This window comes from Acomys minous (genome assembly GCF_964271855.1).
Source record: "Acomys minous genome assembly, chromosome: 19".
NCBI lineage: Eukaryota > Metazoa > Chordata > Mammalia > Rodentia > Muridae > Acomys > Acomys minous.
The window spans coordinates 51,135,517-51,279,695 of record NC_140499.1 but is presented as its reverse complement, the minus strand read 5'-3'; the positions used below and the strand labels follow the sequence as shown (position 1 = coordinate 51,279,695).

At 36.1% G+C, this 144,179-nt stretch overlaps 1 long non-coding RNA gene and 1 pseudogene across 2 annotated transcripts; one reads left to right on the top strand and one right to left on the bottom strand.

Annotated features, from left to right (window-relative positions):
• Nucleotides 1-20,543: 20,543 nt before the first annotated feature.
• Nucleotides 20,544-48,247, bottom strand: LOC311589789 (large ribosomal subunit protein eL32-like; annotated as a pseudogene). The gene is made up of 3 exons: nucleotides 48,082-48,247; nucleotides 43,747-43,846; nucleotides 20,544-20,947 (listed from the first exon to the last, which is right to left on the bottom strand). The product of its transcript is annotated as a large ribosomal subunit protein eL32-like (transcript).
• Nucleotides 48,248-68,162: 19,915 nt separating this feature from the next.
• LOC311589994 lies at nucleotides 68,163-134,522 on the top strand. The gene is made up of 3 exons (XR_014776715.1): nucleotides 68,163-68,255; nucleotides 74,436-74,560; nucleotides 134,385-134,522. It is a non-coding gene; the product is annotated as an uncharacterized lncRNA (long non-coding RNA).
• Nucleotides 134,523-144,179: the final 9,657 nt, after the last annotated feature.

Below are 144,179 nucleotides of genomic sequence, written 5' to 3'. Positions count from 1 at the left end.
ATGGTAGTAGGCCTCTAGGATTTTAGATAGAGCTGGTGGTCCCATGGAGTAGCAGACTTCTCGTTTTCCTGGCTGGGAGCAAGCTCCAGGGGATACAGGGAGGACTGATAGTCTCTTATGGCTGCTGATCTCTAGGATTGCAGGTAGTGATGGAATCCAGGAATAGAGTAGGCAGGGAACAGTTGGACTCAGATGGCCCAGGGCAAACCTTGGATCTTCTGGCAAGCTCTGTTGTTTCTTTACACCTTCTAGTCTTCAGGATTGCAGGTGGGGCCCCAGGAGATGGAATATACCTGGCAGCTGGAGTTTGGAACTCACTGAGGGGATGGATCAAAAAAGGGGGTAGGGTTGTTGCGTTGGGGAGAAGACTGTGCCTGTGCAATGGGGCTCTAGTAGGCCAGGAGTTGGGAGAGGGCTCTCACCTGTCCCCCACCCCCATTGCTCCCTGCCTCCAGGGACTGCAGATAGAAATGGGGTCCTGAAAATGGAGCATGTCTGAGAGATGGAGAGTGGAGCACAGTGGGACACTCGTGCCGGGGTGGGAGTCGGGTGGGTGATCTGGCACATTTGTTAACCAAACAGAAGAATACAATTATAATCACTCATGTTTTTGTAAAGCTGTGTTTAGAACACAAGTCCATATATTCATCAGTGAGAAGAAAAAAGAAACCAACTCATTGGCAGTCGTGTGGTACACTGAAAAGGCACTCTCTGGGCTGCATCTGCTGGATACAACTCAAGAGTGTGTGGCACACAATAAAACACTGCTCATACTGCACAAGCCTCCGGTCTGCATATCTCTGCAGAAGAAAGCACTAATGAGCCAGGTTTTTTCTAATGTAATCTTTTCAGCCCCACTTTAGTTCAAGCTGGTGTGGTGATATGCAAAATGCAGCTTTCCCTCACTCTAAAGACCTGATTGCTCAAATTTAAAGGAATTTGGGAGCCGGTTATCATCATGTTGGTTAAATGAAATCAGTCATACTAATAATATGATATAGACAACAGAAATGTTCCATCTTGGACTCTCTATGCTCTCTACTTGGCTGTGCCACACTTACAAAGTTACTACCCCCGTGTGTATCATATTTTCCTGTCTATGAATCACCCTCTTATCTTGAAATTTGGTGATTCCATGGGGGAAGTTTACTCTCTTCTGTTTTTTCTCAGAATCTGTTTACTGGCCAGGATTTTGTCCTCGGTACCCTCCCTATTCTCAGTGTGCTCATTGTGTGTTGAATCTACACACCCCTATAGCTTTGAGTGGCACACAACATTGTCTACAGCTTTCAAGCCTATGAGGTTTTATTTCTGGGCAATTCCCATTTGTTTATCCTTCATATATACATTTGAATGCTGAAAAATAATTGAACTTTGAGCTGGAGAGACAGATCAACAGTTCAGAGTATTACTGCTCTTGCAAAGGACCAGAACTTGGATTCTGGCACCCATATGAGGCAGCTCACAAATATCTGTTTCTCCAACTACAATGAATCTGACACCTCTGGACTTCTTGGCTGCCTGCTCTCACCTACACAAATTCACATAGATATACATGCATAGACACATATTTTTAAAGTGAAATAAATATTAAAAAATGATGAACCTCTTTCTAGTGTGCATACTTTCTCCTAAATTATTGATTAGAGAGCTTGACTACAATCAGCTCTTTTAGTGCCATTGTATGAGTATAGCTGACAAACCAACTTGTTCAATCTTCTTAGGTGTATGCAGAACACCTCCCCATGTGCCTAATACTCATATTTACCATCTATCCTGCTTTTTCTACCTTTAACAAAGAACTTGGTGTATATATTTAATATTTTTAATACCGTAATGGAAGATGCAAAATCTTGGAAGATGTTTGTCATTATAGCATTGTATCTAGTTTTGATGTATGACCCTGTACCCTGTTTCAAGACAGCCCTAAAATCTGGGTCAGTTTGAAACATAGGTTCACAAAGTAATTTCAGAATGCCAGTAAAAAATGTCCTCAGCCCCTCCTATAGCATGAATGTTACCTATAAGCCTTTAGTGTTATTTAGAAAGTCTTTCCATGGTGTGTTTAGGGTAGGGATGTCACCTAGGCCATATGTGTCATTATGGTATGTTACAAAGCTGGAATTAGATAGAATGGCATCTTAGGCATCAAAGCAAGCAGCAATCCTTTCTACCCACTGCTTTTTTTTCCCACGATGGCGGCGCAACTCAGACAGCTCTTCACATGCTACATCCTTAGAATTAGTTTCTTCTACTCACAACGTGCATTATTTAGCCTGGACACCATCTCCTGTGCCCTCTTGATCTCTGGTATAGGTTTCAAGTGGCTCATAATAGTTTTAAGACATTAAATGTTTAATTATTTGTTATCATATACTCTATGTTTTCATTCATACTTTCTTTCTTCTTCTTCTTCTTCTTTAATAATAATAACAACAACAATAATAATAATAACAATAACAATAATAATAATGCTTTAATTAACAGTTGCAGGTCTTCCCACAGATTAAGTGGTGGATATCCAGGACCCAGCAGCAGGGTCAGCGCAACCTCCAGTCCTCTCTTTCTGACTTCCATAGGGTGTCATTACCCTTTTGAACGGGGCCTTTGATGTTTCAGGTGATAGTCTGCTGTCTTCCATAAATTCCACATGCACCTGTGTGGACTGTCTCTTTGAACCAGTCCTGCACAGCACTTTGGTTACCGTAGCTACACACAGCTCATGTCCATGATGAAGGTGATCTAGCAGAGAGCATTTTCTTTTTCCTTGACAAGGTTTCTCTGTGTAGCCTTGGCTGTCCTGGACTCACTTTTTAGACCAGGCTGGTTTTGAACTGACACTGAACACCCTACGTTCCTTTTAACATTCTATGTGCCTCTTTTTGCTTTTTTCTTTTCTTATCTTCCTTTTCTATATTTCTTTCCCTCCACCCTCATATACATTTAATGTCCAGTAAGATTTTTGAGCATATTATCTTTCTTTTTGCCTGTTTTCTGAACTTTAAAATGAAGAGTTATTTGACTTAGTAGGCTTTATTGAAATGTTCAGATGCAGTTTGTCTACCTCATGGGGATGCTTTTATATTTTACATAAAGGCTTCTGCCCCATAAGACTGCTTATTCTTCTATGTTTAAGACTGAACTTTTTCTCCAGAATGCCATAGGAATGAGGCCAGAACAGTAGAACATAATGCGCAGTTGTCAATTACCCTAATACATACTGTGCTGAAGGCCTCACCTGCTGTCTCCTCTACCACTAGGTTAGTTCACTCTCTGAAACACAGATGCTTTCAGAACTTCTTACTTTGTATAAATATTTCTCACCCATTCCCATACACTTTATAACACACTGTGACTTCTACAGCTGTGGACAAGCCATTTTCTTCTAGACCATGTAGTGGTCTAGATTTACCCAAACTTTCAAATAGCCTTTATCTTTAATTCAGTGAATACTTCAGAATGTTTTGGCATTGTGAAAGTGTGACTATACTTTGGTAAAAATGATTTCAGCCTATCTGTAGAACTTGCAGAGTTAGAAGATGAATATTGGCTATAGTATGACTGAGTATCTCTTGTAAGATTAAAACCTCATGATCAAAGAAGTAATATCAAGCTTTTCCTGACCATTTATTTTATGTACACCTTTCTATTTCTTTTTTTCCAGGGTCATATTTTATTGATAATTTGGGAATTTAATATCATATACCCAGATAATATTCACTCCCCAGTCCCTCCAGGTCTGCTCTCAATCCTTGGGACATCCCCCAAAAGAAGGAGAAGGAGGAGGAGGAGGAGGGGAAGAGGAGGAGGAAGTAGAGGAGAAGGAGGAGGAGGAGAAGAGGAAGAAGAAAAAGAAAGAGATGAAGAAGAAGAAAAAGAAAGAAAGAAAGAAAGAAGAAGAAGAAGAAGAGGAAGAAGAAACATTAATTGGTATTGTTCATATACTCAGTAGAGCATGGTCAAACTTCCAGTAGTCAGCCCCATAAAGAAAATTTAGTCCTTTCTCACCTGCAATCCCACTAGAAGCCAATTGCGGAAAGCTATATTTTAGCATTCCTGTGAACATACTGTTACATTCTGAACTGAATAGTGCATTTTAAAATGTGATTGTAGTTTTAAATAAAATATATGAATCAAAAAATGAATTTGGTTTAGTGTAACAGTTTAATAAACTCTAAATGTGTCATGATCAGATTATTAACATATATCTCATCTCTAATACTTGTCATTTCTTTGTGCTGGAAAATTCTACCCCCTCTCTACCAGCAATTACAAGAACTATAATACATTATTGACAAGCATTATCACCCTACTATGTCATACAACATCAGATATTATTCTTCATATCCAAATGTATTATATACTATCCTCAGTGCAGTCTCTCAATCATTGTCAGGCTTTTCAGTCCTATATAATTCTCAATCAACTTTGTAGCTCCCACATTTACTGCTTATCTTTTAATCTCTCAATCTTACAAAAGGCAAGATTTTACTTGTAATGCCTTACTAAAATCACACACACACACACACACACACACACACACACACACACACACACACACACACACACACTATGAGAGAGAGAGAGAGAGAGAGAGAGAGAGAGAGAGAGAGAGAGAGAGAGAGAGAGAGAGAGAGAGAAGATGAAGATGTTGCTTTGATATAGATTTCATTTCTTCTGGGTTTATTATGTACCTAGCAGTGGAACTGATAAGCATAGTAATTTTTATTTCTGGAGCAAGTCCCATATTGTTTTCCATAATAACTACACTAATTTACATTCTCACTAACTACTCTGAATTTTCTTTCTGCCACATCCTTCCAGGCAATTTCAGGGTTTTGATTTGTTTGCATTTACTGATGATTAGCCATTTTGGACACATTTCATATACCTTTTGCCATTTATATATATCCTTGAGAAATGATTATTAAAATTATCATAACTCAAGTTATTATTACTTTTTGCTGCTGACTTTTCTAAATTTATTATGGCTTGTAGATAATATCTGTTCAGATAAACAGTGTTCAAACACTTACTTTTATCCTGAAGGCTGACTCCTACCAATTGTTTCATTAGTGTTTAGGAACTGTTGATTTTATGAAGGGCATTTATAATTTTTTCTTTTTTTCTTTATGATCTCTGTAGCATTTCAAATACCTCTTTGCTAGTAACATTATCTTCACGCAGTTCCATGAGTTTACTGCTGTCACAGTTTGAGTCTTATATTTAAGTTACTTGAGTTGATCTTCATATACACCAAAAAATAGAGATACTTTTCTTCTGTTTATAGATATCTAGTTTCTCAAGACATATTTATTGAAACTATTTCTTTTATTGAAATATTTTTATACAATACATTTTGATTACAATTTCTCCTTCCTTAATCCCTGAGGTCCTCCCCACCTCCACTTCCATCTGGATCCAGGTTTTATATGCTTTCTGTATCTCATAAGAAAACAGTCAGACATCTATGGAATTATAAGATAAAAAAGACAAAACAAAAAACAAACAAATAGAAATAAGACAAAACACTAAATAAGAAAGACATCCAAAATAAAAAACACAGTAAATGCATAAATGCTTAAAAGAACATAAACTTAAAAGAGCTTGGACTTAATGTAATGTTATGAGACAAAAATCCTATTAAGAAATTTTATTGAGTTAATTTTGTGTTTGCTATTACTTCCTTGATAATTTGGGGGTATTGTTCTAGAATGACATCTTTTGTAGCTCAGGTTGGCTTCTAATAGGCTTGGTAGCTAAGGCTGACTTGGTGCTCACATCTCCACTTCTGGAGTGTTCATATTAAAAGTATGAGTCACTAAGCTTAGCTTATTTGGGATCTTTAAGATTCTCTAAGAATGCTACAGGTCTTCACTTCTTGTCATTCATATATTAAAATGACCTATAGTTTCTGGTTTATTAAGTTTTTTGGGGTGTGTAGCATTAACTTTTTATAATTTTATTTGATATTATAATATAATTGCAAAATTTCTCCCTTACCTTTCCTACCTCGAAATGATTCCTGCTCTCTTTAAATACATAACCTCTTTTTCAGTAATAGTTGTTACCTGCATATATGTATATACATAAATATATTCCTAAATAAAATCTACTAAGTCTTTATAATGTTACTTGTATGCATATCTTCAGCTGTGACCATTTATGATTGGATACCAACTTGATTTGCTCTTCCCTAAGGAAGATTACTTTAAGACCTACTCAAAGAGGGAAATTATGCCTGGTCCAGAAAACAGCTACCTACTCAGGCCTAGTTATGTCATGGATGTTTTAAAAATACCTATAACCGTCACTTTTCTAAACCAGCACTATCTGTAAATATAGTCTAATATTTGTCTTTATGCCCAAAAATAAGTGTAGTCTTCACCTTCCACGAAGGAAACATCTCTTTGCAACAGATAAAGTGAAGTGGAAGTTTCTGGTTTCTTTGAAAACTCAGTTGTGTCATGTGATGTTTTCCTAGGAGCTGTCTTGTGAGAGGGCATGTGGTATTTTTTTCTGGAATATGTCTTGTGAGAGGGCATATGATGTTTATCTTTGTGGGTACTATACGTGGGGTACCTTTGTTTATTTTTATTTTTCTTATGTCCTTTGTATTTATATTAGTAGGCAACTAATTTTTAATATTTACTTTTATCTTGTAAATTTATACAATCTTAAAATTACTTTTAACTTTTTGTGTGTGTGAAAGAGAAAGACAGACAGACAGACACACACACATACACACAGAGAGAGAGAGAGAGAGAGAGAGAGAGAGAGAGAGAGAGAGAGAGAGACAGACAGACAGACAGACAGACAGACAGACAGAGAAAGAGGCAGAGACAGAGACAGATACAGAGACAGATACAGAGACAGAAAGTTTTTGTCTTCCTACCTATAAGACACATTGTTTATGAATAATGATCATTTGACCTCTTCTTTGCAATATATTTCCTGTCTCCTTGTTCTTGTCTCATTTTTCTATATTTCCCATCACTATATTAAATAACAGCAGCAAAACCAAAGATACTTACTTGATCCTTATGTAGGGGGAAATATTTTCTTTTCTCAGCTTACACAGTCTCTTTAGCACAGTTATTGAGTTACGGGTCTGCGTATGAACAAAAGTTCATCTACAAAGATGAAAGTTGGGGAGCTGAATAGTAGCTATAGAAAATAATACAGTTTTTTTTTTACAACTACTGAGAGGCCTAGAAGCTGAGCAAGGAGAAAGACATCCATAGAATGGATCTGAGACTTCAGAAAGTGCAATGAAGAAAAAACAAAAATAAAGTCAAGTCCCATATTGTCAACTCTCAGAACCAATGTCAGCCATACTGATGCTTGCCTTGACTCCAAATTTAGTCACCTGAGTAAACTTAAATCTTAGTACTAGCCTTGTTGTATCAAACAGGATGTGTTGTTTTATGTTTTTTGCTTCAATATTTTTAAATTTTTTTTTTTGCTTTTCTTTGACCGTTGCTTTATTTTTAAGAGACAATTGCCAAGTTTCTTGGCCTTTATTCTAATTGTATTTGTTATCTTTGAAAACCAAGGCTATAATTTCATGTTTTCGTAATGGATTTTTCTATGCCCTATACATGTGGTCTATCCTGGAGAAAATTATGTGTTCTGATGAGACTCTAAAATCTGCAATTATTGCATAAAATGTTTTGTGGAACTCATAGGTCCATTTGTGTTGTTTAGTTCAGCATAACTCTCATGTTTCTTTCATTATTGTTTCTGTTCTATTAATGAAATCAGGGCACAAATTCTCAATTATTGTTGGACTAGAGGCTATCTTTGCTGACAAATTTAATACTGTTTGTTTCGATCATTTGGTGTTTAATCTTTTCATTTAATATATTATGTTTTTTCTCTTTTAATTGTTTTATTCTTCTATAGTGATATTTTATCTTTTTGAAGCATGTTTGTTTTATTTGAGTACAAAGGCACCTGTTTACCCTGCATCCCATTATCATAGCATCTGTTACTCACTTAATCATGTTCAGTCTATGTATGTCTTAGAGATAAAATTAATTTCCTGTGGGAAGCAAATAGTTAAATCTGATTTTTTAGTAAGTAAGTATTTCATTTTTTTTTTAATTCTGAGTTTTATTCTGCTTTCATTCAGGTTAGCAATACTCTTTTCTTTCTAATTTAATTTTTTTGTTGTATTGTGTTTTCTTTTCTTTCTTCTTCTGTGGAAAGGCTCTGCTGACTCGCCAGCTATAAAAATAAAGACACTGATACCTTTTAATGTTTGAAAGCTTAGGTCTTTGTTAGGCAGACTCTCAACTAGCTCATCTAAGTTAATCTGCCCACTTAGTCCAGTCCTGGCACATCCTTAACTACACCTTCTAGCTCTGTATTCATGCCTGGTTCCTCCCCTGTCTCATGGTGAATAGACCCTCCTCTTCTTCCTAGAGTCTTCTTCTCTGCTCTGCCTTCCACTTCCTGCCTTAGTAATTGGCCATCAGATCTTTATAACAAGCAATCAGCAGTGAGATACATCTGATACAACTCTTAAACAGTTTAGAGATTGAGAACAGTGTGCCCTTTTCTTTAGAATTTACAAATCAGGGACTCTGGCAATGGGTCATAGTAATGACAATACCAGAATCTGTCAGCATTTAGGTCACTGCTGGTTCAGCAAGTAACAATCAAATATACAGAGATATACCTTAATACAATGTGAATGAACATGAAGGTCACTTCTACACTTTTCCATTGTTTTATCTTTGTTGTTTAGTGCCCTTCTGTGATGTTCTTGTTTTATTTCCTTATCTTTTCCATTTGAATAGCTACTTTACTAATGAACTTTACATGTTTGTTGAAGGATTCCATCAGCACTGCAAACAGGGATCCTGTTAAGGCTTGGAGAGGATGTAATTATCATTCATTCTAAAGTGTGGCTATGTTTGCTATAATTTTGTTTTATGTTATTTATTTAGTGCACAATTTTCAGCGTTTTACCTCAGTTTCTTGTCCTCTAAGGTTGCTGTTGAGAACTACATTGAGCCTAGTAGTTATCTCATTAGTTGTGACTTGGTGTGTTTGGGATCCAGATTTCAGGGGAAGGACTTTTAACAGTCAATGCCATGAATTTGTGTGGATTGTTAAGGGATAGGTGATTAGTACAGGGCATATGTGAGTGCATCTGTGTAGAGGATTAATGAAGCAGCATATATCAACCCATAGAATAGGATCTGGCTGGAATTACAGGGAGAAAAAAGGAGCTCTTGGTATAAGCAGTGCCTTTGCTTATGTCTGTGATGATGCGATGGTGGCTCTTTCCTATGTCCTCCCTACATGATCGACTTGTGCCTATTGCAACATGGGCCTATATAAATATACATTTAAATTGCTTGTCATCAGATTGTGAAAATGGCAACAAAACCCCTGATTAACACAAACACTAGAATAAGAAAAATTATATCATTGCAATGACAACATGACCATTTAGTTCTTAACCTTAGGAACTGGTTATCATGCTGTATGTGTGGTAGAAGCCCAGAAGACCTGAATAACAATAGGAATATGAACCGTTCTTTATAGATTATGTGTGGGCCTTTGTAATTTTTTCTGTGTTCCAGAAAAAAATTTGTTCCATGAAGTACCTTTATATATTCCTTGTATCTCATTAAGTTTCCTTTAATTATTATTTTGAAATGTGTTTTGAAAAACTCTTGAATTTCCTTTTATTTTGGGCCCATTGTTTTATTGTTCTTTAATGTATGTATTGGTGTTTGTGCCTCTGATGGATAAATTCTTTACAAATTTTATGCTAGTTTTCTTAGTAAAGGACTTTTCTAGTGATATGTCCTAAGGCTTGATAGACTATGTGGGCTCTTGGTTCAGGATGGGCTTTAGTGTGTTACTATAGTTGCTCAGCTGCAATCAATATTGCCCGTGTCTCATGCTAGGCTGCATGGCCTTGTGTTGCTAATTGAGATGCAGCTCTTCTTTGCAGGTGGATGTCCTGGCAACTTTTAGCATGATGAGCTGCCCAGCTGCAGAGGTACCACTTGCATCAGCCTATGAGAGCTATATAGGGTTACCATAAAGTATTGAGTAATTGATAGGACTAGCTACCTGTCAGCATCTAAAAGTCACAACAAAGCCTGGATATTCCAGTGGGCTCAAATGGAGACAGTTGGCTGCCTCTCAATAAGTAAAAGGTTAATTAGATGTGGCTGACTGCTTTTCTAGGACCTCTGAAGCCAAGCTCAGTATTCTACTCTTGGCTCGAGGCCAATATGTGTTGTAGGCTTTCCCATCAATGAATGTTTCAGGTGTCTAGGGTGTGTGTTGATAGTACTTCAAACACCTGTCTTACTTTTTACCTGCCAAGTAAGTCTTTGTGGTCTCTGTGTTTATCCTGGGAAAAGGGCAGAAGTTCTGTGGGCAAAGTTTCATTTTTATGAGCATCATATGCTTCTGCTTTGTGTCTGAAATTCTGCTTTAACCCTCCTGCTAATTCAGGTAGTATTTTCTCTTTGTTCAGGGGCATTTGGTAAATAGAACTGTACCAAAAAAAACCTCTATCCATCACCCTGCTCGTTCTTCAAAAGACTAACTTATGTTAGTGCATGCCTTAAAATTTCAAACTGTAATTTAGTTCTAGTGAAGAATTCCTTCTTAAGACATATAAAGACATACTGTCTTTATCAAAGGTCCCTGCAAATAGAGCTGTTGAATAGTCAAGTTATATCTAACACAGAAAACCTTACTGTGGCATCTTTGAGAACTGCCAACTTGGTAAATTATATTTTAATTACATTATAGCAATTTAGCCTTAGTATATATTGCAAAACATTCTACTGTTTTCACATATCACAGAACATTATTTCAGACATGTTTTTGTGTAGTTCTGTTTATAGGCCTGTGTAATATAAGAATTTATAATTGTTCTATATACAGATACCAATGAGCTAAAATATGCATTTTAAATTAAGATATACAATACTTACCCAGTGTAGAAACTACTGAAGGCATATACAAAGTTCCAAAACTGAACTATAATCCTATCCTGATGCACTGTCTGGTTTTAAACCCTACATTTGCAGTCCCCCATGTCATAACTATGTGCACCTTTACTTGTTTCTATCAGAGCCACAGTAATATAGGATATAATGTAGTCTAATGTAGAAAACATTGCTTAAATATTACCTGACATCACTAAGTGCTCTTTTGTGAAATGTTTTCAATGCCTATTTAGGCTACTGTATCAGCTATACCACTATAAGAACCCTCAGGTTATAAACATAATAGCTTTAAGTTTTACTGATGACTTTTAATTACTTCTTGCCTTTGAAGTGATGCAAATGCTATATCATTTTGTGTTAGTTAACAAAATTTATGCAGTTTAAAAACCATTTCCCTTTCTAGTTCCCCAATTCATGTGGCTATATAAATGTGTATATTGTTTTTCATTTAATTTACATGCAAAGAATTAGGGAAACTCCTGTGCATGCTGTAAGGCAAGTCAAACCTCTATATTCACTAACTAATATGAAATTTTCTTTATTTCAGAAATAAAAGTGGGACATAATTTCAAATGAAAAGATCCCCAGATGGTCAAGAGATGTTTGCTTTAGATTCACAGCCAGTGCGGTGTGCAGTCTGCTGACTGAGCAACTGCTTTCTGCTACAGCAGCCAAGATAGATCCTGAAAAACATGTAAGACATGAAGAGAGTCTTAGAGGGCAGGTAGAAAGAGAAAGTGCCAGACATGGCTGCTGAATGTGCTTGCTCTAATATATATCCTCTATTTAGAGAAAAATAAGGTTAGTACTGGCAATAAACTTGCACAAAATGCTTTGTTCTGTTTTTAAAACTACATTGTTTTTGTCTCATAAGGTCTATTTAATGAAAATAAATATTTCTTTTTTGCATTAATTTGAATGAAATTCTTTTTATTCAATGAAATTTTCATTTATTTCATTTCAAGTCCTCACCTGTCATGGTAACACCTCCACATTTAAACCTGGACAGCTGTTACTTGGCCTTTCAACTCTCCAATGTATCTTTTGTTTCCTATCCTTTTTGAGTATTATAAGATCCACTGTTTTCTGAGACAAAAGGGTATATATGACTTAAAATACTGTGTGGTAATAGTTTAGACTGTTGGTGTCATTATGAAGATATCAACCTAAGACAGAACATATGTCGATCACGTTTTGTCTCCATTATGTCTATGGTTCTCTTCCCCCTTTTCACAAGTTCTCCTCACCAAAGACCCTTTTCTACTCATGTGTATCAGTTTTAAGCACATGTTTGAGATAATATAAATGTTTGTATTCCTTAGTATGGCTTACTTCTTTTAATACAATGATGTCCAGTCACATACATTTTTTTTCAGGTGGTATAATTTTGTTCTTCTTTATAAAAACTTTTTGTTTGCTCTTCTTCTGTTTATGAGCATGTAGGTTTATTTCATTACTTGAATATTGTGAAGAAAACCACAATGAAAAAATAAATAGGTATTTCTATTGTGTACTAACTGTTATTTCTTTGGGTATGTGTCTTTAAAGGGAGAGGCCAACATGCCATTAGCTCTAGTTTATATAGGTCTTAGTCATAAAAACTTTTAATTCTTCTTGGTTCTTAATCTCTTTGATATTTGTACTACTTTACATTATTTACATTCTGATTGTTATAAATGTTCTTTGTTTTAGGTTGCTTAAATATGAAACTATTATGATTGTTTCTCTAACCCTTAGTAAGACAACCTCGCCATATAAACAAATCTGCATTTCTTTTCGTTTATCTTAGATTTCTCATCTTACTTTTTTCAAGATTTTAGAGTAAACTTTTGATTTTTATTATATTTTTATTACTACTTTGAGAATTTTGTATAATGTGTTAGATTATATTCACCCATTCCACTAGCTCACTCCTATCCTGATTCTTACCTGGCTAACTTTATGTACTTTACTTTTTCAACAATCAGGGCCATTTGTGCTGTTCTTATATCTATCCTTAGATTTTAAGCCACCACCCCCCCCCCAAAAAAATGCAATCAACTTAACAGGAACTACACTTTTACATAAAATAGACTGTCCTTTCCCAGCAGCTATCATTCACCAATAGCTCTTTGGTTATCGCTGGTACTTTTTTGTGCCCATGACCCCTCCTCATGCTGGGAATCAGCCTGTCTTGGACTTGCACAGGTATTATTATACCTGTCATCACAACTGCAGTGAGGTTGTATGTGCAGCTGTTTTGATGTGTTTGGGATGCATTGTTTCTTTATAGTCAGTCAACATATTTTTATGTCTTGCAGCCTATTCTTTTATTAGTTTGTAATGATCCTGAGTCTTGGGGGAGGTGGTGTGATACAGTTGTTTATCTAGAGGTAAGGATTCCACAATCATTTATTCTCTGTACACTGACAACTTTTGTCTCTCTGTGTTAATTGTCATAAAAAGTATTTTATGAGGGTTTAGGGGTACATTGATATAAGACTATAACCATAAGTCATTGGGTATGGTTTTATACAAGTGACAGTTTCTTGACATAGAAATGGTGTCTGGTATGGGTATCATCTCCTGGAGCACTACATACCTCAAATTTGACAGTGGTTTGTTACTTTTATGACATTTCTGCCAGTATTACATCAGTAGGTGTATACTGTCCATTAGTGATTATAGTAGCTTATAGTATTCAGAGGTGGGTAACACTGGTGATAACTTCTCTCCCTCAGTAGCAGGTATATTACCATCCACCACTGAGAAAGCTATCCAATAGAGGTAAAACTTCCATGTCATAAGAAGCTTCATATCTTCCTTTTAATGACTCAAGTATGTGGTCTGTCCAGAAGTAGGTTCTTAATATTAAGTTCTGGAAGATAACAAATAAAGTTGTCAATCGTCTATAATGAGGGGCCTATGGAACCTCACTGGCCAATGAATCTTAAAACTGTAACTCATTCCTGCCACATATCTTTTTACAAATATGTTAGCTATAGAGTTACTCCATTTTAACTCATATGTATGTGTGTATGTGTGTGTGTGTGTGTGTGTGTGTGTGTGTGTGTGTGTGTGTGTGTAAAACCTTCTACAGGTGCACTGTAGATTTCCGTATTATTCTTTTGAAAGGCATTTAGTGTTAAATATCCCCGTCAATATTCCCTTCTCTCTGCTGTCCTCCATTACACACTCCAATTTAATTAAACACAATAGTATCAAAAATTCTCATCTCGCATTGCACGGTTTGCTTTAAACTGTATTTAACTATGTATAATTAGAACTACCATGTAATTTAAATTTCAAACCATGTCATTTTGAGAATGAAAGTGTTTTATTTAAGTGTAATCATTAATTATACCTGGTAAACAGATAATAAACTGAAATTCAGTGTAGTGGCTAGCTATCTTTTGTCAACTCAACACAAGTTAGAATCAGCTGAGGGTCAGTGACTTCAATTGGGAAAAATGCTTTCATGGCATCAGCCTATAGGCAAGCCTGTGGAGAACTATCTTTAGTAATTATTAATTCAGCAGTGGCCAGGAGGTGGTCCTGGGTGCTATATTAAAGCAAGCTGGGGAGTTAGCACTCTTTCATGGTTTTGCTTCTGTTCCTCCCTTGAGTTCTACCCTGACTTCCCTTCATGGTGGATTACAACTGTAAGCTGAAATAAACATTTTCTCTACAAGTTCTTTTTGGTTATGGTGTTTTATCACAGCAACAGAAGCCTAAGACTCCCAGGAAAAATAGTCATAAGGGAAGCATACCTCATAATCATAATTTTCTGCTAGGAAGCAAGTTTTCTGGTTCTACAAATTTCTACACGAACTATTCTCCTTCCTGTACTCATGACATGCCATTGATTGTGTATACCTATTTTGTCACTGGCAATGTAAGTACCTTTTATTTCCCTGGATGCACTGGATGAACCTCATTAGGGCCTCAGTGTCTCAAGTGCAAAACACTGCTACAGTTCCCTGACCCTTCCTATTTGTGATGGCTTATACTTACGTTGTCACATAGTAGATCAGATTTCTTTTGAGAAAGGAAGGCTGAAAATTCCAGACATTTCTTAAACTGACTACAAACAAAATATTAATTTTTAAGATGCTATTGACTAAATTTATTTGAAACCAGAATATATAATATTTAGAAAGGTGATGTGCTCTCAGAATGAAAAAAAACTGAACATTTTTTTATATTCAGATTCTAAAATATAATATATATGCATTTATATATGAATATATGTAAACAAGTATACATGTGGAAGCACTACATAATATAGAAAGGAAACCATGAAATGGTAGTAAATATTAGTAGATAAGTAAGGACTGAAAACAAGTAATAGATTTCAGTAATGTGAAGAAGATATACAGCTATTTGTGTTTCTGGTTTCACTTGTGTCATAGATGTTTCATTGGTAGTAAATAAGTGCATGAAGTATATTGATCGTGAAAGTGTAAAGTCCAGTGTAAAGATCTACAAGTTCAGAATGGCGATTCTAACTGAACTGATCTTTATTGACATGTGTTTTATGCATTTGTTTTGCTCGACTTTCTTTCTGTTCCTCAAGTTCTTTATAATAAAATTTTAATAGTTTAAAAACATAAAGATATCTGGAACTGTTATATTTTTCTCTTTGGCTTTTGTCAGTTATGTTTATTTTTATTGTCCTTTACTACAGTCTGTGTTTTGGGTCTGACTGCTTGCTTGAGCATTTGTAATTGCACGATTTTATTGACATTACTTCTGAATGTTACTGAAATCTTCCTTATGATTTTATCTAAAATTCATTTATCCCTTTTATTAAAATTGTTATACAATATACTGCACAGGATATGCCATTTAAACGAGCTTTTACTGATTTTGTCAGTTTCCTGTATTGTAGATGTTATTGCCACTATGCTAGACTAATCAATGACTGTCAGTAAATAAAATCACAAGAAATTAAAATAATAGAAAACTCACGTAGACAGTGAAAGCACCAGTTTGTCTGACTATGCCCACTTATTTATTTCAGGATAAGATACATGATACAGGTTAGAGCTGCATATTTTGCAGACCCATAATGAAGAAAGACTGGCACAAGACTGTGGGAGGTGATGCAGTCCATAATTCTGCAAATTCAAAGAACAAATAAGGCAGTGCAGGCTCAACGAGTGGATTGCACCATCTGAGGCCTGCAAATGATGGCAGATCCATCCCAAACCAGAAGCAGTAGAGAACGCTCTTCTCAGGAGAACTTAAGATTCCCCATGAGAATTATATTCTTGAAGCATGCCCTCAGACCCATAGTCTCTTGGTGGTCTCTTCTTTTAAAACATCTGTACCTCCCTATAATGCAACACAGTGGACTACATCTCTAATCACATGAAGTGTAGGGAGAAAACCAAATCATAGCAGACACAAGATAGAACTGTTTCCAACGAAATGAACTCTCTATTATTAACACTCCAGTTATGTTTATTTCAGAAGCTGTAGATGGGATAAAGCAAACTGTGACTCCATAGGAACTATTGCTAGTAATGTAAATGGATTCCACCAGAAAACGAATATTTAGTGATGCCTAAAGCAAGTATTCCAAAACGAAGATAAATACATTTGGGCATAAATTTTTCTAGGTACCATGAGCTCCAGTGCCTGGGTAATGTGTTTGGCAGGAAAGAACCAGTAATAGGATTCTAACAAATAAACTGAGAGAATCCAATCTAATTTTAGAACTAGAATTCCATTTGCCTATTGGTTCATGTGCAGATGAATTTATATGTTGTAAGAAAATCAATGACACATTTGGAAGCTGCATTTCAACTGAAAGAAAGAAGGTCATAACCTGGGAGGCAAGATTTATAGCAATAAAGCACCGAGCTTAATCTTCAGTTTTCCCTTTGACTTAGTGGATAAGAATATTTAAACGTGCTTCTCGTATTGTGTCTTGATAGTGATATTGCATCTGATTCCTCATGCTTCCACGAACAAGTAAATCATGAAATTTAATGCTTCACTTGATGCAAACCAGGAGATCAGCACATTATTTTACTCTCCAAGTCCTAGAAATAAAAGTGTAAAATTAATTTCCCTTAGGGATTTTTGCCAACCGGCTTTTGCTGTATGGGTCTTGCTGGTCTCTACTTTGGAAGCTTTTTTCTCCTTTCCTCTGTTCGGTGTTACTTTCTTCAGTGTGGCTGTGACCTATTTTAGCTCTCTCATCAAAATGTTACACGTGAGTCATACACTGCAGCAATATTAAAAAGTAACTCGGCAACAATTAAAACTATCCATGGAACTACCTATTGGATTTCCTCTTCTTAGGGACATCCATATCTGCCCCCTTGTACCTTACCAACTTCTGTTATTACAGAGACTGTGCCCTGCTTACTGAAAACTTAAGAACCAATGTCAGCATATAAGATAGTGCTATAGCATATTATATATAAGATATTGTTATAAGATATTACATATAAGATATTGCTATATAGCAATATAAGATATCTTTATAACATATTGTTATAACATATAACGTATTGCATACCGTATTTGCCTTTTGGAATCTGGGTTATCTAACTGATGATGATTATTTTTTCGCTCAATCCACTTACCTGTTAATTTCCTTCCTTTCATTTTAAACAGCAGAATAATTTTCCATTGTATAAATGTGCCTTTTCTTTGCCTCCCCCTCCCCCCGGCGTCTGTATATTTGACCATTTTCTCTCACTCAAGTTAGTTTGCTTTTATTTTATCTCATTTCGTTTCATTTTTTATTTTATTTCATTTAGTATTTTTAGATGCCGATCTGTGGCTGCTGCTGAGCAACAAATCTGACTGTCCACCAGACAAGAGGCGTGACACTGGAGTAGTAGTTGAGAGCTTACATCTGATCTGCAAGAGGAAGGTAGAGAGAGATGGAGATGATGTCTGCTGTGGGCTTTTGGAAGCTAAAATCGCATTACCACGGCACAGTTCCTCCAGCAAAGACACCCCTTCTAATCCTTCCTAAACCATCTACTAGCTGGGAACCAAACAATCAGAGATGTTAGCCCATGGAGCTATTCTTATTCAAAACACCATGTCATTTACATCTCAATATGGTTGGCGAGTCATGTATAATTTAAAAGGGGATATGAAAGATGGCTTCTCCATTTGGAAAAATATTGTCCTGTTAGGAGATCATGTAGATAACACCAAAAACAGGAATTGGATTAGGAAAACATAACAATAAAGCCTAAATAGTGATAATTTAACTTAGAAGGAAGACACGCTGAAGAAATGTCTTTATATTTATTTCAGAACAAAATACAACCTGAGGTGTAGCTTACTATTGTCTAAGCATGCATAAAGACCTATATTTACTATCCAGCACCATAAAATAAATAAATAAATGAAAAACGAAGTTCATAAATATATGACAACAGTACAAAATTTATTCTTTCCATATCGATGTCATTGTGCAAACACTGGAGTGTTTCAAAGCCAGTTCAATCTGTTTTTCAGTGTGTGTGTGTGTGTGTGTGTGTGTGTGTGTGTGTGTGTGTGTGTGTGTGTGTAGAGACCTTAATGCAGGCAGCAGACTGAGTCCCCAACATAATTTCAGCATCTGCATAGGACCGTATATTTGATTTGTATTTGGTATATTGAGGATGGTTTCTGTCCCATGATACTTGAAAAGAAAGCAAGACCAATAGTCAAGACTTAGTTGTTGTTGTTTTTTATATCACAGAATAAAGCAGCAGGTCTTTTTGGCATCTGCCCTTATTCAGTTTTATCTTGCAGTTGCACAGCATTTTGTAGAACGATTAATCTTTGAAAGTACAGAGCTAGAAAAGTCCCAGAAATGCCATGAAGGAGTAGAGTGGCTGGACTTCCTTGCTCTGATTCTTGGAATGTGGTATTCATCTCCTTTTTCAATTCAAATGTCAGTTTTCAGGACATCCCATTTTAAGGGGCTGATAGAGAGATCCTCAAAAGCTAGTGCTCTGAAGGGAAGCACAAAAGCCTTTAAGCAGCGGACCTGTGATGCATGACGCTGTAATCAAGAAGCAATTCTTGATACACATTTCCAGTGAGATTCTTTTATATTATATGGTTCCCTCAGGAAGACACAAGAGATGTTTCTCACAGAGAAAAATGCCAGAGCAAGTGAAGGTGCTGTGTAGTACATGGTTTATAATTGCTAATGTGATTCAGGTGCCTGCCCCAAATGAATTTGCCAAATAAAACTAGTTTTGTGCAACACATGGCTTGAGCACTGTCAGATTAGCATTCAGCAATGGACAGTTATAGCAACTTTGACTGATAATAACTATTTTTTGAGAAAGATCTGTTCATTGTGTTGATAATTTCAACTTGTCCTTTTCTTTAAATTCATGGGCAAATATCTTCTTTTTCATATGCCTATGGGACGAAATGATTTTTCTATGAAAAATTTTGCAAATTTGATTTTTCTGATTTCATGAGGAGTTATGAAAATCCCTTCTCCAAAATTTCTTTTTTATACATCGGCAGAATATTATATAAACTGAGTAATATATCCAAATAAGCTATTTTTAAGGCTTTAGTTTCCAAATTTGTTTGATATGAAATTTTTTCCCCAGCAGGACCTAATAATGTACAGGTTAATAGTGTGTTTGTCCCCCATCTTCCTCTACTCCGCATAGCTGGCACATGTATTTTCCTTTTTTTACTTGTCCAGCCTTATGAATATAAATATATAATATCATTTGTATATGATATTTAATCTGACATCAGATATGTAATACTTCAATAAATGCTTACATTTATCATATTTCAGTAGCCATGTACCCTCTTTGTAAAACATCATTCTGTCATCTGAAGACCATGAAAAATCCTCACATATCTATATTGAAGTTTTAAAAATTACCGTAAACTATAGCTTCTCTACTGTGTAATAGCACACCAGAATGTATCCATCCTACTTATCTATTTAATTGTAGTTCTGTACCCATGAACCAGTGTCTCCCTGTCTCCCTCTGAAGCCACCTGCTCAGCCTCTGGAACATCATCGAATACTCAAGTTTCTTGAGATGAACAATTTTAGGCTTTGTGTCTGGCTTGTTTTGCTCCACAGGATGTACTGCAGTGTGTGTTTCCACCCAGAATGCATTGGAAGTCCCATTCTCCATGACCTCACAAACAGTACTATCCTTTCTCCTTTTGGTCATGATTACCCTAAGAAGTCTGCAGTAGTGTCCTTTGGTTTTAATTTGTATTTCTTTTCGAAATTCCCCTCAGCACTTCAATAAATTATGTTTAGTACTGGAAGAACATTTGCTGGTGTTAGTGACTTTTCATCATTTGCAATTCCTATTAAATTTTTCTGTTTTGTTTTGTTTTTAAATTGGGTTTTAATGATTTTTATTGTTGGTTTATATAAGTTCCTTGTATGTTTTGGCATTAACTCTGTCAGGTGAATGGTTTACATGTATTTTTTCTTTTTTTCCTTTGTTTCTTTTCTTTTTGTTTTCTTTTCTTTTTTTCTTTCTTTCTTTCTTCCCCTCCCTCTTTTTTTTCATTTTTTGTGGTTTTATTACACACAAACAAAACATGCAGGAAAGCTGTCTACTCATTTTCTTCTCTGAGTAACCTGGCATTTGGATACTGTACTGGCCAGCTGTGCTGCTCTTTCTATGATGTCTTTTTGGTTCTTGGAGAAAATACTGTGAGCGATCTCAGCACAGTAAGATTTGTTGCACATCAGAAGCACTTCCAGCTCCTAGGCATTGTAGACCAGAAACTCCTGGAAGCCACTAGGAAGCTTGTGTTTAGTCTTCTTGTTGCTCTCATAACCAACACTGGACATCAGGATCTGGCCCTTGAATCTTCTCATCCTGTGGTTGATAGCTCTTGGTTTCTGCCAATTTCACTTAAATTTGACATATCAGTCTGACTGGTGCCTGATGAACTTCTTGGTCCTCTTTATGATGAAATTGGGCTTCACCAGAGGCTGGAGGTCAGCTGTGATGCTGTAAAGGAGACGGCCTCATGTGTTATTTCTAATCTGGAGATTGCCTTTGAAGTATATTAATTTATTTCTTTGCTGTTCAGAAACAGTGGGTTTGTTGTCTGATAAAATTTCATATGGCCAAACTTTTGCTTTTCTTCTATGGGATATTGCCATAATGATCAGAAAATAATTTACTATATTTAAATATGTCAAAAATTTTTCCTATACTGTATTTTCATAGTCTTGTGATTTCACATCTTACATAAGTCTTTAATTAATTTGATAGTTTTTGTTATTTTAGAAGTGCATGTTTATGGGGTAGACTTGAATAAATGTTGTAAACTACATAAAAAATGATGCTTGTACAAGATTGTTTTAGCTCTTCTGGGTTTTTTGTTTCTCCATATGAAGTTCAGAATTGAACTTTCAATGTCTTTAAAAAATTGGGTAGGTATTTTGATAGGGATTACATTGAATCTGTAGATTGCTTTTGGTAGGATGGCCATTTTTACTTTGTTAATTCTCCCGATCCATGAGCAAGGGAGATCATTCCATCTTTTCATGTCATCTTCAATCTCTTTCTTCAGAGTTTTGAATTTTTTTTCAAACAAGTCCTTCACTTGCTTGGTTAGAGTAACTCCTACATATTTTATATTGCTTGTGGCTAATGTGAAGGGTGTGGCTTTCCTAATTTCTTCCTCTGCCAGCTTGTCATTTGTGTATAGGAAAGCTACAGACTTTTTTGAGTTAATTTTGTATCCAGCCAATTTGCTGAAGGTGTTTATCAGCTGTAGGAGTTCTCTGGTGGAATTTTGAGAATCACTTATGTAGACTATCATATCATCTGCAAATAGGGATAATTTGACTTCCTTCTTTCCCATTTGGATACCCTTGATCTCCTTTTGTTCTCTTATTGCTTTGGCTAGACCTTCGAGTACTAATTTGAAGAGATATGGAGAGAGTGGGCAGCCTTGCCTTGTTCCTGATTTTAGAGGAATTTCCTTGAGTGTCTCACAATTTAATTTGATTTTGGCTATTGGCTTGCTGTATGTAGCCTTTATTATGTTGAGGAAAGTGCCTTATATCCCCCATCTCTCTAAAACTTTAAACATGCATGGGTGTTGGATTTTATCAAATGCTTTCTCTGCATCTAAGGAAATGATCATGTGGTTTTTTATTTTCAGTTTGTTTATATAGTGGATTACATTGATGGATTTCTGTATATTAAACCATCCCTGCATACCTGGAATGAAGCCTATCTGGTCATGGTGAATGATATCTTGTATTTTCTGAAAATGACTTTTTTAGTCTGGGAGTTTTTGTCTTTCGACAAACACCAACAGGCTGTGAGCAATCATCATTGCACTGTGATGAGGGACCCTAAAACTTACAGTTTATGTATACTTTAGTGTCTGTTACCAAGTCTCTTACTTTTCTCCCAAGACCTTACCACTCACTGTTCTATGTGTAGATGGAATATGCTCAGAATAAATGACAATTGTCTTTCGTGCCTGATATACTTCACTTAGCTGGAATCCAATTCCATCTATTCTTCAATTTAAAGTTTTCATTGTTTCAGAATTCCATACATGCACTTGCTATATTAATGCATTTTGCTCAAATCTACCCCCGCTTTTCTTCATCCCTAACTTATCCATTATTATACCCACCACTTTTCCCTCCAAACTTTATATTCCTTTAAAGAAATGACAACCATCGCTTCCACCTAGTGATGTTTGTATATGCTTGGAAGTAGGGCAACCTGTTGAGCAAGTGTATCCCCTCAGAGATCCATCTATGAAGAAAACTAATTCATTTCTTAGTAGCCCTCCATTGGACAACAGCTTTTCAGCTAAACTGGGAAATCTATAAACTCCTCCTCCTCCTCAATTCCATGCTGAGATTGTGGCTGGCTTGATGTTGTGCAGGTCTTGTGCATGCAGATGGCTTCTCTAAGTTCAATGGTGCATTGTCACATCCAGTAAATAAACACCACTCAGCTGCAGAAGTCCAATACCTCTAGCTCGTACAGTATTTTTCCTTCCTTTTCTGAAATGATCCCTGAGTTCTGAGGATGTGCCTGATACGGATGCTCCGTTTAGAACTGAACACTTCATAGTGTTCAATTCTTTGCATGTTAACTAGTAGTAGGTTTATGTGCTAAACACTATGTATGTAAAAAAAGGAATTGTTTTTTCTTCCCAAGGACTCTGAGACATACTACTTTATGGGTATAAAGAAAACAACTATGGCAGGTCGTTTGTCACTATGTCCATTTAGCAGAATAATAGCATTAAACTTTTCACTAAGGTCTATGACTAGACAGCAATAAGTTTTTGGCTCAGTTTACGGTACCAAGCATATTTCTGTGTTTTGAAACATGCATTAAATACAATCAGAAAGCTTGGTCATTCCTGTAATAGTTCTGCCTCTGTTATAACAATGGGTATGTTTTTCCTGGCTCACAGTATTTACATCTAAGTAATACTGTTGTTGTTGTTGTTGTTTTTCTCCACCAGTAGCATAAATGCCACCATCAATCTAATCAGTAGGCTTGGAGCTTCTAAGTCAGTATGATCTTGATTTCTCCATGCTCTGTGACTCAATTATGGTGTGTATTCAGCATGAGAGCTTTCCCAACAAAGAACAATAGCAATACGTAATATTTGGGATTTATGGAACCTCAGAGACAAACAACTCCAAAAGAGATAACCCATTGCTGTCAGTGGGCTTTTTTGTTTTATTTGTTTATTTATTTGATACCTTACAATGTCTGGAATAGTTATTCCCTGCCCTTGGCTCCAATTTATATATTTACATATGGATGTTTCCTATGACTTTCCCAAAGTTACTTACTGTTACTTATACCTCTTCACAATCCTTTCTTAGCCCTTCCTTCCCCCCACCCACTACAGTTAACCCTTCAAGTTTCATAAATCCATTCTTCCTCTTCCATTTGTATTATATTTCCTTGCCTTAAAATTAAACACCCCATGGTCATTTATTTATTCCCAATCTTTTATGTATATTCCAATTTAAACTCACATGTATAAAGATGCAAATTCGGTTTTCACATATCAGAGAAAACATTTAATGTTTGTATTTCTGTTTCTGGGTTACTTTATTCAGTGATTCTTCCCACCTCGATCCACTTATCTGCAAAATTATTTTGATTTTATTAACTTCATTAATGCTGATAAATATTCTATCACACAAACATGCCATATTTTCACTACTCATCCATCAGCTTATAGATATCCAAGCAGTTGTTATTTTCTAGCTATTGTGAATAGAACAGCAATGGGCATGCATGAGCATGTATCTTCATCCTAGAATATGTGGACCTCTAAGAATATGCCTACTAGTGGGATAGGTGGATTACATGTAGATATAATTTTAGCCTCTTGAAGAATATCTGAAATTATTTTCATAGTGACTATACCAGTTTGCAGTTATACCAGCAGTACCTGCATCCTATTGCCCACACATACACTGGAAATTGTTGTCATTTTTTGTAGCCATTTTGACTTAGGCAACATAGGATCTAACAGTTGTTTTGATGGGCAAGTGGCCTGATGGTTAAGGATGTTGAACAATTTTAAATTGTCTGAGCAATTTGTACATCATCTTTTGAGAACTATTTAGTGTCATAGCCTACTTTTCAATTGGGTTTGTTTTCCTGAAGTTTAGATTCTCTAGCTCTTGGTATATCCTAGACGCCAAATTTCAGTATAGACAAATAAAATTTTTCCCATTTGGTAGACCATCAATTCACTCAAATGATGCCCCCGCTTGATATCTTTTGTTGTACAAATTTTATCAATTTCATGAGTTCTCATTTGTTAATTATTTGTCATAACTCATGTGCTACCAGAGCTCCATTCAGAAAGCACATTCCTGTACTTATTAATTGATGTATATTCTCTAAGTTCTCCTCTATCATATTTGTGGTATCAGTTCTTATGTCGAGGATCTTGATCCACTACTTTTCAGAACTATATAACATTAAATATTTTTACACACAGTAAATTTGACTTATGCATTCAGCAATTGAATGTCTAGGGTGATTCCATTTCTTACCTATATGAGGTATAGATCAACAAGCATACAGGTACAGTTATACTCTTGCTGTGGTAATCTCATTTCATTTAGACATGCACTCAGAGCTGGGATGGTTATATCTCAGGATAGACCTAGTTCTAGCTTTTAAAATTATTTTTCTATCCTTCTTTATAATGGTGGTAATAGCATCCATAGATGACTGATAAGTAAGAGTTCCATTTTTTGTTCATATTCATTGTGACATGTTTGAATTTCTGTCTTTTCATAATAACTATTTTAACTTGTAAAATATCATTAGAAATTTGATTTGAATTTCCTTGATGGCTATTTGGTTGCCTTTTTACTGTTTTATGTAAGGGTAGATTAAATCCAATTTCACTGCTTTCATGAAAGGCAAATAGGAAAACAACATTCCTCCACAGCCTCTGCTGCAGTTCTTGCCCCAAGGTTTCTACTTTGAGTTCTGGCCTTGGATTGTGACTCAGTATGCCTTGTATATACTTTCTTCTTTTCTTCAATTTTGAAATTGAACATAAAATTTTGAGACTTTCATGAGTACTATATTTATATCATTTTCATCGTTCTCTTTTTTTCCAATCTGACTTTTCATGTGCCTTCCATTTTTTCAAGTTCATGACCTATTCCTGTAGTTACTACACACACTCACACACTTACCATCACACACTCATACACCAGACATGTGCAGGTGTACACACACACACACACACACACACACACACACACACACACACACAGAGAGAGAGAGAGACAGAGAGAGAGAGAGAGAGAGAGAGAGAGAGAGAGAGAGAGAGAGAGAGAGAGAGAGAGAAAGGTGGAGGGAGAACCCGCTGAGTCCATTAGAACTAAATGATCAAATGAATATATGTTTGCACATGAGCAATTCTATATGTGACAGGGAAACCACATCCATAAAATATTAACAATATTATTGTCTAACAATGCCATAAGAATAACAACACCAAATGATATGCCAAAATAGATGGGGAAATCTTACAAGGCCTTACCCTTAGATGAAAAGTTCTAGGCAATTAATGGCTGTTGAAAAAGAGAGAATCAGTCTTTTCTGGGGATAAGCCTCCCAGTACATTATTTAAACTCAAGTTTTATACACTTTCAAAGAAATTCCAAAATTCCTTTGAGTGGGGTTCCAACTTCCCCCATCACACTTTGTTTGATCTCTTCTTTCCCTTACTTCCCACACTTTAAAGAGCTTCGGCTCTATGACCTTGCTTATCTTGGGAGTTTAGATAAAAGCCTGGGATAGTAAGTGAACTCCGAGTAAGTTTTTGGAGTGAGTGACTGTTGGGAAAACTCTTTGTGTCAGATAACAAAGGGAAAAGGCAAGAGCGGGTAATAAATGATGGCAGAGGAAAAGGAATTGGTTCCTTAGTATTTTATTTAAATTTTAGTTCTAATAGTTTGGAAGTCATCCTGTGAGTTTTCTGCACATTGAATTATGTCACCTGAACAAAGATATATGGATATAAACCCCTCCTTCTCCTACAATGACCCTGTCCAGAATTTCCAGTTAAATTTTGAAATGTTAAAGTCAGTAAATTTTGAAATGTTTAAGTCAGTATCTTTGTTTACACCAAAGAGGAAAAGATTTCAAATTTATATATATATATATATATATATATATATATATATTTTTTTTTTTTTTTTTTTTTTTTTTTTGGTGTTTTGGTTTCTCTGTTAGTTGTGGCTGTCCTGGACTTGTTTTGTAGACCAGGCTGGCCTCGAACTCACAGCAATCCATCTTCCTCTGCCTCCAGAGAGCTGGGATTAAAGGTTTACGCCACCACACCTGGCCAAATTAATACCCTTAGGTATGATATTAACAGTGGGCCTTTCACCTTTGAACTTTTAGTATTGGGGTAATTACCTTTTGCCAGTTTGTTTGGGTACTTTTAAAAATAATGAATGAGCAGGCACATTGCCTCTGTTGATATGTCCATGTGGTTTCCATTTCTTGTTTTGTTGATATGAGATACTGGCTGATTTATAAATCCCAAAGAGTGGTTTCTTATAATACTTTTAGTTCTCTCTCTTATATGGTCCGAATGGGTGCGAGGTGTGGGTGCTATACTAGTTACTTTTCTCACTTTTGTGAAAAAGTAACTAGGATGCTAAAGAGAAACAGTTTTTTTTTTGTCTTAGGTGGAAGGGCACAATTTACCGTAATGGGGAATGCATGGCAACACATAGAGCTTTAGCTCATGGTAGACAGGAGAGGTTGCTATTCACATTGTGTTTACAGTCAGAAAGGGGAGAACACTGGTTCTCAGTTTACATTCTTCTTGTCATTTAGGTCAGAACCTCTACTGGTGGGATGATGTGGCCTCAGTCAGGACAGATCTTACCTCCTCAATTATTCTTATCTGATACTGCCTTCACAGAAATGGCCAGAGGTGTAGCTTTGAGGTTAGTCCAAACTCCAGTCAAGTTAACACATATAACCACTATAGATGTTCATCTGGTAGGGTCTGGGCTGTGAGATTGCTCTAACATCTCTAGCACATACAATTTTCAAAGTACAAAGTGGAAGGGCCCTAGGCAGCACCATTAGCTGGGGTTTGTGCTTGTATGTGGTTCCCTGTAGATCAGTTTGTGAACACCCCCTTCTTGTCCAGACTGTAGTGAAGGTGAGGGATTTTATCTCAGTTCAACCCTTTTCTTGTTCATTTGCTTCCACCTGGCAATAGGATGGCACAGGTTTCTACAATACATGTTTAGATGCTGAGCACTGGAACCATTTCTTCTTTTTGCATTTCTTTTTCTTCCTCCTCCTTCTCCTACTCCTCTTCCTCCTCCTCCTCCTCCTCCTCTTCTTCTTCTTCTCTTTTCTGGTTTTTGGAGACATGGTTTCACTGTGTAGTCCTGGCTGTCCTGGATTTGCTTTATAGACCAGGATGGCCTCTGCCTCCTGAGTGCTGGGATTAAAGGTGTGACCCACACACCTGGCTTCACTACAGCTTCTTAATAGTACCCAAGTGCTCTTGTAGACTTGCTTTTGTCTGTATTTGTTAAATTGTTGGTTTTATGAGAGACAAGGACTGCGATCCCTTCCAGCATGTTGGTGACCTGAATTTGAGGCAAATATCTGACATTAAAAACAAAAACAAAGCAAACAAAGAGCAGTGTGGAAATGGGCATGAATCTCTCTGCTAACTAAGGTGCTTTTTGCAATTGATAGCTTTCAGGAGAAGGAGATGAAGTTTTCTTTTTTTTGTTTATTACTTTTGTATATTTTTGAGACTGTATTTTAATTAAGGCACATATCCATTCCCTTTCCTTTTTCAAGCTGTCTTATTTCAAACTTCTCTTCTCACATTCCTTCAAACCTAGCACAAAGGACTATGGGTAACCGAGTAAAGCTGGGAGCAGTAGCAGTGGCCCTCCCCAGGGAAGAGCACAGCAGGAGTAAGTTTTCTCTAAGAATGAATGCACTGTAGGCAGCCTCCAGTTGAAGTCTTTACATCCAGGAACATTTGTGGCAGCACAAATTGACCTAGAAGGGTTAAAGAAAAAGAAGATACGAAGCTAGGTTGTTTGTAAGGAAGTGGATCTGAGGGAAGTTGAGAGAGAGAATGTGAATATGGTTAAGATACTATGCTATACAGAATTCTTAAATAAGTTATAAAAATGTCAAAGGGATTTAAGAATTAGAAAGTTATTTTATGTTGATATGTTAAACAAACTGGTCAAAGAGTATTTACAGAATTTGTCTTCTTTCACCTTTTTTTCTTGTGCAATACACTGCAATCCTCACTGAAAAAGAAGGAACAAAGATCTAACAGAATGATATAGGCAGATATTGTTTAATAGGTAAAGAAAATCTTAAATATATTTGTCTTGTAATCTTGTATCTTAAATATAACCTATGTCTCATAAAACTTACATTCAAATATGTTTTGGACAATAGCTTAACAATAAATACCTTCAAGAATATGTTGCAAATACTCCTCCCTGTGAGTTCTTAACTGAATTCTTTCAGCTGATGTTGATGTCTACAAAAACGTCTGTTTCCCCAGCCCTTGAAAAGAATGGCTTAGGACTTCAAGAGCAATACTTTTTTCTAACATCTTCTTTGGCAAATTAAAAGTTGGCAGATGCTAAGTTTTGTTTTTGTTTTTGTTTTTGATTTTTTTTTAGTGAGTCCATCTTTCAGTATTCTTTAATGTTACCTTAACATTATTTGCATTGAAATTTTTTATTAATTTATTCATATTACATCTCAAATGTTATCCCATCCTTTATATCCTCCCATTTCTCCCTCCCTCCCACCTTGGTCCCCCTCATTCACAGATGCTAAATTTTAATTTAGTGTTAGGTTGATGTGATTCTTCTATGTAGTACATTGATATCTAGTACCATGGTTATAATTTGTAGCATTCTAAACCTTGGGCATGGTTTGAATAGTTAGGATACTTCGGGAATTGATGGATAACATTAGAAAAGTTTCATTTCTATGTTGGACATACTTTTACGGTCAACCTGCTAGCATATTTGCATCTTTTATGTGCACCACATCCTCCTTTTCTGACTTCGCCAGCTACACTGTGCTATCACACAATACATTTCCTTGCCTTGACCATACTTTCATAAGATGAAGAGGGAGATAGTCTCTACATTTGACAGATTTTTTCACTGAGAATTTTCAGTGAGAATTTCAGTGAGAATAGATGTAAATAAAAGCAGCACAAATTAAAATCTTGTTTTGTCAGTTCAGAATCACTGGTTATGGGTATGACATAGAAAAATAATGACCTAAATCAGGATGTTCATGACAAAAATAACACCCTAAGTGACCTGTGTGTACCCAGGATTGTATTTCTTTTTCAGATATATGCTAAATCAAGTAAGACTTGTAACATTTTACATATATAGTAGGAAAGCTTAAAAGAAGTCATCACTGTATTACATAGCAATCATAACCCATTCATTTCACTTAGCCTTTAACCCAAGAGGAAGTACCAGTTTCATTGTTGAAGGAATGGAAGACTTCCTGTCTTGAATCAGATTTTCTTGTGATTGCTAAAACAAGGTGTGCTTTTTTTTGTTGTTACATGAAAAGAACTCCAATATAAATACGATTTTATAGAGCAGAACACTTAGATTTTGGTATCCAATGTCACTTTTTTGTATGTACATTTCAGTACAACAATACTCCAGATTTTAGTCTCCAGAATGTAGTCTCTTCTGCCCAGTGGAAAAGAAGAAACTATCGTCAGCATAAATGTCAGAGATATGAATGTGGCTTTTTGAAGGTTCTGTAGTTGCCAACCTAGTTGTAATTTATACTCTTTGAAGCTAAGAGGGTTATCTGTGGCCTAAATAGTGGAAAATAACTCTTCCAAATCCTAAGGCACAATAAGTTAAATACAGAGTAGCATTTCTCATTTGCTGCATAAAGCAATAAAATATGAGCAAAGTGTGGTGAAAAGCAGCTCAACACTGACCTTGTATGTTTGGTACCTAGTACAGGGATGTGTAGTTCACACTGTGCTCTTTGGGATGATTTCTTACACAGGCATGATATGCCCTTCTTTATGCACATGAGTTTCTCACTTTTAGTACTTGGACTAACATTTCCTTAGGAGATACACTTTTCTCTATCTTTTAAGTTTTAAATCAGTAAATCTGTGTCATTTCAGCTTTAATCTGAATTTATGCTGTTTTAGTCAGCTAGGATTTCTTAATTTTTTTCCCATTGACCTTTTGTCTATTTGTCTCTTGTGTATAGCTTTCATTAAGTGGGCCAAAGATGATGCTCCAACGTTATAGAGAGTGTTGGGTGACTATACAGGCAGTAAACTGTCTCGGTCATGCTCTCATTTTGGAAGCTGCTAAGCTGCACTTCCAGGTCACTTAGGTATTAAGTTTTATTCCTTTTCAAATCTCTGATAGGGTTGAAGACCAGATATTTTAGTCTGTCAACTAAGTTTAGTAGGTTAAGGGTTAAGATGTTTTTATATCAAGATAGATGTTCTAAGTTAATAAAGATGAGATATGATAGATATTGATCTTCATTCAGAAATTTAGACCCAACAAGATAGGAAAGGTGTTTACTTCAAGCTTACCAAATAAACATAGCCAAATCATTATGAATGTATAATATAAATATAAATGTAACATTTATATAATTTCTAATTGTCTCATGGTTCTTCCTGCTGTATATAGTTTATTTTATTCATATGTAATACTACTATACATGTATACATTAAAAACATTGTTAAAAGAAAATAAAGAGAATCTCACTGGGCTGACAAGACTCCAGAAAAAGGCCAGACATTCAAGAAGATGTAAATAGTGCAGGTTATGCATGATGGAGGAAGAGAGGAAGAAGAGGAAAAAGAGAAGAAGAGGAGGAGGAGGAAACAAAGAGGCAGTGGACATGAAAGGGAAGGAGAAGACTGTAACATAGACTGCAAGAGTAGGGAAGTGGGAGTGAGTCAGGGATGATTTGAAGAAGAGGTGATTAATGGTCAAAATATAGAAAAATCTCAAAATAACTAATTAAAAATTGCAAAACTCATGGAATCCCCTCTCTGTCCTACAGGTTTGTAATACATATCTACCAAAAAAGTGAGTTTTGGGGAAATTTACTAGTGATATATTTCTCTTACGTTCATCTTTAAACCTTTATAGTCGTATACATAAACCAAATAATACTACAGTGCAAAGTGACAGGTTTAAAGTAATTTTATGTCTATCTTTGAAATCAATCTGATAATATTGTATGGTTCAAAAAGAAACTGGAAATGATATGTGGTTCTTAATCACCGAAAGACTGAGGCAAAACAACCCACAACCCTTGTCAGAATTTCAATGCTGTTCCTAGAAAATTGGTTGGTTTAATGTATTAATGAGCACATTCGTTTTGCCACTATATTACCTTTATCTCCACATGTTTATCTGTACTAAAGATACTTGAGGAATCTAAAATTTCTAGCAAGGTACAGCAAACCAGAAAGAATTCTACTTATGTTTCCTTACCACCATTCATTTCTGAAGTTCAGTAATCTTAATTAAAATCATCCTCCCCACTAGAGTCATGATGCATTTGGGAAATAGATTTTTCCCCAAAACACATATCTTTGCCATCTTTGATATACAAATATGTAATGCAAAGATTTTTCTGGTCTTCAGAAAGAGTGAAAGTTTATTTTATTCCAAATAGCATTAAGGTGTATACTTGATAAGGAAAATTAATATTTACATTGATTTGGTAAATTATCTGCTCTGCCAACTTTTCCATAAATTTATTGTAAAAGATTCCTTAAGTACTTTCTTCTTGTTGTCTCCTTAAAGGAATCATAGCCAGCACATGACCAATGATCTATTTATCTAAGTTTAATTGCATTAACTGTTTAACATTTCAGAGCAGCTCAACACTTACCAGTGTTCTATGAAATGTGAATACTATGCAGACTGCAAGATGAAAAAGATGTTAAGTGAATCATTTTTGCTATATTGCTACACTAACAGTCTCTTCTCAAATCAAATATAATTTGTGTGAGTTCCTTTTGCCTTTTAAACATATGAAATGGTTTAGTTAAAGGTATATAGTTGAACAGATACGTTTAGGGTAAGAATGAAAGTACAGAAGAAATGGCCCAAAGAGTAATTTTGGTAAAATTGGTGAGCTCCTAATATATTTATTTATTTATTTTTGAGATTGTCATGCAAGGACATAATTTTCTACATTCTCCTTCCTTCTTCTATACTGACCTATATAGCACTCCTTATTCTTTTCCAAAATCATGGCTCTTTTTATAATTACTTTTTGTTACACACACACACACACACACACACACACACACACACACACACACACACTCCTAAGTACTTAAATAAAACTTGCTCAGTCTGCGTGACATCACTTACAGGTAGGTTTTCAAGGCTGAATATTTGGAACTGGCTAAGTAATTTCTGTACTCTCTCATGGTGGAAATGTGACTTCTCCCATTCTCAGTTTTCCTTAATTGCCTATAGTACTTTATATAGGGTTGAGGTCTCCTTAGAATTTTCCTCCTACATTAGCATGCCTATTGTTTTTGTCTTTATTCAGTGCATGTTTAGGCAGTCGTGTTGGTGACACTTTACGGTCATAGTTTCTGATATTCTTAGAAGGCACAACCTCACTGCAAAGACCCCTATTATAATTTTTCTGCTTCCCATTCACAGTGATCCCCTGAGATTTAGATACAGGAAGGTACTATGCAAGCACACCTTAGGGCTGGGTTCCATCACTGTACATATTGATTGGTTTCCAAATTCTGCAGGAGTCTCCAACGTTTGCAAAAGAAGTGTCCTTGGTTGAGGTAGGATTGCACTTACCTGTGAGTGAGAAAACAAATATGTAGAATGTAGTTATGGATCGTGCTGGTTTAATAAAATAGTGGCTGTTGATTCACTCCCAAGATACATGGCTTCAGAAATCCTGAGTAGTTGAATGAGTGTCCATGGGAAATGCCTAAGAAGTGTCTCAAAAAAATCCTCCTCATTCTTAATAATTAGGGAAGTACAAATCAAAACAGTTTTGAGACTTCGTCTTATGTCAGGAAGAATGTCAAAGATCAGTGAACAAGCAATAACAAGGAGTGTTTTAAGGGATCGGAGGAAAAGGGAAGTGTCATTCACTGTTGGTGGGGATTACAACCTGGTCCAGCCACTCTGGAAATGCAGTGTGGAGAATTCTCACAAAGTTAAAATACGCCTGCCATATGTTCCACTCTTGGCATATGTCCAAAGGCATAAACAGTGTACTCCACAGATACTCAGCCATGATCATTGCTGCCCTACTCACAAAATGGTGGAAATGGCAGTAACCTAAATGTCCATCAATTGATGGATGCAAAATGAAAATATGCTTCATATATACTATGGAATACTATTCAGCTCTAAAGAAAAATGAAATAAAAAAAATTTACAGGGAAGTGGAAAGAACTAGAAAAGATCATATTGAGTGAGGTATCCGAGACTCAGAATGATAAACATTGAATGTTCTTGCTTACTAGAGGCTCATAGCTCCAACTCTTCAGATGTGAGTATATATCCTAGAGTAACTGCATAAACCATGAAATCAATAAAAGAGCCCAGTGTAAAGCGGAAGTGGTGGAGCAATAGAGAAAGGGATAGCATGGGGAGACAAGAAAAATTGAGCAAGATACTAGTTAGTGAGGTAGAGGAAGATATATAAGAAGAAAGAGAGTAAAACAACAGAATGGATGTCTAAAAAACCCATAAAGAATTATGCTAGTAACTATCTAAAATGCCTATAATACACATAAGCTATTCATACACAATGTAAGTAAAATTCTCTCAACTGGGCTGACAATCTTTCTGTGAGGGTCAAACACCATCTAACAATGCTGCATCTCCTGCTGTGTGTGCAAACGAGCGCTCGCACACACACACACACACACACACACACACACACACACACACACACACAGAGCCGTTGACATAATATTCTTGTGGACTGTGTACAGTTTCCCCTTGTTCATTCAAATGTTAATTTCTGCACCCACTGTCTGGATCAATTTAGATATTGCATTGTCATGTTTATTCTAAGTATCTCCAGTTTCAAGTTTGTATAAACATGTCCAAATCTGTTCCCTGTGTTGTCAATAAAAACAAATTAGCCAGTGCTGAGCAGTATTAGAGACTAGGATGGAACGTGTTCATTGAGTGATGGGAGGAGAAAGAGAAGGAAGGGAGGATGGAGTTAGGAGAAGACCAGAAAACACTAAGATAAAGGAGATGATTTCAAAGCTAGTATAATGTGGGAAATCTGAATGGGAAGAAACTATACTAGCATGGAAATTAGGATGGAGTAATTACGGCAGCTATATGCTATATGCTGTGCTAACTAAATAGATCCTGGTCTCTCTGTGTAGGTTATTTTGGCATAAAGGTGGTTAAGGAGTAACTGCCGATTTCACTAAAATAATAGTTTAACATTAAATATTATTACTCATCAAACAGCAAACATAAGAAATTCACTTTTGATTTATCACTATTGTCCATGAGACTCCCAAAATACATAGCTGATTACTATTGCCTGTGGTGGCTTTTCAGACACAGAAGGTAATTCCTTATTTCTGAAGACATAATGAACTTCAGAATCAGGGCCTAGAAACCTTCGAGGTGGAACTGACCTGAAATGTCCCCTCCCTGCAGACTAGCTTTCATAATATGAAAAAGTGCCATGCACATTCCCAAAGGAAGGAAACAACTAACAGTTGTAATACCTATGCACTACAACAATAACCAGCAATAACATAATAACTGTAAGGTTACAGCAGTGGCACTCATAACTTGGCATTAACCCACAGTTCTCTAATTGGCCTTAAGACCTACTGAACAAGAAAGAAAGCGTGCCTGGGCTCTTTATAATATAAAAATTACACCTATATACTAATTGGTCCACTAGCAAACTATACTATGAATTTATACATTAAACTACAATCAATAGAATCAAAGTAATAGTCATTTATTTATTATGTAATTTAACCATAGGTTTTTGTGATTTGCATTAGAGCAGTCAAATAAAAAAATGTATCTTTAAATATAAAATGTTTTTTCCATTTTCCTGAAAAGAAATATCAGCTTTTAGGTAGCATGAATATATTTTGTTTGTTTGTTCATTTGAGGCAAGGCTTCCTTCTCTAGCTCAGGCTGTGGTGGAAGTCACTGGGTAGTGCAGGCTGCCTCTATGTCAATGTAATAGTTCTATTTCAGCTGCTAATCACTGAGTATTTTTACTGAGTATATTTTACCTTACTATTTTAACTAAAAGAATTATGGTTAGTTTTACATTGAATATGGTCACTGGCATTATTGAAAGATGTAAGATGCAATTATGATGAGATATGTAGATTAGTTCACCAAATTTTCATTCAGAACTATGTTTAATTTTTTTTTGCATTTTGACAATGCCGAATGGCAGAGTTGATAAATAGGCGTTCTTATTTTCTGGTATCTTATAAAACAATGTGCTTTTTAATTTATTCTCCAAAACATAGGCTTTTAAAATCACACTGTAGTTATCTAAACCAGTAAAAGTTACATAATTAAAAATGTAGAAAGTACATTGGTTAGTTTAAGCTTCTCACTTGGATAATTATAGGGACGTGACTTGAGTGCTCCAGGGAAGATATTAGTCTTGCACTGGATGATTCAGAAAGTCCTTCAGGCTCCCACAGTCATAGTTGTGTGGTGCGTGACAACATCGTGGCAACGGCTTTACGCTTAGCACAGTATTGCATTTGTCCACCATCTAACATTCAAAGCTAAAAAATGAACTTGTGGTTATTAGCCAGACTTAAGTGGTTTCCTGAACATTTAATAGGACACTGAAATCTGTTTTGAAAAATGAGTAAGGATATATAGGGTTGAATTGATATGCTTATTAAATTAACAAACAGCACCCATGACTCACAAAAAAAGGCAGAGAAACATTGAGAGCTTTGAATAACTATTTTTAGAAATAAGAAACATACATCGGTGTTTTGTGGAAAAACACCATGTCTTGGCAAGATTAAAGTTTTAAATGAATAAGATGAATTTTATTTATTCATCAAGAAAAAGTCACTCAAGAAAAAAAAAATCCAGTCAGATATCTCAAAACGGAGTGATAATTTACCAATTGGTCTACTCCTCTTCATTGACAATGTCACTATTATATTTTGAAACTTAGAACTCTACTTTCTGTTACTTGTATACGATCTTTTTAATTTCAAAAACGTTTTTCTAACATTGCCTATGACTTAAAAAAATCACTTCATCTTCTAACTCGCATCTGTTAAAGAATAATTGTGCACTTTGGCACCTTCTGTTGAAGTTTCATTTTCCTTTTAATGATCCACTCAGTACATAATTCTCTGTGAACACATCCATGTATGAAAAGGTCTTTTCCTTTGAATTATTGCTAAAAATACTATGTTTATTGTAATATATAATTTCAAATAACAAATGTAATAACTTTTATTTACCTGTTTGTTTTGCTTGTGTGTGTCTGTGTATGTATACTGTGTGCATGTGTGTGTGCACATGGGTGTGTATGTGTCTATACAGTGTGTATACGAGAACAAGTGTGACAGGGCTCAGGTTAGAGTGCAATTTCAACTGTCAGTCTTCCCCTTTCACCTGGTTTGAGAGAGGGTTTCTTGCAGCATAACTTCCAGGTTAACTGTCCTGTGAAGTTGGAGGATTCTCCTGTCTCTCTTTCTTTTCACTGCTGTTGTGTTGGAATTACCAGTGTGCTCTGCATTTGACATCTGCTTTTATTCAGTTTCTGCAGGTCCCAACTCAAGGCCTTACACCTTGACCATAACTACATGTATGGTATCCCAACCTTTTCCATTCCATTTTCTAACACTAAAATGTTTATTCTAAAGCACTGTAAAATACCGCTGTCATAATGGACTTTATACATTTCCCTAAATCAGTTCATTTATTTGTTTATTTATTTATTTTACTTATGGACTTTATTTATTTACAATAAATTACATACAGTAAGAACAGTTATGAAACAAGCAGGAAAGCCATACATGAAAGTCACATTTAAAAGGTTTAGCTCATTTATATTTTGGCAGCCTTGAAGAAAATACTATCTATCCTATCTAGGTGAATCTAAAATTTTGTACCTAAATCATTCTCTGTCCTGTCTTGTATTTACCAACTTAAAACACAAATTCCTAGACCTCAAACATTCTCCTAAATCCTAAACAACTTAAGCCTAACTGTGATATTGTAAATATCTAGTCTTCAACCCCCTCAGAGATTTGAGAGGGAATAAAATTATTACATAAGTAAGAAGTGCAGGCAAGCAGCTTCCAAAACTAAGAGATGACAGAAACAGTTTACTGTCTGGCCAGTCACGCATTCTCTCTCTATAATGTTTTGTCTCACATAATGCACCCATTCACTAAGTAACCATGTACTATGGACCTCTGCTCTTATTCTGCCCTTCTAGTTTCCCTGAATTTGCCATATCTCTAGGCCTTTTTTCTTCTGTTGAATTGTGTTTGAAGTTTATATACATAAATATCTCAAAATATACTTTTCCTTCATCAATTTTACTTTTATTTTCTAGTAGCTGGTCAATTTTAGCCATTATATTTTCTTTGCTCCTGGGCAGAAAATTACTAAACTAACAATGACTTGAAGAATTTAGATATTTTGGAGAATTTTTTTTTTGCATTTAGTTTATTTTGATTGTATTTTAAGTACAGTTTACATTAAATTATCCAATCACATTGGTTTGAATCATATTTGAGCATCTTTAAACTAAAAGCAGACAGGGTGTAGAATCTTACGTTTATCTTCAAATATTACATTTCTTTTCATTTCAAAGTGAAAACACTTATTATTTTCCCATTGAGTAGGAATGACTGACAGAATGTTGTTTCTAAAGCACAATAGATTTTATTTATGTCTGGGAAATTTAATGAATCTTAGTGACGGGTTGTTTAAACAAAGATTTTCATGATAGTCATTCCTCAGCATATAAACATAAATGTGAGTTTATAATTTAAATGATTTTCAAAATCCTATTCCCTTCAAGTCCCCCCCCCCCTTTGTAGCACAGTGACAATATAAGTGTTGGAAATAGCTAGTTCATCTTTCTCATAGGCCTTCCATTAAAATACACATTGGAGGGTGCATTAAAATGGCTGTTCAAATGTGGATGAGGATGTATGCTGATGACTCTGTGCATTAGCACAGTCAGCAAGTTGATAGCATTAGATTAGCATTATTATGTATAGCAATGATGTATGAGAGTTTTATTCATTAATAAGAGATTGGTTTGTGTCTGATAATATTCATGATAATAAAAATTAGATATTTTTACATAACTCAAATTTATGTACAAAGGAACAAATTCAAAGAGCAAAACCCAGAAACTTATCAGATACAGTTATTATTAAAAATACCGCAAATAGTCATGGCATCTGTAAAATATGCTGGTATATAATAGGGTCTTCCATTATCTCTAGCTCCACTGATCACCATCCAGGTGAGGTTATTGCTTTCTCACTTTTATTAATAAACCTAGTAGTACATAAAGAGCCTTCTGGCCCTTTCTAAACAAATAGAAAATAAAATAGATTTACTATCCCCAGGGTTATAGAATATCCTTGAAGAAATAATATGTTGACATCACAATGTTTATCTTGAGAACTTTACAAATTGGATTCTATATTTCATATTTTTTATATTTATAACCAGAAATGAAATATTACTTGAAGCCCTGTTCTATTTTATGACAAAAATTAATCTTTTAAAAATATTTGAGGCAATTGCAACAGTGGATATAGCATGAGTTTCTTCCAATTGGGGAAAAATGAAGAAAGAGAAAAAGAAAAAGTAGTGTTAGGACCCCAAAGGAAGGTATTTTATTATCATGTAGTGACATTTCACAATAATGAAATATTTGAATTTTCAAATGATGTTCTATATTAGCAAACCTGAAAGTGACAGCTATATAGTTGACCTAATAATTTGACTTGGATAAATAATGCACATTTCCTGTACTGCAGCCAAGACAGGGGACTGTCACGTGGCACAAAGCCCTCAACTTTGGCAAAGATAATTTTCCTTATCAGTCACACATTGGCTCACTACCTTCCTAAACACTATGTCAAATTCCTTTGATTATAAGACCAGGCAGAAACCTACTGACCATGATTTCAAAAGCCATGATTTTTCTGTTCTTGCTCTGTGTCCCATAACTGCATTATGACAGGAGGCTAGAGTTAACAGAATAGCCACTCATCACACAAATTACACAGGCTTCACAGAAGCCGTAAGGAAGGAAGCAGATGATAGAAATGCAAATGGAATATCAGGGCTGTGAAAGAACTGGTTTGGCAGCCGATCTACCGTGAGTGAGTGGGGAGAGTGGACTATTGTTTGGATCACAAGATATGATGCGATGAAGAGGAAGGTCATTACGCTGAAATAGCTGTTCAAATAAAGCATTTCATGCTTGGGACAGAAAGTGAGAAACTGAGAAAAGAGGCACTCTTGCAAAGTCTTAAAAATTAATAATTCTCATTTTATGCAATTAACATTGAGTTTGTGCTTGACAAAACAAGGACACTATCTTCTGTTGCTGTAGTTGACTGACTACATTAATATAATTAAATTGTATATGCAGTGGAAAACATTCTACTCTATTGTATTTATTCTAAATATATGTATCACACATTTTCTATTGCAGAATGTCTTGTTCACCTACAAAGGTGTAATAAAACTAAAGGAATGCATGGAACAGCTAAGATTTTAGTATCTTAAATGAAAAGTGCAAGCCTGGGTTTCTTAGATATGAGATAAAGCAAATAATGAGAAATTAACTTGAAAATTCATAAGCTATAGAATTAATCAATTTATAAATAAGTAGATAGTTAAAAGCATGTGTACATACTGGGCAAAGAAGGGCAGTGAACTTTCAGTACATGAGTTATGTAACAATTGCTTCCTTTTACATTTATGTCTTTGTTTTGCTTTGTTTGAGATGGAATGCTACTTTTTAATTCAGAGAGTCTCAGATGCTGAGATTTGCCTGCCTCAGCTTCCTCTGTGCTGAAAATATAGGATAGCATTATAAGGTCCCATTTACAGGAAGAATGAGATACTCTAAGCACATTTTTTGTGTGCTTGGATTCTATGTGCAGTAGCATGTGCATTCACTTATGAAACACGACCACATAGCCCCTGTACATTCTTAGGTCATAGAAACTGTCTTGGGAAGATATATTTGCTTCCAGATATATTTAGTTATGAAGAATTCTGAGGTACAGCTGCCTTTGGCAATGCCAATATTCACATGGCCACTATATAATATTCTCTACATGAAGAAAACGATATTCTCTCATATCTACATGTGATCTGTCAGCATCAAAGCTCAGTGCATTTGAGATTTGTGTGAAGGACACATTGATTTGCATTTCCTAGTTTCTATACTTTCCTAAAGGGCACTACCTTCTGAATTGAAGAAGGATATAACTCATTGAAACAGCAATTTACCAAATGTTCAGTAATTCTATTTCCTTATCAATATTCCTTTTAGGATGGCCTTAAGTGATGCAATGTCTCATTTTCTTGTCCTGAGGGATAGCAAGGAATTTATGCATAATAACTATCTGTTACATTTTCCTAACACATTCACTTTGCTTATAAATAATAATTGTGCTTTAGATGTGAAAATGTTTACCAGGAGATTAACAATTTGTAAAAGCCCTGACATGGCTGATGTAAAATAATATAATTCAATTTTAGAAGCTATAATTTCAGGTTATACAATTTATGCTGTTCCTCTTAGTCAAGGTAGGATAAAGCAGTTCTCCTGTCAAAGATGATTGGATAATATGATACATTACCTGATTACAAAATGATGCTGGGGAAACAGCCCATTTCTCTGTATTAATCTGACTTGTTTAGTGGCCTTTCTGCCTCAGAATTCGGATGAGATGCTCTGCAGCAACTTAATTCTTTTTTATGTGCTTTTGGGATGCTTCATTTTTTTTTTTTTGCACAGTCTTCTCTAAACTGCTTAAATAATGATAGTTTTTCAGAGTTCTGTGTAGTTTTTCAGCTGTCTTGAATTCTAATTTGGAATACTTTCCTTTGTGGAACATGTGTATTGCTGCAAGAAATTGAAAGATAGGCAACATTGTAGATTTTGGTAGTAAATTATAATGCTTCTAGAAAGATAAAGCAATTCTGATTGTCCAGAGTATTTCTTATGTGGTTTAAGCTATTTTGTTGATTTTACTATAATTATTAATTCTTTGTAAAGACAAATTATAGGGAAAGATGGAACAGAATATTCAGTCTTACACAGCAAGTAAACATATCAAAATATCACACAAATGTTTGGTCTGGGATTTTTAAATGTTTATTGTTTAAAAATTAGGAACCCATTATTAATTACCAGAATTTTCATATATTGTGATAGAATGTTTCTAATCCCTCATGATTCCTATATTATTTTATAAAGTTTTATTATAAAAAGAACATAGAGTTTTATCTCAATTAACCTTGCTATTTGATTTATCAAACCAGAGATGTGGAAACTGAGCCTACCCTACTTATAAAAATCCAGAGATGTTTTTGCTATGCCAATAAGGAAAGTAATGGTAGGACAATAAATTCAAAGAACGTTTTCGCTAGAATATAAACATCTTAATTCTCTTGGTTCTGTGATTAATTAGCTACACTGGAACACTTACATGGTAGGATAAAGATGTCTTTTGTTGTTGTTTAAAACAGAAATGGCATAGAGGATGCCAACAATTTGCTTGGGGATTTTTCAAACTTTTTATTTTCTGCTTTTTTTTAGTAGAAGTTTAATTACTTTGCTTACCTTCTATCTCTGTTAGATATTTCAAGTTTTAGGTCATAAGATTGTGTATTCTGGGAGCCTTTGTTTATACCTTTCTCTGTCAGTCTATCAATCATCTACCTATCACCTATCTATGTGTCTGTCTATTTTCTATTATCTATCTACATGTCATCATCATCAATTATTTGTCTATCTAATACCTATCTTCATGTCTCTATATAAGATCTATCATATCTATCTATCTATCTATCTATCTATCTATCTATCTATCTATCATCTATCTTTCCCTCTATCTATCATTAATCAATCATCAATTATTTGTCTAATATCTATCTATCTGTCTATTTATTAGATCTATTATCTATCAATCTATCTACCTACCTATATATAATCTATTATCTACCTATTTTTATATATACCAGATATGTTTGAAAATTCCCAGTTTATTTTACAATGTTTACAATGTTTTAATATATAGGTTTTTCATATCTAACCTGCTTTATGACAATTAGGTCTTCCTATGTTAAGGTGAGGTCATCTATCTAAAAGTGCACTAAAATTACCTATGTTTGCATGATAATTTTAAAAATACTTATATTAGTGATTGTGAACAAAGTAGATATTTTTGTGTTGTATTTTAACTTAGTTCTAGAAATTTATTTTTATTTTTTATTTCTTTTTTGACATGTTAGTTGTCAGAAATTGAGTTGCTTGATCTCTGTTTTTTGTGTAGATGTATTTTGGGTCTATTTTTGTATGATGTCATATTCTGATGTCTGTTTGTTTTGTAGAGATGATATGTCTATTGCAAAAAGCGGTGTACTGATATCACCTTTTTTTATTGGGTTGGTGTTAATATGTTTCTTTAATTACAATACTTCAGTTTTTTTGAAATCAGGTGCACTGGAGTTTGGTGTATAGATGTTTAAGAATGTAATGCTAGGATTACAAATGTTTAGCCTTATTTCTACTGATAAGTGTGTCTCCTCCTTTATGAAGAACACTTTTCTTTGAAGCAGATTGAGACCATCACAAAACACAACTAGTCAAAATAAAAGCAAAGGATTATGGGGTGCTTAGAAACAGTGCATACATCTCAAATACAATGCCTCACCTGTGGCTCAGGAAAAGTGCAAAGAGGGGAATAGAAAGATTGTAAGAGTCTGAGGACCTGAAAATTTTCTGTGGGACTTTGTCTTCTACCAATGACAGAGAAGCTACAACCATGAATAGATAAATAATATAATTATTTAATTATTTTTAATTTAAAAACTTTTAAAAATTGAAAGTCCAGTATTTAAATTCACTTTTTCTATAGCTACGAGAGGACACTGTGACCAGAGCAACTTATATACTAAAAAGTTTATTAGGCTTACAGTCTCAGAGGGTTAGAGGTCACCACCACCACAGACAGGAGCATGGCAGCTGGCAGGCCAATATAGTGCTCCAAGAGGAGCTGAGCACTTACATCTCTGTCTACAAGCACGAGGCAGAGAAAGCTAAACATTCATGTGCGCTTTGTGAAACCTCAAAGCCCACCTCCTCTTCCACCAAGACAGAACCTGGTAACCCTTCCTGAACAGGTCCACCAACTGGGTACCAAGTATTCTAATATATAGTCCTATGAGGGCATGTTCATTTAATTCAATACATACACCAATATAATAGTACTTTCCTCAATGTTTTAGCTTTCATACCTAACCGGTTTTGTGACACTTAGGTCTTCCTATACAGCTCAGCTACCTCCCAATTTAAGAGCTACTACCTTCTAGTGATAGAGTTATTGGGATTTAGACTTTAAGAAAATTAATTGCTGAACTTAGTATATTTCTTGTCATTTAGCTATCTCATCAGTTTGTTCAAATTCTTCTAAGAGTAAAAGACTTCTTTTACTTTTTGGGACAACTGATCACAAAACCAAAGGTAATTCACATGTCTTCAAAAACTAACCAGGAGTCACACTTAGAACCGGAGCCTATAGTCTAACCCTCTAAGCACAGCAAATTGAAGCAGCACAGGCTTCTTGCTCTGTAATGAAATTCTGGCTTCTAGAAGATTTGTGCTCCTCTTTCACAGATTCTATCATGTATGAATGGTTGCTTTCCTCATTCGGCACTGGAATTTCCAGTTGGTTTCTAATAGGAATTCTCACACGATTTTCAAGTTTGGAGATTTTCTACACAAACTAATTTAAATATCTAATTTAATTAGGTGAAGGCTATTTTCAGCCCAAATAGAGCTGTTGTTCTTCCAGCCTATAAAGTAGAACACATAACATTAAATTAGGGTGAAATATATGTTATAGTCAATATATTAGTACTAGTGGTTCACCAAAACCCAACAACTTGTGTTTCCTTTGTAACTACCAACAAATCTCTAATTACTGTTATGTACTTTAATAAAAAAATCCCATATTGTTATATCATAATACATCATAATGTAAAATATATCCTGCTATGTCAGTGGCAGATAAATTTTCTGAATCAATGACTTCCTAATTACTGTTCCAGACTATTCTGTGAAATCTCACTGAGCATGCGATCTATGTCAGCATCTCATCTATTGAGAACGTAATAGAAAAGAACACCTGCTAATACATCTCTTTATTCTTCAAGCTGCATTCCTCTGGAAATGGAAGTCGGGTCCCTTTAGGCTTGAATACAAAGATAGATTCATATGTGGAAATGTGTTCATTATTGTACATAATCATGACCTTATTCACCCATGTATGACATACATATAAACATACAATAGATATTGTCTGAATACCCTGTGCTCATAATTTATGTAAATTTATTAGGATTTATTGAGTTATTGATTAAGAAAAAAATTACAAACATTATGAAATTTTTTTAATTTAAACTTAATTTTTACAGGCATTTCATCCCAACCACTGTTTCCCCTGCCTCCTTTCCTACCAGTTCACCCCTCCATCACCCCTTTCTTCAAGATAGATTCTTCCTCCATTTTCTTTCAAAAGAGTCAGACATACCAGGTGTATCAACCAAACACGGCATAACAAATTATAAGACTAGGCACAAACTGTAATAGTAAGTCTGGATGAGGCGATCCACTAGGAGTAAAAGAGGTCTAAGTGCAGGTAAAAAACTCAGCGATAACCCCCATTCCCACTGTTAGGCCTCTCACTAGAATGCCAGAAGATCTATACCCATACTGGGACTGTGATTATAGCTTAAGTCTCTGTGAGCCTCTATGAGCCCTACTTAGTTGATTTGGTGGGATGTGTTCTTGTGGTGTCCTCAACCCCTCTGGCACTTAGAATCCTTACTCCCGCTCTTCTGCATGGTTCCCTTGTTTTTGCATAGTGTTTGGCTATAGGTCTCTTGTATCTGCTCCCTTTAGGTGATGGATGATGCCTCTTTGAGGATAACTGGGCTACATACTGACCTATGTATCTGTCATATTGTCATTAGAAATAATTTCATTGACATAACTGAATACATATTATGTTTGTCTATATGAGTCTGCTTATCTCACTCAAGATCTTTTTTTTCTAGGCCATCTATATGTCTGCAACTTTCATGATGTCATACTCCATTGTATAAATGTATCATGTTTTCTTTATCCATTATTCAGTTGAGGGATCTCTAGTTTCCAGCTTCTGGCTATTATGAATAAAATACCTATGAAGTCAGTTGAGCAAGTGTCCTTGTGGTAGAATGAAGCATTCTTTGGGTATAGGCTCAAGAGTGGTATAACAAGGCCTTAAGTAGATTGGCTCCCAGTTTTTTTGAGGAACCTCTATATTGATTTCCACAGTAACTATACAAGTTTGTACTCCCATCATCAATGGAAATATATTCCCCTTGTTCCACATCCTCACCAACATGAGTTGTCAATTCTGTTTTTGATCTTAGATTTCTGACAGATGTAAGATGGAATCTCAAGGTAGTTTTAATTTGCATTTCCCTAATGGGTAAGGATTTTGAAGATTTCTTTAAGTGTTTTTCAGTCATTTAGTTTTCCCTATTGAGAATTCACTGTTTCAATCTGCACCCCATTTTAAATTGAATTATTTGGTTTATTGATGTCTAATTTCTTGAATTCTGTATATATTCTGAATATTAGCCCTCTACCAGATGTGGAATTGGTGAAAACCTTTCATCATTCTGTAGACTTCTGTTTTGTCCTATTAACTATGTCCTCTGTCTTACAGAGCCTTTCAGTTTTGTGACGTCCCCTTTATTGATTGTCGTTGTTCTTAGCGCCTGAGCTCTCAGTGTTCTGTTCAGGCAGATGTCTCCTGTGCCAACGCTTTCAACATTTTCCCCATGCTCCAGGCTGTCAGGTTCACTGTATCCGATTTTATGGTGAAGTCTTTAATCCACTTGGACTTGAATTTTCTGCAGTGTGATAGATACGGATCTATTTACATTCCTCTACATACTGACATCCAGTTAGTTCAGCACCATTTCTTGATGGTGCTTTTTTATTAAATTTTATATTTTGTATTTCTGGCTTCTATATCAAAAATCAGATGTCCATAGGTATATTGATTTACATTTGGGTTTTTGATATGATACAATTGATCACCATGTCTGTTTTTATGATGATAACATGCAAGATTTTTTTACTACAGCTCTGTGGCATAGCTTAAAATTGGGGACATTGATACCTCCAGATTTTTTTTTTGGTAGATTGTTGTAGCTATCCTGAGTGTTTTGATTTTCCGTATTAAGTTGAGTACTATCTCTTAAGGTCTATAAAGAACTTTGTTGGAATTTGATGAGGGTTGCATTGAATATGTAGATTACTTTTGGTAGGATGACCATTTTTACTATGTTGATCCTACTAATCCATGAGCAAGGGAGATCTTTCTATCTTCTGATATCTTCATTTTTTTTTCCTTTGGAGACATGATTTGTTTGTAGTACAAATCTTTCACTTGATTGGTTAGAGTTATCCCAAGATATTTTATATTATTTTTTGCTATTGTGAAAGATGTTGTTTCCCTGGTTTCTTTATCGTCCTTTTTGTCATTTGTGTATAGGAGGGCAACTGATTTTATTTCAGTTAATCTTGTATCTGGCCACTTTGCTAAAGGTATTTAACAACTCTAGGAGTTTCCTGGTAAAGTTCTGAGGCTTACTTAATTATGCTGTCATAATATCTGCTCATAACAATATTTGACTTCTGTTCCAATTTGTATCTTTTTTTATCTCCTTCATATGTCTTATTTCTATGACTAAATCTTCAATTACTATATTTAATATATGAAGGGAGAGTAGACAGCCTTGCCATTTTTTCTGATTTTAGTGGAATTGCTTTGAGTTTCTTTAAATTTAATTTGATGGTGGCTGTAGGCTTGTAATAAATTGTGTAGGCATGATTCTTTTATCCATACTCCTCCAAAACATTTACCATGAAGAGGTGATGGATTCTGCTGAAGGCTTCTTCAACATCTAATGAGTCGATCATAAGGGTTTTTTTCTTTCATTTTTTTTTTGTGGTGGGCTTTATTGACTGATTTTTTTGTATGTAAACCATCCCTTTATCTTGAGGATGAAGCCTATTTATTCATGGTGAATTATCTCTGTGAACATCAAAAAATTATAATTACAGATATTTAGTAGTTTGTCAAGGGGACGCTGACTACTAACTCTCAGGCACCTGGTATTTGATGATGGTGTGGGTGAGAGTCAGTGTCTGTTCTATAGGATATTCAACAGCTATACTGGAACAACACCTACTTGTTTTCCTTTTCGACGGGAGAGGAAAGTTCTCTAAAACCCAATGAGATATAAAACTGGACATTTGATCTCTGGTTTCAAATTCTAAAGTTGGAGACAGGAACCCAAAGAGATACTTCCAGAAAAATCCCACAACACAGCTTCTTTTCAACTTCTCATGCACCATTCTTATACCTCTAAAAGGAATATTTATTTATTTCTTCATGTATATAAGCATGCTGTCTTCATGCTTGCCCTTTAATTAGATAAATTTACAACATTCAGTTTCAAGAGAGGTGGTTGTATTTAGAAATCGTTCTGAGGTTTTATCTCCTTCATGAGAGTACATCAGAGATGAAATTGTATTTCAGGACATTTTGAAGCAATATTTAAAACTGCTGCCTTAAATTAAAATAATATTATAAGCATAAGGAACATAAGAGTCACTTGGACCACGTATCTTTATCTAGATATTACAATGTTTTCATTTTATAAAATATCTCTTCATCAATGACTCTATATTAAAAGGCTAAGCTTATAGGTTTATCATATAATGTTCTGTTTCTAAATTTATGATAGAGACCTAGAAAGAGGGAAGACAAAAGCCACAATCTTTAGCAAGTAAAATTTGTGTTCTAAAGACTCTGTTGAGTTTCCTAAATTCCCTGGATAACTTGTCAGGGAACTGGTTCAAGTTTTGAAACTGGACAGAAGGTAACAGATTTCACAACAATAGTTAAAAGTAGCTTTCAGCTCCTGATCTTTCATGATTATGTAAATCATGTAGTGCCCTCCCATTTTGTTTTTATTTTTTTATCCTTAAGAATGCTCTGTTCTATTTCCACGTGCATTTACAGGGCCAAGTAAGTGTAATATTTAAAAGTGTGATTTCTCTTCAGTTACTTACAGACAGATTGTTTGGTTTATTCCCATCAACTAGTGTCTGCCAACATCATTCTTTCATCCTACAGGAACCCACAGAACCAGACACAAAGCATCTTATTTTGTCCTCTACCCTGGCCTTCAAAGGAAGATAAGCAGTGTGTCTATTCTCAAAGGGGCTCTCATTTTGATGTGATTTTTTTTGCTTTAGATACACAAACATTTGTCCATTTGACCCTGTTGAGGACAGAGGGAGTTGATGAACTCCATGATCCCCAGTAATTTCTGACACGGTAGGCTGAAAGGCTGAGTGTACCCACCTCAACTTGAAAGCTCTGTAAAAAAAACCACAAAAGTGATGCCTCACTTCATTTACTTTCAGGTTCTCCCAAAATGAAGCTGTGTAAGAGTAAAGTGACGTGGTAACTTAGTATCAGAAGGAGTTTCTAAGTCAATAGACTATCCTAAATGAACTGTTATTATTCCATGTCTCAATACTGAAATCCATCTTTCTTAGTCTCTATGTCCATATATGTATGTACTTGAATTTCTCACAGTTCATATTATCAAAGCCTACAGTTATGTGATAAAGGAGTATTTTATTTAACTCTACAGCCCTATTTTCTATTACAAACAGAGCTGTTCCCCTGAGTCGCAACCTGGGGACATGGAGCTAAACTAAGGCAGGCCTAGCATGAACATTATCCTATAAGGCGTGAAGTCTGTGCAAACCTAGTCAATTACCCATGCCTAGTGAGTTCATAGGTCCTAGATGAGAACCTAGCAATTCCACTTCCTAAATCCGTATAAATATCTGAACTGCATTCTAAATACATATCCTTACGCTTGCAGGTAAACGCAACTCTCACCACTTATTATAGAACTTTCCTTTTGCAGCACAGAGAAAACATTGCAAACATGTACACCTAGTCAAACTTCATAGAACAACTGACCATGATGGGATGCTCAGCCCCATTTGATACACCAGCAACACAATTCCCACACCTAAGGCTAGGGAATATCAAACAACATAGGATAGAAGAGTATAAGAGCGAGAGGACCAAGAAATCTCCCAAAACTTTGTATCTTCTCTGTATGTGACAGGGAAACTATACCCATAAAACTATGACAATATGGCATCTTAAACAAGACCAGAAAAATGACAGCACCAGTAAACATGCCAATGTGAATGGGTGAAACTGGACATGATCTCACCCCTAGATGAAGAGCTACAGGCAATTAAAAAGCGCTGGTAGAAAGATAATTAGTTTTCCTTTGGGATGAACCCCTTAAATGGTTAAACATCCATCCAACACTGATTGCCTTAAAATATGTACATATATAAAAACAAGGGTAAGCAGCTCAGCAGTTTTCAAGTCTATATTTATTTACATATAGATGTTTATACATAACAATAGTAATGAATAAAACTAAAAGGGAATTGGGGTACAGGAAGGATTGGTGGGACAAGAAGAAGGGGAGAATGATATAATTTTCATTTAGTTAAATAAACAAATTATCAGCCACAGCAGTATTCTTTCACGAAAATATTTCTTCAATGCCCCTAAAGTTCATCTAAGTGGTTTCATTTCAAGTTTCCATTTCTTGTTTTTCCTCTCTTGGTGCTTGTTAAAAGATCTTTTTGTGTTCTTTCTCCCTAATAATTTTCTTATCCTTATGCTGAAGGTGTGGTATTGAATTTCTTCACAGCAGATAATCTCTGTAATTGCTTCTGTGTAGGGCACTGTTTTCACAGTGCTCCTTGAATTGATAATTATATTATCTTAGCATTTCATATCCCTTCAAAACTGCAAAAGCAACACCAAGGTTTTTATACTTATTTTTTTCATCAACATTGTGTGCATGCTGAAGATGCTTCTCAAGCCAGTATTTCCCACTTCACCTGGATCTAATCTCCTGTACTAAGAATGAAACTCCTGGTACCAGTGATGCTGTAGTGGGATACAGGGTACTACTATCCCATCTTCAGCAGTGGGGTGACTCTTACTGGGGTCACTATTCTAGTCCTAGGATCCCATCCGGAATGTGATTATTTCTAAAGAATTTCATTAAATTGGTCTCATCCAAAACAGACTCCCAAGTGCTTTACTTAAGAAATGATATGAAGAGACAACTTCAGCAGTATCTCTATACAGTGTAAGTAAGCAACATCTCCTTAGTATAATAAAATATTATTCAAGCATGTACAATTATCTGTGAGAGTCCCCACATTTAAAAAAAAGATTTATTTATTTATTTATTTTTATTATACAGTGTTCTGCCTCCATGTACCCCTGCAGGACAGAAGAGGGCATCAGATCACATTATAGATGGTTGCAAGGCACTATGTGGTTGCTGGGAATTGAGCTCAGGACCTTTGGAAGAGCAGGTGGTGCTCCTAACCTCTGAGCCATCTCTCCAGGCCCCTGAGTCTCCACATTTTTTAAAAAATTAGAATCTAAAGATGGTCTTCACCCTTACACCCATTTTGATAGTTATGTATTTGGTCTGTCTGTCTTTTCTCTCTCTCTCTCTCCCTCTTTTTCTCTTTTTCCATTTAAGAAATTAAGTCAACACAATGTTTCCGCTTTGGGGCATTGCAATCTCCATCTCACCAGCCATCTCTCTCTGTCTTTCATTTCTTGCATGGTAGTTAGGCCTGAAGAGACAGACTGTCCTTGTTTTGTTGACAATCATCTACCATAACATAGGTGCTTTTGATTTTAAGGATTTATTTGAATGTTTTTATGTTTCTTTATTTTATAAATTTATTCATATTACATCTCAATGGTTAGTCCATGAATGTTGACTCAATAGTTCTAGTATGTTTTTGTGCTGGAATTAAGGATCTTCAAAGATTTGATATATTTCCAGTGATGGCATGTATTTTTTTACTCATACACCTACTTTCCGGATGGTTGCTGGTGGACGCTCTTCTCATTTGTCCCACAGAACTGTGGAGTGGCCCTATTATCTTCTTTCCCTGTTTAAAGTGATGTCCTTAGGATAGACTTTGGTGTTATAGATTTAGAAATAGCCCTATTTTCAGAACCACTTAATTCTTTTCAGTTACTTTGATGTTACAATGTAAGTATTTGAAATATTCATAGTGGACCTGCTTTAATTTTAGAAGACAGAAATATTTAACAGCTATATTTTCAGAAAACAAAACACATCTCAGATTATGTTTGGCAATATAGAGTTTATTTTATTGTTAGTATATTTGTGTTACTTTGGCTTCTAATAATATTAATATTTCATTTTTCTTCTCTGAATTTAATACAATAAATTTAAAGCATTACTGTACTGTGTAAGTATATACTTACTAAAGAATATCATCTACATTTGTATCTTTTTAAAATTTCTGTGAGTTATTTATGTTTTTATCATAATAACTAACCAAAGGTAATGTGATTAGAATAGATCACGTGGATGGGGCCCAATCTTAGCATCTGGCTGCTCTAGAGGCTCCACCTGTGGTCACTAGCCTAGGAATACGGGCTTTAGTTCTTACCAGTATTATTAGTCTCCCATTGACTTTTCAGATAAAGCTCACTCTTAGAGTCCTGTTTTCCTTTTAGGTAACAAAGCCCTGTTCCATGCTGTGACAGAGGATAAGGTAGTGTTGGGAAAGTGAACTAGTGAACTCTTCACCCTGCACACATACATTTGTTAGTTTATTGAGTTTAACAAGATTTAGTTTTTGTCTCTCCAGAAGGACAGCCATTTATGCATATAGATTAGGCTTGGGGCAATATGTAGGACAAGCAAGGAGAACATCCAACAAGCTGGTCTGGTATTTCCTTTAGACAGACTCTGTACACACTCATACACATACTTATACTCCATACACATTCATAAATATGTGGGCTGGGCAGAGCCACACTGGACGCATGCATGACCCAATCAGCTAAATGTAAACTGGGAGACCCATGCTAACTCTGAAGGCTCTGAGGGCCCTCACTATGTCTACTTCTCTGCCAGCAGATAGGTCCTACTCAAGAGCAACACCCACATAAACATCAGGTAGGTTTCAGAGCACAATTGGGCCAGCCTGGTTGACATGAGACATCAGCCAATGGGCTCTTTGGTGTACTGTCTCCAGAAACATCAGCAAGGGCAACAGCAGGGCATCCACACTCCACTTAATCAGCAGTCTCCAGCGGAACAAATCCTGTGAAAGTATAGTCAGTGTGAGTCTGTCCCTGCCAGGCTCCCACAAAGGAGCAGAACCCTGGAGACTGCTGTAGTTACTACTTTGTGCACACAGCATCTGAGATGACAGGGGTTGGTACACAGATTCATCTCTCTCTCTCTCTCTCTCTCCCCCTCCCTCCTTCCCTCTCCTCCTTCCTCCCCCCTCTCTCCCTCCCTCCCTCCCTCTTTCTCTCTCTACCCCCCTCTCTCTCGCACACACACACAAACTAAAACTAAAACAAACAAACAAACAAACAAAAAACCTATCACAAAGTGGAGAACTTCCAAATCATTTTTTCTGACACTCTGGTAAAGCACTCACCATAAACCAAAGGGACTTCTGGCTCACCTAGCTATACCCAGTCCCAATATAAGGATTGTGTTCTTTGGCTGTTATTATAAGTTAATTTCTTAATTTTATATTTGGATTCTTCATATGAATGTAAAAAAGTACAATTTGTTTCTCTAATATATATCTTATAGCTTACTACTTTTTTTTAAGTTTTATTTTTTTATTTTTTTCTCCTTTATTCTTGTTACATCTCAATGGTTATCCCATCCCTTGTATCCTCCCATTCTTCCCTCCCCCCCATTTTCCCCTTATTCCCCTCCCCTATGACTGTTCCTGAGGGGGATTACCTCCCCCTGTATATGCTCATAGGGTATCAAGTCTCTTGTTGGTAACCTGCTGTCCTTCCTCTGAGTGCCACCAGGTCTCCCCCTCCAGGGAGAATGGCAAAGTAGAAGGATCCAGAGGGTCCTAGAAGCCTACAAGTAGAACATTATGATAAGCAGATTTGGGCACAGGGGTCCTGCTCAAACTAAGGCACCAGCCAAGGACAATACAGGCGGTAAACCTTAAACACTTACCCAGATCTAGCCAATGGACAGAACACTCTCCACAATAGAGTGGAGAGTGGGATATTACTTTCTCACATACTCTGGTGCCTCACCTTTGAGCTTACTACTTTTTAATCTCTTTAATTAGTGATAACCAAATTTTCTGCCTAATTATTAAATATTCCTTATTATTACTTATATGAGACAAGATAGTATCTGTAAACAAAGGTAGTTTACACCTTCAAAGAGGGAACTCTGTGATTTGTGACATCGATGGACTTAGGGGGCATCACTCTAAATGAAATTAATGAGAGATAATAAATTCAGATTGATTTCACTAAGACGTAGAATCACAAAACATTGACTGAGAAGAAACTTGGAGCAGTAGGACAATTTACCAGAAGCTATGGATAGAGCTATAGGGTACATAAGGTAAGATGTGATCAGTTAGCTTAGAGAAACAAGCTTCAGCAATCAACTGAACTGTGTGGTCAATAACAGCTAAAAATGATATGTGCACATGCCAAAGTGTTAACTAATTAATGTTTAATATTCTTCTGATGTAAGCTGGAGAAGTGATGGACATGCTGATTAACTGTATGCTAAAAATAAATTAATTAAATAGCAAACAAGAGCACAGCATATTAAATAGGCATACTTTTACTTCTTCCTTTTCAAATGATGCTCATGGCTTCTTTAGCTTAATATCAATATCTACTACTACATTACAGGCATGTGAAGACAAAAATACATCCCTTCCTTGTTCTTGAGCTTAGGAGTTAATCACTATTTCAATATTAAGTACAATGTTACATGTGCTCATTTTTTCTAATGCAAATTTTATCTAGTATTTTAGAAGTTATTTCATATAAAACACCGCATTTTAGGCAAGACGTGTATAGAAGCATTACAAAATATAAGAAATTTCTAACCCCTTTCTTTGATGTACTATCAACATGGGAAAACTATTACAGAACACAATAGTATCTTTATGTGATATTCTGAAAGGAGAAATAAGAGCAAGGGTTGAAATTTTACATATGCATGCTTTAACAACTTTTCAAAAGGTAACATTGGACTTTGAGAAATTAAATCAATCTGAAGATCTTCACCTTTTAGGAAAGAATCTCTTCTCCTTGGACGAACACCATTTCAATGATTTCATGGGAATGGAAAGATCACCTGACTCACTGGCAAAATCAATGTTAAAAGCCATGCTGCAACAGTGTTTTAGTTTATGGATTTAGTCCATGTTGATGGTAGGGGAAGAAGGACAAGGAAGTTAATTTTACAGTTTCACACAAGACAAAGAATTTTGTTCTTTGGAGGGCAAATGTGTCCTCATCAAAGAATCTCTCCTCCTGAGAGTCATTTGAACTATCCATAACTACCACAGGCATGCCTTTTCCCCTACACCAGTCCTGTGTAGGAGACACTATGTGAATGAGATATATCCTGTCTCCAGCCAACAATAAGATGATCTGGTGTGCAAACAACATCATCTAAACCAAACAAAAATAAACAAATAAAATAACTAAATAAAAACAAATGAATAAAGAGTGGTAAATAAATAAATAATTGTACAACAAAATTGTACATTTTAATGAAATTTATCTTGAGGATTTAAGTGCTAATGATTTCAAAAGCAGTGACCCATTTTGTTTGACAGAGGAAACATAAAAATAGGGTAGCTATTTGTGAGGGCAACTTAACATTTTATATTGCCTTTAAACCAGGAATAAATAATTTTGATAATTATATTACTCTTAAATAAATATCTAACATAGAAAACAGCATACAAACCACAAGCAACTCTCTAAAATATCTGTACATCTTTATCTCTTACCTAAATTATTAATTTTTTTTTAGATTGCCTTCATTCTTTTCTCCCTTGGTCTTTTTTATTAATATCTTTATTTTTTAAATATACATTTATATTATTACACAAATATACAATAAACTACCTATAGCAAGAAGAACCATGAAACAATTAGGAGTTATCTAAATGTTCTTAAAAGGAGGCTCTTTGATCTGTAGATAGGCCTCTTTGCGGAGATCTCCACTAAGGTAATGTAAACTTAGACCTGTTAGCCCTAGAAGGCTGATGGTAAAGCTCTGAGTCGGCTAACTTATTTGCGGATCTAAAGGGAAATAAGAAATTAGAGAGAGAGAGAGAGAGAGAGAGAGAGAGAGAGAGAGAGAGAGAGAGAGAGAGAGAGAGAGAGAGAGAGAGAATAAACACACACATACATTCAAGAGAAAAGGTGGATGAAGTTTGGCATCTTAACTTCAACTAAGTTAGGCTTCCCAATTGCAATATCCTTTATTGTTGGTCACCCCCCTTATACTTCTCTCTGCCTCCCTGAGTGCTGGGGTTAAAGACATGTGCTGCCAAGTCTGGTTCTAATGCCAGGTTTTTAGAGAGATGCAGCAGTGCTCAATTGACAGGGTTGTCAGAGGTTGGAACCAATTCTAGGGTGCATCACAGTACACCCCTTGCAAAACACCAGATCCCTTTCAGAGATCTTTCATGCCTAGTGACCTTCCCCAAATCAATGGCTCTTTATATCCTGTCAGAGGCTGGACGCAGTTCTGGGGGTGCATAATTGTACAGACCTTTCCAAATACCAGATCACCTCCTAGGAAGCCCACATGCCTAATGAGCTCCTTTAACAGGATGGCTGTTGGCAATTTTGTTTTGTTTTATTCTTAACAAAGTGTTTAATTTGGATGCCATGTATCGGGAAAACACAAATTTACTTACAGAAATATTGGGCTGGCATCACTTTTTTTAAAAAAAATATACATCTAATATAGAATTCTAGAACTTGTTAGCTTTCTTTGTGAATTGATGCAACAGTGACTTGGCACTTATCAAACATTACTTTGTATGCAGAACATGTACTTGCAGAGTCAACTGTGTTTGAAGAGGTCCTTTCAGGTTTAAGCTTTTTCTAGTTGGGTAGAGTTCCATCCTGATTATATATAAGTAGTGCTATTAGGTGTGCTGGAAAATATGAGAATCACATCATGATTTCCCACATAATGGCAAGAATTTCAAAGTGCCATAAAACTTTTCTGTCTGAAAAGTTATGCTGTCTAGAAGCAGAAAGGGGGACTTTAACTATCTTACTTAAGATATGTTCCTTTTCATATGTAATGGTAGTCATGACTGTGGAGAAATGTATATGGCAGGAATAAAAAGAAATAAATGTATTTTCAAAGACATGAGTGTAGAATATTGCAAGACTTACATGTTTTGTAAAGTCTCTTCTTCACAAACAATAAGTATAAAGGCAAGTGGTGAAGCTGATTTCTTGAAAATTAAAGTGAAAATTTAGCCCCATCCTTCACATTAACATGCCTAACAAAAAATGAAATCTTCTCTGTCCAGTTACCTCTGACACTTTTCCAGTCATATGTGTAGATGTAACCTTTGTCCAACTGCACTTATTACTCACTTTGATTTGCACTGATTTGTAGTGTATGTCATTTGTACCAGAGGTTTTTTAATTTATTTGTAGGCTGTTTACAGGTAAATAATTTCCACTCAAAAAGGGCTGAAAATTGGTTGAGTACTTTATATTCAACATTATTGAGATATGTGAGCTCCCAAATTAAATACAGTATTTTTGAATTCCTCACTAAACTGGATAGACTGTGTTAATAATCTACTTCATCCATTGCTTGCAATTCTTAAAGAAGGTTTTATAGCTCTGCTCCATTTTAGTGAAATACATATTTAATAAGCAAATTTCTTTTATATTGACACTTTTATACACAAGGATTTGGTAGTTGTTAAGAATGAGACTTATGTCTGTACACATACTTCAACTACAGCACATTGAGGGAATTTTATTGAAGAAGAATAAACAGAGTATAAACTATTCTCAGGAACAGTTATCAAAACTAATAGCCGCAATACAGAAGTACTTTCTTATTTTATATATAGCATATTGGGTTGCTGTGGTGGTAATAAACATTAAGCATGGAAAACTAAAATGTTTTGACTGTTATGCCTAACCACTAATGAGTTAAAAGATGGAGTTTCTTACAGAGTAACTGGTTCATCATTAGTGTAAAACCAAGTCAGAATTCAGAGCTCATATTTTTCACTGACTGTGGCTTTGCTGTCCATGGTCATTATCTTACCTCTGTTAATTTGCCACAGCTTTGAAATCCAGAAGGGGAATATAACAGGATTCATATTTAATATTTAAAAAAATATATTACTTTAAGTGACACACGCAGGCTGCCTGTCAATCCTCTGTCCTGTTGTGCTACCTCAATTTAGAAATTGAAACATTAGCATAAATATATAATTACATATATATATATATATACATATGCATAAAACATTTACACACATGGCCATGTATGTTTGATATCATTTAATATACAACAAAAATAATGATGTACTTTCTTTATAAATACCAATTTCACCCATTTTCTAATTTTATATTAGATTATACTTTTATGAAATGTATTCATTTTTATGACATTCATCATATATTCTTTATTGTGTATATCTCCCAAACTATGGTGTGTGATGATGAAGTGTGTTAACTGTATGTGCCTCTTCATGGTTTCCTGTGGGTGCATGGATATCTTTAGAAGCTGTGGCCTCATTTAGTTTCCTAATGTTAAATATATGATTCTGATGGTGAAATCGGCTTTGAAAGATTTCGTATACATAACAAATGTGTCTTTTTAATATGTCAGTTGTCTTACAAAAATGGCTTGGTTTTGAAGAATATTGGGGGACCTGGAAGATATGAGGCGCATATGGTAAAACACAACACTACAGGCATTTATTTTTAAGTCACTTCATATTTTAGCTGGTATCAGTTACTTTCTGTTGGGATGACCAAAATGCATGAAAAAAGCAACATGAAGAAGAGAATATATACTTTGTTTCATATTCCAGAGTCAGTCCATTTAGTACAGAGGCCACTATGGAGCACTTCAGAAAGCAGAAGAAGTGAAATGGAGGCACACCTTGTTCTCTCCTCTCCCTTCTGTTCAATCAAAGGGCCAGGCTATGGGATGCTGCTACCCAGGCTATATTCATGGCATGTATTCTCTCTTCTGTTGGTCCTCTCTGAGAATGCCTTTATAGAGTGAAGAGAGGTGCATCGCCAGTAATACAGATATTTCTCAATCCAATCAACTTAACAATAACTAATCATTGTTCATTCCAAGCTATACAAGCTATACAGTTAGTAGATTTTATCATTTGAAAGTGGAGAACTTCAGTTTAAACATAATGTATTTCCTTAGCTCAATGAATAGAGTCCTAGATGCTCCAAAGTTTAAAGAGTTTTGATGACTCTTCAGACATCAAACTGTCTCTGTCATTTTTTTCATTTTGGAAGCTGCTAACCTGCACTTCCTCTATGCAGGTAGTTAACTTTATTCCTTCTCAAGTCTCTGATGAGGGTGAAGACCACATAGTTTAGTTTTACAATGTAGCTTAGTTGTTTAGGGTTTACCATATTTGTAGGTCTAGATAGATGTTTTATGTTGATAAAAATGAGATACGGATTTACATTCTGAATTTTAGACACATCAAGATAGGAAAGATGTTTTCTTCAAGGTTGCCAAATACAAATAGCCAAAACACTATGAATGTAACATTCATATAATTCCTGGTTGTTTCATGGTTCTTCTTGCTGTAGGTAGATTATTGTATATATGTATAATAATATAAATGTATATGTAAAAAAGAAAAAATAGAACACAGATCCAGTTGTATTTTTCACAAGTGGTAGTTGACAGACCATTCTACATAAGTTGTTCTTAGCTAATTGTTTCTCTACACTTGTATATACGCCTATAACCTGTGCAATATCTATCTGTCTGTCTGTCTGTCTATATATGTATCATATATCTACCCATCATCTATTATATATCTACAAATGTGAATATTCATTTTATTAGTTGCTCTTTCTTTAATGATATATTTCTTTATCTGTATCTAATATAAATGGGATAAATAAGAGTAGTTTTATTATTATGTAGTTTATTATGTACTATAATATTAAACATATGTTTAATATGTTAGATGGGCATGAAAGAAAAATTGTTAAGAAGTAAAATATTGGTATGTATGGCAGATACCTTCAGGAGAATTACAGGATTCTTGAAAAAAAATTAGTAATTTGCGACTTGCTTGGAAAGGGTTAATGAGTAACTGTTACAATTTGGAACTTGTCTTGTTAAGAAAAAACTGGACACTTTTATATGTTGCTTGAATTTAGCTGAGCTAATAGTACATAGTGGCAATCAAGCATTACTTTACATTTTGGAAGAGACATTCTTTTTATAATTAAAAAAAATTAAACATGATTATGTCACTTTCTCATTTCACCCCTCTAAACTTTTCCATATACTCACCTTTGCTCCCTATATTTTTCTATTTATCTTTTTCTATTGTTGTGTATATGAGTGTGTGTGTGTGTGTTGTGTATTCTTAAATATATAAACACAACCAGCTCATTTGGTTTGTATTTGTTACTTGCTATAAAGTTACTTGTATATTTTAATTAGAGGATGGATCATTTGGCATCAGATAAACAATGAGAGGCTCTTCCCTGTGTAAGACTATTGCCCCCACCGTCAGTGCTCCTTAGTTGTCTTTAGTTCTTTGTCTATAACTGAGGCCTCATGAGATTTTCCCCTTTCCTGTTAGCATGTCCATTAGTGTCTATATTTTTCAGATCACCCTTCTAGGCAATTTTAAGCTTCCTGTGGATATGGCATAACACCGTCTAGTAGAACAGCGAGCTCATGAAGCACAATTTCGGTGGTCTTTATTAATATATATTTAGAAACAACCCATCTGACAGATCATCAGGTACATCAGATAGAAGGGGTTGGAATAATTTCTTTTATTATTATTTTATTATATGTTATTATGTGATTTATTTATGTCACATCCCAATTGCAGCTTCTCCTCCTTCCTCTCCTCCTAGTCCCTCCCTCTCATCTTCTCCCCCATCCACCCTTCCTCCCCTCTCTTCTTCCCTGAAGAAAAGGGGAGGTTTCTCATGGATATCAAAGTGCCTTGGCATATCAAGTTGTAGTAAGATTAGGTGCATCTTCTTGTACTGAGGTTAGACAAAGCAGTGCAGTAAGAGGAAAGAGATCCAATGTAGCCAGAGACAGCTCCTGATTCTACTTTAGGAGCCCCACATGAATACCCAGTTACATAGCTGTTACACTTGTGCAGAAGGCCTAGGTCTGTCCCACTCATGTTCTCTTGTCCAGTTCAGTTCTTGTGAGTCCCTAGGGACCCAGATTAGTTGACTCTGTAGGTTTTCCTGTGGTGTTCTTGACTCCTCTGACTCCTTTAATTGGTCTTCTCCCTCTTCCATAGGATTCTCCAGGCTCCACTTAAGTGCAGTGGGTCTCTGCATCAGTTGCTGGGTAAAGCATCTCATATGACAGTCACCCTAGTCTCCTGTCTGCAAGTATAGCAGAATAAGCATTAGGAGTATCAGGGGTGGGCATCCTCACATGGCATGGAACTCAAGCTGGGCTAGCCAATGGTTGGCCCTTTCTTTAAATTCTGCTCCATTTTTAACCCATGCATATCTTGCAGGCAGAATGGGTTGTGGGTCTAAGGTTTCGTCACTGGCTTGGTGTCCCAATCCCTCCATTAGAAATCTTTCTGGTTACAGGAGATCAGTAGTTCAGGCTCCATATCCTCCATTGCTAGGAGCCTTAGCTAGGGTCACCCTTGTAGATTCCTGGGATTTTACCTTGTCCCAGGCTTTTAGCTGGTCCCAGAGGTGCTCCCTCCTAACCCAGGTGTTTCACTCAAGAGTCTTTCTCTCCAACCCCCACCCACCCTACCCCTATTGTTCCCATGCCCACCCTCTCTCCTAATTAGTCCCCTCTTCACATCCACTCTTTTCTTATCTATTTCCCCTTATCAGTGAGATGTAAGCTTTCCTGATTGGGCTTTCCTTGTTTCTTAGCTTCTTTGGCTCTGTGGTTTCTAGCACGGTCATCCTGTATTTATGGCTAATGAGGTAATTTCTTACACAAGAAAACCACAGTTGATGGATCAAGTAATATTAGAGTTAAAATTACATTAGATTTATGTCTATTAGGATCACCCTCCAGTATTTATCTGTTTTTTTTTTTTTTCACAGCCCAAGTAGGTGACTTCATTACTATTGTATCTTTCAAGTCTGTGGCTGCACAGGGAGCATTCATCTCTCTAGCAGTACTGTTTTACTTGGGGTTTATTATTTTATAGGAAACAAAAATAGATGACTTTGTCTTGGCTATTGCATTGTAATGGCCCACTCTACATAGATCAAAGAACCAATCATTGAGATTCTACAAGCTTCTGACCCTACATATTTTGTTTGTACCTTATGATACTGAGTAAATTAGTAAAGAAAGTTTTAACACACTGGGCACAGTAAAGATATCAGGACAGGATAAAGTTGATCCTTAAGTGAGGTCCTACATTCGCCACAATCCACACCCATCCATATAAATGTACTAGTCCTCTCATGAGAGAAAGCCTTCACCTTCTCAACACCATTTGAAAATCGGTGTCACTAGATTTGCAATTAACAATTACATTTCATCATGGGGTTTCAAGGAAATTAGTCTTCAGAGCGTAGCATAGCCTCATGATTCACATTTTATGGTTCCATTGCACCATTCTTCATTTTGCTTGATGGTTTAAACTTATCCAGATCAGGTATATTAAATTAATGAACATTTAAAATAAATGAATATATATATCAATTCATTAACTTACTTGTAAAAATCTCACATTTCTTTAAGGAAATAAGTACCACAGTTTCTTTATCCATTCTTCTACTGAGGGACACTTAGGCTGTTTCCATGTTCTGGCTATTATGGATAAGGCTACTATGAACATGGTTGAGCAAATGTTCTTGTTGTGTTCTGGAGCATCTTCTAGGTATATTCCAAAGAGTGGAATAGCTGGGACTTGAGGAAGCCTTATTCCTAGTTTTCTGAGATAGCACCAGATAGATTTCCAAAGTGGCTGTACTAGTTCGCATTCCCACCAGCAATAAAGGGGTGTTCCTCTCTCTCCACATCCTCACCAGCATGTGGTGTCGCTTGAATTTTGGAACTTAAAGGAAATAACTTCCCAAGTTTAATCAAGACTAATAACACAAATGCTGCTCTGACTGCTTTTTGTTGGGAAACATTGATACCCAAGTGGAGGAGTGAGGAATCTGAGAAAGGACATTCAGGTTTTTGGGTATTCATGTATGTGAATATTTTAACATAAATCAATGGGAAGTATATGAGAATGATTTGGTATGCTTTGGCAACTGCGGGTATTTTGCTGTGACAATTGGTTGCCCTTAGCACATGCCTTGAACTAGAAAGTTTCTTCTTTCTAAAATTAGATTCTAATTAGTTGCTACTGTTCCAGGCTTGGGCTCAGGCAGGTGACACCCTCATAAGTGTGGAACTTGACATGTGGATAACTGTGTTGCTTACCAGTCTGTTGTTTGGTTTGGAATTATAGGTGGACTTCAAGGCCCTGAGTACCAATATTAATGCAGATGTGTAAGAATTAAGGAAATGTTGCTGTGCTTCTTTATTTCATCAATAAAATGCAATTACACTGTCCAGTATTGGTACTGGACGTACAGAATACCAGCGAATTCAATACAATGTTAAATTCTGTTAATCAAATTTGATCAGAAACACTATATCACATAGAGAATTAATTCTATGATGAGCCTGGTACTCAGGAATTATCACAGATGTGTCTTATGAGGTCGAAAGGTCTGAGATAACTTAACTAATTTGGGAGAAATAGTAAGAAAGCTACATTGGTTTTTTGTGGTCATAGTTTGTGGGTCTTGTTTTCAGTATGAAGAAAGGTTGGATATCAATGGCTTGGGTGAAAGGACTTCTGTTTCTGTGCATTAGTCTGCTTAAACTTCTAAAGCTTGCAAACTTCAGCAACAAAAGTGTAAGTTTCTGGGCTCTGCAGACACAAATCTGCAATGAGGGAAGTTCAGGACTAGTGTTATGTGATGAACTCTCTCAGTGGGTGCTAGACTAATACCTCTCTCTGTGTCTTCACAAAGTATGTATTTGGTGTTGAGAGAGACCCAGGTATCTATGTGGGGTGGAGTACATCTCACATACCACTGTGAGGTTGGTAACATCTCATAAACATCTTATCTTCATTATTATATAACTCAATGACCTCCATAAGGCCTCCATCAACATGTGAGAACAATGGACTGGGCTGTAGGGATGGTGTTGCCCACATCAGCGTAGGCACATATATATAATTATCACTTATTCATATTCAGACTCACCCATCTATATCAATTATCAATCAAGAAAATCTCTCAAAGGCATATCTTATTTGATCTCTCAGTTAGAGCCCCTCTAATGATTCCAGACTGTATTCAGTTGACTACTGAAACTTTCCATGACACAAGATACTAAGGAGGCCTGTCAAAGTCATTGCAGGACCAAGAAAAAAATTAATAAATATATAATATGGCTCATCTACACTGGAGCCTGGTAAACATATCTGGATAACTCTATAACATCCTAAACCAAAGGTAACAATTGGTATTATTTTAAGAATAAAATAGGCATTATTGTCTCCAATTAGTTGGGAATCTTATTCTTTGAGAATTTGTGCAGGGTCTTGTAAAGATAATGAACAGAAATAAAGCACTTGGAAAACTTGCTACTCTTCAAGCAGTCACAGTGTTACTGTTATTAATTATATTATCAAAAATGTTAATTGCTTGAATAGGACAAAGACAAGATATGGTTATGATAAAAAAATTTGGAAATGACAAAGAGGGTTAACGTAGAAAAATAATTCTATTTCATGAATTATTAAACCAAATGTATAGTTGGTTTTAAATCTGTGGCTGTCAGCAATTGAGGTGAAATGACAGATCGAGCTGACATTCCTGGTTTTGTAAGCCATCTTGCATGTCAGAATGCTTGGCGAATGCATAAAAGCTGAAGTGGACTTGAGACCAAAGGAAATAATATGTGCCTTTAGTACGTGCAATAAGTGAGAGGCAGGTGCTCCATCTACCCTTTGTTCCCCACTTGGGAAATAAGACTGAAGCCCCTTTATACCTAGAAAGTTTTGCAGATGCTCCCATGAGGGTGTCCCTTTTTTAATCACTTCACGCATCTGGGTGTTTTGATGTCTTAAAGGTTAAGTTAATATTGGCCATATGGATTAAGAAACTGACATTGTTAGAGATAGGAGTAGAGGAAAAACAATTACCATTAGATGGAATAACATCGACCAAAGGTCATATATAATGAACAGCAAAATTAACATGTATTTATGAGAAAAATTTACCACGCAAGAAGGAGAAAAGCCACATTAGAAAATGTGGATTTTCTTATATGTGAGTCATTTTCTTTTACCAAAGGAAGCAAAAATAGCAGTTTAAGAGCTGGAAGGTATATTATGTTGACTAATTCCATCATTTCATTGCACTTAAAAGTAATTGCACAATCATTTGTAAATATATGTTTCCAAAGTAATACTTGGCACAATAGGAAACTTTGAAAATAAAAGAAAATGGAAGAGAAAGAAAAAAAATAAATTTTATGTTCGGAACATCGTTCAGTGAATGTCTAGTACTTTCTGATATGAATTGGCTTCTTCCTTTTAGGAATTTTGCTATTATAAGTTCTACTATAATCACCAAAGTTTAAGCATTAATAATTTGTGTACTGGCTCCAGGCTACTATGTACGTAACGCTGTTGTTAGGACCTCCATTGTGGAAAGGAAGATGACAAACATCAGAGTTTGTTTTACTCTAACATATCCTATTCCTAGGCATGAAAATTACAGTAATCTCAAGTTACAGTGTCTTATGATGGTTAATTAAGGATAACTTATTTAAAAGGAGCTATTAACTCAAATATAAGAAGAGCTATCACTTTCCTGAGAGACAGTACCTGATATTTCTCTAAAGATGCAGGGTTGAGTCATGTTGCCACTAATTTAATAAGAATGAGTGAAAGTCCATCTCCCTTGCTAATTTTGGAAATTAATTTTTCAAATTAAAAAGGAAAGTTGTTTTTGAAATAACATCATGAAGTTGTTTAGTTGGGAATGTGTATTTATTTCTCTAGTTCATCTTTTGGTTAAATTATATTCTTGATTCAGTAAAAACTACATTCTAGTGTTGGAGCAACCTAGCTAAGCAACTCATGCTTGTAGATATAAGCATAGATATGTAGCACGACAGTCCTGTACGCTCCTTGCACCTGAGAAAAACTTGAAAGGTTTTTTTTAACCTCCGACCTCTGCAATTAGCATGTCAGCATTTAGCGGATAAATAGCCACGAAAAGGAGAAGCTAGGGTTGTGGAAAAGTGACATCAAGCTAGGCTGACAGAGGAGCCTATACACTTAGTGGGATTCAAATGACCCAGAAGTACACTATTTCAAGAGAAACTAGCCATGAAATTAGCTCATCTACCTCTGCTAACCCCACCCTTCTCCATTCAAAACAGGTGGACAGTGAATTTAACGCAGATTGTATTCATTCTTGCAATTAACTCTGGAAGGAGTGATAGTGGCCACATCACCCTGAAATATTTATTTATTTATTTATTTATTTATTTATTTATTTATTTATGTAATCTAAGACCTATTCATGACCAGTGTCAAAACCCAACAACTTACTGAGGAGTCAGGGCCATATCCTTACTCAGGAAACACTGTAGTACATTGGGTCCTTGAAGCTCAGCTACCAGTGAGCTGCAGGAAGTTCTGATGAGTGCAGGTACACACCTATACCAGATTTATAAGAGCAGATGGGAACTAAGAAACCAACTACACAAGAATCAAGAAATGGACAACCTTCCTCTTCCTGCCACCCTTACATAGCCACCGCACATTTAATTTTGTCTTTGGAGATTGAAAGATTGTTCTCATTGTTAAAAAGGAAACTACCTGTGTGGGCTTTCTGTCTACTAATGTATGGTTTTTTTTTTGTTAAAAAATACATATACCATTTCTTTTCTTGGATGAGTGATACTTAATATTGGTTGTTGACCAATAAATCAAAAGAGAAATACACCTTTGTAGGTCTGGAAGAGTACTTCCTGGAAGAATTGACTTTGTAGGGAAGCCAGTCTTCCAGAGCGGTAGCTCCTTATAGAATTAGCCCAGATACAAGAGTTCTGAGAGAAAGTATGTGCTGCTTTTGCTTGTCTGATTTCAGCCCTTGTAGTAATGTGCTTCTACCCTCTTATGCCACGTGCAGCAGCTGATGTAATTCTTTACTTATAATGGAACATAGTTTGGATTATTTTACCTTAAAATATGGATGTAAGATAAGCCATCTTCCAAGCCTTCAGCAACAGGTTGGGACTGGTGAGGCATCCGACCTCATGTTTAGATTCTGTTCCTCTAGGAACCCTGTTTTGGGGAAAGTTGCTCCATGTGTGGACTGGACCTAAGATGTTCATATTGAGAGCGAAGTAGTGCTAGAAACAAAGGGAAAACTGTGTATCTATGTATCAGAGGAGCCAGGGAAAAGAGCTTCACTGGCTAAAGCTGAAAGTGAAATAAAATACATAGAATTGAACTATAGCCCAATGTTTAAAATGAACATTCATTACTTATGTTTATATACATAATAGACTAAATATGTAACAGTGATATATAAGTATACACACAGGAATTTTAAATAATCTGTAGATACTTTGCTCTTAAAGAGGTGCAACTGTCATTAAGTAGGAGCAAATTATACGACTTCCAAAGAGAGTAGAAAAGAAGGAAACATGCAACTTCACACCAAAGAGAAATGAGACTTTCTCCCTCTGTCATATGGGACCCTCCAGCAGTCAAGTCATCTGTGTCAATATGAACAGTGATACATCCTAGTTGTAGCACAAACCCTTGATGAGTGATAAAAAGAACAAATATTTGTCTTTGTGGACTTCCTCCATTGCTCCATATCTACAACAATGAGGAAACAGCCAAATCCCAACCAAGGGTCCACCTGCAAAATAGCTTGCAAATGCATGATGAGGGTCATTGTTGTGTATCTAAATTATAGCTTCTTGTCTTTACTGTTAGTGCTCAGGAACTATATACGTCATAAACATCAGAAGCTGTGGGCAGTAACAAGTACATAGGAGAGGAAGAGAATTCCATTGACCGACTGAAAGTCTTGCAGGTGAATTAGCTTTTCAGAAAGAGGTACACCTGCCTTTGTGTCACCATGCTCCTGGAACCCTTCACTCATGTGCCTGTAAGTAACTTCAATAAGCTCACTGATCCACTAAGCTAGGTTTGTTTCTTTAGGCTGTTATCAGTGTCTTGCCTGGGATGAATAAGCATTTATTGATCTATACCCAGAAAATATCAAAGAACAGTCACCAAAAGCATATGATTCTGAGAAACCCCCATGGGGGAAAAGAGCTAGTTATTACAATAGCTAAATATGCTTCCTTAATGGGCTTCTGATACTGGAAGGGGATATTATTAGTTAAAATGTAAAGAAATGTAAAATGACTGTTAACTTTACCTAATAAACTATGCTATTATTACAAAATAGGTCAAGACAATCACAGCCCAATGTTCCAAGTTGTTCACGGTGGGGATCACAAGTTTGGGGTATATAAGGACTCAGCCCTAATTGTGCAACTTTTATGTGTATATGACCTATTGGAAAGTTATTTTATTAAAAGCGCTGCTCAGATGAGCTAAACCACCTTGAAATCTGGAGTTTACCAATTAGGTGAGGCCCTTAATTTAAATGGTGTCAGGACACCTTCATAGCTTCTACAGACCCGAGTTAGAGCTTGAACCAGAGAGAGAACATAGGAAAGTTCTCCAAGACAATAGTCAAGAGATTTTTTTTTTAGTTCACCAATATTTAAGCATATAATATGGTCACACACTTCGCGTTCATGAACTCTACTCCCAAAGCTAGAGGGGGGGGGGGAAGGATTACAATTATTGGTCGAACCTGTAAATAGCATTTGATTCCGTATTCTAAAAATGAATCAAAACGTAAAGCAATATGTGATAGGTTACATGTACATGCTGGGACATCTATATCAGGGACATGAGCCTGAGGGCAGGGGCAGGCTTGAAAGGAATCTCTTCTGGATACTGAGCAACAACAGCACACAATCACTAGTAAAAGTAAGCATGCCTTTTTTTTTTTAAAGAAAATTATATCAAATGGTTTAAATTCACTATTTTATCTAATTTATTTAAAATATTCAAGCCGGGCGTTGTGGCACACACCTTTAATCCCAGCACTTGGGAGGCAGAGGCAGGCGGATCGCTGTGAGTTCGAGGCCAGCCTGGACTACAAAGTGAGTCCAGGACAGTCAAGGCTACACAGAGAAACCCTGTCTTGAAAAACCAAAAAAAAAAAAAAAAAAAAAAAAAGAAAGAAAAAAAGAAATATTCAATACCTGGCTAAGTTAGTTAAAGCTATTTTGGAGCATTATTTGCCAATATTGATTTAATCTTCTTTGGCATAGTCATATTTGGATAGATAGTTGCTCATTAATAATGCATAATAAATATAAATACATAGACAAGAAGAGAAAAATTAATATACTTACTGATTTAATGCATGCCTCCATAAAATTAGTGTCAAAATTAGAAGGAAACTATTAGCAATGCAAAAATTTGAAAATATCATTATTTAATATTTAATAATGTTTTTGTTTAAAACATTAAAATTTCTAAAATATTTTGCAATCAAATTATGTATTGGTACTTATATATCTATCAGAAATATGCCATGATATTTTCCCAACAAACATTTTAAATTTTCTCTAATAATCTGATCGATGAAAACATTTCTTTACCTAGTAACACAAAAGGATGTGTTTTGTCATATCAGACACTACTCAGAAGTAACCAAGCTGTCTTTTTTTTTTTTACTTATTTATTTCACAACAGGGTTTCTCTGTGTATCCCTGGCTGTCCTAGAAATGACTCTAGACCATGCTGGCCTTAATCTCACAAAAATCTGCCTACCTCTGCTTCCCATGTGCTGGGATTAATATTATACACCACCACCACCCAGACAGCAGGGTTTTGTTCATTTGTTGGTTGGTTGGTTCACTACAGGATTTCTCTGTATGCCTTGGTTGTCCTGGACTCACTTTGTAGACCAGTCTCAGCTCAGACTCACAGAGATCTGCCTGCCTCTGCCTTCCTGAGTGCTGGAATTACAAATGTGTTCCACGGTGCCCAGCTCAGCTGTCTCTTTTTTAAACGAGATTCCATCATCTTCTGAAATAGGAAAGCGGACACAATCATGTCACAATTATTAATGTTTACATTGCAGTTGCACAAAGAATGGAAATAATATTCTTTTCTCTTCTTTGCTTCTTTAGAAATGCATAGTCATCTGTGAAATATAAGCGGAGTATTAATTGGTTTAAGAATGTACTTTGTAAGAGGAGTTCAATGAAACAGTAACGGTGCAAGAACTGCATTTAGAATCTAGTAATTGGAGCTAAGAAAATACTTTATGAATTGGAATATTAACTTGCAAAACTAAAAAGAATTCTACAAGGGTTTTTTAGATGTTATTATTATAATATGCTACAATCATTGGACTATCTTTAATCTTGCTGTAGGCTAGTACTCTAATCAGGATACAGACACAATGGCTCATAATTCAGAAAACTTATATTCAGTGATATATATATTCTTGTGTGTGTGTGTGTGTGTGTGTGTGTGTGTGTGTGGACATTTTAATTTCTGTTTTTTTCTCCTTTATTAATTTATTCTTGTTACATCTCAATGGTTATCCCATCCCTTGTATCCCCCCATTCTTCCCTCCTTCCCATTTTCCCCTTATTCCCCTCCCCTATGACTGTTCCTGAGGGGGATTACCTCCCCCTGTATATGCTCATAGGGTATCAAGTCTCTTCACTTACCAGGAAACTGAGACAGAGGGGAGGACATTCTAGTGGGACTCTAGATGAGAGAAGCATGGGAGAATGGCAAAGTAGAAGGATCCAGAGGGTCCTAGAAACCTACAAGTAGAACATTATGATAGGCAGATTTGGGCACAGGGGTCCCGCTCAAACTAAGGCACCAGCCAAGGACAATACAGGCGGTAAACCTTAAACCCCTACCCAGATCTAGACAATGGACAGAACACTCTCCACAGTAGAGTGGAGAGTGGGATATGACTTTCTCACATACTCTGGTGCCTCACCTTTGACCATGTCCCCTGGAGGGGGAGACCTGGTGGCACTCAGAGGAAGGACAGCAGGTTACCAAGAAGAGACTTGATATATATATTCTAAGGTATATTTCTAGGGTATGTGAGAAGACTTACATATGTAATTATGTAGTCAGTCATATCAACGTATACATATATGCATGTATACATGCCATATCTACATTAACATAAGTATATCTTCTAAAAATATTTACCAGCAAAATTAATGTTCTCTGCTTTGTGAAAAATACGAGAGGATAATTCTATAAAACACTTTTATTTTCTATATTTACTAGTAAAAGTAAAAATCATTTGGATATGCCATGGCTCCTTCTCAGTCGAAGGGAGTCAAACACAAGAGCCACCTGCGCCTGTGAAGTAAACTGCAGAGGGGCAATGGTTGGATATATCACTCTTTGGCATGGATCATGGTATACACGATTGCAGAAGGTTAGGGTCCCACGACTGGATGGTTCCACTCTCTTTTGCTTCTTTCCCTAGCACAATAACAAAGACTATTTGAAAACCTTAATGCTAAGTATCAGGAAAAAAAATCTCTGATTATGTAATGTAAGTCCAGTGTGATTTGATTAGTTCTAGAGTTTAAGAGAGTTCGTGCAATTAGTAAGAGTCAGCTTCAAATACCGGGAAGTGCTAAACGTTGCACTTCACAGAAGAAATACAAACTCTCAACCTCTTAGGCTTCAGCAGCATCGCAGTCCTTAAGTTTCCACTCCCAGAGGTCATCTCTAATTCTGAGTTAAATTGGATGCTCCAATTACTCGTAAGACCGAACAATTGTCTCATAATACACGAAATGAGTCATCTGTCCTTTCATCTGCAAGGATGTAATTTAGGCTCAGGATTTTAAAACATGATTTTATATGAATTCTAATGCTCTAATTTCACGAAGAGAAATTTGACACTTAAATCCGATTTGTGTGTCACGTTCTTCTTAGGGTTTGTAAATACAAACGCAGCCTTGCGCTGACTCAGCTTCTGTGCACACTATCTTACTATTTGCATTCACTGAAAGCTACTTGGATAATATTGGTGTGGAAAGAAAAGGTTTGTAGCAATGTACAGTGTGCAGTACCAGCTGATTTACTATTTTTTCACCTCTTCATGCATTGTCCATGATGGTAATGATAACAAGGTCTAAATAAGTTTGTTAGATTCCTTCTAATTGATAAAGTATATTCTTTGCATCATTCTGTGTCACCACACTAGAGGCAGTGGGCCTTCAGAGAATAAAGCTGATACATGAGGTAGAATTAAGAAAGGTCATCTGAGTAAATTCTTTTGTGTTCAAGCTGAATACGGTCATGGGAATAAGCAACACATGGCAAAATCATAGCTTTCTGTAGAGGCATATATAAGATAGTTTAAACATTTTAATGGAATTACCACAGCAATCAATAATGAACAATAGCAAGTAAACACACTCCTATCTGTTATACCTGGAAGGAGCATGAAAACAAATTCCAAGAAAAATTCCATGTTTTTTAAGAAGCTGAGGTCTTTACACTTGTCTTTTTCATGTGGCACATCCTCACAAGAACTCAGAATTCTCCTACCACTACTGCATTCCCGGACTGCGTTCTGACAATGCTATGTAAACTATGGCCTCCTAGTTTGTTATAGTAATCATTTGCATTTAATTTCATTTGCATATTAATTTCTTAAATTAATAGCTGAGACAGCTAAACTTTGGGGTGGAACTCAAGAAGTCTTATGGAAAAGTTGGGGAATAGAAGGATCTGGAGGGGACAGGAGTTCTACAAGGAGACCAATGAAACACACAAGTCTAGGCTGGAGGTGTTGAAGGGGCTGCAGAGACTGATGTATCAAGGGAGGACCATGCATGGTGAGGACCTAGACCCACTACTCAGATGTAGTCGAAAGGGAGCACAGTCTCCTTGTGGATCCCATAATACAGGGAGTAGGGGCTACTTCTGACATGGACTCTGGTGCCCTCTTGTTGACCATTTTTCCCTGGCGGGTCTACCTTGCCAGGCCACAGAAGAATATGCAGGCAGTCCACATGAGACCTAATAGGTTAAGGTTAGATGATAGGGGGAAAGGGCTGCTTTTTTCTGAGAACAAAGGGAGGGCAGAGGGAGAATAAAGGACGGAGGTTGGAACCTGGGTGTGATGAGAGAGGGACCTACAATCGGGATATAAAGTGTACATATTAAAAACAAAAAATTTTAAAAATTACATAGTAATTTTATTTTTTAAATTGTTTTTGTATCTCCATGATTTTTTTTACTTTATTTTTTATTAATTTATTAAAGAGCAGCTTTTAAAGAATTAGTCTTGCATTTTATATTGAAATTTTCTAAGTAAAAACATTTTTACAGCAACTCTTAAGTAATTGTTGAAATGCATTATATAATTATGCCGAGATGCAAAACTTGAGAGGACAAAATGTACAACAGGGTGTCAGTGGCTAAGTCTATAGTATATGAGCTTGGAATTCATGGAGAACAGATCTGAATATTCTTACTACACACACAGAAAATGGAGAGATGAAGTCATGTGCATGCTAGTAGCAGAATTATTAATCATTTCAGAACATGTTTGAATACTTATATATGTAAATATATTTATGTGTTTATATCATGCAACACTGCACATCTTATATGTGTGTGTCTCTGTATGTTTGTGTATGTGTGTTTTATTCACCAATTATAGCTATATTGAACTAAATGAGAGGCAGGTTGGAAGCAGAGTTTTCAGCACATGAGATTGTGAAATGGCTAGATTGGAATTTCATTACTTAATTTGTAGCACAATGGATGCCATTGGTAGTATAGTCAAAGAGTGTAACAATGACTGGAGGACTTCCTGATCCATATTGAATTTAGGGTTTATAATTTTTGTGAAGTTTACATCTGTGACTGCTGACATCATTTTCTACTATAAATATCTAAATATCTAAATGAATTTCTATATTCTTTCTGATTCTGGAAACGTACTGTTCCTGAGAGTCAGTACTGTGCCACAAGCAGAGTGATCATATTTCCTGCAGCCTAAGCTCCATAGTACTCCATAATTATGTAGTCATTGTTTGTGCCAATAAAAAACATAAAAAAACTAAAACTTAAAATAGCAACTTTGACCCCATGTATTTTGATAGAGAACAATTTAGCATGTGTATTAGTTACTTCTGTGTCACTGTGATAAAACATGGAAGAAAGCATTAACTTGGGCTTCTGGTTGTAGAGTTATAAACATTCATCATAGGATGGAGGCATGGCAGCAAGCAGCGGACATGTTGGCAATAGAAGGAAGCTGAAAGTCTACAGCATTAACTAAAGCATGAAGCAGAAGAGTGAACTGCAAACAGGGTGAGTGTTTAAAAATCTAAGAGCAGAAATATATATCATCTAGCAAGGCTGTTCCTACCCACAATGTTTCCAAAGAACATCACCAACTGGGGAACAAGTGTTCAAATATTTGAGCCTATGGGAGAAATATTTAATTTAAAAGACCAATGCATGAGGCCATTAAGGTGAGAACAAATGAATGATGTAGGAAATTCCTGCACGATATGTGACATAAAAATTATGAAAATATTTTGAAGTTATTAAAATGGAGAATTGTGATATTTTATCAATTCAAAGACCCAATACAGTTCATAGGAACATAGCTTTTGGATTGAAGAAGGAATATATTTTGAGATAAGAAGCTTATTAGCACAGTGTGTGGTGCTTAGTAAGGACAGGAAGCATATCAAAGGAAGTACTCAATCCAAGGGTACTTTGATACATGAATTTTTACCTAATGTCAATTTCATGGATCATAGAAAAGTCACTGTAGTTTGACAGAAAATGAATTGTCCTTTCACTTAAAGATTGACTAATAAAAATAACAAACAATAATTCTAATTACAGATGGTTTTCTAAAGTCCTTTCTTTCTTTCTTTCTTTCTTTCTTTCTTTCTTTCTTTCTTTCCTTATTTCATTCCATCCTTCTTTCTTTGTTTCTTTTTTTTGGAGACAGGGTTTCTCTGTGTAGCTTTGGCTGTCCGGAACTTGTTTTGGAGACCAGGCTGGCCTCAAACTCACAGAGATCTGCCTGCCTCTGTCTCCCTGAGTGTTGGGATTACAGGCTTGAGCCACCGCACTCAGCCCAAAGTATTTTCTTAACTTGACAAATTCCAGATAGCTCATCCCATCTTTTACAAAACCTTCAATTTAATAATTTATGCATTATGATTTAGGCATCAAAAGCAGAATAGTTTTTTAAAACTAGTTTGTAATGGTTTACACCATCTTTGCAGCAAAATCCAGTGTACTGAATCCCTGAGTACCTTCAGCCAATGAGATCAATTCAGGGCATCAGCCAGGTTTACCTTGTCAAGTCTATATCTGGTTGATTAAATTGAAGAAACCAGGAAAGCACTACAAATAATCTGGTAGCATATACATAAGTGTATAAGAGATGCACTGCTCAAACAAAAACTTGACATTCAATAAAATTTCTAGAATATAGTCCTGTGAGACATGTCAAAACACTGTCGCTGAAATTCAGTAAACAAACAGAAAAATGGAATGGTTAATTCTCTATGATTAAGAAAATGAAACAATACTACAACCACTTACATTCTGAACTTCATAGGTGATAAGTATATGGTGACAGGTGATGTTAAAGCAGTTTAAAGAAAACTTGAATGCTATAAAATTTGCAGTAGTGCCTACTAGAAGAGAAAGTATCCTAGCTGGTGTATGCCATACATATCTACTATGGGTACATGACTAAGTAGATGCCCCTGTTACTTCATAAGTTTGTAATCCTTATTGTTCGGTCTTTAGTAACTAAGACAGTGTTAAACAGAAGAGAAAATAATGTGATCATGAGGGATTTTAATGGCTACGGAAAGACTATAAACACACACAACTCAGATGAAAGGGCTACCTAAGGGATCATTAGAAGCATCAAAATATACACCTTTTGATCTTTCATTAGAATGCACAATGAAATGACAAGGTGGATAGAAGCAAAATTTGAGAGAAATAGTTTCCAGTTGGCTTTATATTCTAAGAGTATCTGTTTCTCTTCAGTAAGCTTCCTGACAATGTGAGTGACAATATTTTATTTTGTATGTGGTAAGAACAGTTATAGGAAAGATCCTGACAAAGCATGTTTCATAAGCAGTCTTCCACTATTGATATTGGTCTACTAGCTCCTATCAACTAAAAGGAACTTCTGGTGTCACTAACTTCCTAGCACTACTAGCCTTCTTCTTGAACAAGCTGTAGCTCCTTGACATCTGCAGGAATATATTCATAAACAATGAACATATGTTTACCTAGGAATCAATAAGATTGACTTAAGCTAATATGTACAAAAGAACCTTGCATCTAGTATACTGCTTTTTTGCCTTGGATCAAGTCAATATGTTAGTTACGTGTTCTTCACAGGATGGATAATCTCACATTTATAATCATATTCATCATTATAATCTTAGTCGTTGAAGCCCACAAGGTTGTCATGTGTTTTAGCATTTAATTATACTTGAAATCGATATAATTCTACCATATATGAAATTCTTGCACCTTACATTATGAAAAGGGATAATCTGAAGACTTTACCTACAACGTTGATGAATGATTTCCAAGATAACGACCTCACAGAAACTCAGATAAGTTTCTTCTGGTGAGACTACTACTGACAACAACTAGAGCAACTATGGAAATAGAAATTGTTCTGTGACTATGCGATAATAATGAAAATTAATATGACAACAGTTTTCTTTAACCAGCTAGTTCCCCAATGATTGACACAGAGAGTCTATGATTTATTGATCTATGGGCACTATGCTGAGCAGATTCTGAGCTATTTTAATTCTACTGCTCTTTTTAAAAACTTTTTTATTTATTTAATTAATTTATTTATTCAGATTTCATCTCAGTTGTTTTCCCCTCACTTTTATCATCCTGTTCCTCCTCCCTCCTGCTTTCACCTTATTCTCCTCCCCTAGGTCTGTGACCGAAGGGGCCCTCCTCTCCCACCGTATGCTCATAGACTATCAAGTCTCATCTGGCAGCTTGCTTATCCATTCTCTGAGTACCACCAGGCCGCTCCACCAAGGGGATGTGGTCAAATATGGGGCCTCAGAGTTCATGCTCTTAAAACCCACATAAAAGCCAATCGCTTGCCAATGATGACTCCCAGGAGGTTTCTGCATCAGTTTGTCCTCATGGCCCACTTCTCTTGACCTTCTTCTCCTAGTCTATCTCATGCAGCTACTGAGGTCCTCCCTTCTTTCCTGCTACATCTTTTGCCGATCTCCTCTTCCTGTCTCATGGTCTCATGGTCTCATGGTCATGGGACCCAAAACTTAACTTCTTTGTCTTCTGAATCAGCATCTTTATTAACCAATCAGGAATCATTGGGAAACATCCCTTATATCACATGGACACAGGATATGGTTTAACATTCCAAACAATGCCCTTGAAATCACCATCTGAAAACACAGTGCAGAAGACCCTCCTACAACAAGTAACACTGACAAAACCATGTTAGTTGAGATTAAGCATATTATCTATACCTGCTACTGTGACAACTCTGTTCAGTGGCTTTTTATTTATGCAGTGTTGGATAAGGACAAAGACTACCCATTAATTAACTACTTGTTTTGTGGATTGTGTAGGAGTCTGTGTGTGTGTGTGTGTGTGTGTGTGTGTGTGTGTGTGTGTGTGTGTGTATGTGTGTGTGTGTGACAGAGAGAGAGAGAGAGAGAGAGAGAGAGAGAGAGAGAGAGAGAGAGAGAGAGAGAGAGAGAGAGAGAGAGAGAGCAGTGGAAGATGCTTTGGGTGAATATGAGCTTAAAATCAAGGCATTCATGTATGTCTCTGCTTAGGTATACTCTGGTTTTCCTAGGAATACCATTTTAGCATGGGATAGAGACAGTAGCCCGTATTTTACTTCTAGTAACATATTAGTCTGTCCATACATGGAACCTGCTTGTAATGAAATCCTAATAGGTAGCACACAGGTAAAAAATGTGGAGATGAGAGAAGGTGAGATAGGAATCTGAGTAATCTGACTGTTGTTCTTATGTAAAATACCCCACCAATGATTCAAGGTTTATACGGATTAGTCCCCTGACAGTCGCATTAATTGGGTATGCTCTGAAAACTTTAGGAAATGGGGCATTACCAGGAGAAAGTAAATCACTGAAAACAAGTCCATGGGCATTGTGTCTTGTCCTGCACTGCCTACCATCTGCTTTCATCCACCAAGGAGTTATTGTTTGTTTGTTTTGCTTTACTACATTATCTAATAGGCTGATGCTCTGTCCCATGGCAGCCAAGACAAAAACACCACCAAAGCCTCTGAACCTGTGGACTAAAATAAGTATTTTATACTTTAAATTGTCTGTCCTGGGTAGTTGCCAAAATTTAAAGGATTAACACGCAAGTGCGCGCGCGCGCACATACACACACACACACTGATACCAGGAGTTGGGAGTTGTCACTATGTTATCACATGGTTCAGAAATCTTTGGGAAGGTATTGTGAGAAGTTGAAAGCTTCGGAATATGTGGGATAGAGAGCACCGAAAATGCTAGAAGAAGAGCTTTGTGGGTGATTCTGTTGTGAGCTCAGAACAGAACATTTATAGTGATGTCTACAATAAGACTATTTATGTAAAACTTAAGATACAAGACAGCATTAAGAAACTAGGGATATCAGAAGTGTGGAACATTGCTGAGGAAAGAAATCCATGTGCTGCAAGGAGACCGTGGGAGTAGCCATGATTAAATTAATACTTTCCTTGAAAGTTGACATCATACCGTGTTCCCTTGATGCTGGATATGAAACTCTGGCCTACGATCTTCACCCAGCTGGCCTTTAAACTAGATTTGTTTCCATCTTTTGCAATGGGAATTACTGTGTGTTGTTATTATATCTTAAAGTGTATAACATGTTCATTTTCCTGATGGTGCAGACTTATGTATTTAATTGGGATTCAGAGGTGACTGAGTTTGAACTATTGAGCAACTGCTATTCTTGAACATCTAGTACTATCACTCCTTATTGTTAAAGTGATGTGAGCATTTTGAGTTGAATATGATGGCTATAGTTTGAATGTTTATTATTAAGTATTTGGTTCCTGCATGCTAGCACTTGTCTCAGATGTCTTAAAATGATAAGAGTTGGGGTCTACCTGGAGAAAGTAGACAATGAGATGCATGTTACTTGGTCTTCTCTCTCTTTTTTTCCTCCCTTTCCTCCCGTCTCTTTTCTCTCTGTGCTCTTTCTTATTTGTCCAGCAATAAGTACGCTGCCCTACTCCACCACATATGCCTCTCCCATGATGTCTGTTTTACTACAGCTCACCATGAAATCATCCACTTGCTGAGTAAAATCTTCCCAACATGGGGATACCCTGCCTTGCTTTTATCTCAGTGCTTTCTACTGCAGACAGATGATAGCTAAGATTTATCTCTTATTTCTCCCTCTCTTCTTTCAATTGCTAACCACAACTATTGTTTTATTTTCAATTCTATAAAGATGTTGTTATTGAGGGAAATTATTGCATTGTGTTAGATTAAAAATTGCAGTAATGTTTAAGTCCAGACTTTCCTTGTAAATGTTATAAGCTATTTTATCTCTAGTTATAAAATGGTGTTTTAAGAAAGTATGCTGTGTACGACTGTGTGTGGTTTAATAGAAAGACCTTTAAGGTCATAGGAAGAAAAGCAGTTGTAGTTAATACACAAGCACACTGTTGTATCAATATATCCAGGAGCTAAAATTACTCCTAAGGCTAATTAAAAAATTGTTTTTATTCTTGCTTTTTCATAGTTCAATATAGTACCAGATGACTAATGTTATCTACTGTCATGTATTTAATTAAACTAGAAGCATCTCACATTTAATCAATGAATATTGAATAAAAATTCTAGGAAATCAGGAAAGGCATATCATGTTGGTGTTTTTATATCAGTAGTAATTTAATCACTGACAATATGTCAGTCTGCTAGATTTAAGATGGAATGAAAAGTGAGTCATTTTGCAACATAGACTATTTAAAATTATTCTATGAAATTAAACAAGTAATTATGAGGAGTTGATTTTGTATGATCACCCTAAAATTTTTCACAATCACATGTCAAAGATGTATGAAATGCTGAATTTTGAAGAAACAAACAGGAAACAGAAATGAATTTTGCTGAGCCAGGAAAAGAAAACAATTTGCTCTATTTTTATGACTTGAACAGTCTGAGACAATTGAAATAGTTCAGAGCACTCAAGATATTTGAAAAATAATGTTTTATAATTAACATATCCCTGAAACTAATAGGTTGCATTTCTGTGATTCATTACATTCCAAACTATAGTGAAATCTAATAAAAATAATGTCTTGCATGATAAGAAATGTCTCCTTGTAGCAGAGAGTCCAGATGTTTTAGAAAGTATCTTCTGTTTGTGATACAGGGTAATGGGTAAAAAATATTTTGTCAAATAAATTAGTGAAGAATTCTTTCAGGCAATCTCACAGCAGATGTGTATGTGCGTTTTGATGGTAGCTACCAGCTGGGATTCACTCTAACTCACCAGAACTGGTGCCCATGTATCATCAAGAGATGATGTTCAGGGGATGGGATGTTCAGAGGGCCTTCTGGAGATGCTGCTATTAGTATGACCCCTATCTTCTTTTCTTTGGAAGACACTTGCTAGGTTCTGCTAAAATATGTGAATGTTTATCAAAAAGTTAAATAAATTAGAAGTTTATATATATTTTAACAAAAATCAAGTTTTCATATCTTTATACAATTTCCTGGCCCTATATCACACATATAAGACTAAATTTGGGTAGCTTACTTCATGAACTACTGTATATGTAACATGTGTGTACTTGACATTTTTCAAATATGTACGCAGTTCTTCCAGAACCACTTGCCATAAAGTCCATCATTTCTTCTTGTAATTGTCCCTGCTCATTTTCTGAAGATCAACTCAAGCGTCTTAGTTTTGTAGGTTTATATCTTTATTAGTTGTTGTATTATCTTAGATAATGTGACTGTTTCTTATAAACAAATAGATATCTAAAGAAAATAATTCCCAAATAAGTATTGTTATTTCAGAGTTATATTAGCTCTAGTCAGTGTTCTACTTTTACATACCCCTTCTTAGGCCTTTTATGCATTTAGTAAATAGCTATGGAATAAGCTGATATTTTGAATGATATTGAATTAACTTTATAGGTTAATTTTAAAAGAGTTGAAAACAATAGTAAGTCTTCAAGTATTTTTCTATATAAACATTTGCATTTACTTTAATTTTCTCTATTTTTAAAAAATCAGATTAGTATTTGAAGTTTTTCTGGTGCCAATGAAGTAACATTCAGCTTTAAGTTTTGAGAGTGCCCTTATTTCGGGTTTGTTTTATGTAATATCTACCTTTAAAAAGGTAATTAATTGGATATCACATCATGCTTTTTAAAAAATGTTTTACATTTTTGTATTATAATGTTTAAATATATTAAAACAACTATTTTCACTTAAAGCATGCACTATGCTATTTTGAGCCTTTAGACCAATTGTACTGAGTTGTTTCATTCCACATTATGAATAAATTATGAAATAATCTCTCATATCAATGATACTTAGAAAGTAAATCATATAATTAAATTATTATCAAGGAAATTGAGTTCTTTTCTATAAATATATTATAAAAATCTTTTCAAGACAGTAAAATTTATAATTATTAAAAATTGTCAATATATACTAGATACTGTTTTTTTTTTTTTAAGATTTATTTATTTATTACGGATGTATACAGTGCTCTGCCTGCATGTATGCCTGCAGGCCAGAAGAGGTCAGTAGATGTCATTACAGTTGGTTGTGAGCCACCATGTGGTTGCTGGAAATTGAACTCAGGACCTCTGGAAGTACAGCCAGTGCTCTTATCCACTGAGCCATCTCTCCAGCCCTATGCTAGACATTGTTAACTATAAATCCAAAATATTAGAGAATTAGTTGGTATTTCTGAATAAATTTTTGAATAGCCTTTTAAAACACATTGCTTCATAGATACGAAATATTGCTAATAATAATCTCTTACATTGTTCTTTTTTTCTTTAGATTATGAGTATGTTCATTAGTTTTATTTGACCATTACACAATGTATACTGAACCAAAAACACCATATTAAACTTCATAAACTTGTAAAATCATTATGTGTATAAATGAACAAATAACCTTTTAACTATCATATCATATGTATGACATATTTTTAGTTATCATTTAAAATGTATTTATATTTCTTTTTATTTATTTATTTATTTTTATTAATTTATTCTTGTTACATCTCAATGGTTATCCCATCCCTTGTATCTTCCCATTCTTCCCTCCCTCCCATTTTCCCCTTATTCCCCTCCCCTATGACTGTTCCTGAGGGGGATTACCTCCCCCTGTATATGCTCATAGGGTATCAAGTCTCTTCTTGGTAACCTGCTGTCCTTCTTCTGAGTGCCACCAGGTCTCCCCCTCCAGGGGACATGGTCAAATATGAGGCACCAGAGTACATGTGAAAATCATACTCCATTCTCCACTCAACTGTGGAGAATGTCCTGTCCATTGGCTATTTCAGAAAATTTTCTTTTATATTTCAGTTCCATATCTCAGGACTATGTGTTGAACACAGAACCTTACACTTGCAAGCTTTACCACTGAGTGATAACTAATTTTTAAATATTTTGAGAATATCATATAATTTTATCAATTACCTCTTCCATTTCTTCTCTCCATTATATTTCAATAATAGTCTTTACACCACCTCCTTCTCTCTCTCATTGTTGTTTCACACACACACACACACACACACACACATACTCACACACACACACACACACACACACACGCATGAATGCATGAATATAACCTGCTGTAGTTCTATCATGTTACCTGTACATATATTTTAGGGTGTACAGTTTGTTATTGTATAACCAGTCATCATTCTCTTTCCTCAGGTAGACATTACTTCCAATTTCAGTATTCCTTAGTTACCTGTAGTGTGTGTGTGTGTGTGTGTGTGTGTGTGTGTGTGTGTGTGTGTGTTTGTTTGACATAGTTTTTTTAATCATGATCTTTTCTCTTTCTACATTAATAATTTTATTGGCATCATCCTTTTTTGAGCTCATGGTTAGGTAGTCATTTTTATGGCACTCCATGATAAGCCTTTTAATATTCCTAAAAGCCAGTAGTGTCTCACACCCAACTCTTCCTTTCTCTGACTCAATTTTTTTTTACTCTCTCTTCTGCAATGATCCTTGAGCTGTGGGTGCATGAGTTATGTTGATGATGTATAAGTTTGGATGGGATTTATAACTGCATTTTGGTTTTTTGTTTTTAATGTAATTATCTATGTTGCAAAGAAAAGCTTCCTTGATTGGAGTAAGGGTGAAACTACATTTGTCTGTCTATATAAAGAGAAATATTTAGTGTGTGTCTAATGATATGCAGGTTTAGTAAAATAGTGATTGAAGGTTCTCTTCTAAGACCAATGACTTTACTAGCCCTGCATAGTTAGCTAGGTTTCCAGCACCAAGTAGGGTTTCCCTGTTGTTGAATGGGTCTATGTTGAATTAGAGGGCTGATCGTTACCACAAAAATATGTGTACCACTACTGCATCCATAGAGTTACCTTGTTATGCTGGTGTGACACGCTGTGGTCCATTGGCATCACAGCTGTGTAAAGATATTGGTTACTTCTCTCATTTGGAAACTTGCATGGTACTTCTTAAAAGTTAGTCTTCACGAAATAGGCTGTCAGGTCATTTCTAGATTAGGGCTCTGGGTCTTGTGTTTGTGTCACACAGTGTATAGATATAAAATAACTTTATCCTCCTACTTAAGAAAAATATTATGTCAAAAAGGTATCTGGATGATCTGACAAAATAATCATTCACTCAGTTTAAACTTATTCATTTCACTTAGATATAAAATATTATCCATTTTCTGTTATATAACCCAGAAATGAGAAAGATATGAATGCACATGAACTTAAACCTTCTCTCTCCTTAATGTGAGACAATAAAGGAGGACATGGTCACTGCAAGAATCATTGATAGCAAACAGGTATAGAAAAATATTGTCCCTCCAAAACAACTGGAAAGCTACACACTTAAGCCAGACCAAATCTCAGCATTCAAAATGGAGGCAATATGAAGTCCCATCCTTAACTAAGAGGACTGGTAATTGATAGTGGGAAAGGGAGATTCCATTGTCCTTATGAGTGCTGGTGCTAGTAGGTTGACACGGTTACACTGGAAAGCCACACATATATGGATTTATGATAAGAGTAAATTGGATTTGATGGCTGAAAAAAAAAAGGATACAAAGATGGATGGGTAGGGAAGATGGGTTAAATCAAGAAAAATTGGAGAAGAGAGAAATGATATGGTCAAAGAATATGTGTTTGTGTGTGATATACATATATACGATACACATAAATATGATTGGAACTTATATGAGTTAAAAGTGATTTTTTTCTGAAATTTTAGTGTTAGTAGGCGTCTGAAATGTAAACTTTGCTTTAGTGGTTTATGGAAATTAATGAAATTTCCACTGAGCATTGTTTATTTTAGATACTTTCAGAACATTATATAGAATGAGGTAGCATGAAAATGTTAATTAAATATGAACTTGTGATTGTTCAAACAATTTATGAGCAAATCATTCACCTTTTTTCCTTCTTTGTTCTAAATAAACACTGACTCTTTAGTAGGTCTGTGTGTATCCTCAGAAGGCTGTGGTATTGTGTTCAAGTCCATCATCAGGATCTCAAAACACAAACACACACACACACACACACACACACACACACACACACACACACACACACACACAAAGAGGGAGAGAGAGAGAGAGAGAGAGAGAGATTTAAGATATTTTCTGAATCTGACCATGAGTTTACTTTTTGCTTTACAGTGTTAACGGTGCTCAGCACTTGACCTTATAAGTGGATATATTTCTGAAGTTCTTACTACTGTGTACAACTCCGTGGATTAAAGAATCATTTGAAAGTAAATGATCCCCAAGTAGCTTCTCTGATTATATTTATCCTCTGCTTTTGAGAATGACAGACTTATTCTTATGCATTGTATGGATCAGTACAGATATTTAGTGTCATGCAAAGTTATTGTAGCCAAAGAAAAAGGAATAACTCACTGCCCTTGAACAGAGTTGTCTTACTCAAACCCTCAGAATTATTTTCGAGCTTTAGTATTTGTCTGATTATGAATATAGACACCAGCACCTGAGAACTTGGTAGAAATTCAAAACCACATTATGAGGTTCAAACAGACCGATTCAAAATACCTCATGTTAACTGAATCATCCGAAGATAAATATTAAATTCTGAGAAGTACTGACTCAAATAAGCCTGTACTCAACCGTCACCCACTATTTCTACTTTTCTATAAGAAACAAACACAGAGGGAATAATTTTACAATCACCATGGTTACCACTCTAATTCTTTATTATCTTTCTACTGATTTACTCCCTGTTTCTTCTTTGTTCTCTTTGCACTGGCCCATACTTCTCCCAGCAGCCAGAATGTTCTTTCAGAATTATCTATTAGATTTGTCAGTTCCCAGTCTTATCATTGCATTTGAAGCTCTTTAGCCTGCTGTGCAATGTTCTGTATTATCTATTGCTATCTGCCTGTCTGCCTTTATTGCCTGCCATTCCAATCTCATTTGCTATTCTTCAGCTTCAGTAACTTGTCCTGGAAACACAGCCATGTGGTGTTCTGTGATCAAGTGCTCTGTCTCCTAGATCTGGGTAGCATGCCAGAAATATGTCTTAAAAGACATCGAACCCCTCACTATAACATGGTAGGACTCTGTCCTTGCCCATGTGGCATAGTTCATGATTCTGGGTTGGAATTAGCCATAAATGCCAAACTGCATCCTCGTTCATCACCAAGATCTGCACGAGTAACACTAGTCTTATTAAATGGCCCACACATTGAGGCTGCTAGCCTCATTACATGAACCTCCTGCAGAGAGGAAATTTTTGGCCAGTTTCAGCCTAATCTAGCAGCATTTATGTCTCTAAGCATAGGATCTGAACCAGCTACACATGATAGAATATGTTGTCTCCAGAATCAAGTAAATCATTTCAGTCTTCATTCTTTATTAAATATAGATGTAAGGTGCAACATTTTCCTCATGGTTGCAGATAATATCTCTGAAAATTTCATATCACCAGGCTTTAACATCTTTACTAAGTGGCAGGCTCTCAAAAACCTGCAGGACTTATCTTCCGATTTCTGAAATGCATCTACTACTAGAATCTTCCAATACTAGCCACAAATCACTCTTCTCATGCAATCAGCATGTCCTCTTCATTATAATACAGTAGTGGAAACTTCTATGACTTGGCACATGAAGCAGATGTTTGTGGAAAGTTTATTGATACAGAGGGAAAGAGAGTTACTAGCACCTGTTGGGTCAGGGAATGACACTGTATTTATTACCATATTTTCATATGGATCTGTATTTACCAGCTGATCCATTTACAGTCATAGAGAAAAGTGCTTACTAGATCAATGACCAACATGCCAAGTATCTGAGGCATTATTTTTATCTACTTGGCAATAGAAGTATATAAACACAGCGTTCTGGCTTGATGCAATCTCTAGTAATTCACAAAGATCTCTTCAGTTTCATTTAAGACAAAATTAAAGAACTAAACTGAGATTGGATGAGACTTTGTCCTTTACATCCTTCATGTTACTAACATTATCATGAATCTTTTCACCAAGATGCAGTCATTTTGTTTTCATTTTCTTAGTTATGACTCGGGAAGCCAAGAGAAAGGCAGCCCCAGTGGCTTCAGGCTAGCCTTGCTCATAATAACCCTATCCTGCGATTCTCTAATTCCAAATTCCCTTTTCATGTTTGCTCTTTAGTTCTTCGGAATGTAATTGGCCATAGGCTGAACCTAATATAGTCAATACCCCTAGTCAGTCCTTATTACTTTAGGCCCATTACCCTTCTTTCCACTAAATGGGAAAGCTTGTTGACCAGTTCTGTCTCTGTCAGCCCTGGTTTTCAAAAGATATCCATTGCTTTGCATCTTAGTGGTGTTTGTCCTCATAATCTCTCTTAGTGCTGTGTCCCCAGGCGCTCCGTGGAATGTACTCTTTCAATTTTTCAGTCTTATACTGTGTATTCATTTCAGATGACACACATTCTAGGGCTTTTTCATCCCCTCCTCTACCACATGTTAGGGCAATATGGGTAACTTTACTCAAAGAGGTCATCACTTCCTCTGGATATTGTGGACCTCACTAGAGGTAGGTGTGTTTCATCACTTGGAAGTCTTTAAAAGACATGCCCATTAAATTTCCTGTTAGTCAACTTATATCAGTTTTAGGTAGGAAAGGATATTTTTACTAGTAGAGTCAAAGGTTTTAGCGCATGTTCATTCCCTTTCATCATGTTTGAGAATATAGTGCCAAGGTAAAAACATGGCAGGAAAGCATTATAGGGGCGGTTTGTTCACTTCACTGATATTAAAAACAGAAAGAGGAGAATCTCAAACAGACAGTCCACATCCCTCTCCTCTGTGTTACCACAGGGCCTCTCTGTCGGGGTGGAGTGATCAAATCCCAGGCACCAGAGATCTTGTCAGAGACAGTCTCCAACTCCCCCACTTCCCCATGTGGAGAATGAGCTGTCCACTGGTTACACCTGATCAGGGGGTCCAGGCACTCCATTTGTACTGTCCTTGGTTGGTGTATTAGTCGGTGTAAGCATCCCTGGGTCCAGATCCCTCAGACTTGAAAGTTTCTTTTTCTTTTCCTTTTTTTTTTTTTTTTTTTTGCTTCCATGTGCTTTTATTTTATTTTTTTCCTTTATCAGACTTGAAAGTTTCTTTGTGGAGCTCTTGACAACACTTCCCACCCCACCTCCGAGTCTTTCTGTCCACCATATCTTTCATCTAACTCCCTGAAAGTCCCAGTACCTGTACCCATTCCCACTGGGTGTAGTCTCTCAGAGGACAACTAGGTTGGTCTAATATCCACTTATATATTAGTATGTACCATGTGTGTCTTTCTGAGTCTGGGTTATCTCACTCAGGAGGATCATTTATAGTTCCATCCATTTGCCTGCAAATTTCAAGATTTCTTTGTTTTTGATAGCTGAATAGTATTCCATTGTGTAAATATACCAGGGTTTCTTTATCCATTCTTCAGTTGAGGGACACATAGGGTGTTTACAGATTCTGGCTATTATGAATAAATTTGATATGAACATAGTTGTGCAAATGTCCTTGTATGGTGGAACATATTTTTGGTGGAATGGAATAGCTGTGTCTTGAAGAAGCATTATGCCCAATTTTCTGAGAAAGTGCCACATTGACTTAAAAATGGATGTACAAGTTTGCAGTCCCACCATCAGTGGAGCAGTGTTCCCCTTTCGCCACATCATAGCATGTATTTGCTATTACTGTAGTTTTTTTTTTTTTTAATCTTAGCCATTGTGACAAGTGTAAGACGGAATCTCAGAGACCTGACGGGCTGTGGTCAGATAATGGGGGAGGGGGACCCCCCTGTCAGAGGGATAGGGGAGGGGAATACACTAGGGGGTGGAGAGGATGAGAACAGGAAGATAAGAGTGAGCGGATGGCAATCTGGATGCAATGTGAATAAATTATAATTATAGTAAAAAAAGTAAAGAAATAAAGAGGAGAATCTGTAAAAAAAAATGACAGTGTTTCCCTACAAAGATACACTTTACATCAACATAAATTCCTATCACTAAGCTTTGAAGCCTAAAGTTTCCTCCAGTATAGACTTGTGATAAAGCCTTCATCTAGGGCCTTTAAAACTATTAGATAGTAATACCATAGCCATACTAAAACAAACAAACAAACAAATAAATAAACACAGAGATGTAGGTTCCGGTTTCAGTGATCAATTATTCATGCTGTCAAAGCCAGGGGTATTTTTGTTTTTATTGTTGTTGTGTGGGTACATTAGGTCATTTCGTATGATTATGTTTTTCTGTCCAAAACTATGTTACTCTGTAACTAATGTCTTGTTTTCATCTCATAGCCAGAATAGGATATAGAATGCTGTTGAAGGTGATACGCATTCCTTTTTGTAGACAGTTCTCCATAGATCTCTTCTAAACAAGGAAAGGATAAATAGTGTCAAACAATGAATGAATAAACATTGCAAATTTGGAGAATATGGGAGAACCCGGAGAGTCCAAATGCTTGTAGCTGAACATACAGAAATCAAATATTACATATAAAGTCTCCAGTTTTCCTCAATAGTCTCCTGACTTTATCTTCAGGAAGACATGTGGATATAAATTTAAAAATTCCACGGTTTTCTCCAGTTATGGATGTCAACTGCAGGACACCAAGGCATTTTTTAAGACATCACGTTTACCTTTTGTTAGTATTTATCTTTCTTTTACCCTGTGTGGATTGTCAGTGAAACTTTGTAGTATTTGTAATCTGTATTATCTTTTTTTTCTTTATGACAGCATAATTTTTTAATTTTTAAATTTAATTTTATTAATTTATTCTTATTACATCTCAATGGTTATCCCATTCCTCCCTCCCTCCCATTTTCCCCTTTCTCCCCATGTGACTGTATTATCTTTAGAGAAAAAATTTTCTTTCTTTTTTTTCTTTTTATTTATTTATTCATTTATTTTTTAGAAAAAAAATTTCAATGCCTGAGATAACACACTAAGGAGACTCCATTCATTGAATAATGTTCACATACCATTATCAGTAAGGTTTGAAATTGGCTGCCAAATTATGGCAGGGTCTTTCATATCACATATATTTAGGGTACAATTCTTCTTACCAGATGTAGGATTAGTGAATAGTTCCCTTGTGATAAAAAGATTTGAAAATTGTGATGAAATTATATAAAACTGATTAAGATAAATGTCGATAAAACAAAGTGGAGGTTTGATACAGAGGGAATTAAAAAGAAAAGATACCCGAGTAAATTGAACTACTGACCACATGTTCTGGAGGAAAGAATAACCCAACGAAGGTAGATCCTTGGGTTGAAGACTGGAGCCGCAAGGATGGGGCAACATTAGCTTTCCGTCATATTCCAAAGGCATGGCCTAGTTATAATCAAAGAGTTCACCCTGAAGCCTAGGGCTATCATTATGGATTCTCCCTGTCCGCAGTAGGTTCTCACAGGATTTTTTGTTGAACAGAGTCTCATAGCTGCCTTGCCACCAAAGTACACACTTCAGTCCAATACTTCTCTTCATATCTGCATGAAAAAGTAAATTGATAGTAACATATAAGGCCTTAGGATGAGGAGTGGGTTTAATAATCTACTTTTTATCCTAACATCCCTATAGATTTCTATACCCCCTTCTTTCTGTTCAACTCCTATCTCCATATCTACAAAAGAAAGATAGAGGAAGAGAGACATCCCTGAGTCCAAACTCGTTTTCTCTCTGGATAAGACCAATCATAACTTATAAGCATCTCCCAGTGAAAACAAGCATCTGTAGCCCAAGAGAGCAAACATAAATCTACTCAAGCTCCCCGTAGGGGAAATGAGGTGGCATTCTCTTAGGGTTACTTCTGGCTGAATTGGGGCAAATAGTACCTTTGTAGAGTCCTGAATAAAGTTGGGGAACATGGTTAATCAAACCAGTAATAGCATTTGTGGTCCAGTTTCCAATTTTCAATAAATTCCAGGCTTAATAGAAGTCCAGTGTGGGACAGTCTAAAATACTAGACCAGTTTGCATGGAAGCTTTGTTTGAAGCGGTCGTGGGAGCTGTCTATTTCTGATGAATAACACTGACTGAAGCTCTTGGGGCTGAAACATGGAGGATTCAGGATGCAGGATGTCAGCGTTCTGCATGCTGACAGGAACGAATCCTGTCAGGTCTGATCCGGTTTCAGTGTCCAGTTCTTTTGTTCTGAATCGTATAAATCCTCACAAGCATTATACAGTCCTAAATATATAAATATATGAGATGTACTTTATACACAGAACAATCAGAACAATTAAGGCTTGTTCTCTGCTCTTAGTTTGAGCAGATGAAAGATATCTGATAATCTTCATTCATATGATGGGGTTGAAGACCTGATAGTTTAGTCTTGCAATTAACCTAAGCTGTTTAGGGGCTAAGATGTTTTTTAGGTCTAGATAGAGGTTTCGAGTTGGCAGAGATGAGAGAGAATAGATATTGATTCCCATTCAGAATTTTAGACTCACCAAGACAGGAAAGATGTTTTCTATAATGTTGCCAAATGCAATTAACCAAAACACCTTGAATGTAGCATTCATATGATTCCTAGATGTCTTGTGGTTTTTCTTGCTGTACGTAATTTTTCTACTTATGTATAATAATATAAATGTATATGCCAAAAATAAAATAAAATAAATCTAAAAACACAGAAAAGAAAGTAAGTTGATAAAGACGTTCTTCTATTACACCATCTCTCTCACATTCCCAACTTAACATAACTAGAGATATAATCAACGTAAAACTGAAGAAATTTGAGGCATGGTTTACTCTTGATTTTTTTTTTAATTTGGCAAGTAAATACAAACTAGTAACTTTATTTAGCAATAACAGTATTCAGAATTCTAAGTCGAGTTTTTAAAGCTTGCTTTTACTAGGTTCTTTTTATCTTGGAATGTGTGCATTTTGGCTATGGCATAAATGTTTATGGTATTTTCTTTTCCCCCTAGGAATTTTTTCTTTTTCTTTATTTTTTTAAATATATTTTATTTTTTACATATACATTTATATTACTACACATATATACAATAAACTACATACAGCAAGAAGAACCATGGCACAATCAGGAGTTATATATGTGTTACATGCTTAATATTGTGCCTATTTGTATTTGACAGCCTTGAAGAAAACATATTTCCTATCTTGGTGCATCTAAATTTCTGAATATTAATCAATATTTATTCTATCTCCTTATTATCAACTTAAAACATTTATCTACACCTAAAAACATTTAACCCATAACAACTAAGATATCTGGTCTTCAACCACATCAGATACATGTGAAGAAATCAAATTAATTACCTGAGTATGCTGGGAGTGCAGGTTAGAAGCTTTCCACATGAGAATATAACTGAATAGTCACGCAAAACTCTCTATAATGTTGGAACCTCATCTTCAGCCTTCTGGCCCAATATACCTGACAGACATTTTTGTGAGCCAGGGTAAACTATTGCTCACCTTGTATTTGCAGAGTTTGGCTTTCAACTTTACCGGCATCCAAACTTGCCCTTTTTAGGCAGAATTCTGTCTGTGGTAAAATGAGGAAAATTTTCCCAGTGGCCTGTTTGCCATAATTAAATCCATCTCCATAAGGAGGTTCTTTTAACTCATCATCCCCTTTGAAGTAGGCTAGGTGTTACCAGGAGTTAATCTGTCTCATTGTCAGTGAATCTTTAAATAATGAAAATATTTTAAGTGCCATATTCTGTATGTATCTCTGGATTTTGGGGACCTTATCTAACTCATCATATCTATTGGTTGCACCTAAGTTATATAATCTTGTGATAAAAATAGATAGGACCATGATTTCATCAACAAACAGTTAACTTGTATAACTTATTTATCCTAAACAGCCTGAAATAGCACTTTAAAACCATTAGAAGTAAACTTTGTATTATAATTGAGTTATATGGATACAATACCTCATATTAGAATAGAAATATATAATGTGTGTGAAGAATAATCTTAAATTTAAATTATATACCATCTATATACAAAATTCTATACCAGTGAATTAAAAATAACCTTGTGAGTGACAATTGAGGCATTGAGATGTTGATCCACTTATCTACACTTTGTTCTATCTTCCCTATATATTTCTATATTCTCTCTTCTTTCTTTACAATTCCTCTTTTCAAACTAACAATGGAAGATGAAGGAAAAAAAAGACATCCCTAAGTCCATTCTTGTTTTCTCTACAAATAAGACCAATAATAACTTATAACCAACTCCCATGGAAAATAACCCTCTATAGCCCAAGAAAGCAAACAATAGCCTACCATATCCCCCTTAACAGAAATGGGGCTTCATTCTCTTAAGGTTTCTTCTGGTTGATTTGGAATGATTAACACCTTTGTAGGGGCCTGAATAAAATTTGGAAATATGGTTAAACAAGCTTAGAATAGCATTTGTGGTCCAGTTTCTAAATGTTGAGAAATTCCAGGCTTAATTAGAGTCCTGTATGAGACAGTCTGAAATGCTGGAGCAATTGGGATTGAAAGGTTTCTAGAAAGGTGTCCTGGGAGTTGTCTTGTTCCGTCCAGGAACACCAACTGAAGCACTTGGTACTGGAACATGAAGGGTGCAGTATGAATCTACAGATGAGTATCTAGGAATATCCGAGAGGGATTATGTTAGTAGCATTAATTGAGGAGGCCAGACCCACTCACTGGGATATTCCCAATCTCCATCTGGCAATTTAGACTATAAAAGCGGAGAAGAGGAACTCAACAGCAACATGACATTTGTTATTATCTTCGTCTCTACTGCCGATATGATGTGATCAGATGCATCAAACTTTTGCCTCCTTGGCCACTCTGCATCTTGAACTGTGAGTCAAAACAAACCTTGTCATCCTTAGGTTGTCTTTATCAGACTACCTTGTAGCGGTAATAGGGAAATAAAATAAGATAACATCTGATGGTGTTTGATTTAATTTTAATTTGAGAAGTTTGTTTTATTTCAATTTGCTTCAACAGGCTGATACATACACCAGTTTTGTTTGACAATAATGTTTTCCCAGCAGTTTACCTATAAATATTGAACTCTGCACTCAGAAGTTTGTTCTTGTGTGCCTATGTTTTTCAAATGGGGATTTGTTTATTCTAGGCTTCCCTTGAATTTGCTATGCTGCTAAAGATGACTGTAACTTCAGATTATCTTGTCACTACTTTCCTAGTTTGGGGACTACAGGCATGTACCACTCTGACCAGTTCATTGTTTTTAGGGCCCTGAGATGTTACCAGGGACATTTTTCATACTAGAAAATGCTTCTAACAACTAGGCTAAACCTTTACTCCCTTACCTTTTCTCATCAATATAATAATTATCTAGGAATATATATGATCTTCTATGTTGTTCAATAAATTTCCCTTGTTTTCTGTGATAGAGTCAAAGCCAAGGTTGTATGTGTGCTAAACACACTCATCTGCCTCTGAAATCCTTCGGCAGCCAATCTCCGACTACTTCAATTATCTGCTTTAAATATAATTTCCTTATTTTTCTGCTTTTCATTGTTCATACCTTTTTCCCCTTTTAAATTAATCTACTCAGTGAACCTGTGTATTTATATTTTCATCTTTTCTATAGTTTCTATATTCTTTTATATGGATAGTTGCTTAATGTGTGTATTGTAGACCTGGAGCATAACCAGCAGAGGTCAGCTGCATGCTGCCCTCCAAGCTCCATAATCTTCATTCCTGTGTAGGCCTTGAGGTCCTCAAAAATATCCAGGCCTACCTAGCCCCAGGAACATCTAAGTTAGATATCCCCACTCTGCTCTGTCAGTCTCCTTTCTGCCCAGTCTACCTGGGGTACAACTATCAGAGGTGAGGTGCACACTATCCTTAAAGCCTTGCAAGGCCTCATGAACATCCAGGCATTCTTAGCTCTAGGAACATCTATGTTAAACATCTTGCCCCACCCTGCTAGTCCTTTGCTTCCTGGGTTCACATGGGGCACAGCCAGCAACAGCTGAATACTGCCCCAGAGCTTCATTGCTCACCTTCCTAAGGAGGCCTACAGGGATCCCAGAAACATATAGCTTAGTCTCCTCCCCACCAACTCCCTGCTTGCCTGATCCACCAGTGACACAGTCAGCAGAGGTGAGCAGCAGGCTGTTCCCCGAGGCCCATTGTAAGGCACAAGGCTCTTTCTACATCCTTGGAAGTCCTACCAGAATCAGGAATATCGATTCAACACCAGGGACAAACAGATGGCCAAAGGACAGACTAAAAACATAATCAACAAGAGTCAAGACAGTACAGCATCACCAGAGTACAGCTATCATACTGCACCAAGCCCTGAATACCCTTACATAGCTGAAGGACAAAAAGACGACTGTAAGTCAAATCTTATAAAGATGGTAGAGGTCTTTAAAGAGGAAATGAATAAACCCCTTAAAGACATACAGTAAAGTATGACAAAAACTGGTGAAAGGCATGAATAAAGTGGTTGAAGACCTGAACATGGAAAAGGAAGCTATAATGAAAACATAAATTGAGGAAATCTGTGGTATGGGAATGCTAGAGTAGAGAAGAGGAACTAGCGATGCAGGCATCATCAGCAGACTACAAGAGATGGAAGAGAGAATCTCAGGTGTGGGAGATATAGTTGAAGAAATTGGTCAAAGAAAATGTTAAATCTAAAATGTTCCCTACAGAAAACATCCAAGAAATCTAGGACACTATTAAAAGAACAAACCTAAGAATAAAAGGAATAGAAGAAGGAGAATATGCTTTGCTCAAAGGCCCAGAAAAATGTTTTCAACAAAATCATAGAAGAAAACTTCCACAACCTAAAGAAAGAAATCCCTCTATAAATATAAGAAGCTTACAGAACACCAAATAGATTGGACCATAAAAGAAAACTCTCCAGCTGCATAATAATCAAAACACTAAATGTACAGAACAAAGCAAGAGTATTAAAAACACTGCAAGAAAAAGGCCAAGTAGTATATAATGTATATCAGAATTACACCTGACTTCTTAACAGTGACTCTCAAAGCCAGAAAGTCATGGGCAAACATACAGCAGAAACTTTAAGAGACCAGCCATGTCAACACAGACTACCTAGAAAAACTTTTAATCACCATAGATGAAAAAACAAGATATTCCATAAGACAACCAATTTTAAACAATATCTATCTTCAAATCCATCCCTGTAGAAGATACTAGAAGGAAAATTCCAACCCCAGATGGTTATTAAGTACATTCAAGAAGATATGGAAAATAAATAACCCCACACCAGCAAACCAGCAAAACCAAAAGAAGAAAATCTCTCTCTCTCTCTCTCTCTCTCTCTCTCTCTCTCTCTCTCTCTCTCTCTCTCTCTCTCTCTCTCTCTCAGTATTAATGGACTCAATTCCCCAATAAAAAGACACAGGCTAACAGAATGTATATGAAAAGAGGATCCACCATTGTGTTGCTACAACAAACACACATTAACAACAAAGATAGATATTACCTCAGAGCAAAGGGCTGGAAAAAGGTTTTCCAATAAAATTGACTAAGAAAAGTAGCCATTCTATTATCTTAAAAAATAGATTTTCAATCAAAATTAAACAAAAGAGATGGGGGAAGAACACTTCTTAGTCATACAAAACAAAAATAAAATAAAATCCACCATGATGACATATCAAATTTTCTTATCTATGCCCCAAATGGAAGAGCAGCCACATTTGTAAAAGAAACATTGCAAGAGCTTAAATCACATATCAAACACTACGCTTTAATAGCAGGAGACTTTAACAACCCCTCTTTCACCAATGGACAGGTCATCAAGACAGGAGCTAAAAAGAGAAATAGTGAAACTGATGAACATTATGAATCAAATAGACCTAACACATATCTACAGAACATTCCATCCAAACCCAAAAGAATATATTATCTTCTCAGTACTCACAAAACCTCCAAAACTTACCACATAGTTGGTCACAAAGCAAGCCTCAACTGAAGCAGGAATATTGAGATAACTTACCACATAGTTGGTCACAAAGCAAGCCTCAAGTGAAACAGGAATATTGAGATAACTCTTTGTATCTTTTCCGACAACCATGAATTAAAGCTGGAATTCAACAACAGAAACAACACAAATCCTACAAACACTTGAAAACTGAATGACTCTCTGTTCAATGACCACTGGATTAGGAAGGAAATAAAGAAATTAAAGACTTTCTAGTACTCAAGGAAAATGAAGGCACAACAAACCCAGACTTATAGGGCAATTGAATATAGTGCTAAAAGGAAAGTTCATAACACTAAGTACCTTCATAAAGGAATTGGAGAGATCTCATACTAGCAACATAATAAAGAGTACACCTAAAAGCCCTAAATGAAAAAAAGAAACAAACACACACAACAGAGATAGATGGTTAGAAATAATCAAACTCAGGGCTGCAATCAATAAATTAGAAACAAAGAGAAAAATACAAAGAATATACAAAACCAAAAGACTGTTCTTTGAGAAGACCAACAAGGCAGACAGACTCCTAGACAAGCTACCTAAAAAGCAGAGTGAGAATATCCACATTAACAAAATGAGACATGAAAAGAAGGACATAACAACAGACACTGAAAAATAATATTAGAACTTATTTCAAAAGTTTGTATTCCACAAAATTGGGAAAGCTAAAAGAAATGGGCAATTTTTTGATAGATTTCATTTACCAAAGTTAAATCAAGAGAAGGGAAATAGTTTTAACAGTCCTATAACCCATAAGGAAATAGAAGCACTCATCAGATTTCTCCCAAGAAAAAAAAAGATTAGGGCCAGATGGTTTTAATACAGAATTCTACCAGACATTCAAAGAAATCTAATACTAATACTTCTCAAACTATTCAACAAAATAGAAAAAGAAAAAACATTGCCAAACTCATTCTATGAAGGCACAGTAACCCTAATACCAAAACAACACAAAGACTCAACAAAGAAAGAAAATTTCAGACTAATTTCACTCATGACCATTGACGTAAAAACATTCAATAAAATGCTCATAAGCTGAATCCAAGAATACATCAATTACATCATCCACAATAATTAAGCAGGCTTCATCCCAGGGATGCAGGGTTGGTGCAACATACAAAAATCCATCAATGTAATCCATCATATCAACCAAATGAAAGAAATATCATCACATGATCAACTAACATCCAAAATATATAAACAACTGAAGAAATTAAACACCAACAAAGAAAATAATCCAATTAAAAAATGGGGCACAGAGCTAAAGAGAAACTTCTCAACAGAACAATATCAAATTGCCAAACAGTCATCTGGGAACTGCAAATCAAAATGACTCTGAGATTCCATCTTACATATATCAGAAAGGATAAGATCAAAATCTCAAGTGACAGCACGTGATGGTGAGGATGGGAAGAAAGGGGAATAAATACTCCACCATTGCTGATGGGGTTGCAAACTTGAGTAACCACTTTGCAAATCAGTTTGATGCTTTCTCAGAAAGTTGAAAATAGCTCTACCTCAAGACCCAGATATACCACTCCTGGGTATATACTCAAAAGATGCTCCAACATACAACAAGGACACTTGCTCACCTATGTTAATAGCACCTTTATTCATCAAATGCCCCTCTACCAAAGAATGGATAAAGAAACTGTGGTACATGTATACAATGAAATACTATGGAACTCTTAAAGACAAAGAAGTCATGAAATTTGCAGACAAATGGATGTAACAAAAAAAAATCATCCTGAGTAAGGTAGCCCAGAGCCAAAAAGACACACATGGTATGTACTCACTAATAAATGGATTTTAGAGATATAGTACAGGACAAACATACTACGATGGAGATGCTCAAAAAGATAAGCAACAAATAAGATCGAAGGCAGATTGTTTAAATCTCACTCAGAAAGGGAAATAGGAAAGACAGAAGTACTGGTTGCAGAGAGGGACCAAGGCAGAAGAGGGAGTGCAGAGAGACGTGAGGGTGGAGATTATCCTTGGGGAGAGCAGGGGCAGGGGAGAGAAGACCTGTAGAGAAAAGAGAAACTGTGGATGGGAGCATCTCTGTGACAAGCTGGAGCCCTAAGTCAGGGTTGGATCCTGGGCTGTTATGAGGAGGACTCTAGCAGAGATTTCTATTAGCAGGGACCATAGAGACTGAAGAGAACACCCTCTAACTAGAGAAGTCTCCTAACAGAAGAAGAGGAAACACCAAACCACCCACAAAACTTCAACCCAAAATTTATTACCCTGCCTACAAGATGTGCAGGGTTAAAGACAAAAACAGATAGAGCCGAGATTAATGGACGTTCCCACCAGTGCCTGGCCCAAGCTGAGACCCATCCCATCAGAGAGAGTCATCCCCTGAAGCTATTATAAATATTCTGCTATGGTTGCAGACAGGAGCTTAGCTGAGTTGCCCTATGAGGGGCCACACCCATCAGTACTTCAAAACAGATGTTGACACTCCCAGCCAAACATTGGGTGATGAGTAGAGAGTCTTGTAGAAAAGGAGGAAAGGAACTGCAGGTAACAGGAACTCAGAAGAAGACCAACAAAGCCAACTAACCATGGCCCAGAGGGGCTTGCTGAGACTGAAACATCAACCAAGGACCATAGATAGACTGGATCTGGGCCCCCTACTAAGATGTAGATAATGGGCAGCTCAGGCTTTATGTGGGTCCTCTAGTAAAGGGAGTTGGGGTTGTCCCTGATGTGGACTCTGCTGCCAGATTTTTGGTCACTGGCCCTTAGAGGGGATTGCCTTGCAAGGCCACAGGGGAAGAGGACATGGTCAGCCCTAATACAACCTAATGAGCTGGAGAAAATGAGAAGAGAGAGTCTTTCCTTTTTTATGGAATAAGGAAGGAGGAAGAGGGAGGTAAGGTAGGACTGGGATGGGGCTATGACCAGGATGTAAAGTGAATAAAAATAAGCAACACAAACAAATAAATAAATTAGAATTGTGTAAAAAAAATCAAAACACTGAAACTGGAAGCATAATCTATACATATAAAGTCTGTAGGATGAAAAGACAGAAGAAACAATATATCAGTTAAATAAAATAAAAATAAAAAGAATATATTATGAGTTAATATGGCTATTGGGGCCAAATACATATATATATATACACTTGTGTGGCAACCCTCAATTTTATTCATATCTCATTCCCAGTCTCTTTGTGTAAATGAAAGCTGATTCCATCAATTATGTACATGAAATATTTCAAAGTCATATTCCACCTTTGGCAGACATAGAAGATAAACATAAATCTAATTCAGTAATACAACGAATTACTCTAGTCTCTAGTCTCCTAATTGTAAATGGCCTTGTGGTGATCCCACATATCGTATTTCTTTCTTGGTTCCTATGTACGTTTAGGAATCCTTTGAACTATTCTGGAATTCTTAGTCATTCTTTCCATGGTTAACATTTTCATTTTTAATCTAATTTTTATCAAATCTCTGTGGATATGTAGTCCATTTACCACAGTAATCATCTGCGTTAAATGTGCACAATTATGCTGACATCATAATAACTAAAATGTCCTATTCATCAGACCAAAGAATTTCTTCATTCATTCTATTCAACCGTGCATCATCCATCATTAGCCGAAGAAAGCCAATGCCTCACACCTGTCACTGTGATTTTTAGGTGTTTCTGTCCTGTAAAGCTACACGCGTCATTCAGAAAGAAGACCTAATTCCACCTGGGATTGCACTTTGTGCTGCTTTCTAAAAGGACTATTTTTATTGTCTCTTTTGTTTTCAGTACTGCTGAGAGCAATTACCTCCTGATGTATCTATTAAACCCTGTTTTAGCTGAAAGCCACACAATTGATGAAGTCCGGGGTTTTTGTTGGTGGTGCTTTGTTTGTTTATTTCTTTGTAAAAGTAATTTTATTCTCCTTGCTCAGTTCTTATATGAGAGGTTAACTGCCTCCTTATGCTAACCTAGGCCTAGTCCTGAAAGCTTATAGCCTCTGTACAATCTAATCTAGGCCAAGAATGTTTTCAGCTTCTGTTTAATAAGCTCACCCTTACTTGCTCTCTCTGAGCTCTGGTTCTGGCTGGTTCAACTCAGCTTTTCTGGCTCAAACTCTTCTCTCAGCTGACTTATTTAATCTGGCTTCTCTCTCTGCTTGGAATTGCTCTGCTTATCCTCAAACTAACTCAGCAATCTGCTCTAATCTTCTGGTTTCCTCTCATTTTCTAGCTCATTCCATCTTGACCTGAGTCGTCTCTCTGCAACCCATATCTCTATTATTGTCCTGGTAAAAACAGCCTCTTCTCTCTGAAAAACTTCCTCTTCAGTAGCTTCCCTTTTGTCTTTCCTCTCCTGAGAGTTAGGCATATCCTATTCTGTCAAATCTATGACTTGTCATCCTTTCTGCCACTCAAGTAGACATTACTTTCAAACATGTATGCTTCCTTTTAAAAACAAACTTTATCATTGGGATTAAAATCATGTTTCACCATGCCCAGATGTAAGCTTTTCTTTACCTGGTACTTGCTCTAAATCAGGCTGGCCTTGAACTAAGATCTGTTTGCCTCTGTCTCCAGGATTAAAGGCGTGTTTGTATTCCTGCTGGATCACACAGACCTAGAAGATCTTTGGATGTGATCTCTTATCGCCTGAATCACATAGACCTAGAAGGCCTTTTGATGTGATATCTTGCCAGAACAGCCATGTTCCAAATTAACATTCTTCTTCATTTCTGCATTGTGTTGGATATAAAAGTGATAAGGAACATATCTTGCCTTTTTGTTCCAGTGTATTTATTTTATTGCTGATAGGTCTCTGATGCATGGGCAAGGGGCACAGAGAGACAGAGAAAGATGAGACCAGACAGACAGACAGACAAACAGACAGACAGACAGACAGACACACACACACACACACACACACACAGAGAGAGAGAGAGAGAGAGAGAGAGAGAGAGAGAGAGAGAGAGAGAGAGAGAGAGAGAGAGAGAGAGAGAGTTAGTTCAGATCAATGAGATTTTGACCACAAGTGTCTCTGTCCTATCTTTGATTATTTTTATACTGTCTCCATGGAGAGCAGAACAGATGGGAGATCTAAATTCTTCATTGAGTCAAACTGGATGTTAAGATGTGAAATATACATGCTGCTGAATGTGATTGCAGGAAGGTAAATAACAGGTAGTTGCATATTTTCCCTCTGAATGTTTCTGAATTTTTCTTGTTTACTTTTGCACGACATTCCCTCCGTCATACTACTTTGACCACTTAAATAGGATGTTTTGAAGCCTCACAAACTCAAGGAAAATGAATGATATGTGCTCTGGAAGTAGCATTTTAAAAAATAGTCACAGAGGGGATTCCTTTTAAATAGTCCTGGAATCTTATTTACTTAAAAGACACTAAACCATTCTACATAAAATACAAAATAAGATATATGGAGTCATTTTAAGGTCTTTCTCTTCATCTTACCCTTGAACAACATGTAAGCTTGTTTCCACCACATCCTTATAGCCTTTTGGGATTTAAGTCAGGACTAAGGTTATACTGTGTTTAAAGATGACCCCCAGAGAAAGGATGTTGACACAGAGATATTGTTAGATTGGGCTCCATGCAAGATAATTCAGTAAGTTCAGTAACTCAGAGCATCTCAGTCAGAGGAGATTAATGGACTTTGATCAGCCTCCACTGAGTTCTTGTAAAAATGATCGATATTGTGACTGTAATATTCAATTCATACATACTATATACTTAGAACATGGATGTTGTATGTAAAATTGCAGCCCAATATAAGTCAGTCTGCTTAATATAATGTATAGATGGTTTTTTTAAAAGGAAGAAAGGCCAATATAGATGGTGAGTCTCTCTTTTCTGCCTTGCCATCATTTGTTCCTTTAACATGATCCAAACATAGGTTAACTATGATGTTAAGGCACAGCCACTAGATCTTCACTATAGCCAATAAGATGCTAACGCCAGCTTCTTGATTGTCCTAGAGAGTTGAATGTACTTCATCACCAACTACATAGGCACAGGTATTTTGGTCTAAGAAAAAAAGTGGGATTCAGATACAGGCCTTGATATGTATGTGCTTAATTAACTGTTGTTAAGAGAATACATATTTTATTTAAAATAAAATTTAATGGAATATTTTAAATATCTTGTAAGTTAGTAATCTCTAAACAAGCAAACAAGAATTTAGACTATGTATAATAGGAGTATAAACTTCATTAACCTATGTAATGTATAAGCTGTGAGGAGACACTTGTCATTTTAACCAGTGCTTAGAAAGCTTATTATGTCAGGAAATATCATACAATATCTATCACATTAGGAAATGTCAGAAGCAAGGACTATATGGTCATGAGGTTAATATTCCTGTGTACACTACTAAGGTTCAAAGGATATTTGCTGATTTGCTATTGAGGTTAAACACATGGCCATTCAACATTTGCAGATGATTTAAACATATCGAACATTTATTAATGTATGTTGTTTTATAGTTTACAATAACCATTCTTATATAGGCCTGAAGATTGACAGGACCTTTAGGAAAGAAAGATGAAAAGAGATGAGTGGCTAAAAACTAATCTGGTATCTTTTCACAGGCAGAAAGCCAGAAACCACATCATTGTAAATGGTGGGGCAGCCTTCAGACCTGGCCTGTTGAAAGAAACCATTCTACCTTCTCGGGGATGGGCTTTTCCCATGAAATCCTTTAAAACTTTGAAGTACTGGGGATCAGACATGCCAACACCAATAAAGCTGCATGATTTGTCCCAAACACATCAGCCAAAAAATTAAGATGCCCATGTAAAGGTTGTCTTCCTAATCATAGCTAACACATTCCTATGCCTAGGTCTACTAACTAAAGTTTAGATGTGATATTTTGTTATTTTTAAAAAAGAGAGAAACCAATATATGTATTTCTGTCTAAAGTGTATTAATCCATACAGAAAAGCCATGTATTTGGCTCCATGTTTATCTTATAAATGAACATCACATAAATTTTATATACATATCTATTCTACATATCCACTATTAATTACTCATAAATACAGTAACTTGAAAAAATGAAGAGAAAATAGAAAGATGAATAATATTTGCACACCTTAGCTTAATGCACTTAGAATACCTTGGATACTCTGACATTACACTCACATAAATATGCTCATGTGTGTGTAAGATGTACCGACTACGATACCGTATGCATACATTGTGCCTTAAAAAAGCAGTTTCTTTGAAAAACATGCTTTTTTTCAGTCTCCAAAATTACTGCACAACTTTAATGAATTGAGGAACTGGTTAAGTTATCTAACAAATCTTTATTCCAGGTGAAAGATTAAAAGCAGTTTCTAGGTTGATAGAGATAAAATACAATAGATATTGATTTAAATTCAGAAATTGAGACTCACCAGGATAGGAAAGATGTTTTCCTTAAGTTTACCAAACACAAATAATCAAAACCACTATGAATGCAACATTTATATAATTCCTGATTGTTCCGTGGTTCTTCGTGTTGTATGTAGTGTATTGTACTTATGTGTAAAAAAAAACTTTAAAAATAATGAAAAGCAGTTTCTTTGTAGTATAATAAAAATCTGTCAAAAAAATAAAAGGCAAAAAAAAAATCTAGTCTGTAACAATAGTCATTGTCACTAAACAGCACTGCTTCAGCAGTGTGACTATGTCCCCTGTGGGGCAACAGCCAGCATTCAGCAGGACGCTCTGTGTTATTAAGGTATTATTAGCCTTTACAGGCAGCAAAGGACTCATTCTGTGTAGAAGCACTGGTCACTGTGTTCACAGCAGTTTTCATTGTACTTTTTAAAGAGAAACACACTAAGATGACATGTGAACACGTTGACAGCCTGCCCACAGAGCCTTCATTAAAAGCGGTTATCATTTTTTAAATCTTCCATAGCAATCTTTTATCAGAGTAGGTAGCTGAAAGCTGCCAGATTTTGCTCTTTGCTGTGCTTAATGAGCTGCGGCCAGGGTGCTATTGTCCTCCGCAAACTTGAGTTCTATATGATTCTTTAGACTCCCGCATTTCTACAATTTATATGCAACTTGTAAATTTTATATTGAACATGTGTAACATCTCTCACCTGAACTCTTCAAGCTGTACTTTCTGTATTTCAGGCTCTGTTAAAAAGGCAAAACCCAAAGTGGTCAGGGCTATATGGCAAAGCTGCGCTAGAGTCGTAGCCATGGCTTGTACTCTTTAGTGATTTGCTCATGCTTTCTAATTCCTCCTGATGGAAAGACTGGGCTTATAGTACTTAATTTGACTGGCAAGGATTGTTTTATATACCTCTTATGTTATTTATTCTTGTGTATACATAAAAAGTAATTCATCCTACCAGGAACTAAAATTTTTCTTATTTACAATGAAATCTAAATATTTTATTAATTCCCAGGCTTTATAGGAGGAATGTATATAAATATAATAACTAGTATAGTGTGTATGTATACACATGCATCTATTTACATTGCATGCCTATACATTTATATATGGTATGCATCTATGCAAATATAAGATTTGAAAGGTACAAAAATAAACATGTTCTCCTTATTGTTACTGTGGATTTTCAATGCTAAGATGTAACTGAGCATTACATCTCATATTTTCTCATAACCTAGATATGTGTTCTAGCCCTCATATTTTTTAGTAACTTTCTTAAAGTAATTCTGATTTGCTTACCCAGGGCTGTCCACACAGAACTTAAACAGCATTGCATGTCCTGCACGCCCCATACTCATCCTGCTTGTCCACACAAGAACTGACAACACATTGATCTTTTCATGCCATTTCTAGTGCTTATATCTACTCAGTTCTCACTCTCCTCCATGTGAAAACTGGAATCCATGACTTACTATTTTTCACTCCCCTGAAGCATCCCCACAGCTTGTATAATCTACATCGAGCATAAAACTGTTTGAAGCATCTACACTCTGGGATCTTCTATCAATTCTGCTTGCAGGAAAAACCATCCACCTTGTTGACTGAAATCATTTTACAGCACGATCGCTAACCTCAGGTGAGCCCTAAAGGGGCTAGCAGCCTTCTCACAATTTCCCCGTCCAATAAGTCTCCTGAAATATTTTACGGTTTCTTTTCTTTCCTCAAAATCCAACACTGCCACCATTCCCATTGTACTTATAACTGTCATTTTTAGAAATAGAAGAAATTGAGAAAAATAGAAATAATCACAGGGGAGAAATTCTTGGTGTGCCCAGTGTCCACATTGTATCTATCCACCTGCCTGCTTTATGTCCACTCATTTCCGTGATTGAGGATGAGTTGCTTTCGTTTACCGTTTGACCCTGTCCACCTCCATTTACTCCAGGACAAAACTCCAGCAATCATTCCTTCTCTCACTTTTTCAGTCTTCTTTCCCCATTAACACGTGATCAGTTTCTTAACCCTGTGGTAAACCATGGTAGGCTTTGAATTTTTTTCACACCTACTTTCTTTGGGGTTCTTTAATGCTTATACTGCCTTTCCAACCCACCTACCCTAGATAGGGAGGAAAAGAGGTTAATGGGAACAGGAAAAGTAGACATCTTTAGAGTCAATTCCCTGGAGTGATTCCACTGGTATAGTCTTCAGGATTCCACCAGACCTCTTTTTTTTTTTTTTTTTTTTTGGTTTTTCGAGACAGGGTTTCTCTGTGTAGCCTTGGCCATCCTGGACTCACTTTGTAGACCAGGCTGGCCTTGAACTCACAGCGATCCGCCTGCCTCTGCCTCCCGAGTGCTGGGATTAAAGGCGTGTGCCACCACCGCCCGGCTCCACCAGACCTCTTAAACAACAAAACAGCAACTCAGCAAAACTGACTGCAACCTCAGCTACTGGAAACCAAAGCAGCATCCAGAACCAAGAGCACCAGCTGGAACCTCAAATTGTTCGTTCTAGGTTCTGGAATGGTTCTTTCTAGGAAATTCTCAAAGGGGAGTGATGAACAGCCAAACAGAAGGAAATGATACCAAGACCAAAAAGCCCAACTTATTAGTCTGTACTAGGATGTTTATTAGATGGCAAAGACCATGTCCCTGCAAGAGGTGGTTCTTCTTCTAGTACAACTGACCTTCTTAGAGTTGGAGTGGCTTCCTCTGAGCCTTTTTGAAGTTATTTATTTTCATTTTCATTACCCAGCTAAAGCTTCATTACTTTCAGCCACCTTTGCAAATCCACGGGACAATTTCCTGTAAATATTTTACTTACTTGATTATCTGTGCTTCAACCGACAAACTCTTTGTGGGTGAATGGTAAATACTTCGGAATGACTTTTCTACCCAGAATTCTTGGCTTGTGCAATGAGTAGTCACTTGTCATATTTCTTAGGGTTTCCACTGCTGTGATAAAATACCATGACCAAAGTAACTTGGAAAGGAAAGGGTTTATTTGTCTTGATTGATGGGATTCAAGGCAAGAACCCAAACCAGGAAGGAACCTGGAGGCAGGAGCTAGGGCAGAGGCCATGGAGGAATGTCGCTTACTGTCTTACATAGCCTGCTTCTTTCAAACAGAATCCAGGACAACAAGTCTGGGGCTAATCACACTTAACAAAATGGGCCCTCCCCGTCAATCACTAATTAAAAAATTCACTAGAGGCTTCTTTTTCTTATTTTTCTATTAATTTATTTATTCACTTTACAGCCTGATTACAGCCCTCTTCCTCTCAGTCCCACCTTCACAGTCCCTCTCCCTTCTTCCTCAGTCCCCTTCTATTCACAAAAATGTCAGCTTGCCATTGGTACCAACCCACCCTAGTATATCAAGTTGCAGCAGGACTAAGGGCACCCTTTCCCACTGATGCACAACATGGCAGCCCAGTTATGGAAAAAGAATCCAAGGCAGGCACGAGAATCAGAGAGCTTCTGCCCCAGTTCTTAGGGAACCCATATATGATAGAAAAGCTATGTATCATCGACATACATGTAAGGAAATTAGGGCCAGCCAATATATGCCCTTGGGTCTGTCGTTCAGTCTCTGATTCCTCATGGGCCCAAGTCAGTTTACTCCATAGTTTTTTGTGTGTGTGTGTGTGTGGTATCTTTAGCCTCATTGGATCCCTCAAACTTACCCCCAGTCTTCCACAAGACTCCTAAGCTCTACCTATTTGGCTGTGAGTCTTCATATCTGCTTCCATCAGCTTCTGGATGAAGCCTCTCAGCAAAGACAGGCTCCTGTCTGCATGTATAGCAGAGTATCACTAACATTATCCAGGCTCTCTCCCATGAGGTGGGTCTCGAGTTGGGCCAGTCATTTGTTGCACATTCCCTCGATCTCTGTTCCATCTTTATCCCTACCCTTCTTGTAGACAGGACAAATTTTGAGTCAAATGTTTTGTAGGTGGTTGGGTGTCCACTGCCTCCACTGGAAGTCAGCCTGACTACAGGATTTGGACATTTCATCTTTCATATACCCCGCTGTATGGAGTCTCATCTAGGGTCACCACCATAGACTCCTGGGAGCCTCCCCAGTGCCAGAGATGTCCCCCCCCCACTGATTTTCATTCTCTTTCCCAACAACACCCACACTTGATCCCCATTTGTTTCTCATCCCTCCCAACCCACTTAACTCCTTCCATCTACTTCAGATGTCTACTACATTCTCCCTTCTGAGTGAATCCAAGTGCCCACCTCTGTGTCTTCCTTGTTAATTGACATTCATTGGTATGTGGATATATCCAGTTTTATATGGCTAACATCTACTTATAAGTGAGTACATACCATATGTGTCTTTCTGGGTTTGGGTTACCTCACTTAGGATGATATTTTCTAGTTCCATCCATTTGCCTAACTATGATGTCCTTGTTTTCTATAACTGATTAGTATTTCATTGTATTAATGATCTGATGGGGACATTTTCTCAATTGAATCTCCTTTCCCTCTATTGCCTCTAGCTCTCAATAAAACTATTTGTGTGTTTTCATATGCTATATCATCCAGCACATTTCATAAACTTCCTACATGTAGAATGAGTTAACATATTTACTTGAATATATTTAAAGAATTATACTCTCAACTAGTGTACAGTAAATATACTTCAATTCACATTTTATTCACAATCCACCAGTGTACAATGCTAAGTACTTGAATATACAGACTTTATAAAGATATTGTATCATTCCTAAAAAAAACATTTGGCTTCACATATAATTTTAACTTCACTCACCCACTTTTACTACTTAAAATTTGTCTCATTGATCCCTATTACATACATCTTGATCATAGATTAAGTTAAACTTGGTATCTCTGAATAACTATAAGTATCATTCAGGAAACACAAGATGAGTTATCATTAATCATGGTGCATGCATAAAGGTATGAGTAGTTAGTGAGCTAGTTTAATATGCTACAAGAATTACGAGAAAAAGAATTGTGGAGGTGCGCAATTGAAAAATTGGTGACCTACCTCAGTAAGTCAGTGGTTCTCAACCTTCCCAATGACACGGCACTTTAGTACAGTTTCTCATGTTGTTCTGACCCTCAACCATAAAATTATTTTGTTGCTACTTCATAACTGTAATTTTACTACTGTTATGAATCATAACATAAGTATTCTTGGAGATATAGGTTTGTCAAATGGGTCATGATCAGTAGCTTGGAAACTGCTATTGTAGAGAAATATTGGCTAGAATCCATGTCTTTGGTCAAGGGGTTCAGGGTCACTAGTCTGTCTTTGTGATACTCATGTCAGATACAGAGTGAGTGAAGAATTTACAGGTATTTCTCCTTTGTCTAAAACAGTGCACAATTTCTGACGTGTTTTATAGTTAGTAAATCTTTGTGTAAAATTCAACATTATGGCATAAACTGGTATCATTTATGTGACTAACTTGAGAGCAAAGGAATAAATAGATAAACTGTATATTTACACATTTAATATAAAGAGATATCATTTGGCTCCTCATGAACAGCAGACAAAGGCAGACTGCACATGTCTAGGTATCATTGCAGAAGAATGATTTGTGGTGAAGATGTAGCAGGTGCAGCCCTACTTCAGCCTATGAGGCCATCACTGCCCTTCGTGTACAGTAGAGTTGGTATATGATGGTAGCCAAAATGCCACTTCACTCCATTTAGTGTTCTGTATCTCACACTGGGCAATTTTTTATACATGCTCAAATCCTTAACTTATAAATTCACATAGAAATTATTCTTATGTCATTTAAAATTATCTTTATGTCAGTCATGTTCTGCATCAATCATGTTCTCCAAGGTCTTGTCTATATTATAATTCTTAAAGTTGTGTGATGATCATATATCAAATGCTTAATAACTTTATAATATATGCCAGCCTATGTATTTCATACCTTAAAATTTTAAGAGTATGTATTTATACTCATATGTATACTTTTGTAGCATTTGAATCCATTTATAAATGATACTATAATTTATACATCTTTATGTTATTTTTCCTTTATAGTGTTATGAAGATTAATATGGAATTTAATAATTAGAATGTTGCTCAAGTAATTGCATGTTAGTCACCCTAGCAAAGTCTGGGAAAAAATTGATTAATAGAATATCTTAGCAATCATCAACTCAAAAAATTTCAGTGTTGATTTACCGCTTGTCAGAATTATTCACTGATGATGGTAGGATTTACAATAATATTACAGGAGACTATAATATTAATGTGATAGATATAAAGACTCTACTTATGTAACTAGTCTTGTATAGGAAACCCTGACTGAAGCGACTTGTCACTTTGTAGGTTTTGGTGTATTGTACAAATGCTGTGTGGTTTCTGTATGTTATATGTATTTAAGGAAGATAAGATAACTTGAGGTCAACATCTCAAACAGCTAATTGACAGCCATGGCTATGATTCCATTCTTAACAAAGTATTACAATAAAATTGATATATTTCCTGAAATAAAGAGTAGATTTCCAAATACTGTTATTAGGCCCTGCATGCCTTCTTTGGTATTCTAAAAGCTGCCTTGCAATCACTGTGCAGCTACTGCCATTGTACTTATGAAATCAATTAATTTTGACAGACAAAGTACAAATTATTTCATATTTGTGGCTGTCTGCACATTCTCATTACAAGAAAACATCTCATTGATGGATATTGAATTTATATACTTAAATAATTGCCAATGTTTACATGAAGGTATAGTCTTATTTTTGTGACAAATAGAGATGATAGATCAGAGGATGTCATTCTAATTATATAATACTTTGCTATACTGTCATACTCTTATTATTTTGAATATACAGAGTCAATGTATGTTTTCTTGTTTTTCCATGTCATCAGAAAATATTAGCAATTTTACATCTTTACATGATGGTAATCTAGGTAATAAGCATCAGATAGAAACTGAGATTTTTCTCTAATTAATCCTAAGCATTCTTTCCTGTAGGAATTGGCCATTGATATTTCCTCTTCTGTAGATTTGTAGATGCTGGTTGTTTATTCTGTACCTACTTGTGTTGTTTAACTTGTGGACTTGCTTATTTCACATCTTTATCTATCTGTTTGGACATATGGCCATGTACTTGCCACAGCACAGGACATCCTCTGGAAGTTCTGGGAATCAATTATTATCCATCATGTGGAACCCCAGGAATCAGTCTCTTGGCATCAGGCCTGGCAGGGGCAGCTGTATCTTCTAAGGCTTCTTCGTGTCAGTCTTACCTATAGAGAAGCAAAATTCTTTTCGATGATGTATGTCACAAGTCTGTAATTCATATGAATAGGAGATATCATCTGCAGGTATGGAGCTTTTTCTCACTTTTTACTGAATCTGTTGAGTATTTTTTAAGTAATGTACAAGGCACAGTGAATTTAGCTTTTTTGCCTTATTTAAGAAATTATTGGGTAGCTGGGTGTGGTGGGACACATCTTTAATCCCAGCACTGAGAAGGCAGGTGTATCTCTAAGAGTTTGAGGCCAGTCTGGTCTACAAAGTGAGTTGGGGAAACATGCATGACCAGATTCATTCTAAAACCATTATCTGGGTCATGTGGAGTATGACTATAGAAATGATCTTTCTAAAGGACTCCGTAGAACCATCCATTGAGAGCAGCAGACACCACTCTTATGCTATGTCCCTGAGCATCAGAAAGTGGGTATGTTGCCTCCACATTCCATTACTTTGACAATTTTTTTTCTCTTGGATCAGTTCTTTCTGAGTTTGTGTTAATCTCCATATTAATTTCAACATTCTTCCTGTCATTCTGAATAATGTCCTTCATTTTATTTTTAATGATAGAATGAAGAATCTTCAAAAACAACTGTAGACATGTGTTCTGTTTTATAACCTACTGTTCTTCCATACTCTCTTGAATTGATGTGCAACCTCCAGGACAGGAGGGGTGTTTTACTTAAAAGTTATCAAACATAGTTAATAGAGCAATGAATGTGTTATTTATAAAACCCATTTATAAGATGGGTTCTTCACAATTCTAGATCAGTTTTTCATGACTGGGATTAGAAAAAGGATGCATGCATAATCCTAACACAGTCAGCAAACCCTAATATTCAGTCATTACTTGAGATTTTACATATTAGCTAATGATAGTGAGAGTTGGATGTCTTCTAAAGTTTGACTTGTATGACTGAAAGATAAACTTATATGCTTATTATATATGCCAGTTTATAATATTATATTATATCTTCATCTTTTAAATTAAACAACACATTTTTTCTATATTCTAATATTGCTGCCTGTGTTCTGCAACTAAACTCTGTTGGGAATAACTATAATTATATGAATGATTTTTTCCATACGCTGTGCTTCATTTTGGTGATTATAGTTTCATGTGTGTTTGTGATAATTCTATAATTTTTAATATTTATGCTATGTTTGTTTATAAGTTGCATCAAAGTTTTTCTCTTTTAAAATTTTATTTTATTAATTTATTCATATTACATCTCAATTATTAGCCCATCCCTTGTATCCTCACATTCCTTCCTCCCTTCCATTTTCCCCTACTTCTCTCCCCTATGACTGTGACTGAGGGGGACCTCCTCCCCCTGTATATGCTCATGGGAATGCAAACTAGTACAACCACTTTGGAAATCTATCTGGTGCTATCTCAGAAAAATGGGAATAGGGCTTCCTCAAGACCCAGCTATTCCACCCCTTAGATATACCCAAAATATGCTCCAGCACACAACAAGAAAATTTGCTCAACCATGTTCGTAGCAGCCTTATTCATAATAGCCAGAATATGGAAACAGCCTAAGTGTCCATCAGTAGAAGAATGGATAAAGAAACTGTGGTACATTTACACTATGGAATACTACTCAGCTATTAGAAACAAGAAATTCCCGAAATTTGTGGACAAATGGATTGAGCTAGAAATGATCATAATGAGTGAGTTAACCCAGAAGCAGAAAGAGTTAAATGGTATATACTCACTTATATCTTCATACTAGCCCAAGGGGCATGTCCCATGAAAGTCTTCACTTACCAAAGTTTTTCCTTAGCTGTTTCTGACTCAGTTTTATTTTTCTAATCTTTTTAAATTTTATTTTATTAATTTATTCATATTACATCTCAATGGTTATCCCCTCCCTTGTATACTCCAATTCCTCCCTCCCTCCCATTTTCCCCTTATTCCTCTCCCCTATGACTATGACTGAGGGGGACTTCCTCCCCCTGTGTATGCTCATAGGGTATCAAGTCTCTTCTTGGTAGCCTGCTATCCTTCCTCTGAGTGCCACCAGGTCTCCCCATTCAGGGGACATGGTCAAATATGGGGCACCAGAGTTTGTGTGAAAGTCAGGCCCCACTCTCCACTCAACTATGGAGAATGTTTAAGTAGGATTCTATAGTTGACATATCCAACTATGTAAAAATTTGAAATTCATTGTATTTAAGTAACTTTTAATTTAAATTATTCTATTTATTAGAACAAAGATGTTTAATATGTGCTTGCTTTTGATTTGCATTTATAGATAATAGAATTTAGATTAGGAATTTGTCATTTTATCTTAAAATAAAGCAAAGTCAAAGTAATTTAACAACTTACAATGGTTTAATAAGTGATATGCTTACTAAATTATATTTGACTACTATCATTTATAATATCAGCACCTGGCAGGTGAAGTTAGAAGTGTCAAAATTACTGGTCAGAATAGGAAATATTACAAGAGCTGTTCTCTTCCTCTCAAAAACAGTGAAAGGAGGAAGGAAATGAAAGAAGTATGATTGGAATGACAAAAAGGGAGCTAGAGATACAGAGAGAGAGAGAGAGAGAGAGAGAGAGGGTGAGAGAGAGAGAAAGGGGGGAGGGAGAGAGGGGGGGAAAGAGGGTGAGATATTTGATTTTTTTTGGTTTTGTTTTTAATTTATTTTTTCTCCTTTATTGATTTATTCTTGTTACATCTCAATGGTTATCCCATCCCTTGTATCCTCCCATTCTTCCCTCCCTTCCATTTTCCATCAAATTTAGGTTATGGAACATACCATATTTGTTACAATTATTTATCAAAGGTTTTTATATCACAAAATCTAAAAGTGATATTATCTATGTTAAACAAATTTTGTATAGATGAAAATTTAAAAATCAGTTATAGTTTGCCCATATTTATTTAATGAATTGATCCAAGTTCTTTATATAATCTTGAATATTTTTTGAGTATTTAGAACATGATTTACTCTATATTTCCTTTAAAAATCAAGTAATTGCATCCAAGGCTATGGTCTTCGACGTGGTGGCCTCATTTCAACAACTCATACCCATTACGGTTTTTACATACTTTGACTTTCTGTGTTCACCACATATGAGTATAAATATTCATGTAACTGTTACCACATCTGGGGCAACATTTATGATGATCTAAATCCGTGCACTTTGGTGGGAGCAACACATTTGCCCATAGTAAACATTCTCATTCCTTTTGAAGCAAAATATGTGTTTAGTGTAAAAACCTGGACCACACAGTATTACTATCACATCATTTTTCCCCAACATGGTCTCTACATTTAGTGCAATATAACTGAAATCATTGCACTTTATTTTATGAATCTCAATAAATTTAATCTAAGGTTTATTCAAACCTTAAGAACCAGAACAGCGTGCTGATACTAAAGGAGATCAATGCTTAAGGGCAGGCATTATCTAACCTCAAGGTTTCCTATAGTGCCACTGAAATCAAAGCAAATAAGAACACAACCAAGTGATCTCCAATGACAAGACTTTCTCATCTCTCTTACACCTCTATTGCCTTTCTTCTTGTGCTCTCTCTTCCTTTACAGGTGTCAATCTTGCATGTAGACTATCTCAGCTCCTCTCTTTCTATGTCCTTTCATGTTTTATAGATATTTATTCATTTTCCCTCTTGGACTTCTTGCTGTCTGCTCCTTGAAAGGCCTAACTGACACATAATGTCTGATATTAGTCTATTATAATTCTTTGTTAACTGATTAAATATGGAAGCCAATAAAATGAAAAGGCTCAATTGTTGAACAAGTAAACAGAATCCATAAGAACAGAATATTCTGTTTGAGAGGGTAAGTTCTCTGCCCTTTTCAGCAATACTGCTTGAAATGTTCTTACATTTTTGATGCAGATTTATGCTGTCCTGTCCTTATATGGTACTGTGTATGGAAAGCAAGTGCATTCTCATGTGCAATCCATGCATACTGCATGTCAGGTTTGAAGAGACAAGTTCCATCATTGCGCAGGGCTATGTGTAGTGTTAATTATAGCAGGCTACAACTATTGAACATATACCATTGATGTAAATATCATGTTCTTTTGTTACTGCTCTGCTGATAATAATAAAATTAAATCCATAAGTTAGGATGTTTGTTGTTTTTCATCTGAAGATTTCAGGAAGGGCTGGATATAGGTCTCTTGAGAAATTGAACAGTCCCAACCAATTATTTGAAAGAATGGTGGGTCTTGGAGGACAATAGAGCTTTTGGGTTACCTCATTTCCTCATTTGGCAATAATCACACACACACACAAAAACCCAGTAGATATTACCTTGCTGCAACTACATGGCAACAGCCCGTGATTCAGATGATTACAGACAAGAATGAGCCAAATGGTAGTGTCTGAACCTTGCAGGTTGTAATACCTATATTAGCAAAGTCAACTGCAGTTCTTTCAATATGGTCTTATTTCTATCTCCCAATGTAAATGTCCATTGGTGAAATGTTTTCTCACTGATTAGGGGATGGATATGAATACGGAAAAGTAAATGGATAGCATAATGTTGGCATGTCTCATTATGTTAAACTGCAGCTAACTAGTTTCAGATCCTTAGAAGACTGCTTTCTAGCTATGTACACTTTGCCTAAGTGTTTACCTGCAATATATAAATAATGATGGTACCTAGAATAGTAAGTCCTTTATGTTTAAACTAATCAACATAGTTTGTTCATTCCGCACACACAGTATGTTGTTACAGAAATAGGAATAACATTTGTTTTCTTAAATCAATTAAAAAGAAAACCATTTTTATCAATGATTTTGGACATGAGAAGATTTAGCTCTAAGTAAAAACTCTTGAGTCATGTATGATAACAGAAATGCTAACTTTAGACCTTTGCAAAATTGAAACCAATTTATAGGTGCCTTATTATGGAGGCAATAACTGGAACTTAGTTTCTGGTCAACTGTGTTTGACATGAGTGTGGTTTGCACATTTCATGAATAACTCGCAAAGGTCCACATTTAGTCCAAAATGAGGAGAAAAAAATTTAAAATATATTATTAATTTATTCATATTACATCTCAATTGTTATCCCATCCCTTGCATCCTCCCATTCCTCCCTCCCTCCTGCTTTCTCCCTACTCCTCTCCCATATGTCTGTTACTGAGGGGGACCTCTTCTCCCTGTATATGCTCATCAGGTATCAAGTCTCTTCTTGGTAGCCTGCTATCCTTCCTCTGAGTGCCACCAGGCCTCCCCATCCAGGGGATATGGTCAAATATTGGGCATGCCCCATGAAAGTTTTCACTTACCAGGAAAGTGGGTCAGAGGGGAGGACATTCTATTGGGACTTTAAGTGAGAGAAGCATGGGAGAATGGGGAAAGAGAAGGATCTAGAGGGTCCTAGAAACCTACAAGAAGAACTTTATGATGGAAGGATCTAGGCCCAGGGGTCCTGCTCAAACTATGGCACCTGCCCAGATCTAGCCAATGGAGAGAAGTTTTTAAGAGTTTGGTTCTGAGGAGGGTGGTTACACCATGGCACGTCACCTTCACACTGGGTTGACACATTCTTATAAGATCAAATAGCTTCACAGGAGTGGGTTATGGTAAAGCCAGGCCACTTGGTGTCCACATAACTGATTTCCTTTCTCCTCTTCAGGGCTTTGATATTGTCTTACTCACCTTGGTCTCATACCATCCTTTTAAACTTTCTAGACGCTATAAATATGAGATGAACTTATTTTTTAAAACATAACCCAGTGCCAGGTATTTTATTATAGTAAAACAAAATTGGATAAAACTGACAGAAATATTACCACAGAAGATAAAGTGATAAATAAAAGTCGATTAGTCCCAAGAAAAGGTGAGACATAATAGAGAAAATATAAAACAAAAATGAAAAGTAAACAATATAGAAAATATACTTACATAAAAGTAAAAATATATATCATCTAAATTAAAGTACCAAGATTTCCATATTGATCATAAAATATCTCTTACATGTAATACATTATATCATTTTCTAAAACAGAAAAAAAGATTGAAAGCAACAAAAAGGAAAAAGTGTATAGCAGGCAAATGAGAACCAAACACAGGTGAAATCCATATGATGGCATTAAGCATGTTTAAGATATAAAGATATTACAGTAAAAGTTCCTCCAATTACATAAACTAATGACCATTTTGTACCTAACAACATAGCCTCAAGTTTTACCAAGAAATAAATAACAGAACTCTAAGGGAAATTGTAAATAAAATAACATAGTAAATGTGATCTTAACACAATTTTCAAAGAAAACAGTTTTTCTAAGCAGCTTTGGCTGCGAAGATGACCACATGCAGGCACTGTGGAACAGTACAGCCGGCTGTGTCAGCAGGCTGCCAAAGGTACAGATAGCTGCAGGCAGAGAGCCAACAGCAGGTGGACATCTGTACCTCTTGTACAGACAGGAAAATATCCAGATCTCATAATGGCCGCCGGGAAGCTCTGGTTTTGTGAGAACCTTGGATATAGCCCAGGGTCTCTTTTCCCTATGTCACTTTCAGTCTATTGATGCTGCTCTTCACCCCACACAGGAGAACAGGGCTCCTGAGTGAAAGGCGCACCACCGACTCTGTCCTTTGTGTGTAACACACACAATACGGCAAAAGGTTGTGTCCGAAGAGAGAGCAGCCATTCAGAAGGGGGAAGCTGAAACATATTCACAGACGGATGTTGCAGGGGTCATGAGAGAATCCATGAAAAATGTGGGCAGCCTGATAAATAATTTGGGCCTGTTTTATCCCTACGTGGTATTGCCTCAAGTCCTTGAGGACAAGCTGTGCAACCATCATAAATGTGAATGTAGCCAGATCACATCTGATGATCCACATGGAGTTACTAGTCACTGGAAAGGCACAGGGGCTTCATCGCTTTTCTGACAGCACAGCTAGTCCGCTCCCCAGTAGGCTGTTTTCAGCTTCAAAGCCATTGGGAATCTCAGGTAGAGCTTACAGAATGCGGACTCTAAGGGGAGTGCTGTCCAGTCTGGCAGCTCTGTCAACAAACTTCCGTGGCTTGTGGCTTTGCCTAATGTATATACACGGAACACTGTATCTATAGGCTATCTCCCCCGCGCCTGTTCAATTACATTTTACACGTCTTTGAATGGGAATGAAATCTCAGCCCGCTCCTCCATTGTTGGACCTTATTTAGCAAAGCCTGACTTCAGATAATGAGTAACAGCTTGCTAGCTCATGGTAACTTTCACTGTTCCAAAATTTGGTTAAAATCCCATGTAACTTATCTCCTGTATTTTATTTTATTACTAACTTCCTGGAAAGCTTTCATTTCATTTGCAAAACAAACTTTCCGACAGCTCTAGGAATAAACCATATAGAACAAGTGAATGAAACCCAGTGGACCTCCTTTTTTTTTTTTTTTTTTATAGGAACTGGTAGGAAAACCTACAGTCAGAGCTTCCCTTCCCTGTACGCTGCTGTTAAATTCTGTGACTTGCTGTATTCTAGGTTTCACAGCAATCTAACACATAAGGAGTGCCACATATTATCATTTTTTCTTTTTTAATGGAAAAGTACTTGCTTTCCCTTTACGGATGCCAATAGTATTAGTTTTCAAATGTTCACCATGAGAACTGTTGCAATGTGTTACTTTGTAATGAAGTATGGGCAAGGTGTTAGCACAGACCCCCATGTGTCACTCTGAGAATCTCCTGTCAAGGGACTGTGCGCATGATGCTCTTCCCGGGAGAAACACATATGGTTTGTGCTGTGTGGTAGGAGCACTGGTGTTTATGAACGTTATTTGAGAGACTTCTTGGCACTCTGTAATAATTCAGTATCTTTGGGGTGAGGGGCTCTCGAAATTCTACTGGGCCAGGTATACAGACGAGGGCTTACCCAGCAGGACTGAGGCCCTGAGTGCAATTCTCAGTGCCCAAGATCTATTATGTAGGTTTACTCTTCATATTATAGCTACATGCTACTTCTCTGCATGCCTCTGTAATGCCTTGTTTTCCCAACTCTATGCCATATGCAATGGGTAATCCTCAATGTCTTTTAACATTTTTTGGTAATACAAATAAGTACTGATTTCTTGATAACTGAAATTTTGCCTTTGATAATTTGATAAGTCTGACATTCATATGTTCTTCAATGTTAAATTATTTTATTCCACTAGTAACATCGATATAGACAAACACTTATGGAATGATATATAAAATTGAGATTAAACTATGCGTATGATTTTGAAATAATGTTAGAAACTAGTCTTGTTGGCTGTCATGAACTTGCACATTAGAATACATTTACTATGATGAAGACAATTATGCACAACCCATAATATGGGCTAGCATTAGTATCACCTACAGGATATCTTTAATTCATATCCTATAATGTCAACTTTTTTTTTGAGAGCCACACACCTCTTGTTTTGGAAACTCTAAGTCACATTCAATTGTAAGCTCAAATTGAATTTCAGAGATTAACGCTGTGACACAGATAAAAGAACTAGGATATTGGTAGGACCAACTTATGTAGGATTGTTTGGGATGATATCCAATTAAAAGATGGCTGTGGCACTTTCATATCAAACAAACATTTCCCTTGCAGAAATTGCCTGCAGCAATTGGAAGTATGCTTTGTTCTCAGAAAATGAGTGGTTAAGTTCCAAGTTCTTCCAATGAAAAATCATGTACTCAAAGCTTAAGATGCTTAAAACACTTAGAGATAACGTGAGAGGTTGCAAAGTTTCTGGTAGAGATAATTTGAAGTTCTTGGCTTCAAAACGTATTGATGTGAATGTTAATAGATTTGTAACAACCCCTTTATATGAAATCATTACCAAGTGTGGGTTAGGATGCTGTTTATTCATATTGTCAGCACTCAGGTGTCTGAGGCTGGCAGCTTATAAGATCGAGGATGACCTCGGCTATATAGCCAAACTGCGTGTCAAGAGAGAGAAATTAAAAAGGTTGACAGTTATGCATTTGATTCTGTCATCTTCTGTCATCTAATAGTTAAACTTAGCAATTGTATATGGAATCTTTAATATTATTTCAATTAATTGGTTAATTGATTAATTCAATTTACATCCTGATCATAGCCCCATCTGTCCTCTACCCCTGCTTCCACCCTCTCACCTTCTTCCTCCTATCACCCCTCCCCTGCTCCTCAGACAAAGAGAGCTCCCTTCCCCCACCAACCAACCCCAGCACATTAACGTGCATACAGATTAAGCTTATCCTTTTCCCCTGTGGCCTGGCAAGGCGGCTTCACCAGAGCAAAGTGATGGAAATGCAGGTAACAGAGTCCCTGTCAGAGATAGCCCCTACTCCCCTTGCTGTGGGACTCACATAAATACCAAGATGTCCATCAGCTACTACATCTGTGTAGGGGCATAGGTTCAATCCATGCGTGGTCCTTGGTTTCAGTCTCTGTGAGCATCTCTGAGTCCTGGTTAGTTGGCTTTGTTGATCTTGTAGAACTTCTCCCCTGCCTCTCTATCCCCCTTTCCCACTCTTCCAAAAGCCTTCCTGCACTCTGCCCAATATTTGCTTGTGAGTCTCAGCATCTGTTTCAATCTGGTGCTTGGTGGAGCCTCTTGGAGGACTGCTATGCTAGGCTCCTGTCTGCAAGAAGCATTGTGCCATCAATAATGTCAAGTGTTGGCTCTCTCCCATAGGGTGGGTCTCAGGTTGGGCCAGGCATTGGTTGGACAAATCCCTCAGTCTCTGCTCTATTTTTATCCCTGAATATCTTGTAGGTAGAGTAAATTTTGTATTCAAGTTCTGTGAATGGGTTGGGTGTTCCTCTCCCCGCATTAGAAGTCCTAGGTGGCTTCTTCAGAGTCTTTGATAATGAGAAGCAGACAACTAGATATGTCTTGACAGAGGTTACCATGGACCAAATTATGAAGTAAACAAGAAAGGAGGTAGATGCCAGATATTCTCATTCAATTTCTAAATCCATTATAAAAAATCAGAGAACACTGTACAAAAGAAAGAAATTTATATTCACTAACATGGGCTTATTAACGTAAAGACAAATAAGTTGGTAAGTAGCAAATGAAACCTACAACTTCACTCCAGATAAACCATGATCACTGAGGTTTAAGTATAGCATTATAAAATGGCTAATCAAGACGTTTCATGAAAACACAAGAGGGAGAAAAGTAAGCAAGATTGCCTTATTTTGAGGTTTTCCCTAAACTCTCGTGCAGGGGGGAGCATAACGACCACACTGCAACACTTAGATAGCCAAAGTATTTAAATTTAGGTTATACATTGATTTGCACTTTTAATATCAGCCATCAGGATCTCTTAACAGGTTGCTTTGTTAATGTCCTGCATGGTCTTCATTTGTAACATGACCATGTAGGATGAAATTCTTGGCCTGTTCTGTAAGTCAACATACAGATTTAGTATATTGTGGGTCACATTCTAAACATATTTTAGACATATATCTAGGAAATATAATATCAAAGTAAAAAATGAAAGTTGTGTAAATCTATAAAGGTAAGTTCATCAACACAGAATTAATCTAATTAGAAATTGAGTATGCATAAGTTAAAATAATTTAAAAAACACTATTTAATCCTCATGTCAAATGAACTTTGGTGATTATTTTGTTAATGTACAATTTTTGATATAATTTGAAAGATATGAACAGGTAGTTTTATCTATTTTGAAAATGCTTAGCATAGAATCTATTGGGAGTTTACACCCCAGCGTTTGCAATCACCTATTTCAGTAGAAAATTAGAAATATTCTCTTTTTGGAAATAAACCAACAACAAATTGCAACAAAAATTAGTACTCCTATTTCTCTCACTACACTTTCTGCTGAGGGAATATATAGAACCAAGAAACACAATGTATTTTACATAGCTGAATTTGCAGGGAGCAGGTATAGCATTGCCTCAAGGCATAATTTGTAATAGCAAGGTAAAACACATTTATCAGCCACAGATGGAGCTTGAAGTATCTGCAGAGCAGAGCTGGAGATACCTGTAACTGAGATGTGTTCCAAGGTAATAAAGGCAGTTGGCAGAATACTCACCAAATGTTCCCACTAGAACTGCTGGCTAACTTCAAAGGTCGCATCATGCCAGTTTCAAATCTGACCTGCTAATGTGCAGCAACAGGAAACCTCTTGGTGTTCATCCTGTATTCCTACCACTTAGTACTGAACCTGTGCTTTCTCAAACTGGATACTTTGCTATTGATCTTAGAAACAAGTTTAATTTTTTCCTCAAAGTATTAAAGATAACTAAACACTTCATAGAAAACCATCTTACAAATTTTATTTTTTTTTACTTTATTTATTTTTTTTCACACTGCAAGTATCCCATTTTATTTTCCCACCAAAACATAGATAGGTGAAGAATAGCATCCCAAACCACAGATGTATAAGCTGTGAAACCAAAGCTTAAAGCTAGGCAACCCAACATTCAAGTGTATAAAGAGGTTTCTTTTATTTACTCATCTAGGGGCTTTTGGTGGCATTAAAATTTGGAAGAATCTATTAATGTCTATATGTAAGCCAGATGTGGTGATAATCTCTATACATAGGAGGTGGAGGCCAAAGGATCAAGAGATCATCATTGGCTTCCTACTCTTAGTTGAAAGACAGCTTAAATTTAAAGTTAATCTTATCATTTAAGGAACCAATTTTGAAAATTGTGAAAAGTTGTTTACTTATAATATTTTATTCATGATCCACTAGTGAAAATTATGGGGAGTAGTTACTGTTTTTCTTATTTTATAACTCTAAGAGAATAGGTTGTGTTCATCTTAGAACACTGTGCTGAGATGGCCACCGTTAGGTAGCAACATCACCTCAAAAATGGAGGCTAAAAATACTCATTAAGAGCACATCCTATAACATTTCAGTTTTGGTAATAACAGTTGGCTATACTGCATACTAATCCTTCTTCTTCCTTTAAATTGTATCTGACACTTCTTCTGTAGGCATAAAGTTATTGTGTAATTCAAGTACTGATTTCTGTACTCCCTTATCCGGTTCCAATTATTGTTCTGAGAATATCCTGTTTCAGTGTTGTGTAAACATGGTTCCCCAATTGTCCCTTGATATCTCAATAAAGCAGCTTATAGCCAATAGCTGAGCAGGGGAGAGAATAGCGTTGGGCTTCTTGGCAACCAGGGAAGGGAGAGTTAGTAGATTCCGCCATGGGAGAGGTTCAAGTGACATTAGTGGAGTAGCTGGAGCAAAGGAAACTACAAAGTGCCAGTATCTCTGGGATGTACAATGAGAGGAAACCAAATTAACATAGAGTATTAAAAATAGATTGATAAACTGCTCAATTCTTGTGCTATGAAGATTGTTTAAATAATATAATAGAGTCTCAATTATTTGTGTGGTGGCATTGTTAAGAGAGAAACTGAGAAACAAACACAGAGTTATAAAAATAACCTTACCGCTCTTCCCTGATATTTCATGAGCTTTAAATTTTTTTCTCAAAATGTTCAAGCTAACCAAATGTTTCATCAAAAACTACCCTGAAAAATTTTTAATATTTTCAGTTCTAGGGGCTTTGTTGGCATTAGATTTCTGTAAGAATCTATTAATGCCTTTACATATTCTGGTAGAGATTCTAATATATTATATTCTTCTTTTTGTGAAAAGAAATTTGGGCATTAAGCTTTAGTAAAAGCTATTTATTGCTAGGAGTTTGACTAGTTTTAATCCAAGCAAGAAATGGTGGTTAGTCTCTAGGAAATAAAAGTATCTCCATGACTAAATTATCATGCCATAAACACAACATTTAAAAGATTTTGACAGGTATAGCACGTCTCTTTATAAGAAAAATAGCAGTCATTTCTCCTCTATGGCCTAAGGCCTGCCCAGTCATAGGTTTTTACCTCAGCTTTCTACAATACTAGACAATGCGATCCCTTCTGTGGCATAGGCCTTAAATCCAACCAGAATTTGCTTGCATCTGTCTATAAGAGCAGCATCATAATTACAATGGCAGGCACTTCTCCTTGATCTTGTTGGTAGCATACTATACAAAGTCCATTACCAACAGGAATGTGTATAACAATTCAGCCTGAATAGACTGCATGACACCTTCCAGATCCTAAAAAGACAGTGAATACAGAGCTTCCAGCTAATTGCCAACTTGATTGCTCCATGATCTATAAACAAGGTGCTTTGGTTTTATCTGTATATTCAACCAATATTAGTGACAATAACATATTTTGCAGTGTCTACCTGTAAAATAGTTTATGAGGATATAGCCCAGTCAGTATTGGGTTTTTTTAAATTGAACTTTATGTCTTTTAATAATATCTTTCCTCATATGTGTAGGGTGCTTCCCTTCAAATAATTTACTGTTTTAATTATCTTTCCAGATGGTTTTACAAATATGTAAAACATTAAAAGCTTAGTATCATATGATGAAGCCTTATTTTATAAAGGGGAGATGATATCTATAAAGATCCATTATCTTCTGTTGTCATCAACAACTGCAGTTTGTCTTGGACAGCTAAGGAAAAATAAATAAACAAAGAGCGAAAGAAAGAAAGAAAAAAAAAAAGAAAAGAAAGAAAAGAAAAGAAAAATCCAAGGCATTAGGAAAGCATCAACAATTGTTCTATCAAAATATTCATCAAAATCCTGAGTACTCAAGCACAGATGGGGAGCAGTAGCTTGTGCATTTAGCCTTGCATAAATCTCATTTTCTATTAGTTATCCTGGCTGCTTGTCCAGGAGTGCTGCTGATACGAGACTACTACAGTTCAGGTTCCCCAGTCTTAACAGTCTAGGCAGGGCCAGTTTGAGCTTCCAAGCTCAATCACAAGGAAGATTAGAACATGCTGTGTTTCCTGGTAAGCTAACACTTTAGGTTCTGAAACATTGTATGGGCCAGCACCTGGTGTTTGCTTTCCATAAGCTACATAGAGCTACCGAATGGGCCCTGAATTAGCTGAACAATCTTTTCTCCAGTATATATTATTGTAGGGGCAGGGACTAAGAGGGTTGTTCACTGTAAATTTTGGGGCATAGGTCACACTCCTAGGACAAGCTTAATCATTTTCACCTGTGATGCTTTATCACATTTATGTTCTAGAAAAAAAAGTTCTTACCCTTTATTTACAGATGTCCAGAAGTGCAAAGCATAGAATCTGGCTTTCTGTGAAATCTTTAGGAACTCTATCTTGGCACACACTCTGCCATATTTGTCTTCACATAACCCAGCAAGACTCCTTTGTATGTCTTGCCCTTCCCCTTCTCCCTCCGATTAATTTACTTGAAAACTTAACCAGATTTACAGGCCAGCCTAAACCATTCAGATCTTCTGCACCAATCCTGTATCATAAATACCACCAACCACTCAAGCGCCATACCAGTCCTGAGTCTCTGCTCAATTAATTTCTTCTTAATTCTCCCGCACATACATATTATCTTGATTAGGCATCAAATAACACCTCTCTTATTAGCAGCCCCCACAGTCACTTCTGTCCTTCTTCTTTGCCTTTTAATTGCTGACATGCATGAAGATTTTGGGTGGTAACAAATAAATGTCCTCAGTGAGATGTATAAGGCAGCCCACAAGGGCCTTACTGCCCTCACACTTCCTCAAGTCAGGCAGCATTTGACTCATAGGGATGATCGTTTATGTTGTTAGTGCATGCTCTTCCATGACACTCAAGCTGATCTCATTAGCCCCATGTCTTACAGTCTCCTGAGCCATGTTCTTAGGAACTCTTTTATTTTGATAGCCAGTGAACAGTTCATTCTCCTTGTGGAGAAAGAGAAGGGAAGGGAAGGGAAAGGACTGCCTCTGACATGAACTCTGGACACCCTGATTTGATCACTGCTGCTTGGCGGAAAGGCCCTGTGGGAACACAGATGAAGGAGAGGCAGGCTACCCAGATGAAACCTGATAGGTTGTGGTCAGATGGTGGGGCAGGAAGAACCTACAGGTCAGAGGTGTAGGGGAGGGGAATAGGGCAGGAAAAGGCAGGGAAGGTGGGAACAGGAAGATAAGAGAATGAGGGGATAACAATCAGGATGTAATGTATATAAATTATAATAAGAATATGTATAAAAATCTGGAAGAAAAAATATATTCCCAATTCAAGAAGTGCAGATGCAGGTAACTGCCTGGTTGTCAAAATACTATTTTTATATAACTGTTAGAACCTCTATCTATATGATGAACATCTTCAACTTTCTTTATATTAACGGTCAGGCCTTGGGAGTGTCTTCTATCTGTGCTTCCTCATTCTCTTCACTGTCTCACTCTATCCAAGAGTACCTTTTTTGGGGTACCAGGACAAGTTCTTTAGCCCAAATTTAAATTGTACTATTACCCCTAAGTCTTTTCCTCTATAAAATAAACAAGTTTAGGAATACCTAAAAACAAAAACAATAAAATCAAATTCCATTCATCATGGCTTTTTTTTGTACTTTCCTTGCCAAGTCACTGTCTAAATAAGGAGAATATTTTGTCCAAGTTTTATTCTTGTTGTTCTGGTTAATTTTTGTCAACTTGACACATCTGGAAAGGGTAAACATCCATTGGGGAATCACCTCCATCAGACAGGCCTAAGAGCATTTCCTTGGGGGCATATATGGATTGAGGTCCCATCCCCGTGTGGGTGTTGCCATACACAGGCAAGTAGGCCTAGGCTACATGAGAAAAAATAGCTGAACAAGCCATAAAAAGCAAAGCAGTAAGCAATGATCTCTGTGGTTTTGCTTCCAAGTTCCTGCCTTGGCTTTCTTCCATGATAGCCCATAACCTGTAAGATGAAGTAGTCTCTTTCCTCCCAAGAGTTGCTTTTGCTAATGTTATTTATCATAATAATAGAAAGCAAAGTAGTATATCAGGTACATTTCTTCCCTTCAGTAGGTAAGTTCTTTGTGGGCAGAAAGCTGTATAATTTATCACCAAAAGTAAAGACCATGAAAGTGTCATCACAACATGCTTATTAATATATTCCATATATGCTCATTACAGGAATAGTAATAGTATTTTCTACTCAGTCAGCTGTTTGGAAACCATCTCTATATTTTTGTGGAGGACATTATTCAACAAGGAGGTATTCATGTTCATACCACAGGAAGAATAGTTTCTCCTTGAGAATCTACCTAATGACATTCCATTCCCAGAAAGGCATTCCTTACCTGAATTTCTTATAACCCATCACAAGGAGCATGAAATTACTGATATATGAAGAAGGCATGCCATGTAGAACAATGCAAATATCTATTACCTTGAACAAAATTCATCCAAGTGAATCAAAGACTACAACATAAAAGTAGATACTCTAAACCTGACAGAAGAGGAAGTGGAGAATGACGTTGAACACATAGGCACAAGAACCAACTTTCAGAATGGAACAAAGATAGCACAGATCAACAAATAATAAATGGGACCTCATGAAAATGAAAAGCTTCTCCAAGGCAAAGGAAACCATAAACAAGAAAAAACAGAGGCTACAGAATAGAAAAATAATTTTACCAACTAGACACCTGATAGAGATCCAAAATAAAGATCCAAAATATCCAAAATAAAGAACTCAAAGATTATATATGTGTGTGTGTGTGTGTGTGTGTGTACATAAAAACACATACATATATTCCAACTAAAAATGGGGTACAGATGTAAACAAAATTCTCAATAAAGGAAGTGAAAATGACTGAGAAACACATAGAAATTTTCAGCATCCTTGGTCATCAGGGAAATGCAAATCAAAACTACTCTGAGATTCCATCATACACCTGTCTGTATAGCTAAGATCGATAATACCTGTAAAAGCTCCTGCTGGATGTGGAACAATAGAGCACTACTCCTTTGCTGGTGGGTGTGTAAATTTGTACAAGCTTCTATGAGAATTAATACGAAAATTTCTCAGAAAATTGGAAATCTTTCTACCTCAATACCCAGGTATACCACTCTCATGCATTTACAAAAGGATGCTTCATTCAACCACATGGACACTTGCTCAACTAGTTTCATTGTGGTTTTATTCATAATAGCCAGAAATTGGAAACAACCTAGATGTCCCTCAGCATAGAATGGATAAAGAAGATATGGGAAATTTATACAATGGAGTATTACTTACCTGTTACAAAAATGGTATCCTAAAAAGTTTCAAGCAAACGGATGTAACTAGAAGATAAAAACATCCTGAGTAACCCAGACCCAGAAAGACAAATATGGTATATATTAATTCATTAATGCACATTAGCTATTAGTTAAATAAAAAGCAAGCTATAATCTACAGACCCAAAAATGTTAAGTCGAAGGCTATAACAGGAAACACGAATCTATTTCTGAAGTGGAAATAGAACAGATTTTGTGGAAGGACGTGTACTCGGGGTGAACGGAAATGGATTAGGTGAGGAGAGGGCGGAAGAGAAGATGGGGAGAGATAGGAGGAATGAAAGGGCATTTGGGCATGAGTGTGCAAACGTAGTGCAATGAGAACTTCCTGCTAAATATGAAGGTGACTCTAGTGAAGACTCCTAGTAATGGAGAACACAGATTCTGAACTGGAGGAAATATTATAGAATTTAAAGAGGATGGAAGACAGCAGGATAACATGGGCTCCCAGATCAACTAGGGACCACATGGATTCACAGAGATGGATGTGGCAAGTGCTGAGTCTGTATGGGTCTGCACCAGGTCATCTGTGTATATGTTATGGCTGCTAGCCAGGTGTTTTTTTGTGAGACTCCTTACAGTGGGTTCTGGTTTATCTCTGACTCTTTTGCCTTCTCATTTCTTCCTATTGGGTTGCCTTGTCCAGCCTTAATATGAGAGCTTCTGTCTTGTCTTATTGTATCTTGTTTTGTCATGTTTTGGTTACTGTATTTTGGAGGCATGCTTCTTGCTGAATGGAAGTTAAGTGGTTCTGGGGAAGAGAAGAGGAGAGGAGGGGGGTAGTTTTGAGTAGTGGAAGTAGGTGAAAATGTGTTTAAAGTGTATTGTCTGAGAGAAGAATCTATTTTCAATGGAAAAATCATCTCATTTTAAAAGGGAAAACATATATGTTATTTACTAAGAATTCATGCAGTTTCCAAAACATAAATGACATTATTTTAAAGATCCTTAATAATTAAGAAAATCTAATGTAAAAACAAGCTATTATTTCACATCTCTTATTAAAACTATTAAAAAACAAAACAAATACAAGCAAAAATGATCAACAAAAACAGCACCCATGACATGTATCTGCACAGTTTTTCTATATAAATATATTTCTTGGTCTCCCTAACATTCAAGTTTAAATCTCTGTTTAACATGTTAAACAAGTTTAAGTCTATGTTAACATGTTGTCTAAAAACCCCAACTTTAGCTCAAAAAATAAACAAATGCAAAACAAGCAATTTAGAACAAGTATTAAAGACAGTAGGAAGAACAGAGTACTTTTGTACATTCTTGGGAAGAACATAAATTCATTCAGCAATTATGGGAAAATATATGAGAATTTCTGCAACCCCCAAATAAAATAAACCTAATATTCAACCTGCTATGTTTATAAAAGAACAAAATCTATGACTCATGAAGATATTCAGATCCAACATTCACTGAAGTATTATGCTCAATTGGCAAGGTATAAAAATATTTGGAGATGGTATAGTGAAGAAGAATTTTGTGTTTTATATATATATATATATATATATATATATATATATATGTATTATATATTATATATATTTATATACATGTGTAAAATAAAATAAAATAAATAAACACTGATGGTTCCCAGCTTATGATGGTTCAAGTTAATGTTTTTTAATTTTATGATGATATGTGAAATAACTAGATGCTATATTTCAGGTTTTTTTCTTGATTTATCATAAAAATAAGATACTGTTTCCTGATTCTGTGCTGAGGATTAAGCAAGAGCCTCAATCAGCTATGAGTTCACTAAAGGAAACAACTTGTGCTCCACACTGTACTGGCTTCATTACTCTTCCGCAGATTAGGTGATTTACATTTGTCTCACCTTTCAGTGCTTTAACATGACACTAGATTTATTGAGACACACCTCCACTGTAAATCAGGGACTGGATGTATGGTGGAACATTACTTAGGCACAAAAAAGAAAGAAATCCTAGATGGGTAGAGGCAAATTTCTTTCTCTGTGATCCTGTCCATTCAAGTAAGATTGGTAAGCTCAGCAGTGACATGGTTATCCTTCAACACTATGATAAGCCAACTCTGAGAGAAATTGACCTTTTTGCATTATGTCTTCTTTGTAGACGATGTGAAAATACACTCACTGTAAACAATGAATTAAAGATGGACCTGATTATAAGTAAGAAGACTCAGTGTAGGAGGACTGATTCAGAAATCCTGAGGCATGTAGTAAAAGAGAAAATAGTATTTATTATACTGCTGCTTCCTGGTATTTGAAGGCCACGGTGATGGGAAAGAAAGAAAATGCTTCATGCCAAGGCTATTGTTTATGCTTATGAATATTTTATAGACATTAATATATTAAAATAAGAAACAAGGAAACTCGGACATTTGCAACAATGTGGATGACCTTAGAGGTATTATGTAAATTGCAATATGTCAGGCAGCCAAAGAGAAATAGTATGTAAACTCAGTTCATCATGGACTACAAAAGCCACGGTAACTGAAACAGTATAGTTCATAGTTGTTAGGAGATGGTTGTGAGAGAAATGAGAATGTGTTGGTCAGAAAGTACCAAGTTCTGATTTATGATGAGTATGTTCTGTCCATAGCTTGGTGACACTAGATGACTGTGTAGCCATCCATTAGTCAAGTAAGCCAGCTGACTCAGAATAAGTCTAAATGTTGTATATGCAGTTAGTCAACAAACTTGACCAAACTTTACTCATGAAAGTTGTTATTTATTTACAGGTAATACTGTAAAAAATAATTTTATTAGCCTGATGTAATTGTTGTTTTAGATGTTTACAGCTGAATAAGCTCACCCTTTGAGAATAAGCTCAAGAGTTCCTTTTGAACTTGTGTTGCCTTGTTCAACTCAGCTGTTCTGGCTCAAAACTCCTCTGGAAACTGACTGATTCAAATTGCCTTCTCTTGGCTTCTACTGAATTGCTCTGTTTTTGAACTACACAAACACAACTGCACAAACATAACTGAACTCAATTGTACTCAACTGAATGACAGCAAATTGCGTCTACTGTACTGTACTGTATGGTACTGAACTCAACTCTACTGTAGTGTCTTCTCTACTGAACTCTCTATTGTATTCTACTCCACTGTGTTGTCTTCCCTGCTTTTCTTTTTTACTGTACCTACTGTACTCTCCCAACACTACTGTACTGATCTTAAGTAGCTTCTCTTTTCCTGTCTGTTCTCATGAGAGTTGGGTGTATCCTATCTCTTTAGGATTAAAGGCTTATATTAATGGTATGTCTGTATCCAGACCGAGGTGTTTGGATGTAATCCCTTACCAGAACAGCCATGTTGATGGATTAAATTTCCTCTATATACTGTAGCTCACAAACCTTCTGTAAACATATAAGATGGATTGAACTGGAAAGGTAAACCTCTATGCAGTATAAATAAAAAACTCTCCTCAAGGTGGAAGTTCTCAGGATAGGCAAACGGCGACAGACTATTAGTTCCCTAGAGATGCTGCGTAGTATAAAGGCCAGTGTGCCACCCGAATGTGTACTTACCAACACTCACACACCTATGATCACTCACATAGTAAATACTGGGTAATGTTTATTGAGTTGACTTCTTGCTAGCTCGGCCACTTTACTCATGAATAATTTAAAAGAAAGTGTCATGCAGAATAAAATAATAGGTGACATGCACATTGTACAGCATTTTGTTTCTCTTTTTAAAAAACCCTCTTCTGCCAATGTATCTCCTTGGCTAATGTTTATGTTGGAAATGTCTTTACATTCAGTGTCAACTTGAAGATTCAATCCATATGTTCATCCAGTGAAAATAATTATTTCAGATTTACATCTTGTGTTTTCTACAAGTCACTTACTACCTAGCTAATATATCATCACCGTTTAATAAATTTATATCTAAAAATTTATCAGTTTTTACTTAAAATTTTAGTGTTTTAATAAAGCTTCTACGTATTGAGATTTTTATTCATTCTTCTAATTTATGAGCACAACCATGAAGGGCTATAATACCATAAAACACATCAGACAATGCTAGTATATTTTCAACATGTCATGTAGAAATAGTGTCATGGTAGCGCTTGGATAATTTTTCATAAGATTTATTTCATACTCTGTGGAATTTATGCCACTTTTCATAATTCCTGATGCAATTTCTATTTTTGACTTGCTATTATTGGTAGAGATGTTGAATACACCGGAAAAATGTCCTTTTAATGTAGATCCTTTCGAGAGTCTTTGTCTTGTATATTTGATATAGTCAAGCAATTAAACCATGAAGACATATACTTAATGATGTATGCGGAGGTCAACTTCTGGTGGTGTTTATTAACAGAGTAGGAATGATTCACTGATGTCTTCCTGTATTTCAGACTGCAAAAGATGGGCTGATTTGTTTTAGATTCAAAGTCAAATGTGATCACTTCCTAAGGTTACAGTCACACTTCATTTAATTCACAACAATCCATTCCCGTTCTTCATAGTCCTTCAGTGTTGTGCATCACTCAAATAAGCAAGCTAGAAACAGATAAGATAGAAATAGCCCGTCTCCATCCATAATCACTGCAATTATGTCTGTAATTCCTCTAGAAATGTGGTATGAAGAAGGTCTCTGCATTTCCATGGCATTTTAACTATAATAACATCATGGGGATTGGAAACAGTATTGGTGTTGTTTCAGTTCGAGATGTGTTTATTCCATACCATGGAAATAATGAAAACAGTTCATGACACACTAGGAGCATGGTGAGAGGAAATCAAAGCAGTTTGAATTCATTACTGTCCTCTTTAACTTTTGCTCTTGATGGTAGACAAACGGTATTTTAAATTTCTCAGAGTAAATTCCAGTTGAATCACTATATTTAGCTATCTCCCTCACGCATATCAGATTATGTTCCTTTCTTTATCCAGTGTTCCAATTACGTGACAAATGGAAATTGGAAATAAGCTATAATTTCAGAATATAAACACCTTAAAATGCAGGAAGGTACTTCCTAAAGTGACAACAAATCACCAATATCCTGTTCAGGACTATTTTGATGCTTGCTACTACTTTGCCCTGTATAATGAGCACCATATTTATCTTACTTTTAGCAATTTAATTACTAACATTATTAAATGCATCAACTGTGATGAATTACAGGAGGCTAGGGTGCCGGTAAGAGACCTCAAACAGTTCTATTCTGCAGAGTGTCAACACATGGTATTGCAGCAATCACAAGCTGCATTACCAGTGCATTTTGTATGGTGTCAGTGAAAAAAAAATGTCTTCTGGACATGCTCACTGAAACAGGTACAATAAAAATGAGAAGTGGTCACCCAGACTTGCAAAATCCTTGTTACTCTGAGTTACAGAAGAGCAAGTAACAGGCACGATGTCCATTTTATTCAAGTAGGTTGCAATTGCTTTAATGCTTCAGTCTTGTAATAAACCTGTAATTTTCTTTGTACTTTTAGAGACCGTATTAACACCATAGAGAGAATACAGAATCTATAGTATTTGTTAATAAATATGACTCCATCCCACATTATATCATTACAGCTTTATTTATACTTATTTACTGAGAAACACTGATAAAATAATAAATTCATGCAGTGCTTTGCCCAGCATTCTAGTCGTACCTTGCCACTTGTGTCCTTTTAGTTTGGAGTTGCTTTTTCTGGGTTAAACAATTATCGTTCCTCTCTTCTTATCCACAGATGCTGGAGATGGAATCCCAGTCCTGCACATGAGAGGCTAATGCTGCATGGGCATCATTCCCTTCTGTTTCCATTATGCTCCAGGTTGTTAACAAACTTTGTCAATGGGAGGAAGTTACAAATGTGAGAGAAGGGGAGAGGAAAGTGAAGGTGAGAAGGAAGAAGAGAGAAATCTAAGCATTTTCTCCTGCCTTCTCCTTATTGCTAGAGACAAGTCAAGCTGAGTCCTTGTATCCTCATTAATCTTAGGCCACTGTAAAGATTCTGCTCTTACAAAGATAACATGAATGTGGCTTAATTTTAGTGCAGAATTTTGTGTTTTCTGTTATCTTTTCTTCTGTATATTACTAAAAAGACATTACCTTCTATTGCTAGTTTTTGTTAATAGGTACCCCATACAGTCTAACATTTTTATAACCCTACTCTTTAACTACTTAAGATACGTTTTCTGAACATGGAGTACATGAATTATTCTTTGTATTTCTAAATAAACCCTGACTCTTATCTAGAAAAAAGTCAGAATTAATTTTATTTTTTCACCTATAAAAACATTTCTATTTTTTTCATTTGTGTGCAGCCACAAATCTAGTGCACCTTATTACATAGTAGATGAGAACAAGATTTAAGAGGAATTAGTACAACATTAAATACATAACTTAATCTAAATCCAGATGTGTGAAGTAGCTATTTTCTAGCATCATAATAAGTGAAGGCACTGCTTCCACAAGTAAACACAGCAGTCATCCCAGAATTGTGCACCTGCTTCTGCGCTACTTTGTGCAACTTTTTATAGAAGTCAACACTCTTTTTATATGACCTTGGGTACACTAAAAGTTGCCACTTTAAATCCACCTCTAAGAGGTAATTATTTATCAAATGAAATTTCATTTCTTTCCAAAAGTGAAGAAACTAGTGATAGTCTGTTGTTTTCTAATGTTCTTGTTAAACAACACTTAAAAAAAAAAAGACGTTTCCTGCATGATATGAGCAAGTTTTATGGCTGAACTCACAAATAAACACAAACACACATATAGAAAAAGCACAAGTATTTCTGGGCATTCACTAATTTATTAGAATGAATTTCAAAATATTAAAATAAGGAATTTGAATTTTTATTATCTTAAAATTTATTTATTTATTATACTTTATTCACATTACTTCCTGATTGTTATCCTCTTGCTCTTATCTTCCCATCCTCCCTCCCTCTTCTATCTTATTCCCCTCACTAAACCTCTGATGAGGAGGGGAGGGGGCTCCTCCCCTACATTCTATCACAGTCTGTCAGGTCTCATTATAGCCTCCATCCCCTTCCTCTGTGTCCCGGCAAGGCCACCTGCCAAGGGGCAGGGATCAAATCCCTTGCACCAAAGTTCAAGTCAGAGGCAGTCCCCTGTCCTCCCTGTCCCTACACACATGGAGAATGAGCTGTTCATCAGCTACATCTGAACAGAGTGTCAAGGTCCTCTTAACGCATTGTTCTCTGTTGGTGCATGACTTTGTGCAGGGCCTTCCAGGTCCAGATCGACTGGCCTTGGTGGTCTCCCTGTGGCTTTGCTGGTGTCACCACTTAAGCATATTTCATTTTAGCGGACTTCACATCCTCTGTTATTTTGTTTTCCAGATCCACCAGATCTATTACAAAATTGGCCAAGGTCTCCCTTGGTAAAAATCTAAGTAATAATTTTTGTAAAAATTAATATATTAAAACTGCTTTCCTTTCACTATAATCTCACTATGTATATTGTTGTAGCTAATTATCTGAGATAGCATTTGAAATGCTTGTCTCTGCTTGTCATGTCTATACTGAGTCTTGCTCTCCCACACACTTGCTTACCTGAATGCATTTTTTACTATTACCCCTGGAAAAGGTAGCCAACTCATTGCTCCCACTCTTCAGCCAACCTCTGCACAACTCCTTCAACTATGTTGTGTCCTGATAGTTAGACACAGGGCGGAGTCATCTTAAAGGAGGGAAACTCAATTGAAAAAAAAATGTCTCCTAAGATCCAGCTGCAGGAGATTTTTTAAAATTAGGGAATGATTGGGGAGGGCTCAGCCCATCCCTCCTTTGGTGTTCCTGAGTTCTATAAGAAGTCAGGCTGAGCGAGCTATGTAAGTGTAAATGTAAGCCACTTTCTTCCTCGAGTTGCTCTGGTCATGGTGTTTCATCATAGCAAGAGTGACTCTAACTACAATACTACTTTTTGAGACTGTTTTGCTCATTTCTTCCTGATCATATTCACTGTTGGTAAATATAAAAGTTAAGGGTTTTTGAATGTTGATTTTGTGTGTTACTATATTTCTGAAAGTGTTTATGCGATCAAAGAGTTTTCTATGGAAATATTTAGGGTCCTTTATCGATTGGATTATATTTTCTGTGGAAGGTAAAAAATTTGATTGTGAAAATAATTTCTTTATTAAGTTTCAAGGAGAAATGAAAACAGTCTTGTTTTCTTATCAAATTCTTAATTTAGGAACTTTAACACATTTTGGCAATTCTTATTTTAAAAGGATAAAATATTAAATTAATATATAAAGCACCATTGAAAATGCACATACTATACAGTTAAGATCTTAACTGAACTCATATTCTAGGTATGAGAAGTAAAAATAAACAAAAAGCAAAGAATATTACGTCAGAATATCATAAATGCTGCAAAACGAAACTTCCTAAGATTTAATACAGAACAATTTGCGTTGTGATGAGACCTCTTAGGTAGCCATATCATATCATCAAAATGGCAAGATTAGAAATCCCTTGAAGATAAGGAGATGAATCAGTAGGCAAAACACTTGCCGTCAATTCTCAGAATTCATGTAAAAACGGATGTTGTAAATTACTCTGCTCCCATGGAAAAATGGGAGTAGGGGCAGAGGAATAAGAGTCAGAAGCTCAATGGGCAGATAGTTTGCCATTTACATCCACAAACAAGGTAAAAAACCTATCTAAAACAAGGACTAAGGTATGTATGTTATCTTTGGACTTCCAAAATACTATCACCATATGTGCCAGCACTCACAGACATGAATGTACACTTACACTCATCCTACACACACACACACACACACACACACACACACACATAACAGGATAGACAGAGATAGAGAGAGAATCCAAGCCTTTAATAACCAACAGAAAACACAGAAATAAGGATATTTAAAGAAAAAAACCAAAAGCAAAAATGATATTTGTGAAAGGTAATAAATCGAGTTGTTCATTATAATACTATGATGAACATTAAATAATAATGGTTATATGTAAGAAAATGAGAAAGTGTTGACTTAACCCCTGTGGTGGTTTGAATAAGAACGGCCACCAAAGGTTCGTATATTTGAATGTTCTGTCACCAGGGAGTGGGACTGTTTGAAAGGATTACAAGGCCTAGATGAAAGAAGTATGTCAGCGGAAGTTAGCCCAACACAGACTGACTCTCTCTCTCTCTCTCTCTCTCTCTCTCTCTCTCTCTCTCTCTCTCTCCCTTCCTCCCTCCATCCCTCCCTTCCTCCTTTCTCTCCTGCTGTTGCTGTTAACTGAAGATAACGATGTAGAAGATTTGGGTCTTCTACAAGACCCAAATCTTCTACACTATGTCTGGCAGCATGAGACCATGCCCCCACCCCATTATGCTAAAGGACTAAGCCTCTGAAACTGTTAGCAAACCCTCCAATTAATTGCTTTCTTTCATAAACATTGCCACGGTCATCACTTCTCTTCACAACAATAGGACACACACTAATACAGCCTCCTTCACCTCCTCTTACTCACACCTCCCCTTACACACAACTCATGGGAAAAGGGAATTGCTTTTCTGATCACTTTACCCCATAATTAAAATAATTAAAGAAGATTTTTAGTTGACCAGGGTGCTACCCCGGTAACTTGTTGGGACCTTTCTCACCCAGTTCCAGAAAGGAACAATGTGCATGAACAAGGCCAGGAAATTGGGAGCAGCAGGAAAAAAACAAATAGATGTTAGAAGACAGTAAAGAGGCAGACAAGCAGAACCTGGATGGTCTCTTGCTAGTCAGGCTAGTTTAAACACACACACACACACACACACACACACACACACACACACACACACATGCACGCACACATGCATGCACACACGCACATGCACCATATGCACACACTCATGTAATTGAGGGGATCTTGAAATTTCTATCTGCTAACAGAAGGTACTCATTTCATATTTAAGGACTTGCAAAGCTGAAAGAGATCAATCAAAGACTTTCCATATAGTGGAGAACAAAAGAAACCCAAGTGCTATATATATTATGTCAGACAAATTACAGCTTTAAAAAAAATCTCAAATGAAAAAGCAGAATATTTCTTAATGACAAAGGATTAACTCATCTTGCTGTCATATTTTACAGTGTGTATTTATATCCAAAATACAGTTTTCTTTTCTTTTCTCTAGGTGTTTAGGACCAATAGATAATGTACACATTAAAATAATGGCTAAGAGTTCAAAAGAAAAAAAACGCTAAAATTTTAATGAGTTAAGAAAGTTTCCCATCTAGAAATAAATTAATAAAAATAAATGGAAGCTATGGGCATGACTACTACTGCAGCTAGCTCCTGAGGTTTGGATAATAGTTAACTAATAGAATATAGAAGAAAATAAAGTAATTTAATGAGAGTTTTAAACTGTGAAATAATGAGTACCTGTCATTAAAATATAAATGTGCTTTCCCTGAGGAGTAACAACCAGGATAGATTCATGGATATGTACCAAGAATAAATCCAATCCATCAGCAGATTTTAATATTTATTTCAACTGCAAGGGAAACATTAAACATAAGAACAGAAATGGCAGTTGAAATTTAAGTATGTTAAAGTATTAAGTTCAACTACTGAAAAAATTAGAAACTTAAGTTACTCAAATCTTGGTACTATAGAAAACATGTTTTATCTTTTTTGTATTTCACCACAGACTTATTCTCAAAACTGCTAAGTGCTGTATTCAGGACATTACTATTCTTGCCTTTGGCTTCAGTGTTTCATAGACTTCTTCAGAGACAATCAGCATTTACTGCTATGTAGAAACTCAGAACTTATTTCTTACTTTTATTATTTAAGAATACTCTGCACAATTTTTAAGATGACTTTTTTACTCTACATCTAATAGATAATGATATGTAAATTATAAATCCACATATAGATACACACATGTCTTTAAATTATGCATGCATCATATATATATATATGTATAAACTACACCTACACACAGATGTATGTCTGTATTTTACTTAGTGCCCATGAGTCATTTTATTTAATCTTCACTATTTCCTTAATGACTATAAAACAAAATTTGCCTTGATGAGTTTGTTCTTAAAGAAAGATTATCATGTCTTGGCAAGAATGTATACAAAAGTACAAAAACACTAAACAGCAACTGGGAAGTATATTGATCATGACATCTATCATTATTGCATAGTGATTAGAGAATAACAGAATAACGTGAATATTTCAAACATTTCTCTTCATTTTGGAAGCATAATATTAGTAAATGTAGACTGAAACAAAGTATGTCATACATTTTGAAATGGGATAATAAAAGCTTATTTGAAGAGTTGATAGCAACATTCCTTTCAGAAGAGGCAATGTTAACAATGAATGAATGAGGTAAAAATATCAATATGCCTTTCTATAATGTACAGGGAATCGTGACATCATTTGGTCACAGTGTTGAAAGGAAAACAGATGTGATTGCTCTGTAGAAAACAACACGTTTGACTTTGTTAGTATTCAGATTTGAAGGAAGTCAGCTAACCTTCCACTGTCTGATTCATTATTTGTGAAATATGCACTTTACCCTTAGAATTTTCTGATAAATAAGCAGAAAATTGAACTGAACATTTAAAATGGTACATAGAACTGTATGAAGATCCAGTTACATTAATGCAAACAAGAAACATCAACCTTCTCCCCTCAGGGAACCCTCAGAATGTCTCACTAGGGAATCAATGCTCAGTCCTACTCATAGAGGAGGAAACAAAGAGTGTTATAACAGTAAAACCAAATGAGAAATATTTATAGATATGTTTACATCAATTAAAACTATCTCACATAATCACTGCCTATAACAGAATAGAAATGGAAAAATAACTAATATGTTGTGAATTCACACATTATTTAAGTGAATAATACTTTAATAAAACATTGGGAAATAGGAAAGACTAGTTTAGTATAAATAAAAAGAGAAACAGAAGGAAAGAAAAGAGTATTATAACAAAGACAAAAGAGAAGGAGGAATAAACATGATAATTTAATATATAAAACAGTGTAAGCAAATGAGAAGAATAATAACCTACAGATTATTTTTAAGTAGGGCAGTAATAATAATAATAATAATAATAATAATAATAATAATAATAATAATAATAATATGTTAAAAAGGAAAACACAATGGGAAAAACAACAACAAAAGAACTAAACAAAACAAGTTGTAAAAATAAAGGGACCAAATCAGGACAGCCACAAAGTGGAGTCACTTCCTTCTCAGTGGTATTACTGCAGCTGCCATGTGGCAGGGACTGTCAACTAAACCTGGAGACTGTTCAAACTGGTGCTGAGCCTGGAACGGTCCATGTTCCGACGTTCAGCTGTGTTGTTCTCTGGGTGCCAGGAACCACTTCCGACCTTCATTAGCTTTACAGACTGGCCTGATCAGCTCTCATTTCCCCAGAAGTGTGCATCTTAGATTGGCAAGATTCTAAGCCAGTGAGTATCTATGGAGCCTCTGGGGTGCGGAGAATTCAGATAAAACTGCTCTGCTAAGACAAGTCTCTGAACGCCTTTGGATGCTGCTTCCTACAAAACATTCTGTGGGAGGGAGGTGAGGAGAGTGGATGGCAGTTTGGAGTTACCAGTCCTGAGGTGATAAGCCCCACTGCTTTTCTTTTAGAAGAGGTCCCTGCTCCTGTGTCTGGTATTTGGGAGCTACAAGATAGAAGCTGTATGGGGCTTGCTTTTTTTTTTTTTTTCCTAGACCACATTTCTGTTTCTCCATACTTTGACCCTCTTGTGCTCTACTTCCTGGTGCTCTTCCATACTTTGTTGAAATAAGGGCCAAACAGTTACTTGACTTCTCATTCTCTGTGACTCACAGGCCTCTGCTACTCCACCATTTAAGCATGAAAGCAACAGTTACTTTCCTTATGAAACGTACATGTCCACAGAAGGCCACACGTAGGTAGACAATGGAGCTGCACCTGGGCATAGGCTTCTTCAGATCCATCCCCTCAGTGTCATGCACAGCTCTGTAGCATAAAACTTACTGCAGCTTCCCTTTCCTCTCTGACCACATCCCCAGTCGTTCACAAGGATCTTCTCCTACAAACTTTCTTCCCAGGGGCCCACCTTCCAACACCAGCAGGAGTTCCCTGTTAACATACCATGTGAGGAGGCCAGGAAACTGGTAAACTAACTGAAGACCTTTCCCACTCCTTTCTCTTCTGTAAGCCCAACTGCACAATCCCATCTCTATCACTGCAACGAAACACCTGCTGCAGAAGAGCCAGCACAGAAGTGTTATATACTCTAAGAGACCATAGAAACCAGTCCAGACTACTTTATCAAGCAAAACTCTCAGTCACTATACATGGAGAAATAATGTCATGCTAGCAAAATCAATAGAAGGGAACACACACACACACACACACACACATACACACACAAACACACATCACCACCACCACCACCATCAACAAGAACAACAACAAAATAACAGGAATCAACACTCTCTGGTCATTGAGATCTCTCAATATCAATGGTTTCAATTCCACAATAAAAAGATATGGACTCACAGAATGAATCTAAAAAACAGGATCCATTCTTTTGTTGCACTCAAGAAACATTTCAATATTAAAGATAGACATAACCTCAAATAAAGGGTTGGACATTTTTCTAAGAAAATGGATATATATTCGAGCTGGTATAGACAATTTGAAATTTATCAAAATAGACTTAACACTAAAACAAATAAAAAAGTTTTGAAGGACACAAGACACCAATGGGAAAAAAATCTACCAAGATGATATGCCAATGGTTAACATTTATGGACACAGAGGCACCCAAGTTCATAAAAGAAATATTACTTCAGCTGAAATCACATATTGAACCTCACACAGTGATGATGGGAGACATTTAATATTCCATTTTCACCAACACACATGTCATCCAGAAAAATATTAACCAGGGGAATACTGGATCTAGATTACTGATGTTATAAACCAAAAAGAACTAACATATTTACAGAACATTTTACCCCAAACCAAAGGAATATACCTTACTCTGAACTCACTGGAACTTTCTCTAAAACTGGCTATGTATTCTCTTCACAACTGTTCAATATAGTACTTGAGCCCCTTAGCGAGAGGAAAAAGAAAATGGAAGGAGATAATGGTTATACAAAGTAGAGAGTAAACAGCCAAAATATCTTTATTTGCAGATAATATGATACTGTACAAATGACCCTAAAACATCCACTGGGAAACTCCTATAGATGATAAACTCTTTGAGCAACATAGCTGAATACAAGATTAACTCACAAAACCAGTATTCCTCCTATATACAAATGACAACCAGACAGGGAATCAGGAAAAGAACACCTTTCATAATAGCCTCAAAAAAAATATATATATATATATAATAGATTAGGGTAGTTTTAATGGAGCAAATAAAGGCTTATATGATTAAATGCTCCAAGTTTATTTTTGAATACTTAGAGGGATGTTTATTACAGTGTTTATTTACATTTCTGGTAAACATTTGATTTCAAGTTTTGGTCAGTAATGTTTTTTTTTTTTTTACTGAATAATAAAGACTAAAGCCATGGTGGTACACACCCTTTAATTCCAGCACTCTGGAAGTAGAGGCGGACAAATCTCTGAGTCTAAGGGCAGTCTGGTGTACAAGCAAGTTGCAGGATAGCCAGAGCTCCAGAGAGAAATCCTGTCTCAGAAAACAAAACAAACCAATATCAAAAACAAGCAAGTGAATAAACAAAAAACTCAATGAATTTAAAGTCTTCAATTTTTTTTTTTACTGTGTTGTTACTGTTTTGGAGATATTTTTGTGTAATGATATTGGTTGTTCCCAATAGCATAGGGCTTTTTGTAAAGTGTATTTTTTTTTTGTAGTAAAAATTATATAATCTAAAATTTACCTCTTTAGTCTTTAAAAAAAGACATATTTATTTTTATTTAATGTTTTATTCATTCTTTTTTAATTTCATTTCCTGTACTCCACACTCATCTCCCTGTCCCTTTGTATTCACCTTATGCCCTTGCAACTTCCTGACCAAAACAAACAAACAAACAAAACCTCAAAATCTTATTGTGGAAACTGTAGTGTGTCACACAGTATACCCTTTGTCCACACATTTTTTATTAATTTATTCATAATACATCTCGATGGTTATCCCATTCCTTGTATCCTCCAATTCCTCCCTCCCTCCCATTTTCCTCTTACTCCCCTCCCCTATGACTGTGACTGAGGAGGACCTCCTCCCCCTGTATATGTTCATAGGGTATCAAGTCTCTTCTTGGTAGCCTGCTATCCAGACATCTCTACTTGAATATATGTCCATTGCAATGAGTCATTGGTATGATTTGAGGCCTCTGGCTTCTACACAATCAATACTGGATCCTCACAGGACTTATCACAAATATCCTGTTGTTCCCTGGTGTCACGTAGATGTGCAAATTTGGATCTACAGGGCTGGTCCTTTCACATAATCCAGCAGTTCATAGATTGGGTAATTGTTGGAGTGGGCTAACTCAAAGCCC